The sequence below is a fragment of the Leptonychotes weddellii genome, chromosome 6 (assembly GCF_054177405.1).
Source record: "Leptonychotes weddellii isolate Sample4059 chromosome 6, ASM5417740v2, whole genome shotgun sequence".
NCBI classification, from domain to species: domain Eukaryota; kingdom Metazoa; phylum Chordata; class Mammalia; order Carnivora; family Phocidae; genus Leptonychotes; species Leptonychotes weddellii.
In genome coordinates, this window is record NC_138374.1 from 91269688 (window position 1) to 91381052 (window position 111365).

At 37.3% G+C, this 111365-nt stretch overlaps 1 protein-coding gene, 1 long non-coding RNA gene and 1 pseudogene across 2 annotated transcripts; 2 read left to right on the forward strand and 1 right to left on the reverse strand.

Annotated features, from left to right (window-relative positions):
* The first annotated feature begins 14835 nt into the window (after nt 1-14835).
* Nucleotides 14836-105684, forward strand: LOC145722287 (rab GTPase-activating protein 1-like). The gene is made up of 7 exons (XM_081824641.1): nt 14836-14926; nt 84258-84438; nt 85743-85935; nt 95324-95534; nt 96417-96591; nt 104097-104254; nt 105459-105684. The coding sequence occupies exons 2-7, from the start codon at nt 84301-84303 to the stop codon at nt 105571-105573; spliced, it is 990 nt and encodes a 329-aa protein (XP_081680767.1). The 5' UTR covers nt 14836-14926; nt 84258-84300; the 3' UTR covers nt 105574-105684.
* Nucleotides 56636-57299, reverse strand: LOC102731768 (claudin-6-like; annotated as a pseudogene).
* LOC145722288 (uncharacterized) lies at nt 96598-102076 on the forward strand. Its single transcript, XR_014146432.1, has 2 exons — nt 96598-98741; nt 99796-102076. It is a non-coding gene; the product is annotated as an uncharacterized LOC145722288 (long non-coding RNA).
* Nucleotides 105685-111365: the final 5681 nt, after the last annotated feature.

Below are 111365 nucleotides of genomic sequence, written 5' to 3' on the forward strand. Positions count from 1 at the left end.
AAGGAACAAGAGCCATTTATTATAGAGCCCATAGTTGTACAGTGAAAATATTGATGATGACAGTAATATCGATTTCTGAAATTTATTTACTATTTATAATTCCTGTGCATATGAACGATATTGTCTCCAAATGTGATTGGCAATTATAGTTAAGAAGATAATATTTTATTTATATATTTATGTGTTTTATATATACACACACATTACTTGGTGAAACTACTTTATAAATATTTTAATTTTTTATTAAAATGCATTTTAAACATTGTGTGGATAATGTTTTATAAACTCTTTCATGAGATGATTTATACTGTGAGCACTCATAGCTTATGCCCTCAACACCCTCACCCTTTTCTCTGTTGGTACTTGCTTGGCAAAACTCCTGGTATAATACAACTTCCCACCTACTCAGTCTAATCAACCAGAGAAAAAAAATTATCATGCTGACTGGACTCACTTTAAAATTGTGACCTCAAGTTTCAAGTGGGTTCTCAATGTTGTCCAGCCATTCTTTACATTTCCCTAGTCATTTGACTCACCCACTTTTCCAGATGATGCCATTCCTCTCCAGCCTCTTCCCCTCTTCTCCATCCTAGCTGATGACTTCACTTTTTATTTCACTGAGGAAAAAGAAGCAGTCAGCAGAGAACTTTCACAACTTCTCACCACTAATTCTACCCACTCCCTGCATCTTACCTTCCCTCTTAACTATGAAGGCTGAACTGTTCCTGTTGCTGTTTGAATCCAACCCCTCCTTCTGTGCTCTGGGTCCTTTTTGCCTGCTCAAGAACTTCACTTCCTAAAATTATCCTATCTTTTTCCTGTATCAGATTTCCTGGTTCTGTGGGATCATTAGCACTAACATAGAAATACATTTAATAGCATGCCTGGGTGGCTCAGCTGGTTAAACATCCAACTCTTGATCTCAGCTCAAGTCTTAATCTCAGGGTTGTGAGTTCAAGCCCTGTGTTGGGCTCCATGCGGGTGTGGAGCCTACTAAAAAATAAAAAAGAAAGAAAAGAAATACATTTAATATCTCTAATTTAATAAAAGAAACCGTCTCTTGATCTCTCTTCCCTCTTTGGACACTGCCCCATTTCTTTAATCCTCTTTATAGGATAAAACTGGGCAGAAAATTTTATAAATATGCTGTCCCCATGTAATCATCTTTCAGTCGAATTCACTGCAATAAGGCTTTATGTCCTCATCATTCCACTGGGAATGCTCTCATCAAGTCTACCATTGCCCACCATATCACTAAATTCAATGCTGAGTTCTCAGTCTTCATCATGCTTTACCTCTTAGTAGTATTCAACATAGTTGATCTTTTCAGAATACATACTATGTTGGCCTCCAAGAAACTTCCCTCTCCTGGTTTCCCCCATCTCTTTGGCTCCTTCTTCACAATCTACTTTGTTAGTTCCTCCTCATTTTATTGACAAGTGAATGTCAAAGTTGGGGTTCCCCAAGACTCAGTTCTCTTTTATTTGTCCTTATTCCCTGGGAGATCTCAGCCAGTTTCATAGCTTTATAAACCATATACATATACTCTTTCCCTTTTCTTTCTTTCAGTTCCTTTCCCTTCCCTGTAATCTTAAAAAGTAGCAAGGTCATGAAAATCAAGGAAAGAGTAAGAAACTGTTCCAGAATGAAAAAGACTAAAGAAACATAATTCTGAACTGAATTTTTTATTTTTTTAAGATTTATTTATTTATTTTAGAGAGAGAGAGAGCACAAGCAGGAGGGGCAGAAGGAGAAAGAGAGAATCTTAAGCAGATTCAGCACTGAGCACGGAGCCTGATGCAGGGCTTGATCTCATGACCCTGAGATCATGACCTGAGCTGAAACCAAGAGTCGGCACTTAACCGACTGCACCACACAAGCACCCCTAAATCCTTTCGATATAAAGGTCATTAGGATTAGATGTTGGTAATATGGCAGCCTTAATTTCTGGATTTCAATGACTTTATTGTGGTTAAGCAGGAAGAACACACTAAAGTATTAGGAAGTGATGGGGTATGGAGTAGCATTCTCACTGGGTCATTATTGAGTCAATATTGACTCAAATGACTAAGGAAAGAAGTTGTTTATGCTGTACTTGCAACTTTCCTGTAAGTTTGAGATTGTTTTTCTTTTCTTTCTTTTTTTTTTTTTTTAAAGGAAAACTATATGTTGATGAGTCTTTGAGACTCATCTCTCTCTCTCTAGCTTATACCCAAGATCATATGTCTAATTTTAAGGTCAAAATGTTCACTTGGATGGCTAACAGTTTTCAAACTTAAAATGTAAAATTCAACTTTAGATTATTTACAGTCCTCCAACTCCATTTGTCCCTTTCCCAGTGTTCCCACCATTTACCTAATTGCTTGAGTCAAACTCCTAAAATCAGCCCCAACTCCTTTTTAACTCTCAGGTCATCAGTAAATCCTATTGGTTCTATCTCCAAAATACATCCAGAATCCAGTCACCTCTTCCCACCTCTCTCAGTATGCCTCTATTTCAAGCTACCATCCTTCTTATCTGGTCTTCTAAACTAGTTTTCTAAAGGGTCTCCATGTTTTTACTCTTGTTCCTCCATAGTCAGTTCTCAACTCTACAGCCAGATTGATCTTCTTAAAGCATAGAACCAATCTTGTCACTCCTCTACTTAAAATGGTTTTCCATCAACATGGAATGAAATCTAAGTTGTACATTCTAAAGTTGGGCCATGGTCTACAAAGGCCCTCTATCATCTTGGCCACTAGTTAGCTCTTCCCACTCCCCCAAACTCATCTCCTACCACTTTTCTTTCAATCATTGGCCCCAGTTATACTGGCTTCTCTGCTGTTCTTAGAGCACACCAAGGACTCTGCCACCTCAGGCCATTTGTATTAACTGACCTCACATCATAGATTTTCTAACACTTCCTCACAGAGGCCTTTCCCGACTGCCTTATCTAAAATGGCACTTCCTATTCTTTGACAATGTTTTATTTAATAAATTCTTTTTTTAGTTTAAGTTTTTATTTTGCTTGCAGTTAGTTAACATACAGCATTATATTAGTTTCGGGTGTACAATATAGTGATTCAACACGGTTTTATTTTTCCTCATTGCATTTATCAGCACCTGACATTATATTATACTGTCTATTTATTTTTTTTAAAGATTTTATTTATTGATTTGAGAGAGAGACAGAGACAGAGCACAAGCAGTGGGGAGGAGGCAAAGGGATAGGGAGAAGCAGACTCCCTGCTCAATCCCAGGACCTCGAGATAATGACCTGAGCCGAAGGCAGGCACTTAACCAACTGAGCCACCAGGTGCCCCTGTTTATTTATTTTTTAACTGCTGCTGTTTTCTACAGGTATCTACAAGTCATCCTGGACTTTTTCTCTCATGTTTATTGCTGTATCTCAGTACCAAGAACAGTGCATTCTACCTAAGAAGTACTTAATGAATATTTGTTCAGAATGAATGGGAATGTTTACTATTAAAATGACCAAATGAAGATGATATGGAAAGCTTTGTCAAGAAGGAAGGAGGGGCGCCTGGGTGGCTCAGATGGTTAAACATCTGCCTTCGGCTCAGGTCATGATCCCAGGGTCCTGGGATTGAGCCCCGCATTGGGCTCCCTGCTTGGCGGGGAGCCTGCTTCTCCCTCATCTGCCTACTGTTCCCCCAGCTTGTGCTGTCTTGCTCTCTGTGTCAAATAAATAAATAAAATCTTAAAAAAAAAAAAGAAGGAAGGGGAAGGCTTTGAAGTAATATCCCTCAAAAGGCAGAGTTTTGGGGGTAAGTAAAGGTCATATATTATTCCAATTAGAGAAAGAATTAGTAAGGGAATCATGTCAGGGACACAAATCTATTATGTGCATATACTTTTCCTTTTCTTCTGTTTATCCACTTAGAAGGAAAGTTTTTGGATAAGAGAAATTAAAATATGTAGAAATGTAATTCAGTAGAAAGCTATGTAATATAGTCAGTCATTGGAATTATTCCACAAACTGAAGCAACTGTACGTATCTAGAAGGGCTTTTGATTTTCAAAGATGTGTTTGATTTTAAAGAGGGCAGCTAAATTTGTATTCTAAAATATTTTTTTACTCTGGGATGAGGAATTCAGAGTTTGTTAAAGGAGGGTTTCTTAGGTCTGAAAGTATTCATGGTGGAGTGGGTAAGAGGATGTAGTAATTCAAATAAACTATTGATAAAAGTTACTGCTTAGAAAGAAAAATACCAACTTTTACTTTGCATATAAGTGACTACTTTGTGATGATTTTTTAAAATATTTTTATATTCCTGTTATTCTACTAAAGGATTTCATTTTTAAAGCATAATTTATTGGAAAACTGCTAATTCTCTCTTAGTTAAACATGTCTCTGAAAAGTCTGGCTATTTGCATCCTGAAGCTATAACAGATGTAACAAGGAAGTTGCACAGAAATTTTGAAAGAAGCTCTCCAATGCAACAGGTGTGATTTTTTCAGAGTGAGGTACCAGACCACCCAGCAAAAATTTCAAAACAAATTTCCACTGGTTAGATGGTTCTTAAAAACCACAAGAGTCAGGCAGTGGAAAGTGAAACTGCGTTTGTGAAGTGGTATTCTTTAGATAAAACAATGTTGTGGATCCTATGCCCCTCTCACTAAGGTAGAGCAGGGGAGGGTGCTGGCCATTTTACCTCTGGCCTGATAGTAGAGATTCTTATAGAATTATTCGGAAAACTGTGGTCACAAAGATAGGGTATAAAGGACTGATATCTGACTCCCTGGAAAATCCAGAGGATCAGAAAGTGATGGCTTGGCAAGCTTGTTGTTGTTGGAGAGGATATGTCTAGTTGCACTGGGACCAGTACGCTCTCTCAGAATTTGTTAGGACAAATGATGCATAAAGCTTCCCACAGACCAGATGTGGACCACACAGGGGAGAAAGAGCCAGTTCAGAGATTTTTTTGATTCTACCCAAGAGAACTGCCTGATTCGTCAATTGGGCTCTAACAGAAAGAACTGTATGGTGTGGATATCCAAAAAAATCTGCAGCTAAGGGAGGAGTAGCCCCAAGAGGAATAGAATATATGTCCTGTGTCAGATGTTTTTGGAGGAGTTAGAACTTGATTGACCAAGCATGAGTCTCTGAGGAACTCACAAAAGTTCCCACAAGACAAAAAATCAGTTTTAAATATCTGCCAATCTCAGCAAGTACAAGGTTCTCACTGTAGTCAGCAAGTAAGACCTTTCTGCTCCCTTATCCTTAGTCCCTCTCTGAACTGCAATCCAGAGATTCCATCACAGCAGCTACTGAGTAGGGAAGAAAGTAAATAGGAAAGAGAGAAAACAGCCAACTACATTCCTTTTCTCTAAGACTTTCCTTTCTAAATGTCAAACTGAGGCTGAATTTTGTGATTTAAAGTGATTGTTAAGATAAGGGAGCAGAAAAGTCATAAGACTTGCTGGAATTTTCATCTTGGTCACAGGGGGAAAAACTCACCCTCTGAATTCATGTCAAGAGAACAGTTATGTTTTGACTATATCTCTCAAGTCACACTAATTCAATGTAACAAATACACAGATTTTCCACTGTACGGTTAGTGGAAACCTTTCAGAACTTGCAGGTACAAATCTTAGGAGGAAATACACATTGCCAGCCCAAATTTATAAAATAAAAATTGTATAATTTCAGTACTGGTTTCATTTACCAATCACTACAGTAGAATCCTGAAATAAATGAATGTAGAAAAAAGCTCTATGGAAGAAATAAATGTAAAATTTGAATGAAAAAATTCAGTCCTCCTAAAGTAGGGAAAAATTGCAGAGAAGATTAACAAACCAAATGTATTTAAAATATACCTTTAGGGGTGGCTGGCTGGCTCAATTGGTAGAGCATGAGACTGTCGATCTCGAGGTTCTAAGTTAGAGCCTCACATTGGGTGTAGAGATTACTTAAACAAAAATTAAAATATACCTTTTAGCCGTGGTTGTCAAGATGAAGAATTACCAAAAATCTCATCCAAACTTTCTGTAACAGCTATCCTTCTAGATATGATAGATTCAAATAAACAATATCAATTTTAAAGGAATTACATTATTATGAAACTATTTTATTATTTATTTATTTGAGAGAGAGACAGAGACAGAGCACGCATGCGAGGGCATGTGCATGCGGGAGGGGTAGAGGGAGAAGGAGAGAGATTCCCAAGCAGGCTCCGTGCTCAGTGCGGAGCCCGATGTGGGGCTGGATCTGGATCTCACAATCCTGGGATCATGACCTAAGCTGAAATCAAGAGTTGGATGATTAACCAACTGAGCCACCAGGCACCCCATTATGAAACTATTTTAATTCTCTATTCTAAAATCATGGGTATCAATTAAGGAGTATAAATTTGAAATAAGGTTTTGGAGTAACAGCACTATTTAGAATTAGGTCCAGCTCTAGTGAGTAAAACCAAAAATAATAATAATGCATTACATATACAAGGTTTCATTCTCTACAAAAGAAGTTTTGGAAGTCAGCATTTCAGGCTGGTTGGAACTTCTACAAAGTCATAAGGGACCTAAATCCTTCCAGTTCATCACTTCACCATTCCCATGGTGTGCTCTTGTACTCTGGTTCAAGATGGCTGCTAGATTCAACCATCCTATCTATGGTCCAGGTAGCAGGAGGGAAGAAAGGAGAAGAGCCCATTCTTTCTCTTTGAAGAAAATGTCTCAGTTCCTTCTCTTTCAGAATACATGGCTGCAAGGGAGATCAGGAATTGTAGTCTTTTAACTATGCACATTCTAATTTTGAGTAAGTTTGGGGTTTTGTTACTAAGGTGAAAGAGAAAATGGTTGTTGCAGCAACTAGTCAGGAGTCACTGGCATAGAGACTTAAATATATTTCCTCTAATAAAATGGTTAGGTCAAACCTTGATTATTAACAAATTAGAATTACTGATAAAGATCCTTACTTATACTATAGATATGATTTTCTTTAAATGCTTGCTTTCTCTGTGAATAGAACATTTTTGTTCACTTGCAACCAAAGAAAGACTATGACCAGTTGGTATGAAACTTAGTAGCTTATTATATTATTTAAGCTCTGTTTCATTAGAAGACAAGCATCTCAGTAATTTCTTTTTTTTTTTTAAAGATTTTATTTATTTATTTGAGAGAATGAGAGAGAGCAGGGTCAGAGGGAGAAGCAGACTCCCTGCAGAGCAGGGAGCCCGATGCGGGACTCGATCCAGGGACTCCAGGATCATGACCTGAGCTGAAGGCAGTCGCTTAACCAACTGAGCCACCCAGGCGCCCGCATCTCAGTAATTTCTAAAACAAATTTGTGAATGTGTTCATTCATGCTATATTACTCATACAATAAACATTTACTGAATGTCTAGGTATTAGGGGAAGAATCTAGTGGAGGTAGTCATGAATATTTTTAAACGTATGAAAGTGTTACAGGTACTGTAAGAAAGTATGTACCAGGTGTTGTGGGGTCACAGAAGAGAAAAATATTAATTCCATAAAAGAGATTGAAAATTATGTATCCAAAGTAAGGCAGAAAACGATGGTGGAATTAAATTAAAAATTATTATGCAATTTAAAATATACCAAAAAGCATAGAAAATGGCACAGGTGGACATCCATTTACAAATCATCTACTTTATGAACTAAGATATTAGGAATATAATCACAGGACACACTTTTTATTAAAAATAATCCGAAAACCTGGATTTTGGTATAGAGTTTGAAATTGTAGGTAGGTATAAACATTATAAACTAATGATCTTCCACAAGAAATTGTTATTGTCATTAAATCAAAGAATTAAAGAGCAGTAAGAATCTTTCTGAAATTGGAGAAGTGTTAGGTATCTTTCAATACATTCTAAAGCAACAATGATTTTCATTTAATAATTCTCCTTTATTTTTAGGTTAGGTAGACTCCAATAGAACTTAGACATAAACTTTTTTTTTTCTTTTTCCAAATTTGCAGCTTATTTTGTATGTGGCATGGGGAAAAGGGACTAAAAAATGTCTTGGGGGGAAGGGTGGGAGGTTGTGGATAGGGCATGGATTTCCCTTGACTCAGAAGAGGAAAGTGGTAATTTTCCTCCTTTTACCACGCAAGTTATTTGTAATTTTTGAAGTTGCTTCTCTGCAAAACATATGTATTTAAGGAATATTTCTGATATGTCCAAAATCTAAATTCTAGGTCTGTGGCAAGTACTTCAAGGGGACTTAGGGTCACTGCCAAAGCTCTGTTTGTGTGCTGGGGTGGGGAATGCATCAGGGAACAAGAACTCTGTTAAAATGGCTGACACAACATCAACACAGAGTCAGGCTCCCTCTTTGACTATATACTTTCTTTCCATTGTTAAAACATAGAGTTCCTTTTCAATAGTTTCTTTACATTGTTAAAAATGAGTAACTTTTTAACCATTTTTTTTAAAGATTTTATTTATTTATTTGACAGAGAGAGAGATAGCGAGAGCAGGAACACAAGCAGGGGGAGTGGGAGAGGGAGAAGCAGGCTTCCTGCCGAGTAGGGAGCCTGATGTGGGACTCGATCCCAGGACTCTGGGATTGTGACCTGAAGCTGAAGGCAGATGCTTAACAACTGAGCCACCCAGGCACCTTAACCATTTTTTTACATTGTTAAAAAAAGTAATCAAATCTAGAATGCTAGATAATAATCTAAAAAATTGAAAAAGATATATATTACCAGTTTCAATATTTTGAAAGCAAGATAAGGGAAATTCCCAAGTTCTAGAAAAAGGAAAACAGAAAAACAGAGCATGAAGGGGAGATGACACCAAGTACATACTGAAGCCCAATAAGAATGGGGAACATGCTATGAGACTGGAAGACTAAAAAAACAGTGACTACTGATGCATGCAACAACATGGGTGAATCTCAAAATAAGTGTGCCAGGTGAAAGAAGCAACACAAAACAGAATACATAGTGTATGATTCCATTGATAGAAAACTCTAGAAAATGCAAACTAATCTATAGTGACAGCAGATCAGTGGTTACGTGAGGATGGGAGAGGGTGTAGGAGAGAGAAATTGCAGAGAGGCACAAGGAAACTTTTTTGGGAAAGGGATATGTTCATTATTTTGACTGTTGTAATGGTTTCATAGGTATATACACATCTCAAAACTTGCCAAATTGAATACATTAAATATGTGAAGAAACTGGTCAGATGCATTCAAAAGAATGTATCTTTTCCCCTTTTTTACACCATACACAAAAATAAATTCAACATGGATTAAAGACCTAAAAGTGAGACCTGAAACCATAAAAATCCTAGAGGAGAACATAGGCAGTAACCTCTCTGACATCGGCCACAGCAACATTTTTCTAGATATGTCTCTGGAGGCAAGGGAAACAAGAGCAAAAATAAACTTTGGGACTATATCAAAATAAAAAGCTTCTGCACAGTGAAGGAAATGATCAACAAAACTAAAAGGCAACCTATTGAATGGGAGAAGATATTTGCAAATGACATATTTGATGAAGAGTTGGTATCCAAAATATATAAAGAATTTATACAACTCAAGACCCAAAAAACAAATAGTCCAATTTAAAAATGGGCAGAAGACATGAACAGACATTTCTCCAAAGAAGACATCCAGATGGCCAACAGACACATGAAAAGATGCTCAACATCACTCATCATAAGGGAAATTCAAATCAAAACCATGATGAGAGATCACCTCACACCTGTCAGAATGGCTAAAATTAAGAACACAGGAAACAACATTACTACCTGTGTTCTCTGGCGAGGATGCAGAGAAAGGGGAACCCTCTTGCACTGTTGGTGGGAATGCAAACTGGTGCAGCCACTCTGGAAAACAGTATGGCGTTTCCTCAAAAAGTTAAAATAGAACTACCCTACAATCCAGCAATTGCACTACTAGGTATTTACCCAAAGGATAAAAAAAAATACAGATTTGAAGGGGTACATGCACCCTGATGTTTACAGCAGCATTATCAACAATAGCCAAACCATGGAGAGAGTCCAAATGTCCATCAACTGATGAATGGATAAAAAAGATGTATACACACACACACACACACACACACACACACACACTGGAGTATTACTGAACCATCAAAAAGAATAAAATCTTGCCATTATGCAACAACATGAGCTAGAGAGTATTATGCTAGGTGAAATAAGTCAGTCAGAGAAAGACAAATACCATATGATTTCACTCATATGTGGAATTTAAGAAACAAAACAAATGAGCAAAGGACGAAAAGAGAGAGGCAAACCAAGAAAGTTTTTTTTTTAATTTTATTTATTTATTTGAGAGAGAGAGAGAATGAGGGGGGAGAGGGTCAGAGGGAGAAGCAGACTCCCTGCTTAGCAGGGAGCCCAATGTGGGACTCGATCCTGGGACCCCAGCATCATGACCTGAGCCAAAGACAGTCACTTAACCAACTGAGCCACCCAGGTGCCCCTAAGAAACAGATTCTTAACTACAGAGAACAAACTGATGGCTACCAGAGGAGAGGTGCATGGGGAGATGGGTAAAATAGGTGATGGGGATTAATGAGTGCACTAGTGATTAGCACTGGGTGATGTATGGAGTTTTAAAATCACTATATTGTACACCTGAAACTGATATAACACTATATTAACTATATTGGAAATAAATAAGTAAAAAAAACAAACAAAATGCCATCTATTGTATGGCATTTATACCTTAGGAAGCTGTTAAAAACAAAATATCCAAGCAAGTTCAAGACATACGTCCTCCCATTTTTGTTTATGCAATTTATTTGTTGAAGGAATTTGGTGGTCTGTCCTGCAGAGCTTACCACATTCTGGATTTTATTGATTGCAAAAAAAAAATTCTTATCTTTTAGAACTATGTAATGAAGTATTAATGGGTGAAATCCACATGAGGGGTGGGGAAGAGGAGATTGGCCATGTGTTGATAATTTTTCAAGCTGAGTGATTGGCATCTGAAGACTCATACCATTCTCTCTAGTTTTTTATGATCTTAAACATTTTTGTAAAAGAAGTTAAAATAAAAGAAGTCCTGGGTCCCCTGAATCTCTTAGGGTTTGAACATAGAGGTCCGCATTTTCTAATAAAGTCCCAGGGTGATTTTGTTATATATTAAAGAGAATCACTTAGACCAAAGTAGAGGACCCTGATGGTGAGATGGATGTTGGATACTTGCCACAAGGCATGGGAAAAACAGTTTTTGGCTGTGTTCTTTCTATTTCTTTTCAAATTATAAAAATTGTACATTAGCTATTCTTTTTTAGAGAGACATTTATGGCTTTGCCTACCTCCTCCACTGCTGAGGAAATTTTCTGATCCGTACATATTCACTGATTTTGTTCTTACTCAGTCTTAAAAGTGTGATTTTAATATAGGTTTGCTTTATCATATAGGCTTAGTATGATTTGCCTGAATTACTCTGAATTTCAGCTCTACATAAAACTGAAATATAAAAGTTTGTCTTCTGTACCTCCTCTATGACACCTTTGCTCTCTCAGGTTCCTGGTGTCTTTCCTAATCTTTCCACTAGTAAACAAAACCACTGAAAAACTGTATGATAAATTCATTTATACAGGTTTGCTGATTGGAGTCATGAAGTCCTCTTCTCAGGGAAAGTAGATTTAAAGAGGGCACAGGATTTAAGTTAAAGTTAACAAAAAAGAAAGTGTGGTGATGATGGATTCCCGGGCATCAAGTAACCTAGTGAGGGAAAGAGTTTTGGGGGATGGTTCCTTTCAAGACCCTTTACGTTTTACCAACTAGGTTGTTACCTATTCATCTCATTGAAAATGTATCCTTAGAAGAATCAGATAATGCCTTTTCTTTTGTAATGTGTATGGAAAACTTAACTTTGGCTGCAAGCAATAAAAAGCCAAATTTGAACTTTTTAAAATAGTCAAGAAAATTTATTGGCTCAGGGAACTTACTAAATCTGGAGGAAGAGGTAGGCTTCAACCTGGGTTTGAGCTCTTCAATTATGTGTCAGTTTTATCCTCAGGCTGGCTTTCCTCATGGTAGCAAAGTGGCCACAGTAACTACTGGACTTACGTCCACCTATCACACCAGCCAGAGTAAGAGAGCTCATTTCTTCTGCTAATAAACCTGAGATCTGGCCCCCCTTATAATTGGACCAATTTAGATCTGCATTAGATCCTTGAACACTGACAGAGTTAGGTAGAGACCAGATTAGGCGGGTTATGAACATCAATTAAGGCCCACACCTGGGACTGGAGCTGGGCCTTTTCCTATTCACATCATTAGCTGCCTCACAATTGCAGAGGGGTAGAAATGCATGCTGGGGAGTCAACCAGTAATGCCCATTATAAAAGAAATATAATATTTCACCTCATTAAATAACTGTGATTTAAACTCTCCCATTTTGTTCAATGTGTAACTTGTTTCCTGTTTTTGGTATTATGAAATTTTAAATTGGGAGTTGCAGACCCACAAGAGGGAAACACGGTAAGGCAAAATAGGGCATACAGAAACTTTGAGAAAGGAGAGAATGAATGCTCTGTAGGCGGCCGATTGTCACCATGAGAAAATGGAGGTCCACTGTTACCAAATCTTTCACTTTTTTAAAGAGCAGGGAGCTGAGCAGAGAGCCTGACATCATGGGGCTCCATTTCAGGACCCTGGGATCATGACCTCAGATGAAGGCAGACACTTAACCGACTGAGCCAGCCAGGTGCTCCCTTTCGCTTTTTAAAGAGAAGCCAGAATGCATGTGAAATCTTCTGGTTTTAATTTTTAACTTTGGCTAATTTGTTTAAGCACCACACAGGCCAAACCAAACATGTTTGTGGGTTAGATCTGGACCTAGGCCACCAGTTTCTGTCATGTTATGAGCCATGCTAGAGTATTTTATACTCTCCGCCAAAGTGAGGGCTTTTAGTCCTTTGAAGGTTTAGGGCTGCTAGCATATGCTTATTGCAAAGGAAGTCATTGTGGGAAGAGATGTGAGCAGCACACATTATATGAACAATGCTTTGTTATTAACTCTTTGGCATGTACTTAGAATTGTTTTCCTGAGGATGAGGATAAGTTTGTATGGAATCACCTTCACTGTCTCTTATCTAGGTTCTCTTGTGACTCGTCTCTTATCTAGGTTCTCTTGTGACATCTCTTATCTAAGTTCTATTGTGAGGGACAGTTCAGTTTTACACAATGACTCCTGGTGATTAGAGGTGTAACATGTGGCCATGGGACAGAGTTTGCCCTTTTTGTCAAAAAGCTTCTCTCCAGTTGGAAGATATCAGAAGGTAGAAACTTACGTCTTTTTCATCTACTGATTTCCTCATGATGCCCAGTGTAACTTTACTAATACTTTATTTAGAGACTCAGTACCTACTTGTCAGCTTATTATGAATAGGTACTTATTGGTGTATTATTAATAGATACAGATGATTTGAGTTATTCCAACCCTAATTTTATTAAATATCAAAATTCTGGCATTTATTGAGTCAGGCCCAGAGGTAGGTAGACTCTTGGAATACAGAGGTTAGAGGACCTTCAGGGAAGGAGCCCAGAAGATAGGGGAAACGCAAGATTGTTCAACACTCTTGATATGTCCCAGCATCTCTAATCATTTAAGTCAGGAAAAAGAAAAAAAGAGAGAGAGAGTGAGAGGGCCTTTTGGACAAATGTATTTCTCAGGGTAGTTTTTGGATCTAGTTGGGGAAATGAGTGCAGGGGAATTGAAGTGGGGCAGAAGGGAGAATTTTAAACTAAAGAATTCATTCTAGAGCTTAAATCATTGGACATACACTTAACTCTTGCTGCACTACATTCATTCATTCATACAATTACATTTATGGAGTACTTTCTAGGCGTTGTGGAAGATATAAAAATGAATGAAGCAGGTCCTCAAAGACTCTCTAGGGGGATAAAATATTGCACAGATTTACCTAGATAGGGTTGAATATATTCGGTGCCTCAAACCTATAGAAACAAAGTGCTATAGAAATTAGGAAAATTTACAGGTCATTTCTGGCTGCAAGATCTACGAAGGAGGATACTGACAGTTCAAGGATCAGTAATACAATATTTGTAAAGGAAAAAGAGTTGGTTTATTTTATCTCTATTAATTTGTACTCCCAAATTTACTACCCCAAAGGAGAGAATGATTTGAGTTTTCTTAATATAAATACATAGCAGGTGTTTTCCCTCTTCAATCTCCCGAGTCCCACAGAACGAACCAGCAAGGGAGCGCTTGACAAGGACACCAGACACCTTGAAAGAGGCACATAAGAGTAACTGGCGAGAAAAGTTAGTATTCTTTAAGGTGACTTCCTTGAGGATTGCTGGGCATTAAGAGTGAAAATATGTAAACCAATTTATGAGCAGGAACACAATCTCCCCAAACTTAGAATTATCTAAGAACTCTCTAACCGCTGGACAGGCCCGTCAGCCCACCCCACCCGGGGCTCGGGGACGCCCCTCAGCGAGCCCGAACTCGCTGGCCCCACGGGCTCGGTTACCCCTCCGGAAGGTTCTGAGGGACGGCGACCGTCTCCCGCCCTTTCCCGGGTCCCCACTCTGACAACCCGAGTTCTGTCAGGTCTTCACTGCCCCGCCCCCAGCCCCCGGGCCCCCCCGTCCCCAGCCCCACCACAGCCAGGCGCGGACGTGTACGCGCGTGCGCGCCGCCCCCGAGGGCTGAGAAGGCTCCACCGCCCTCAGGAGCGCGCACGCCGCGCCGAGGGGCCCGGACGGGCGCGCTCCCGACCCACCTCCTACTCGGCCCGCCCCCTCCCTCGCCTCTTCCTGCCGGGCGGTCCCTCTCTGCCCCCTCCCCCCCCATTCTCCACTCCCTCCGCCTTGCTCCCTCCGCCCTCCCAGGGCTCCGGCGGCCGCGGAGTGAACGGGACGGGCCCGGCCGCAGAGCGCGGGGCGGCGGGTGGGACGCGGCGCCCGGCAGAGTTGTTCCGGCCCTGTCTGCGGAGACGTGAGGAGGTGAGGCGAGGGCGGCCTCCTAGGGGCCCGCGGGCAGTCGGGCGGCTAGGAGCCGCGGGCCGTGCCGGGGGTGTTGGCGCCGGGGCTGAGTCGGGGGAGGGTCGATGTCGGGGCCGGGCCGAGGACTGGATGCGAGAGCACCACCGGGAGGAGGGCACGGATGTTTCGGGACTGTCGGTCGCTTCCTGGACCCCACAGCTCTGCCTTCTGGTCGCTCTTCCTGGCCCGGGCGGGCGGGCGGAGTCGGGGCGCCCCTCACCTGGGGGCGGGGTGGGGACTTGGGTGCTCGCCTCCAGCTGTGCCCTCCTGACATTGCCGCCGCCTCCGCCGCTGCGCCTTGCTTGCTGCCGGGCTCGCGGTCTCAGCAGCCCTGCGTCCGGGGGGCGTGTGGCTAGGGTATTTTTTTTTTTTTAACCCACACTCAGGCTTCTGTTCGTGACCGCGTCTCGCCCTCGCGCTCCCCCTGCCTCCTCCCGGCACTTTGCTCCGCTCCTGCTGTTGATGCTTGTGGTTTTGCAGTTTGGGATGGGCTGCGTCCTGGGTAGATCTCTGCCTGCAAGGAATGCCCCGCTTCGGAGTTGACCGCCTGGCCACGAAAATCCTCTGTCCAGGAGTGGGTGCTTAGTGTCCTGATAACTGAGTCAAAGTTTCTGAGCCGGGGCTAGTGCTTTGCACTGGTCGCCAACGGTGCAGGGCTGGGCAGTGCGTCAGCATGTGGAAAGGGGCCACCGGCCAGCGGAAGGTGGCTGGATGCTAGGGGACTGGACTGACAGGATTTGTTTCTGATCCCAGGGCAGTGTGTCCAGGTACTTGTGTATTCTCCGTGTACCTCTCAAGATTATCTTAGAAAATGTACCGAACTGTAGGTGGTCACTTGTAGAGTTGAAGGTTTCCTGCAAGTGAGGAGAAACGCCAACCTCATTACACTAATTAATGGTAAAGAGAACTTTTGCTTGAGAGATTTCAGCGCTGACTGGAAACTGATTTCAAGGCCTGCATTTTTGGTACTGGAAGATTTAGGGATTTTTAATACATTTAAAATTTCTTGTACTTGGTAGGAGGTAGGTAGTTGCTTGTTGCAGTTCTGAAAACACAATTTCATGAAAACTGACTTTTCTTATAATAGTGTTTATATTTAGCTTCTGCTGGATTTCTGTAGAATATCCAGTACTATGATGTCAGAAAATAGAAAAATGAAGTTTGCTTGTGGTCAAATTGGAAGTGGATTTTGTCCTTGGAAAATATTGGTCCACAAGCTGCTAGAGCTCAAAACTGGTCTATGATTCATTATCTCAATAGAGTCCCATAGGAAACTGAATGAAATTGCAAGGAAGAAAGACCAGATGAGTTTCATCCATTTGTATTTATTTTTTTTTTTAAAGATTTTATTTATTTATTTGAGAGAGAGAGACACAGCGAGAGAGGGAACAGAAGCAGGGGGAGTGGGAGAGGGAGAAGCAGGCTTCCCGCGGAGCAGGGAGCCCAATGCGGGCTCGATCCCAGGACCCTGGGACCATGACCTGAGCCGAAGGCAGATGCTTAACGACTGAGCCACGCAGGCGCCCCTCATCCATTTGTATTTAAATGCTCACCAGCTTGGTGAGTTACTTGAGACTCTGAGAGACTGGTGTCTATATTAAATCAGTTCAAAATGTGCTCTGATATGATGTATTAATAAGTCATCTGGGGAGAAGTGGATGTAGTTGGGCAGTGCTTATATGTGAGCATATTATATAGCCTACACTGTATTTTAGAAAGCTGGAAACAAGGTAGTAGATCCCAGTACTATTGGGACATGTGAATACACCACCCAGCATAAAAAAGTGTGACAATACATGTATGAAGTTTTGTTTTTGGCCTGTTATTTGATAGGAACTTTTATGTATTATAGTTTTGGTATTCTTAGAATTTTTGTTCCTTTGCTAATGTTTCATGATTCAGATAATTTTCTTTTTACCCTAGTAGTTATTGTGCTGTTTTTCTTTGAATGACAGAATTTTATTAGGCTTATAAAACAAAAGTTTTCATGTTTGCTCATCAGTGTAAAATTTGTGACTTCTAAGAAGTTGTAATTAAAATTTTTTCCTTTGCTTTAACCCAGATTTCAACTTGTTCAGTTACTGTATATTTGAACTCAGATGATACAGCATTAAAGCTAAAAGTCCTTTTATCCATTCTTAATGGAGTAGTTAAAAGAAGGAATTGTGTTGTGCCAAGAAAAAATATTATGAGTGGGAGATAGCCAAACTTCAAGAGATGAACTTTGAAGAGGGTAGTAGCTAAGTAGCAAAAATTTCTTGCATTGAGGGTGTAGAACTGGGTCTGCATTCCATCCTACCATTGTCTTGAAGAGGTGTAGGGATGATTATGGCTGGAAAGAGGGTGTTTAGAAAATAGATACTGTAGTCTATAGGATTCTCAGGCACAGAGCTTTTTTTTTTTCTTTTTTTGCTCTGTCTCACAAGTTTTAATGAGTTGCTACCTGTAGGTAGCTCTTGCCTTGTATAAATGGCTCAGCCACTGGGTCTGAGGATGACCAGGAGCACAAGGCTATACAAGCCTCTGGTACTGCAAAGATAGCTCAGGAACTTCTTATGGAGATAGTCTTATGACATTTGTCACACTAACAGTAGAGGCAGAGAAAGTACAGACTTGAGTCTGAGTTATGGTAAAATCTCACATTTTAGAGGAGAGGTTTAATATTGTGAACATGGAAGAAGACATTGCTTGACTTGACTCGTGGCTTTTCAGAGTGGTAAATAATTTTCACTTTATGGTTGGTATTTGAAATTGGGTAAATATTATGTGAACCTCAGTGGACCCCTAATAAGGAAGAGTTAATGGAATTTAGCAGAACTTGTATCTCAACATTTACCTTTTCGTATTTATTTTCCATATTGCACGCATTCAACAGCTAGGATGCCAAAATTGTTTGAGTATAGCAAATTTGTGCTCATGCTGACTCCTTTTTGTCATCTTTTGGTGCTTTTTGGTGTAATTTTGGGGGATTTTCATTGGAAACTTCTAGGCATATACTTAGTTGATTTGGAGTTAGATTTGGGCTACGATTATTAGTCTATTTGAAATTCTGAGCCTTCTTGTTTTCTAAATAGCTTTAAAAATAGAAAAAACAGTTTTTTATAAACACTCATGAAAAATCTGGTTACAGACTGTGTTGTTGTGATAGACATAGAACAGCCAAAAATATATTCAAGAAACTTCCCCTCTCCTTACTCAGTTTAGTAAGCTTAAATAAGAAGTAAGAAGGGTTTTTTTTTCCCCAATAAAAGCCTGATTTTCCCAGAATATCAAGTCTAACAACTGTTAGCTATGCTGGTTTTTTTTTTTTTTTCCTTGCTTATTCTAAATTCAACAAGTACATGTCTCTAGTCCATGGCAGAAACTTAATTCTAGTAGGGAATTCTCAGTAATGGAGATCTTGTTTGGGGATGCAGGCTTGTGCTGGAGAAATTGGCTGGGAAACATCAGATATAGAAATTTACTTTTTTACAGCACTGGTTTTCTCTGTACCTGAGTTCTCAGTGGAGTGGGGGCATGGGCACAAATGTCACAGTTACTTGGACTTTTTTTCATACTATACATTTCCTCTTCCTCTCCCCTTCTCCCCCCAACCCTTTGCTAAATGAGCCACTGCTACTAGTAGGATGTAATTATGTCCCTCAGGTGTGTGGGGCTGAACAAAGGCTGAGAACCTTGGCCATTTTCTGATACTTCCTAAGCCAAATTTCCACTCCTTGTAAGTTGCCTTCTGGTGATATTAATAGGCATCTCTGAAACTCTCATTTTTGAAGAGAAATAAATTGTGGTGGTAAAGAAATTACATACGTAACCAAGAATAAGATTTATTGCATTGTGTAGGACACATGAGACTAGGAGATTGTTTAGCTGAACATTTATTAAACTGTTTTGACTGTGACTTACAGTAAGAAACACATTTTATACCTTGATTCAATCCCCTCTCCCTCCACACTCCTGTGCCTGCATGCAAAGTTGAAAGAAAAGTTTGGCAAAACAATACTTGTCTTTTCAGGACCTTGCTGGAACTGGCTCATCATACTGCCTTGCAGAAGCAGTGTGCCTTCCTCTTCCCACCTAGCTCCATGTTCAGTGACATCATGCTGGTAACTTGAAGTTGTCTGTGGCGTGAGAGTATTTACACCAGGGAAATCAGCAAGTGGTATAGTTTAGGGCTTTTTTCTTCCCTTTGTATAGCCAGTTGTTGAACATTTTCAACACACTACTGCCTACAGTACACATTGATATTTCTATTCCACTTCATTTCATTAAAAAAAAAATGCTGGGTTTTGACCCCTAAATTGATTTTATAGCCAGCTAATGATAGATAACAGCCTACAGTTAAAAACTGGTTTGGTCCACCCTCTTCACTTTGCAGATGAACATTCTAAAAGGTTGAAGTTCAAGGTGATATAGCTAGTTATTAACAAAGGCTGGTCTCCAGAATCCTAATAATCTGGAGTTGTTTCTAGTGGACTTCTCTCCTAACTAAAGCTTTTCATGTAGCTCAGTTGAGGTGCTTAATATGTGCCAGACATTGTATTAAGCATTTTATGAATAGAGTTGAATAAGGCATGGATTTTGACCCTAAGGCCTTCATGTTTATGTGGGGATTAAATATGGAAACAAAGATACTATATGGCAGAAAGTAAGTGTGGTAAAGAAATAAAGATAAGGCACTCTGAGAGTTTAGAGAGAGGAGGGAGCAATTTCTTTTAGTTGTAAGGATAAGGGAAGAGGTGACATTTAAAACCATGCTTTGACGAACAGTTGGGATTTGGACATGTGGGAATAGGACAAATAGTATGTAAAGAAAGGCCTTTCAGAGCCTAGGGCCAGGGTCATCAAAGGCATAGAGGGAAAAGGCTAAGCAAGAAAGAGTTAGTACTAGATGGTGAAGAGCCTTGAATGCCAGTTTTCCCTTCTGCTTTTCAGTTTATCTTTCATTTTTGACTCTGGCGTCATCTAGTACTTCTTAACATTTTTTTTTTTTTTTTAAAGATTTTACTTATTTATTTGACAGAGAGAGACACAGTGAGAGAGGGAACACAAGCAGGGGGAGAGGGAGAAGCAGGATTCCTGAGGAGCAGGACCCTGGGATCATGACCTGAGCTGAAGGCAGAAGCCTAAGGACTGAGCCACCCAGGCGCCCCAGTACTTTTTAACCTTAAAGAAGTTTTGTATGCTGTGTTGATTAGAATATGACCCAGAGAGCACTTGAATATCCTTAGTGTAAAAGCTGAAGGGAAAAATTATTAGTGTTAAGGAAGCAACCTCAAGTTTACCAATCCTAAAGCTGTTGGAAAGTAAGGGAAAATATTTTCTTTGTAAGGAGATACCATTATTTTTTGTTTGCCAAATAGACCTAGCATCAAATTGGTTGTAGTAGAGGAGGAAGCAGTTTTGAAAGTATTTTCAAAGTGCCTTCTAAAATGTGATTTCTAAATGACTGGATCTTAATTTTTGGAGGCAGATCTGGTTTGGCAGAAAGGCAGTCTTTACAGATCCATGGCTGAGCCTCCTAGCTTTCAGAATTTAGGGCAGCAAGGCAGGGTATTTCATACCACAGCCAGATGTGAGGGACTGATAGATTATTTTTCTACTCAAAGAAGTTCCTTGAATTTCAGCGCTTATGTATTTGACAGCCTGTATGACTGAGGATGTTTTGAAGTCGTGGATGGAGCTTCCCTTGTTCCACAGGTGAATTGGGTGGCTAGAAATGAAGATTAGTGACAGTAAGGTGTGTCTTTTAATCAAATTGGTGGTAGTTCTCAAGGTTTTCTGTTTTCTGATGATTTCACTTAGTGCTTCTAATTAAAATGGTGCACAGTTAATTTGAAGAAGCTTTACTTCTTTTTGACCTCCCAGTTCTGTAAAGATAAAAGCCCTTTTAGAGTGTTGCCCAGGTAACAACACATACAGAGACTGTGAGAAGTGTGTGGAAAATTTTGGTAATCTTGGTGATGAAGTCGCTATAGTAAATAACTGTTTGGTTGGTAAAAGCTGGGCTACTTCTGGATGGTTGACAAAGAATTTTTGGGATGAGCTTTTGTTCTAAAATAAATAATGAATTATGTCGTTGCCATACTGTGTTCCTCGTTTATTTAAGCTTGTGATATATAAAGTATGTCATCCTATCATTTTAGAAGGTTTCGGCAGTTTCATATGAACTGCTCCACAGGATAGCACACCCCAAATGGTATGATAAGGGTTCAGATGCAGCATGCCTCAGATACCTCACACCAGTTGAATGGAGTAGCTAATCATGTCAGCACAGGGTGTTGGTTTTTTTTGTTTTTTGTTGTTTTTTTGTTTTGTTTTCTGTTTTGTCTTTTGTGAGATGTGTTAGGCTTCCCAAATAGAGCTTATTAAAATCCTTCCAAATTTTCTACCGTCATTTTTTGTGGTACAAACTGTGATATCGATGTCTTTAATTTATGTATTTTCTACAGATACACACATATACATAAATGAGTATTATGTACGTATACACATGCACACCACCCACTGGTAGTTGACATTTGTGGTGAAAATACAGTCTACCTGGCAAATGATTAAGAACAAGTGGTCCGACTCTTTGAAGGTTATCATGTGAAATATTGACAGATATGAAAGTAATGCAAATCCCCAAAGGGATTTTTTTTTTTTTTTTGCGTAATTTCCAGGAAAGGAGCGCATTTAAAAGGGCAAGTGTAGGATACATTCATGTACTAGTGAGGGATTTCTCAACTTTTCCCCTACCCCACATATACACCCATATTCTGCCCTCATTATCAGCAGTAAGCAAAATTGCCAGACTTCAAAATGAGACTTCCACCACAGGGGATGCAAATAACAAATACTATTTTTAGAAAAAAATAGAACCCTGTGGTTTTTCACTGTTGCAGGCTTAAGAGACAGAACACTAATTTTTGATAAACCATATAGAATATTTATTCTGTACTTCAAGATGTATTCGTCATTTTGAGGCCCTCTGCTAAGAGCATTGTACAAATGCAAATGGTTCTTAGAGTGGTTATCCGGAATTTCCTTGAGTAGTCTCTCTGGAGTAATTTATCTTGGTATGACATTTTGAATAGATTGTATTTTAGTTTCGTGAAAAGTCAACCACTGAAGGGAGCCTATACATACATATACCGGCAGACAGTATGGTTTCTGAGGTTGTTTTTATAGTAATTTTGTTACTTTAGCATCTGAGGCCATCAGACCTCATTCATTTACTATTTCCGCAAAGCTCTTCCCTCATGAACTGTATTCTTTCATTTTATTTATTTATTTATGTATGTATGTATGTATGTATGTATTCTTTCATTTTAAATCTTTGTGTCATATTTGGCCTACTGTTTGTTAAGGATCATGTTTGGACTAATGTTTTGATTTGCCCTTGTCCTAGTTTTTGTGGAACGATGAACTACTGCCTATCAAGTTTGGTACTGAATTGTAATTCAGTTAATGTCTTCTTTCCTCCATCCATTTTTCCCTCAATATTCTAGAATATTATTATTATTCAAATCCTAGGACCACTGGTTTACCTATACAAGCGAACCTATAAAATTTTTATGCATGAGTTATATAGCTTCATTTTTCACAAATGAGTCTAGGTCTCTTAGTTTTTTTTTTTTTTAATTCTGAAATGCATTTTATATTTCTTGTCAACATTGTCAATAGTTTTGATAGGTGAAACAGGTTTCTCCTGTTATAGTTGTTTTCACAAACAGTAAAATAGCAATCTCTACCATTTGAAGATATCAGATAAAGTTTTTAAAAGTTAATTTAATAATAGGTTAGAGAAACCAGTTTGTTTAGCAGTTAATGTGGTACTTCCCATTTTACATATAAATTTCATTGTTTGCATGCTAATCGTAGTGGAACTTTATTATAGTCCACTGAGGGGAATTTACTTTTTAAAATAGAGGGCTTTAGCAATTTTTGTACTTTGGAGAATTTTATTTGGAAGAGGATAATAGTAGATTTAAAAAATTGTGGTTGGGCTGGGGGATGGGGATGGACAAAAATAGTCATTAAGCTGCAAATAACTAAAAACACTTTTTGGTTTTGTGGAAGACAAGGTAGGTAGAACACAGGACCTTAATTCTTGATCCAGTGCTGCTGTGAAATTCAGAGAGGAAAAGTGATTTACCAAAAAAGTGATTTCTTTTTTGCGTGATAATAATGAACTAATTTTAATTGTTTAGTGGATTAGTTATACGAGATACTGTGCATTGTCTACTTAATCTTGACAGTAACTATATGGGGTAGGAGCTATTATACTATCATTCCCAGTTTGTGGGAGGAGGAAATGGCTTAGAATCATTCAGCTTGTAAGAGGCAGGTCTCCTTTGCTCCTAAATCAGCTTCATAGTGACTCTCAACTACTACTCTTTATTGATGATTCTTTAAATGGGGTGATGATACTTATCTTGCCTATTTCATAGGGTGGTTATGAGAATTAAGAAAACTAAGGTTTACAAAAGAACTCCTGTAAATGTGCCTTGTGTTTTTGTTTTACTGGATAATTTTTGAGGAGCCAAAGAAATCTTGGAAATAGATAAGCACCTATATTACTTTGTAATTACTAAAATAAGTTGAACAGATATTTGAAAGACTACTATTTGCATAGTATTTTGTGCGGGTCCAGAGGGTCAGTGAGTGAAAGAGGAAAGAAGAAATGTAGGGGTGCATTGAATAACTAGTGGATTGGATGATCTCTAGCAAAGTGAATTCTTTCTGCAATGAGGAGGAGTATTATAACATGAGGTAACTTCTAAGACCCTTGCAACATCAGGAATCTATGAATCCTGTAATGGGTGACTCTTCTTCTAACACCTTAAAGTAGCTGGATACAGCCAAGATAATTTTTATTTTAGCTTGGATCATCAACAATTACTATTCTTTAAATGTCAATTCTTTGCACTTAGGTTGAACAGAAATATGTAGTTGCCTGGGAAAAATATAATTATGTATTTTTGCTTTTCTCCCCCCAAGATAAAAAGATGTTTTTCAGGGTGTGGTAGGTAAAAAAGGTTTAATAGTATGTTGTCACATGCTTGTACTTAATAATTTTCATATGACTTTCCCTTAAATTTAGATGTCCTGAGTGTATATTTGCAGAAGAAAGTTAATATCATTATGGGTATGAAAGGTCGTTTTTAATTGTATGGAGTGTTACGGCTTTATGGCCATAAATTCAGTTTCAGTCTCTGACATTGTTTTATTCAACAAGCATTTATAAGTCAGAGTATAGGTTCTGTGCTCAAGAAGCACAGGTAAGAGACTGTTAAGGACTGATAGTCATACTGGAGAAACATATATACAGTGGAGTTTAGCAAGGATGGGGCAGGATAAAATGTGTCATATAGGAAAGCTTCAGAGGGTTATGTAACCTGGTCTGAGGTTTCAGGTAAGGCTGCCTGAAATATCTGAGTTGAGGTGAAAGAAGGCAAGAGAGACATTTTAACTAGAGGTATGAAAATCTGAAATTGTAACTCTTTACCTTTGTAGACCCAGTGTAGGCAGCTCCTCATCTTTCTGAATCATTGTAAAATCCCTAAAGTAGATGTCATTTTTATAAGTAATTTTTTATAAATAAAGCTTTTTAGCTCTCACTGATAACTTATTTTAAATATGGTGCTTGTGGTTTTTAAGGTAGCGGATTAGGAGGAATAATTTAGAAGAGGTGAGATGCTGTCATATACATACATACTGATAACAGGATAGTGAGATTGCTGAGATGATAGCAGTGAAGAATAGGAAAAACTATAAAAAATCCCAAATCTAAAAACTATAGATAGCATAAAGAAAACAACCTTACATAATTAGCTTTAAGGTATCAAATATATTTCTAATAGTATAGAATAATAATGGAAATTTGTGAGATTCTCTCTTACCAAGAAAAGGTTAAGTATATGGTCTGTGTAGTACATTTATGAGGGCATTAAAGTATTTAGCTTAGAAAGTTTTTTATATGGAATACAACAGAGTGTTGAACAATGTGGTTTTGAGCTGCACAGGTCCACTTATCCGTGGATTTTTTTTTTTTTTTGATAAATATAATATGGCACTGTAATGTATTTTCTCTTCCTTATAATTTTAATAACATTTTCTTTAGCTTACTTTATTGTAAGAATACAGTATATAATGCATATAACATATCAAATATATGTTATTCAATTGTTTATGTTACCAGTAACATAACAATCGTTGGCTTCCAGTCAACATCTGGCTATTTTTTTTTTTTTTCATTTTAACAGCTTTTATTTAAAATCGCCAATTGTTTCTTCCTTAGTAGTAGTATTTTTTTTTTTTTAACAATCAGCTATTAATAGGTAAATTTTTGGGGAGTCAAAAGTTATATGTGAATTTTGACTGCAAGGGGGTCGGTACCCCTAACCCCTGCATTGTTCAAAGACCAGCTGTAGTATGAAAACCAGAGGGTAAACTCTTATTTCAGTTATCAAATTGCTTATCCAGAATGATTGATTTCCAAAGGGCTTTGAATAACCATAGATTTAATTTTCTTCTTATATATGACACACATAGACCTGCAGATTTTACAAAATACTAGACGTAGTTCAGCAAGGTATTTGCTATGTAACATTGGTTAGAAACTATTTGCTCATATAATGTATCAGAGTTAGGTCCTTGACCATTTGGGTACCAGGTATTTTTAAAGAGTGTGGACTAGATCGCCTTTCTGTTCTGGGTGGCTCGTAGCTGTGGTCTTAGCATAGACATCATCATCTTGAAAGCCTTTACTGAAACTGTAGACTCTCTCATATGTGCTTTCAGAGCATTCTGTTTTCCTCCCTATTGTGATACTAAAACATTGTATTTTAAGTTACCTGTTTCTGCGTTAGACTACAGTATAGGCTTTTAAAGAGCAAAAACTGTTTTGTTTAGGGCTCTGAAATTTGTCTACCTTAGCTTTGGATCTTGGCTCTTTGTGTCATTGGGGAAGTCTATCTGTAAAATAGGGATAATAGCATTTACTGCATAGGTTTTTTTTTTTTTTTAAGGTTTTATTTTTATTTTGGAGATAGAGCACAAGTGGAGTGAGGAGCAGAGGGAGAGGGGTTAAGCAGACTCCACACTGAGTGCAGAGCCTGACAAGGGGCTTGATCTCATGATCCTGACATCATGACTGAGCTGAAATCAAGAGTCAGTCATTTAACTGACTGAGTCACTCAGGTGCCTCTTGAATAAGGTAAGGAATCTAGAGGAGACATAGCTATGTTCTTGGCACATAGTTAAATTCTCATAAATGTTCTCTTCTTTCTCCTTTCTTTCTTCTTGTATTGGGCACTTAGTAGGATTTTCAGTAATACTTTTTAAGTGAATTTGTAAACTATGTTAGAGCCGAATTGGATCTATCATTACTCTTATTAATGAAAATGTCTTAAAATGAAAAATAACTACTACATAAAAATACAATCTTTGAGCTAGATGGCAGCAAATTATTTAGTTTCCAAATTGGATTACCAACCAGAAAAACTTTTCCTCACCCTTGTCAAACTTGTAATTGTTATGATGGCAGTGGGTTTAAAGTAGGTGGAAAGATTGTAGAATTTCTTTTCTAGGCCTTGCTGCTTTCTGACCTTGTTCACTTAATGTTGGTGGTTATGCTTTGTATGGCCATCATCTTGACCTTTTTATGATGGAATTGTTATTGATCTATTTCTTGGGGAGTAAAGAATCCTGAATCTGACAGACTTATTAGCTGTGTGACCTTGGATAAGTAACTTTACTTCTGGGTTTATGTATCTGTAAAATGAAAGTAATAATAGTTCATGACCTCATGAAATTTAAGAAATAAGGTAGGTGCTTGGTGTATAGAAGGTGCTCTGTACAGGTAGGTATTCTTGGCCCTATTAACCAAGCCAGAATCCTCAGTATTCCTTGCTTTTAGTAACTTTATTTTCTTTTTAAGATTTTATTCATTTATTTGAGAGAGAGAGAGTGAGATGGAGTGAGACCAAGTGAGAGCGAGTGACCATGAGCAGGGGAGGGGGAGGGATGGAGGGCGAGGGAGAAGCAGACTCCCTGCTGAGCAAGGAGCCCAACCTGGGGCTTGATCCCAGGACTCTGGGATCATGACCTGAGCCAAAAGCAGACACTTAACTGACTGAGCCACCCAGGCGCCCCTTTAGTAACTTTAATTGACAGCAGCAGACCAAAAAATAGGGGGAGGGAAGGAGGGGTGCCTGGCTGGCTCAATTGGTAGAGCATGCAACTCTTTTTTTTTTTTTTTTTAAAGATTTTATTTATTTATTTGCAAGAGAGAGAATGAGAGACAGACAGCACGAGAGGGAGGAGGGTCAGAGGGAGAAGCAGACTCCCCGCTGAGCAGGGAGCCCGATGCGGGACTCGATCCCGGGACTCCAGGATCATGACCTGAGCCGAAGGCAGTCGCTTAACCGACTGAGCCACCCAGGCGCCCTGAGCATGCAACTCTTGATATGATGGTCATGAGTTTGAGCCTATGTTGGGCATAGAGATAATTAAAAAAAAAAAAAATTTTTTTTTTTTAAATAGGGGGAGGGAGAATTGGATGACCTGGGGAATGATGGCAGAAATTTTACGCCAGTGCTCTTGACCTCAAACAGGAGACATGGATGGGGAGGGCCTGTGGCTTTATATGAAGGTTTATGGGTGGAACCAGATTGATCAGACATGGCATAACATTTATATTCTGGCTTAAAACCTCATAAACCAGCTGAGTGTTTTTTTTGTTTTATTTTTATTCTTAGTTACTAAAATGCTTAGGATACTAAACTACTTACTTGATTAGAGAGTTATTTTTCATTGAGCTGAGTCCAATTTATTCAAGGCTTATGGACTGTTGAATTGTTCCTTTGTGATAACGTGTTAAGACATTCTAGGAATGATGTATTTTTTCCCCCTCTATATCTCTACTGTTCACACGGCTCTGTGCTATGGGGGAATGTGTAGAAGTAGGAGGCATAAACCATGTCTTTCAGGAACTTGACTGTAGTGGGAAAGTAATATATACATGTATTAAAAATAACTGATTTTTATTTTATTTTAAAAGATTGTATTTATTTGAGAGAGAGAGCGAGAGAGTGACAGAATGAGCAGGGAGAGTGGCAGAGGGAGAGGGCAAAGCAGACTCCCCACTGAGCAGGGAGCTCATCAGTGGGGCTCGATCCCAGGACACTGGGATCATGACCTGAGCCAGAGGCAGACGTTTAACCGAATGAGCCATCCACGTGCCCCAGTAACTGATTTTTAAAAAGAGCAGAATTGGGACACCTGGGTGGCTCAGTCGGTTAAGTGTCTGCCTTCGGCTCAGGTCATGATCCCAGGGTCCTGGGATCGAGTCCCGCATTGGGCTCCATGCTCAGCAGGGAGTCTGCTTCTCCCTCTGCTGTGCTCTCTCTCTCTCTCTCTCTCTCTGACAAATGAATAAATAAAAAATCTTTTAAAAAAAAATTAAAAAAAATAAAAAGAGCAGAATTATTGGCTGAAACAAACATCTTACTCTCTGAGCCCAATATCCCTAGCATCATTTAAGATACATAGTTTTGCTGGAAAAAAGTCCTAGGCTGTTGTATATGCTGGTGTCAAAATTAATAGAAAAGTTGGAAATGGAAATGTGTTTACTTTGTTATCTTTAAATGTGATCATTGAAATATCTAAGTAGTGAATTTAAATCATCATGATTTAGATATTTTCCTATGATAGTATTTTATCTTGATATGTCTATCACTTGGGAAAAATCATGTTTGTGCCATATTTATTATTATTATTATTAAATTTATTATTATTAAATCTTTTTGTAATATCTTTTGTACTTAAATGGTACGTTTTGATTAAAAAAAAAAAAAAGCATGTCAGCCCACCTTCCCTTTACCCTTTACTCCTTGATGAATACTTGGATATAAGAGCATCTCTAATCAGAATGTTCTCTCCTTCTATTTTCCTGTGCCTGTCTTCTTGTCATTCAGATCTCGGCTCTTTTTTCATTTTCTCCAAGCCTTTCCCAAACCACCCAATCTGAAGTGGTACCCTGTTCTAGTCTTGTTCTCCCACGTTGCCCAATGTAGTTGAATTCAAAATACTTACCCTTGTCATAGAAACTTCCTTCCTTCCCTCCCTCTTTCTTTCCTTATTTACTCTTTTCTTCCCATCCCCTAGTAGCATGTAAGCTTTTTGAGAGCAAGGACTTCACTGTTTTTTTCACTAAAAAAAAAAAAAAAATTATTTATTTTAGAGGGGAAGGGGCAGAGGGAGAGAGAATCCTGAAGCAGACTCCCCAATGAGCGCAGAGTTCAATGCAGAGCTAGGTCTCATAACCCTGAGATCAGGACCTGAGCTGAAATCAAGAATTGGCTGCTCAACCGTCTGAGCCACCCCGGCGCCCGTTTTTTCACTTTTGGTATATAAAGCTTTGAATAAAGCCACTCAATAAAATTTGGTTGATTGCAGAATGAAGCAGATATTCTTGCTCTTAACTAGCTTTAAGACTTTCTTGAAAGTTATTTCACTTCATTTTGCCTTGATTTCTTCCTTTGCAAAGTGGGTGGGGGATGGAGAGGAAAGAGATTAAATTAGGTTATCTCAAAAATCCCTGCCATTTAAAGGCCTGCTGTTAGCTTGTTGTGAGCTTTGAGGTCTGTTCTAATGGCATTGATGAATTTGTGCTGACTTACTTAATTACTTTCTTACTCTGTCTTCTGTTGAAACCAGTAGTGCATATTTATATTTGCAAGAACTACTGACAGCATTGGAGAGTAAACTCTCATTGCAAAATCAGGTTTCTTGGTGTATCTGGATTATTAAAGAGAGTAGATCTGCAACATGATTTCTGTTTCCATGATCAAATTAATTAAGAGAAGTTTCTTTGGCATATCCAAGTACTAGGTTGAACAGAAATGGTATTTAAATATCAGGAAATTTGAGTCAACTCAACTTCTTAATTATTTTTAATCATGAGAATTTAAATGAAACTTGAGATAATGTATGTATATAAAAATGTAATTTCTGGAAGATGATGAGGATTGAAGAAATAAACTATAGTGTTTCATTTGGTTCATGTGACTATAACTTTAGACATTTGGCACTTTCATTCTTCACTTGGGAAAGCTTTATTATAAAGAACAAAACTTCATCTAGAACTAATGATGTAATGTATGGGGATTAACATAAGAATAAAAAAAAATAAAAAAAAAGAACAAAACTATTTTTTGAAATAGGTAAAGGAAATGAGCAGACAGTTGATAGCAGAGGAGATATAAGCAACTGGTAGAAGAATGTTAGATCTTATCAGTAACCAAAGAAAGGCTTATTAAAGCAAAATGAAATACTATTTTATACCTATTTCAGTTTTTTTGGAAAATACTAATAACATAAGGCTGGTTAGATTTTAGTAAAGTGGGCATATCAAATATTGCTAGTAGTTTGTAATTTGCCAATATGTATCTAGAATTGTTAGACTGCTCATAACCTTTTAATAAACCTTTAATTTAGTAATTTCATTTCTGAGAGTATTCTAAAGAAATAACTACAGAGAAAAAGGGAAAAGATAGAAAAGCAGGTGTATGTGTTAGCATAATGAAATGCCTATACATTTAAGGAAGGGTGAATATAACATTTAAAGTATATAAGAAAAAGAGGAATGCACTAAAATGCTAATTGTGTTAGCATGGTAGGATTATGGAGTTTTTTTCCCCTAAATTTAAGTAACCTGTATATTGAAAAAATTAAAATTAAAGTCAGGTTTTGCTTGCTGTGATAATTTTGTTAGCATAACTAGGGTTGCCAGATCTAGGAAGTAAAAATATACATGATGTTTGGGACATATTTATACTAAAAACTATTGTTTATCTGAAATTTAAATTGGGTGTCCTGTGTTTTATTTGACAACCCAAGTGTAACATATTTTGGTGATAGTTGAATGTTATGGAGAAATGTTGGGACACTGTGCTTCCCAAGTATTTCTCAGTATTGTTTTTAATTCAGGTAACTTTTTTTTTTAAACCAGGATTATTTAGCTGGGAGAATTACTCTTATGGGCTAGTTTTATTTTAGGACTAGCTTTTGAGTGATGCTTGAAGGAAATATGCTTCAATATTTGGCAAGAGTAATTTAAAAATCTTATTTAACAAAAATATGATAATATTGGATGTTGCCTGTTTACCTTAGGTAGAATGAATTTGGAGATGAGTAAGGCTGGAATCAGGAAGGCAGTTTAGAAAACTATTACAGTAATCCAGGTAAGGGAATTGGTTGGAAGTAGTGAAGTTGGAGAGGAATAAACAGATTTAAGAAGTTCTTGTGAGGTAAAAGCAATAGGACTTTGTGACATATTAGATTTAGGGGTGAGAGAAGGTATTTTTGGATCTCTTTATCAAGAGGGATTAAAGGAGGAACACAGTTTTGGGGAAAGAAAATATGAGCTCAAGGTTTGATGTCTATGAAGTAAATATTGTAGATGTCTATAGGCAATTTGACATATGGTTATAAAACTTGAGAGATGTTTGGGTTTGAAAAGTGCTAATTGAGATTAAGTAGAAGAGAAGAGGCCCAGAATAGAGTTCTGAGGAACTCCCTTTTAGAGATGGAAGAGGAATTTGTTTCAAAAAAAAAAAAAAAGGGGGCGCCTGGGTGGCTCAGTCGTTAAGGGTCTGCCTTTGGCTCAGGTCCTGATCCCAGGGTCCTGGAATCGAGCCCCATATCAGGCTCCTGGCTCAGTGGGGAGCCTGCTTCTCCCTCTCCCTCTGTCTTGCCCCCTGCTCATGCTCTCTCTCTCTCTCTCTCTATCTCTGTGTCTCAAATGAATAAAGTCTTTAAAAAAAAAATTACACATTTATATATTTTTTCTTCTGTTTATTTGTATTTATTTCTGTTTATTACATCTTTCCTCTATTAGATTGTAAACCCCATTAGGCAGGACCATGTCTCTTTTGTTCACCTCCATGTGCACAGTACTTAGTACATAGTATGCACTCAAATATTTGTTGAAGGTATAATTATAGTTTTGTGTATTTTTGTATTCCTTTTGTTCCTCATTTTAATGTCTTTTAATTGTGGGCATTCATTTTGGGAATCTTTGTTCTATTGTACAATCAATTCTCTTTAAATTTTTTTAAGGATTTTATTTATTTGGGAGAGAGTGAGTGAGAGTCAGAGCAAGTGAGAGGGGGGAGGGTCAGAGAGAGAAGCATACTCCCTGCTGAGTGGGGAGCCTGATGCAAGGCTCCATCCTGGGACTCCAGGATCATGCCCTGAGCCAAAGGCAGACTCTTAACCAACTGAGACACCCAGGTGCCCCTCAATTCTCTTTAAATCAGTTTCATATAGATATGTTTTTAACTTTTCATTATGGAAAATTTCAAATTTATAAGAGAGTAAATAGTTTACTTAGTAGCCACATAACCATCTACATTTAACAGTTTGTTATCTTCATGTCTTTTTTTGGTATAGCACTGCAAATTACAGAAATTTATTTTATCCCTAAATATTTATTTGTTTATTTATTTAAGGGGCGAGGGGCAGAGGGAGAGAGAGAATCTTAAGCAGGCTCCATGCCCAGCGTGGAGCCTTACACGGGGCTTGATCTCACAACCCTGAGATCATGACCTGAGCTGAAATCAAGAGTCGGACACTTCACCAACAGGGCTACCCAGGCACCTCTATCCGTAAATATTTAAATGCATCTTTAAAAGATAACATTTTCTTACATAACTGTAACACATTCTCACATTCTTATACCTAACAATTTATTAGTATCGTAAAAAACCTAGCCCATATCAAAATTTTGCTACTTGTACCTGAAGTGTCTGTATTAGTTTACTAAGGCTGCTATGACAAAATACCAACAAACTGGGTGGCTTAAACAACAGAAATGTATTTTCTCACAGTTCTGGAAACTGGATGTCCAAGGTCAAGATGTGGGCAGATTTTATTTCTCCTGAGGACTCTTTCCTTGGCTTATCAGTGACCACCTTCTCTCTTTGTCCTCACATGGTCTTTCACACATGAATGTATGTGTAAATCACTGGGGTCTCTGTATCTTCCTGTAAGGACTCATCAGATTGGATTAGGGCCCACCCTAATGGCCTCATTTTAACATAATCACCTCTTTAAAGGCCCTACCTCTAAATACAGTCATATTCTGAGATATTGGGGGTTAGGGCTTGAAGATATGAATTTGGGGGGGACACAGTTCAGCCCATAACAATGTCTTCTATTGCTGGTTTGTTAAATCAAGACATAATCAAGGACTACGCAGTTGCATTTAGTAACACATCTCCCCACTTGTTCCTTTTTCTTCACATGACTGTCCAGACATCTAGACAGTTGTCCTGTAAAATGGTCCACATTTTGAATTTGTCTGGCTTATTTCATTGTTTTCTGTTTTTTGTATTTCCTGTAAGCTAAAAGCTAGATTTATTTATTTATTTTTAAAATATTTTATTTATTTATTTGACAGACAGACAGCGAGAGAGGGAACACAAGCAGGGGGAGTGGGAAAGGGAGAAGCAGGCTTCCCACCGAACAGGGAGCCCGATGCGGGGCTCGATCCCAGGACCCTGAGATCATGACCTGAGCCAAAGGCAGTCGCTTAACCAACTGAGCCACCCAGGCGCCCCAGGCGCTAGATTTAAAAGTTTGTTTAAATTAAAACATTTTGGGCATCAGTATTTATAGTTGCTGCTGTGTAGATCATAATGCATTATATCTGGTTGTCCTGGTTTTAGTGATGTTGAGATTAATCACTGGATAAAGTGGTGACAAAATCTAATTGTTCTGTTATAAAGTTTGTTTTTTACCTTATAACCAACAAATTATTTGTGGTATAATATTTTTGAGTCTAGATATCATATGGTTTTTTTCTATTTTTAAGTAGGCTGCATGCCCAACATGGGGCTTGAACTCATGACCCCAGGATCAAGAGTCGCACCCTCTGCTGACTGAGCTAGCTAGGCTCCACTACCATATAGTCTTGATAATTGTCGTTTAGGGTGATGTGGTTGTCTGAATGCCACCATTGTTATGAATAGTGAACATTTGTCATTTTTCTCTTTTTAGCATTTGAACCCCTTTCTTATATTTGACATATTCCCCCAATTTATGAGTCAGAGCCACCTTTTTACTAAAAGCTAAAAATGTTAGGTGCTTTATTCCCAATCCCCTTTTCATCTAGGGCATGGATACATACCTAGATTCCATCAGTCAAATACACCTATGTCCAAAATTAGAGGACCTCTTAGGGCTTATAGATTCCATTGAAATGTGATTTTAGAGAGAGGAGGGATCTGTTCGTACTCTCTGCCATCCTTCTGTGTTTGTTAATAGGGTCTGTGAAATGTGGAGAGATCTGGAGATGCGTTATAATCCTTTTAAGTCTAACTTCAGAGTCTACTAGTTAGAGACTATTCAGTAAGTAAATATTCCACTTGAAATGGAGAAAATTGTATGCACCTTGCTTTGAGAATGACAGAAGTAAAGTACTTTGGAGGGTAATTTTAAGTTTTATTTCTTTTAGGTTTTACTTAAAATCATTTTTTCTATTTCAAGAAATGTAAAATTGTATCTTCAAATAGTTATTTCTTGACGTTTTCTGCTTTTATTTTAAAATCCTGGGTAGTGTATTGTAATACATTTAAAAGAAGGATAAGGTAAAAAGTGAATTTCTACTTCACCCTGTGTATTGTTTGATGAACACACACATTAAAAAAAAAAGAGCTTATCATAGACAGTATATTTTGAATATCTTTCACTGACAATTTTGTGACAGCATGATACCATGGAACTTACTGAATTGTCCTTTTTTTAGATGTTTAGATTGCCTCCTCCCGCTTACCCTGCGCCCCAGTTGAAAACAATGCTAATATGTGTGCCTTCGTAATTGTATTTTCACATATTTCTGGGTATTTAGCCGGACAGATTTTTGTGGATGGATCATTATGTACATTTACTTTAAAATTTGGTTTAAAATTTAAAAAAAATTAGAGTTAAATGTTGACTAATAGCTCTTTTTGGACACTAATGTTCAAACTCACCTGGTAGAGATGAAAGATGTTTCAATGAATAATGGAAGATGTTTATCGAATAGAATATTGTAGGTAGAAATTTCTAAGGAAATTCTCGGCATACTTGAGTTTCAGGTAGAAGATGAAGATGCAGGGATTTTTTTTTTTTTTTAAAGATTCTATTTATTTATTTATTTAGGGAGAGTAAGCGGGGGAGGGGTGCAGAGGGAGAGGGAGAGAATCTCAAGCAGAATCTGTGCTCAGCATGGACCCCGACTTGGGGGCTTCATCCCACCATTCTGAGATCATGACCTGAGCCGAAATCAAGAGTTGGCTGCTCAACTGACTGAGTCACCCAGGTGCCCTACAAGGATTGTTAATCTCACAAAGTAATAGCTAATCCTCACTTTTTCATTTTGTTGAAAAATGAAGTGGAAAGAATTTTTGAAAGATTTTGGTGATATTTTGCCAAGCAGTTACATGATTTTAAATTGTTTTCTAATGAGAAATATAATTATAGTCTGTTTTTTTGTTAAATATAGTCTGTTTTGATTTAAAAATAATGCACATTATAAACATTTAAATAGTTCAGAATGTATGTATCTTCTGCATAGACCCCTGTTCCCATTTCATCCTAACCTGTAAAGAACTAGTCAGCTCACTTATTCAGAGGCTAATTTCCCAATTCGTCTTTATGATGTACTTTTATTCTTCATTTTATTTGACTGTTTTACTGTCCTACTGGTATGGACATACAAAGGGAAAGGGAGGAGAGAGTGATGATGTCTGGAAGATGATGGGTTAATTTAAAAAGTTGATTAAAGCAGGGAATTATGAAAAACCTAACACGTATGCACCTTAGACATGTTAACTTGAAATCTATGTGTACCTTACCAAGCTTTTGATGTAGGACCAAGGCCTTCTAGCATTCTGTATCTTGGTTTTTCTTGCACATGCCTCACCTGTAATGCTTTATTTTAGTTTTTTTTAGTGCACTTAGAATAAAACCTTAAATCTTTAACATGTGCTACAAATCTATGGTATCTGTCGCATTGCCAGTTTCTCAGAAATCTATTTTTCCTTTGGTTTTCTCTGATCAAGTTATTCCGGCATTTCAATTTCCTCTTTTTTTTTTTTTAAGATTTTATTTTTAAGTAATCTCTACACCCATTATGGGGCTTGAATGCACAACCCCAAGATCCAGAGTCGTATGCTCCATCGACTGAGCTGCCAGGTGCCCTGGCTTTTCGATTTCTGAAACTTGATGGAGGGCCTTTCCACATGCTGTTCCCATAACCTGGAATGATCTTTTCCCCAAATCTTTGGATGGAAAATCTTATCTCAAATGCCCAGATTCAGAGAAGCATTCTTGATATTCCCTAATATTCCAGTCTAAAGTAGGATACCCCCTACTAATATCACCTTGTTTTGTTTCATTCTAGTTGCCATATTTGAGAAGTACATATTTGTGTGTTTGTTGATTTTCTGCCTTCTTCACAAAACTGAAGTCTGCATGAAGAGGAGGTCCATATCTGTTAGGTTTACTATGCCTGCTTAAAGCAGTGTCTGGCATATAATAAGCTTAAGTATTTGTAGACCTAATTAATCAAATGTTTATTAATTGCATACAATGTGTCAGACACTGTGGGGGCATTAACTAATAAAATGCCACTTAGTTACATTATTGGCAGCCTGTAGTATATTTTTAAGTGGAAATGTGTGCATTTAAGTATGCATCTATTCAGTAAAATATAGGACATTTAAATTTTTGAGATGATAATATTAGAACATGAAAATTTTATACTAAAATAAATAGAGCCCTTTTTAGAATTTAGGAGAAAATGTTGCTTATCCTTTTAAAAATAGTTATTCATCCATTTTTCACTGATACTACCTTGAGAATTCTGATCATCTTATGGAAAGCTTTGAAAAGCTAGGAAGATCATAGGCACTATTAATAATTGTAGCTTTTTTTTTTTTTCCTAAAGTAATTAAGGTTTTCCTCGTGAGTCTGCATAAAGTAGAGATACGTGCCCTCTGGAGAACCAGATAGGTTTGAAGTATAGAACTAGAAGTAGAGCATAGGTAATTAAAGCTAAACTAATATACTGTGATACTGATGTGTTATGTCTTAAGATCTCTCACCCTTAATGAGATGTGTTAAGATAAACAGATTGGCAGGCATCATTTGTAAAGGTTTTCCATTTTAATCACAGTTTTGTTTTTGCATGACCAGAAATTTTCTGATTTGAAAGGGTATACTTTGTATAAAGAACCGTGTGCAGTTAGTGTTTTGCTTTTGCCTTTTTATTAAATCTTTGGAATGTGGTTTCCTGACTATGGGTGAATGAATGAGCTTTTCAATCCCATTATAGTTGTAAAGTGGATCTGGATTTGGTATTTGTATGGGTTGTCTAATGTAATTAAAACATTAAGAAAATCTTTTTGTTGAAATGATCTTGCTAGAAAGAAATTATTGTTCTTTGAAATGTGTAAGTTTAACCCATTCATTCATTCATTTAACAGGTGTGATATTGTCAGATGGGGTACTGTGTTCCTGACACTTTCCTGGGAGCTGGAAATACAATGATGAATAAAGGGTACTTGCTGTCTTAGTGGAACTAGTTGTAATTGATGAGATAGACCCATAAATAATTATGTGGTATGATAAATGCTAGGGAAGGAATATAAATTAATGTAAAATTTTGTAGACGCACTGTAGGGGCAGTGATTGACTCTTTTTGGAAGGGTTGGAGAAAGTTTCTAGGTTGTTAATCCAGACACTCCCAAATTTGTGTAAAATAGGGCTTTATAAACTACCTGCATAACCCCAAAGGCAGAGGAGAGTAAGAATACCCCTTGGAAGTTCAGTATGTACCTCAGGGTAGTTTGACAATTTCTTAAATTCTCTGTTTTATCTTAAGAATTCATATGAATGTTGCATTTCTTTGCATACTGATTATATAAATATAGAAATATTTTTTTAAAAATTTTATTTATTTGAGAGAGAGAGTGCATGTGAGAGAGCGTGGAGGGAGAGAGGGAGGGAGAAGCATACTCCCTGCTAAGCAGGGAGCCTGATGTGGGGCTCAATCCCAGGACCCTGAGATCATGACCTGAGCTGAAGGCAGCCGCTTAACTGACTGAACCACCTAGGCGCCCCTAAATATAGAAATATTTTAATTACTTCCAGAAAAGAAACATTCACTGCTGGTCTATTAACTTTGAAATACTGGAGCGAATGAAGAAAGCTGATACTACATATCAGGTTTAGCATTCACCTTCATTTTCCTAGTGTATCCCCAGCATGTCTCAGTTTATGCTTGGGGATTCATGTATACCGGTTTGAGAAAAAACAGATTAGTCAATCAGATCATGGAACATTGCATTCTTCTTCTTCCTTTCCCTCCCACATTCCTGTTATGTTCTTTCTCCTTGGTTTTTACCTCTGGTTTAATGACTGCTCGGTATGCCATGATCAGCTTGCTTATTGCCCTGCTAGTTTTTATCAGCCAGTGAACAGAGAACAATACTAGAAGATGCTTGGGGCGTAACCAGAGAAGTTTCTGGAATATAGAGAAAACCTGAGTCTGAAGCATTCAGTACACAAGGAAACGATCAGATTTGGCTCCTCAAAGTAAGTAAGGGTTTAGGAAGGCTTCTATATTATTAAAGAGAAGATGGGCCAGACTAATAAGGCTGGGGATTAGAATGTGGGACTAAGCGCACTGGTAGAGTCCAATTCCTGAGCAGCAACAAAAAAGCTGGTGGTATTAACTTAGGTTTTTTTCAAAGTGGTCAGACCAAATGGTGTGAAAATTTCATATATTGAAGTAAGTGCATGTTCAAAAATAGATTATCTCTGAAACCTTATGGTTAAACATAAAAAAGTTATCTTACTTATTTTGCAAATAATAGCCATCCCTGTGGTTCACCTGATGTTGTTAGTATTAATGACAGTTGCTTGATCTCAAACCTATGCTGCACGTTCTCTGATTGTACTGTGCATGCCAGTTGGAGGTTCAAGAGGGTCTAATGGAGTCACTTCTGCAGCTCTCCAGGTTCTTAACTAATTGAGAACAGAAACAAGGTGCCAAATGTGGGACAAAGTGAAGTATTGAGCTTTATTACCGGTAAAGGTAGATTGGAAAATGTGCTGAGGATTCCAGTATTGCACTCTTCCTAGCAAGAAGTGAAAGCCCCCACATGGAAGTAGAACAGAAGAATCAGTTTTCTTTTCAATGCAAAGAGTCATGGCACCTCCTATAGCCACAATCCCCTCAGATGGAAACTTTGGGCAAGGAACTAGGCAGGCATGTTTTAAACCATTTAACCCAGTCCTCCCTCCCACCCCTCCACTGGGCTTGAGATGGGCCTCCGAACTGCCCTATGGGCAGTCATTGCAGGAGACAGACCATTGCAAAGTGGTATTGATTTGGTTGCTTCAAATCTGGACTCCATATTTAACTAGCTGTATTAGCTAGAACAAATTATTTAATCTTTTGAATGTAGTCCTTCATTTGTAAGGTGGGAATGCAATTATAATGTTCAGTGATTGTTGTGAATATAAACAAAAAGATAACTAGAATGCCTGACACTGTTTGGTTCATAGTAAGCATTTAGTAAATAATAGTAATAAAATATCTTATTTGTGAGTTATAGTGAGTTCTCAACCAACTAGACTTTGTTTAAATCTTTAAAAATTACAACTGCCCCATTAAACACATAGTATGTTATACTTTTTACATTCCTAAATTATACTGTTAATAGAAAACATGTATCCTTTCAAATTAATATTGCTTCTTTGATCTACTCATTTCCCGAGAGCAAAAGACTATCATTGTTTTTATGCTGATGTGCTCTTATATTACAGACTTGACCATATGAATGTTATTCAGACCACGGTATAGGTTTTCATTTTCTTGTCAGGGTGAAATCTCAATAATATTCTCTGTATTTTGGGGGAAGGAAGCATATGGTCAACTGTCATTATTGAATACTTATTTCTTGAGTGTCTTTTTTTTTTTTTTAAAGATTTTTTATTTATTTATTTGAGAGAGAGAGAATGAGAGACAGCACGAGAGGGAAGAGGGCAGAGGGAGAAGCAGACCCCCCGCCGAGCAGGGAGCCCGATGTGGGACTCGATCCCGGGACTCCAGGATCATGACCTGAGCCGAAGGCAGTCGCTTAACCAACTGAGCCACCCAGGCGCCCTTTCTTGAGTGTCTTAAGTGTCATTTGAAGTAGCTTTAATTTATTTGAGCCAACATGTTAATATTTTGAAAAAGATGTGTTATTTATAATAGTATGTAGCAGAAAGCGTTGACTTGCCTTAAACTTTATATATGAATGCTCTGGACATAATTACTGTTTAGTATATATTTGTTGGCTGGTCTCTTACTATACATTCATTTACTCAGGTACATTAAGGGAGATCCAAAGGTACCTTGCTAAGATTTGAATATGTGTAACAGGATAAATAGTCCCTTTATCTATAGAATGAAGTAAGGTTAAAACATAGGTTTAATTGTATACAGCCTGTTTGATGCTAGAAATTTTAACAAAGTCTGGGATTCCTGGTACTAAATTGCATTGTTCTTTGGGGAAAGAATTCTGGAGCTCTTCTTGAACCAGTTACTATTTATTGATTTGGTTTTAAAAATGTACTTGAAGAAAGCCTTTAAGATACAGTTTTGCTGAGTTTTCTAAGTTGTTTGCATTAGGCCTGTCCCTCCCATCCTCCTTCCCTCCCTCCTTTCCCTCTTTTCCCTCTTTTTCTCTGACATTTTATTTAAAAAAAAATTATTTTGCAGAAGTTACTCTGCATTATGAAATATGCTAATCTAAAATTTTCACTTTGAAAGGTAGAAAATACCTCATAGTGGAACTGAGCTGAAAGGACAGTAGTTCCTGTGGGGGATTTTGGTGCATTACTGGTTGGAAACCAGAAAGTGAGGAGATAGAAACTAGAAGTTAGTATTTAGACTGCTGGAAAATGCCTTGTTACTATAGTTAAATGAAGATATTTTCATAGAACCCAGCCTTGGTCCGTTAGGATGCTCTTGGATATCCCCACTGCCCAGACAGCCTTGCCCTCTGACCACTCCTTTTCTTATTTTTAGGTTACATAGGAATCTTCTACAACATGTATAAGTACATCTCTTTGTGACCTGTGATTTGGGATACTGTTGTACTTTTGTGAAGCAAGGAGGATATGGAGAATTTTTTTCCCCCAAAGTACAATGTATAGGTACTAGATAACTGTATCTAAAACAGATTAGAATTTATTTCAGGTTGTAGTAGTTGAGTTTCATTTCAGGATATGTCAAATATAAGTTTCATGTCTGTGTTTCTCCAACTGTTTATTTTCATCGTTCTCTCGATAGGACACATTGAGGTATGTTCTTGGCTTATAGAAGTTTGACATATTTTGACAAAACTATGACAAATTGTGAAAGGCTTCATCTTTTCATTTTTAAACTTTTATCTTCTGCTTTGTCATAACATCAGGTGTTATTGAAGTGTGCTGGGACCATTAGGAAAGGCTATTAATATTTAGCATGTTAGGTACAAATTACTTAAATGACACACATAAATAAAAAATAAAGTCAGCGATAGAATTTTAAGGTGCTGAGATGGGTTCTGACTAGTGGGAAAAAATTATTTGTTAATATTTGAAAAAAGTGAAGCTCAGATGTGGAGTTAACTACTCTGGTTTCTGTGCTAATTTTCTTGGAGATAATTTTCCATTTGTAGGATTTGGTTTAAAGGTGGTAACTTTGACATAAAATATTTGAGTTTTTATGTGATTTCCTTTGCTCAGAAGCAGGAGAGAATTTCTGCCTCATTTTTTTGCCTTTAGGAAGAAAATACAACAAATAACATTTAGCTGTGTGTTAAAAAGATAAGCTGGAAAATTTAAGTGGGAAAAAGAAAACCCTTGACTTCTCAATTTGTGCTTGGGTGTTGGTTTACAATTGTTAAATTCCCAAGTGTAAATTTTGGGAATCAAGAAGGGATTGCTTGGGTTTACTGTGTTTACGGCTATGTATTTATTATCTGGGCCTATTCATACCCATTAGGAACAGTTTTTTATTTTGTATTTATAACCTATGCTATGTTTTTTATGGTAGAAATACTTGCTTATTTTACTGTTATCTCAGCTGTAACTTAACTATATTAAAACTTAACTATTGGTTAAACTGAACTTCAAATTTCCCAGCAATATAGTAATATGAAAATGTCTTGGGAAAACCAGAATCTGTCTTCCCAACTTAACTGAGACTCTCATGTTGGGGCATCTCTACCAACTTTTAGCTTATTAATTGATGGGATTAGACTGAACATTTTGTACATTTGTACTTGCTTGAATCTTTTAGACTATATTGGCATACTTTTTTATATTTGAAGTTTAGTTTTAACTGTGGCTTTAAAATGTAACAATAGGGGGCGCCTGGGTGGCTCAGTCATTAAGCGTCTGCCTTCGGCTCAGGTCATGATCCCAATGTCCTGGGATCGAGCCCCACATCAGGCTCCCTGCTTGGTGGGAAGCCTGCTTCTGCCTCTCCCACTCCCCCTGCTTGTGTTCCCTCTCGCGCTGTGTCTCTCTCTGTCAAATAAATAAATAAAATCTTAAAAAAAAATAAAATAAAATGTAACAATAGTTAGAGGGGTTCTGGGTGGCTCAGTTGGTTGACTCTTGGTTTCACTTCAGCTCAAGCACGGAGTCTGCTTGTCCCTCTCCCTCTCCCTCTGCTCCCCTCCCCGCCACATGCTCATTCCTGCTCATTCCACCTCTCTCTCTCAAATAAATAATCTTTAAAATGTAACAGTAGTTAGACTTGTGAGCCAGGGAGGTCACTTTACTCACTTCTGTAACCTAAAGCATTTTGTAACTTCTTAGTGGGATTTAGTTTCAGGATAAAAATACAAATCAGTATAACTAGTTAGAACTTTCTTTTATATCTTTCTTCCATCTTGTTCATAAAAATCAGTACAGAGTTGAAAATTGTTATCCTAATGATTGAAGTTGTGGAAAGCCTGGAGTGTTTGAATTCAGGTAAGATTAATTTTAGTGGCAGATATTTTGACTAGAGATGAGGGTCACTTTTTCTTTTTTTCTCCTTAAAAGCATCAGATCATGAAGGCTCTTTCCTAAGATTTTGGAAGTAATTATTGTCTGAATGTGTAGTGAAAAAATTAACTTCTGAAATCAAATAACGAGTGGTTTTCTTTTAACTTCATTTTCTTTTTGTTTTATTTATGTTAAGTTTACAAAAACACCTGCATGCTTTGTGACTTGCAGTGTGATTTAAGGAACCAGTGGTAAGAGCTGTTCAGCCTCCTATAGATGAATGCTTCCATTTGTGAAACTGGTATGTGCAACTTGTGCTGTCCCTTTAATTCCTATATTTTGAAATATTCTTATTTTTATTTTGTATTCAAGGTCAGTAATGGCTAGGATTAATGGTTTGCTCAAGAGGCCAAGCAGTGTTTTTGGGGAGTGGGGGAGAATTGTTTGGAAGGGCTAAACTTTTTGTTTTCCTTTATTTTTATTTTTTAAAGAGGATGTGTGTACATGCATGGGGGGGGCGGGAGGGGCAGAGGGAGAGAGAGAGAGAGAATCTTTTTTTTTTTTTTTAAAGATTTTATTTATTTATTTGAGACAGAGAGAACGAGAGAGAGAGAGCACATGAGAGGGGGGAGAGTCAGAGGCAGAAGCAGGCTCCCTGCAGAGCAGGGAGCCCGATGCGGGACTCGATCCAGGGACTCCAGGATCATGACCTGAGCCGAAGGCAGTCGCTTAACCAACTGAGCCACCCAGGCGCCCGAGAGAGAGAGAATCTTAAGCAGGCTCCATACCCAGTGTGGACTCCCACCTCATGATCCTGAGATCATGACCTGAGCCGAAATCAAGAGTTGGACTCTTAACCAACTGAGCCACCCAAGCACCCCTGTTTTCCTTTATTTTTAAAGAGATTAGATAATGCACAAGGTGTATGTGGCAAATTGAGAAGCTGCTGAGACCCCCTGCATTATTGTAGGTATTAGGGCATAGAGAGCCCACAGGTTTGACTCATCTCTAAATTTCCATTCTGTAGTGTTAAGTGTATAGTAGAAGTCCAGTAAATGTTTGAATTAATTAATCCATGGCATGCACATTAAAAAAAAAATTCTTTGGCATCTTATGGGCAAATATTTAATTATTTTTCTTCCATTTTTGGGGGTCATTTTCAGGAATTATGACACATTATAGTTCTATTATCTCCAAGTTGGAAAGTCATGACTAACCTTTTATAGAAATTTTTAGTTTTTATCCAATGTGCCATGTTCTTGTACTTTTTGTTAACCAATTAATCATTTAAGTGTTTCTCAAATAATTCAAGGATGGAGTGACTAGTTTCTGGTTTCCAAGATTATTCCTACTCTTAAATGTAGGAACTCTGTGCCCCCCTCCCTTCTTCAATCTGGATATATCACATAGTAAAGTCCTTAGATTTTAAGGTATGGAATATTTCAAGACTGGTACTTTGGAGTAGATGTGGGTTTGCATCTCATTCCATTGCTTACTGCTTGTGTGGTTCTTGGGTTGGTTACTTACTTCCTTTTTAATCTCAGTTAACAATTAACAAATAGAAAGCTCCTGGCAAAGCAACTGACAAATAGCAAAATGGTAAATGCTAGTAATAACTACGAGCTATGTTTACTAAAGGGAAAGCAGAGTTAGTCATGCTAGTTTAGGATCTGTTTGCAATTGAGGATTAAGGAAGATTGTACAATTGGTAAAATTCTGGCAGCATAGTGAATTTCTATTTTTGAGGTATTGTGGACTCTCTAAATTTGTCTTCTGGGTATAGGCTACTTTTTATCTTAAACTCAACATTTTAAAAAGTTCTTTGAAATTAGGACTAAAAATCTGAGGAGTAATAGTTGAACTTTTAAAAAAATCTCAATTTTTATCTTTGTTGCTCTTTGAGGGATTATATGAGAAAGAAAAGTATATAGCACAGTGCCTGCTACATGATAAGCTTAATAAGTGATAGTACTTATGTGTGTGTGTGTGTGCGCGTGTGTGTGTGTGCGCACGCGCATGTGTGCGTGTGTGTGTGTGTTTGTGGTGAATACTGCTTCTCTGGGTGGACTGCTATACTAGTTTTGTGACTTTGGATAAGTCATTTAGTGTTCTGTTGTTTCTTCACTTATAAAAATGAATTCATCTTAGCTCTGCCTTATATGGGGAGGGCTAAATGAGATGGAATGTAAAGTGCATAGTACAAAATAAGCACTCAGTGTTAGATATTATTATTGTATGCATTTTCTTTTGAGAGGCATTATTCCGGAGTGGGAAAAGCGGTATCTTTGGAGTCTGGTTGAGTTGGTTTTGAGTTTTGCCTCAGGTGTATACTAACACTGACCTTGGGCAAATTACTTAACTATTCTTTTCCTGTTTTCATATCTATAAAATGAGGATAATAGCTACGTTGTAGAGTTTTCAAAAGTATGATAAATACATAGATATTCAGTAAATGATAATTATTATTGGCATGGTGCCTGTAATTCAGGTCAATAGTATTTTCTTGGCATTGTGAGCCACCTGGCTAGATTTTTTCCTTGACACTGATGGCTGTCTGAATTGAGGACTTAGTCTACAATCAAGTTAATTATACTTTTTCTATGAAAATAAAACTTCCTAATAACATCTTAATATTTACTTATTTATAGAATTTTATATGAAATGCAAATTAATGTATATTAGAGTATACTTTTTTGTGTTTTCTTATTTATTTTTGTAGAACAAAGGCAAAAGCAGTATCTGTTTGGGCTTGAGACAAAGAGATGCTATTCTCACTTCCCCTGGATGCTTTCTATCCTGTATATCCTGGAAAAGAGAAATCCTGCTCATATGGGGTTGTTTCTAGGATGTAGAGGGTTTATAGAGAAGTGACAGTCATCTGTCTGTTTGGGGGAGACCACGTAGGATTTGTCTTGTCTAGGAAGCAGAGAATTCCTAATCAAAAGTGTCAGGTGACTATAGTCACATTCTTTATTGTATGAACAAAGCTGTCATTGCGATCAGGCAGCTCAGCTTCCAGGCTAGGTCTGCAAAGGCACAAGCAGTTTTCCCATGAGAGGATCCAGCCATTAGAATTTACTGATCACCAATGACTAATCTGAAAAAACCAGATGATTATCCACTCTGAACTGAAACTACAGCAGGCTGTCACAAGTTCACAGACGTACAGACTGTTTAATGGAGAATGTTACCAAAGGGTCTGCATGTTCATTCAGATATTCAAATCTCATGGCTTGTGAGGATGACAAAATTTGTACATGTGTCCCCTTCCTCCTTTTATTTGAGAAAAGAAATCTTGGAACATACAGAAACTGTAGCCTAATAATAGATTCTTGGTAAACACAAAACTTCTGATGAGTTAACAGTCATTTTACATATATTTTCCTTCTCTTTTTGGAAGGTTTTGCATGTAAATGTCAGTTATACGGATATTTTTTTGATTCACATACCATAAAACTAACCATTTTAAAGTGTACAGTTGGGTGGTTTTAGATGTTCACAAGTCGTATACTACTAATTCCAGGTAGAGTATACATATCTTTTACCATATTTAGATGAACTTACCTCTGGTTTTCTTTTCTGCTTTAAGGAAACCCTGTTTTGTCTTTGGGCTTATCTCTGACTTTTTGTTAATTCATTTGGAGTTCTGCTGTAGTCTCAGTTTAGAGTGGTTGGTTGAACACCTGAATTTTTCACATTAGTCACTGGTGCTTAGTAAATTATAACAGCTGGATCTTCTCTCTCTTTTTTATTCAGTTTTTTTTTTTTTTTTTAAAGTAGTCTTTACACCTGTTGTGGGGCTTGAATTCACAACCCCAAGATCAAGAGTGGCATGCTTTTCCGACAGCCAGCCAGGTGCCCCAGCTGGATCTTCTCTTGCGGGAAAACTGTTTTACCAGTTTCAGGAAGTCCTCAAACATCTATTTCTGCACTAATTTCATTTTTATTCTGTTTCAGAATAAGAGAAGATAGAAAATAATATCATTTTGGGTGACTTTGCCATAAAGCTGAATGATGGTTGTTCTTTGACAGTGGAGCATTTATTTGATAGCTTAATTATTCACTCCTTCCTCTTACATGACTAATTAAGTTTTAATATAAAAATTATTTTTTATAGATCAACTAAAGATGATTTTTCTTAACTCATGATACTGTCATTGCAAGCATTTTATAAACTGCTGTAGTTCTTTCAAATAATTACCTTCATTCTTAGGGAAACTTTACCTTTATATCTGAGAGATTTGTATAGGGCATTATAATTTTCCAACACATTTACTTTCCTTGTCATTGAAAATAGTTTGTTTTTATATACAAGTAAATAGAGATCAACAGTACTTACAGAATTTAGCTTTGTCTACTTTGTCTAACTTATTATATGCCTTAATAGCAGATTCTCTGAAAAACAATATAAGTGGTATATTCCAGTTTATTGTTATTTTTGACTCACACTAAAATGCAGTTCTCATTAGTTGCAAAGCATGTCTCTTCAGGTTCTTTAGCTTCTAGTGAAGTCACAACCTTCCTCCCTCCCTGTCTTCTGTTCTTTACCCTGTATCTGACACCTGCAATCTCTTATAGGTCTCATATCTATATGCTATACGTCCAGAGGGAGGACAGCCTCTCTTTCCTCTCCACTACATTCTCTTGTGGGTTTAATCTGATGAGACACTTATATTCTTTCCTGTACTGTTCTTAGGAAAAATGCCATGTTAATTGGCTTAAGACTTAGTGCTCCTCTTGGAACAAAGTGTCACAGTAAAAGGTATTAAGTTAATTGGCTTGGAGTTCAGTTAGAGACATGCCCTCTTTCCTCCTCCTGCATCCTTATCCCCACCTCCAGAGGCTAGGTTCTGGGGCTGCTGTACAACTGAAGGAGAGGGAGAATGAATGGATGCTAGAAAATATAATATGGTTGTTGGTCATTTGTTTTTTTATGTCCTTTATTTCATTTTCAATCAGAGTATTCATCTTTTTTTCCCCCCTGAAAACTTGTACCATTTTGTCATGTTTCAAACTTTTGCCTTAAATGTTTCTCATATTATTTGATGTGCAGAAGTCTTAAATTTTCATGAAGTTTATCAGTCTTTTTCTTTATGATTTCTTCTTTGGCATTATGCTTATTTCTTCCCTACTCTGATATCAGAACTATTCATAGTTTTTGTCCTAGTCATTTAAGAACCAAAATCCTTTTGACATTTGTTTGGAGTTTCATTTCTGGTAGATATCACATTTAATTTTTTCCCTAATAGCCAGTTGTCTTATCACTTTTTTTTTTTTAAAGATTTTATTTATTTATTTGAGAGAGAGAGGGAGTGCGAGTGAGTGCATGAGTACTGGGGAGGGGCAGAGGGAGGAGGAGAAGCAGACTCCCTGCTGCTCAATCCCAGGACGCCAGGATCATGACCTGAGCCAAAGGCAGATCCCTGACTGACTGAGCCACCCAGGCGCCCTGTGCCATCAACTTTATTGAATATTCCCTCCTTCCACTAATGTTTTGAATGAACTTGTCCTTTCACGAATGCTTTGTAACATGCTACTCTTATTGTATACCAAAATATTAGCTGGTAGGCTCTTGAATTTTCTATTCTGTTTCTTTGATTTGCCTCTGATTTCTTATACCACTCTTACATAATTTCAGTTAATCTATCCTCTCTCTGGCAGTATACCTTCTTTCCTTTCCCCCCACATTTTCTTGATTATTTTCCTGCATGTTTTCTTCCAGATGTTGATACTACTTTATAGATATTTACGGAGCATGTAAAAGTCCAGTTTTTTACATGTATTAGCATATTCAGTCCTCATAACAAGCCCATGATGTTGGTGTTATATCACAGTTTTACAGATGAAAATCTTGAGTTACAGATAGGTTTAATACTTAGTTTAAGATCACATTAAGCTCAGGAAGTAGGATTCAAACCCAGGTAGTCTGACTGTAGAGCTCATGCCCTTAACCACTTTCCTAAAGGTTAGATTATTGCATCCAGTTTCACAAGAACTTTCTGTTTTTTCTTTTAAGTAATCTCTACACCCAATGTGGGGCTTGAACTCATGACCCTGAGATCAAGAGTTGCATGCTGTACTGACTGAGCCAGCCGGGTGCTGTCCGAAGAACTTCTTTTTAAAAATTTTGATGGAATTAGATTGTACCTGTAAATCGACTGGCATCTTTACAATATGTAGTTACATAATGGCTGTTTTCTGAATTCTGTTATCCTGGAAAATTATGTGTATCTCTGATTATTGGAGTTTTAAAGTACTTCAGTAGAATTTACTAGTATTTTTTATAAGTTCTCTCTATATAAGTTTATTCTTATTTTATTAGCTATCTGAATGGGTTCCTCTCGCCCTCTTTTAGGTGTAATGAGATACTGCTGGCCTAAAAGAAAGCTATTGAATTTGTAAATTTTATGTCTGGCAGGCTTGCTTAAAAATAAAAACAATACTGATTATTTCCTATTTTCATAGAGACTATATTTCAGAAAATGTTCAAAAAATAAATAATTTGATTTATGTGTGTGGGAGGGGTAGGTGTATTCTAGTTATAAGTAACTAAGAAAATGTGAAAACTCTAGATAACAGATGCTCCTTTTAGGATGAGATAAATCCTGTAGCTGGTTTAGATTCTTTCCAGGGATTCAGGTTCCCTAGGGAGGGAGGCCCAGTCACTTTCTTACTGTATTCTTGGCCAGGAAGCTTTTGGATGGGATCTCGCACCTGCCCATGGTAGTGGTGAAGATAGGCATTTTACTTGATGGGCAGTGCTGCAGAGGAGATTGGGCCTCTCTTTTCTGGGGTTGATGGTGTTACTGTAGAAGAGCAGGAAATAATCTTTGCCTTGTGGATATGAATTACTGCATTTGGCATAAGAAAGTCAGGCAGTGTCATTATATAAAGTACAAAACTATCAAATGTGTGAAAGAGAAACATTTGTAACAATAATGACTAGCACTGTTTTGTGTACTTAATGTGTCATAAGAACTCTGTTATTTTTCTGAACTCTTATTAGTTTTAATAGTTTTTCAGTTGATGCTTTCAGATTATGACTGTTTTATACAATAATACTTACTATAAAGGTATTTTGGAACAAAACCAGAAATTTTTTTTTTTTTTAAAGATTTTATTTATTTATTTGACAGAGAGAGACACAGCGAGAGAGGGAACATAAGCAGGGGGAGTGGGAGAGGGAGAAGCAGGCTTCCTGCTGAGCAGAGCCCGATGTGGGGCTCGATCCCAGGACCCTGGGATCATGACCTGAGCCGAAGGCAGACACTTAACGACTGAGCCACCCAGGCGCCCCCCAGAAATATTTTTATATGTAGCATTCTCATTTTTACATTTTAAACCGTCTGTGATTATAGCTTTGATGTCTTTATTGTCCTGAGTATTTAGTGTTTTTTAATTTCATTCAGTACATATTTACATAGTGTTTACCGTGTGTCAGACATTCTTTTAGGTGCTGGGGAAGCTGCAGTGCCCCAGACAGATCATATGTTCTAGTCAAGATTGAGGAATGTTTGTCAATAAATGAGCAAATAAGATCCCCTCTACTTGATATAAACTCTAATTGATGTTTTGTAGTCAGAGAAATATCCTAAGCAATCTGTACTCTGAAAATTGTCTTTTTTTTTGGGTGGGGTCTAGGATATATTCTGTTTTGAAAATGAACCTTTATGTTTGGCCAGAATGATAGTTTAGTATTTCTTTACATATCTGTTAATTAACCATACCAATTAAACTTCACATCTCTATCTTCATTTCTTAGGCATTTGATTTGTTCACAGCTAAGTTATCTTCTGCTTGAATTGTGTATCTATCAATCTTTCATTGTATTTTGAACAGTTTTTGCTTTATTATTTGATATTATACTATTTGGTATATAAAGGCTTTCGATTAAGAGATTTTCAGTGTGGTTTGTACTATTTATCACTATAAAAGACCTTATTTGTCCTATTTAATGCATTTGGCCTCAGTTACACTCTGATTTTGAATCTACCAGTCTCAGTATCCTTTTTGTTTTGATTTGCTGATATGACTTATACTTTTTTTTTTTTTGAACTTTCTGTATACTTTTGTTTTAGGTTTGTCTTTTAGAAGTATATATTAGATTGAACCACATGAAATTATCATTTTTATAGGTCAAAAAATGTCATGTATTGGCAATTTCATGTGGTCCAACCATGGTTAGTCCTTTTTTTTTTTTTTGATAGTCATATTTGGACCCCATATAAGAATCTTTTAATGGGTAGATGATATAGATACCAATAACAAATAGCATTCATTAAGTACTTGTGTGTTGTTCTAAGCACATTACTTATGATAACTCATTTTAGTTCTGTGAGATGGGTACAGTTATCCTCCCTATTTTATATCTGAAAAAAAATTAAGACTTAGGGAGATTAAGTTATTTGCCCAAGGTCATAAAACTGGTTGGGCTAGAAGTTACGATTCAAAACCAGTCATTCTCAGTGTCTGGCTTGGGATCAACACTGACCAACTTGGCTTTGGCATCTATTAAATTGAACTCTGATCTGAATGAGGATTCAGTTGGTATTAACTGTTCTGTTCTCCCCAGTAGTAATGGTGATGGTGGTGAATAAATATGCAGGAATAGGCTTCAGTTAATTCTAAAGCCTGAGCCTTTCAGTAGGATTATATCTCAGGGACTGATTCTAGGAAATTGACCTGTTGGTTCTGTACTGCTCCCTAGAGAAAGTGCTGAAATTATCATCACTTACCTGGCACCTGGAAGGCAGGCATGCACTAGACAGTCTTTTTTTTTTTTTTAAGTAGGCTCCATGCCCAGTGTGGAGGCCAGTGAGGGGCTCAAACTCAAAACTGTGAGATAAAGACCTGAGCCAAGATCAAGAGTCAAACCCTTAACTGACTGAGCCACCCAGGCACCGCTAGACACAGTTTCTTCAACAGTCAGGAATGGCTGAGAAGTTGTAACAGATAACAGATTAGAGTTTGCTGGGGGTGGGGGGGATGGGGGGGTAGGGGGGAAGAGGATTGGGGGAGTGACTGCAAGTGAGTACAGAGTTTCTTTTTGGGGTGATAAAAATGTTTTGAATTTAGACTGTGGTGATGGCTGTACAACCTTGTGAATATAGTAAAACCCACTGAATTGTTTTAAAAAAGAAAACTAATGATGTAATGTATGGTGATTAACATAACATAATAATAAAAAAAATAAAAAAAGAAGAAAAAAGCAATTTGAGCTTTCTGGCAATTGCTGCAATACTTCGGTGGGGATTGAAGCAGGGGAGTTTGCCCCTCTTATGAGGAGGATGTATCTGACTTACAACTTTATTTTATTTTTTAAAATAGGCTTTATATTTTAGAGCATTTTTAGGTTCACAGCAAAATCGAGCAGAAGGCACAGACTTTTGCGTATACCCTCTGCCCCCACACTTGCACAGCCTCCCTCTTATCAACATTCTTCAAAGGGTTGTACATTTGTTAAAATTGATGAATCTGTATTGCCACATGATTCCCATTGAAAGCCCATAGTTTACATTAGGGTTCACTCTGGTGTTATATATTATTTGAGTTTGGACAAATATATAATGACATGTATCAACCATTTTAGTATCAAAGAGTAGTTTCACTGTCCTAAAAATCCTCAGTGGTCTGCTTTTTTCATTACCTCTGCAGCCCTTGGCAACCACTGATCTTTTTATTGTCTACATATTTTTTTCTTTTCTAGAATGTTATATTGTTAGAATCATACATTGTGTAGCTTTTTTAGACTGGCTTCTTTCTTTTAGAAATATGCATTTAAGTGTCCTTCATGTCTTTTCATGACATGATAGCTTATTTCTTTTTAGCTCTTAATAGTATTCCATTGTCTGGATGTACTACAGTTTATCTATTCACCTACTGGAGGACATCTTTGTTGCTTCCAAGGTTTGGTAATTATCAGTAAAGCTTCTCTAAACATCCATATGCAGGTTTTTGTGTGGACATTAGTTTTTGGCTCCTTTTGGTAAATACCAAGGAGCCCAATTGTTGTATTATATGGTGAGAGTATGTTTCATTTTGTTAGAAACCTCCAAAATGTTTTCCATAGTGACTGTCCCATTTTTTATTCCCCCCAGTAATGAATGAGAATTGCTATTGCTCTATATTCTTGCCAGCATCTGGTCTTGTCAGTGTTCTGGATTTTAGCCCCTCTGATAGGTGTTTAGTGGTATTTCATTGTTTTAATTTGCATTTCCCTGATGACAATCTTCTTTGATAAGGTGTCTGTTAAGGTCTTTGTCCATTTTAAAAATCAGGTTATTTTCTTATTGTTGAGTTTTGAGAATTGTTTGTATATTTTGGATAACTGTCTGTTGTCAGATATGGCTTTTTCAAATATTTTCTCCCAGTCTGTGACTTATCTTTTCATTCTCTTAGCAGTATCTTTTGCAGAAAGGAAAATTTTAATTTTAATGAGGTCAAGCTTATCAGTTTCTTTTATGGATCATGCCTTTGGTGTTGTATCTAAAAAGTCATCGCCAAGGTCATCTAGATTTCCTCCTATGTTATCTTCTGTGAGTTTTATAGTTTTGATTTTACATTTAGGTCTGTGATCCATTTTGAGTTAGTTTTTGTGAAGGGGGGGTCTATGTCTAGATTCATTTTATTTGGACATGGATGTCCAGTGTTTCTGTACCATTTGTTAAAAAGGCTGTCTTTTCTCTATTGTATTGCTTTTGCTCCTTTGTCAAAGATTGCTTGACTGTATATATGTGAGTCTATTTCTGGGTTCTATTTTGTTTCACTGATCTGTTTATCAGTTCTTTTGCCAGTAACATACTATCTTGAATACTGTATCTTTACGGTAAGTCAGGTAGTGTCAGGCCTCAAATTTTGTTCTTCAGTTTTGTATTGGTTATTCTGGGTCTGTTGCTTCTCTGTATAAACTTTATTTTTTAAAAAAGATTTTATTTTTGACAGAGAGAGACACAGCGAGAGAGGGAACTCAAGCAGGGGGGATGAGGGAGAGGGAGAAGCAGGGTTCCCACCGAGCAGGGAGCCCGATGCGGGGCTCGATCCCGGGACCCTGGGATCATGACCTGAGCTGAAGGCAGACGCTTAATGACTGAGCCACCCAGGCGCTCCTCTCTATAAACTTTAGAATTAGTTTGTTGATATCCACAGAGCAATTATCTGGGATTTGAATTGGGATTGCATTGATCAAGTTGGGAAGAACTGGCATCTTAGCAATATTGAGTCTTCCTATACGTGAACATGGAATATCTCTCCATTTCTTTAGTTCTTCTTTGATATCCTTCATCAGAGTTTCCTAGTTTTTCCTCATACACATCTTGTACATAATTTTTTAGATTTATACCTAAGTATATAATTTTTGGGTGTTACTGTAAGTGGTATTGTGTTTTTAATTTCAAATTTTACTTGTTCATTGCTGGTATATAGGAAAGCAAGTGATTTTTGTATGTTAACCCTGTAGCATGCCACTTTGCTGTAATTGCTTATTACTTCTAGTAGTTTTTTTGGTCATTTCTTTCAGATTTTCTACATAGACAATCATGTCATCTGTGAACATACTTTTTATCAAGGTTGAAGATATTTCCTTCATTCCAGTGTACTGAGAGTTTTTATCATGAATTGGTGTTAGATTTTGTGAAATGCTTTTCTCCATCTATTGATATAATCATGTGATTTTTCTTTTGTAGCTTGTTGATGTGATGGATTCCATTAATTGATTTTTGAATGTTGAACCAGTTTTGCAACTGTTGCCCAGAGGACACCTCCAGACTGCCTGGTCTGGTGGCTAGCAGGGTTTATGCTTGTAGTTTCACAAGACTGTATATATTTGTATACTTGAAAAGCTGCTGCCTGAGGGTCTGGCTTCCAATCATCCTGATTCTCGGTGCTAAGACGCCCCCCCCCCCCCCAGTTTTGGACACAGGTCTTGGCATATCCTCAACAGTTGGGACCTATTAAAAATAAAATAGGCTGCTTGGACAATCACAAAGGTTCAAGAGACAACTAAGAACTACAGTATGGTTGAATGGTAAGGTTCATTTCCTACATGAGACCATTCCTTCAAGAATGGAAGAGGCATTTTTATCTCATAGGAACAAACACAGTCAAACAAAATGAGGAAAAAGAGGAATATGTTCCAAATGAAAGAACAAGATAAAACCTCAAAAAATGATAATGAAATGGAGATAAGTAATTTACATGATAAAGTGTTTAAAGTAGTGGTTGTAAAGATGCTCACTGAACTTGGGAGAAGTGTATGAACACAGTAAGAACTTCAGCAAAGAGACAGTATAAAGAAGTACCAAATAGAAGCCACAGAGATGAAGAACACAGTAACGGCTCTGAAAAATATAATAGAGGGGTTCAACAGCAGACTAGATGAAGCAGGAGAAAGGATCAGTGAACTCAAATTTAGGGCCGTGGAACTCATTTAATCAGAGCAGCAAAATGAAAAAAGAATGAAAAAGTGAATCTAGCTTTAAGGGAAGAATGAGGCAACATCAAGTGGACTAACAGTCATATTTTAAGGGTCCCAGAAGGAAAAGAGGGAGAGAGAGAAAGGGGCAGAAAATTTATTTGAAGAAATGGTGGCTGAAAACTTTCCTAACCTGGAGAAGGAAATGGACATTTAGATCCAGGAAGCCCAGAGAGTTCCAGAAAAGATGAACCCAAAGAGACCCACACCAAGACACATTATAATTTAAAATGTCAAAAGTTAAATACAGAGAGACTCTTAAAAGCAGCAAGAGGAAAACAATGTGTTACATACAATGGAACCCCCATAAGATTATCAGATTTTTTAGCAGAAATTTTGCAGGCTAGAAGAGAGTGGTGTGATATATTCAAAGTGCTGAAAGAAAGCAACTTCACCCTGCAAAGTTATTCAGAATTGAAGGAGAGATCAAGAGTTTTCCAGACAAGCAAAAGCAAAGGAGTTCATCATACTAAACCAGCTTTATAAGAAGCTTTATTTAGAAACTTCTTTAAGCTGAAGAGGAAGGACCCTAGGTTGTAACAAGAAAGCGTATGAAAATATAAATCTCACTGGTAAATGTAAATATATAATAAAGGTGATAGATTAATCACTTAAAAAGCTAGTATGAAAGTTAAAGGACAAAAATAGTAAAAATAACTATAACTACAGTTTTAGTTGAGATATACAAGGTAAGATGTAAAAGGTGACACCAAAAACATAAAAGAGTAGGGGAGAGTAAAATATAGAGCTTTAGAATGCTTTCAAACTTAAGTTGTTATCAACTTAAAATAGGCTGTTATGGATTGTTATATATAAGCCTCATGGTAACCACAAAGCAAAAATGTATGGTGGATACACAAAAGATAATGAGAAAGGAGTCTAAGTGTACCACTAAAAAACCCCTCATCAAACCACAAGGGAAGAGAGCACGAGAAGAAAGGAACAGAGAGGACCTACAAAGCAGCCAGAAAACAATAAAATGGCAGTAAGTACATACCTATCAATAATTACTTTAAATATAAATGGACTAAATTTTCAATAAAAAAGCATAGAGTGGCTGAATGGATAAAAAAAGACTCATTTATATGCTACCTACAAAAGACTCACTTCAGGTGTAAGGACACAAACACACAGAATTAGATAAAATTCTTAGTGGGGTACTCAGAGGGACTCTGAGAGGTGACATGTGCAACGGATTCCAAGTGTCAGGCCATATCATGGTTTGAGTCCTGGGAGCCCCCCCCCCCAAAGGGCAGGTGCAGCACAGCAGCTCCCCTTCCAATCAGCAACACAAGGCCAGAGGCTGCCCAGTGCAGGTAGAGGAAGGCCCCACGTCCCACTTTTGGGCCTTGGCCACCTGGGGGTTGTAGAAGTCCTGGATGGTTGTGTGGGCTGGCAGCAGTTGTGGAGATCAGGGGCAGGATCCCTGAGATGACAATGATAATCTCAGAGAAAAGCACCCAATGGGCCTTGGAGTCCTTGTCCTCCATGTAGGTAGTACAGTTAGCTCTAGTGAGGTAGACCAGCAGACCAAGCAGAGCCAACAGGAGGATGATTGTGAGCAGTCTGCAGGTCCTGGGGCAGCACCAGCTGTGGGTTGTATACCATGCACTGCATCTCACCTGTGTTCTGCACCATGCAGGACATCTGCAGCTCCTCCCACACCACCTGGGTTGCCACAGTGATGTTACTGATGAAGGCAATCACCTTTCATAGGGTCAGGGCACAGGACAGCAGAGCATTCACCTAGCCAAGCAGCGTTAGGATGATCCCCAGGATTTGTAGACCAGTGGAAGCCATGGCAAAGTTGAGGTTGAGAGGAGCTACGAAGGAGCCCACAGGGATTCGTAGGAGCCACCAATTGTCTCCTTCTAATATTTCTTTGAGGGACGTTGTATAGTGATTGAGACTACAAACTGAGGAGCTAGATTGCTTGGTTTCTAATTCATGCCATGATACTAGCGACTTTGAGTAAGGTTCTTAGTTTACTCATCTGTAAAATGGAGATAATAATAGACTTACTTGAAAGTAGAATTAAAAGAGCTTATGTAAAGTTTATGTAAAGAATTGTACCTGGTATAGTTTAAGAATTATTATTATTTTTATTATAGGCTTCAATATTACAGCCCTCACTTCAGTTTTTTTTTTTTTCCCTCCCCTTTGGAATTGTTATTTTTTTAAAATTTAGATTGTCTCTTTTGGATCTGATCTTCATATTTCTCTTACTCAGCACTTATATTTAATTCTTTTATCCATTCTGGGATACGTTTTTAAGTTTTTATCTTCTTTATTAATTTGTTCTGCTGAAGTATCTAATCCAGATCTGTTTCAGTTTTGCCTTTGGAAATCATGTTATTTTGTCTCTGCAATTTTTCCTAATCTTCCTTCTTTATAACTTCGTGCTCTAGTTTTATGTATATAATTCTCTCTTCAATTGTCCTGAGAACATCAACTAGAAATTTTATAAACACATTTTCCTGTATCTTATAGTAAATCTATTTCAGAAGAAATTTGCTTTTTTTGCTTGGTCAGGTATCCATAATTTGAATTAAATCTTTTTGGATGTGAAGTTTTTTTCTTGTTCATTTTTATAATGGAAGGTCTCTTCCTTCCACCCCAGAATTGGTCGTAGTGTAAGATAGAATTTGAGATGTATAATTGTTGTTTAAAGATCTTATTAAGCAAGTGAAACAAAAGGGAAAATGAACTTTTGGGACTTCATCAAGATAAAAAGCTTCTGCACAGCAAAGGAAATAGTCAACAAAACAAAGAGGCAACCCACAGAATGGGAGAAGATATTTGCAAATGACACTACAGACAAAGGGCTGATGTCCAAGATCTATAAAGAACTTATCAAACCCAATACCCAAAAAACAAATAATCAAGTCAAAAAATGGGCAGAAGACATGAACAGACACTTCTCCAAAGAAAACATACAAATGGCTAACAGACACATGAAAAAATGTTCATCATCGTTAGCCATCAGGGAAATTCAAATCAAAACCACTTTGAGATACCACCTTATACCAGTTAGAATGGCAAAAATTGACAAGGCAAGAAACAACAAATGTTGGAGAGGTTGTGGAGAAAGGGGACCCCTCTTACACTGTTGGTGGGAATGCAAGTTGGTACAGCCACTTTGGAAAATGGTGTGGAGGTCCCTCAAAAAATTAAAAATAGAGCTAGCCTGTGACCCAGCAATTGCACTACTGGGTATTTATCTCAAAGCCACAGATGTAGTGAAAAGAAGGGCCATACGCACCCCAATGTTCATAGCAGCAATGTCCCCAATAGTCAAACTGTGGAAGCAGCCGAGACGCCCTTCAACAGATGAATGGATAAAGAAGATGTGGTCCATATAATACAATGGAATATTACTCAGCCATCAGAAAGGATGAATACCCAACATTTACATCAACATGGGTGGGACTGGAGGAGATTATGCTAAGTGAAATAAGTCAAGCAGAGAAAGTCAATTATCATATGGTTTCACTTATTTGTGAAACATAAGGAATAGCATGGAGGACATTAGGAGAAGGAAGGGAAAAACGAAGGGGGGGGGACATTGGAAGGGGAGACGAACCATGAAAGACTATGGACTCCGAGAAACAAACTGAGAGTTTTAGAGGGGAGGTGTGTGGGGGGACGGGTTAGCCTGGTGATGGGTATTAAGGAGGGCACGTACTGCATGGAGCACTGGGGGTTATACGCAAACAATGAATCATGGAACTACATCAAAAACTAATGATGTACTGTATGGTGACTAACATAACATAATAAAAAAAATAAAGATCTTATTTGTTCATTTATTAGAGAGAGGGAGAGAGAGAAAACAAATTAGTGGAGGAGGAGCAGAGGGAGAGGGACAGACTCCACACTGAGCATGGAGCCTGATGTAGGGCTCAATCCCACGACCCAGAGATCATGACCTGAGCTGAAATCAAGAGTTGGGTGCTTAACCAACTGAGCCTCCCAGGTGCCCTGAATTTGAGATGTATTATAAGAAATGGCTGTGGATCAAACTAAATCTTCAAATAAGTTGAAGGTAGATGGTACTGCTAATGCCCCTGTAATAACTGAGCCAGGGTTCGTAGTATCACAGAAAAGAACAATAAATGATATTCACTAATGTGTATTCAGCTTTTTTTTTTTAAGTGCCAGACAGTATGCTCAGTGCTTTTACATATATAACATCATTTAATTTTTCCCAACAACTCTTAGGTAGATTATTATTTCTCCTGTTTTAAACTCAATGAAGTTCAGAGAGATTTATTTGCCTAAGGTCATAAAGTTTGTAAATGGTGGAGGCAGAATTAAACCCAGTTGTGTGTGTGCCTGACTCTAGTGGTTGAGAGTTTACAGTCAGGCTTTAATGACCCCCATTGTCAATATTTATTAGAGCTTGAGCTCTTGTAAGTAGGTTTAGTCCCAAACTCAGACACTACCCCATCTCACCCATGGTGGATAGTGGGAGATATGTTTAGATTCCTCTTCATGAAAGAATCCTTCAGTGCTCCACTTAATGTACTTTTTTTTCTTTTTCTTTCCTTTTTTTTTAGAGAAGGGGGAGGGGCAGAGGGAGAGGGAGAGAGAATCCTAAGCAGGCTCCATGCCCAGCGTGGTGCCCTGATGCAGGGCTCCATCTCACAACACTGAGATCATGACCTGAGCCAAAATCAAGAGTTGGATGCTTGACTACCTGAACCATCCAGGTGTCCCTCCACTTAATGTACTTTGAAAAACTACAGAATTTGTTGGGGCGCCTGGGTGGCTCAGTCGTTAAGCATCTGCCTTCGGCTCAGGTCATGATCCCAGGGTCCTGGGATCAAGCCCCACATCGGGCTCCCTGCTTGGTGGGAAGCCCGCTTCTCCCTCACCCACTCCCCCTGCTTGTGTTCCCTCTCATGTGGCGTCTCTGTCTGTCAAATAAATAAATAAAGTCTTAAAAAAAAAAACTACAGAATTTGTTCACTTCTTAATTTCGGTTATTCACAAATAACCCCTCTGATGCACATAGATAACCCTTCTCATTGCCATACTGCTTTATTACCTGTTTCTTAAGCATAACACAGTATTGCTGATGTTGTACTTTTAAACAAATCTTTTGTGGTCTATATAGATATTCTTGGAGTTCTGGGCATGTGGTTGGCATCTTTTCTGGAGAGCAGAAAATTCCATTTTATATGAATGTATTTTCATTGTTTGCCATAATCCCTGTCACTTAATAATTATTAGTTGTATGTGTAAATTAAATTAGTTAAGGAGATTCTATAGTGTAAGTCCTTCAGGATGGGCATATTTAAAATGGTTGAATATACATATCACAATCAGCTAGGAACTTTTTTGACAACACAGATTCTTATTATGACTAGTCCTTTTTCCCTTTTCTATCCATGATATTTGGGATTCCTTTGCCTGTCCTTCAGAACCACTGTTGTAAGGTGTTGAGTATAGTTGGAGACTATAAAATGATTGAATAGTTCTTGATAAATAAATGCTACTTTTCTTTGATATTTAGGTGTTTGTGCTGTAATGATTGAAATGTCTAAATTCATAGTATATACGGTTTAGATCTTGTTTATAATGCCTTTGTTTATAAGACCTTTTAAGAGTTTCATGAAGTAATAAACACATTATTGTCTAGTTCATTATGGAGCTATTTACTGTACTAAGCCAGTCCTGCAATGACTTTTTGCAGATTGTGATATTACTTTTGTCTTTTAGAGTGGGAGAGACATAAAATAAATAATCCCTAGATTCAAGGACTTGACTTAATGAGAGCAAATTTAAAATAGGTGAATTTTCACTTCCTTGAAATCTGGTATAGTATTTTGATTTATTAAGATGATTGGTTTAGGTTACATGAAAATAAATTTTTACAAAATAAAAATTTGTGTAGTAATCAGAAAGAAATATTTCCTTTTTGATCAGCAACAGGATACATTGTACTGTACTGGAAATTAATGGCATAAAAACATGTATCTATTTTGTTTTTATTAAGAATTTGAGATTTTGTGGCAAGTAAGAGTAAGAAGCAAGAGAAAATCAAACTGAAATAGGTACTTGAGATGTTTTTATGTAAGCTCTTATGTAGGTGGTAGCTAAAGATCTGGTATTCCTAGAATGTGAAACACATATATCACATCTTACTCTTTGGCACATTAGTAGAATAAGCTGGCATAAATAACAGTTTTTTTTTCCTGATGGGAAAAATTTATACCTTTTTGCACTTAGTCCATTAGATTTTTATTTTTAGTTACTTGAATGTGAATTAAAAAAAACCCCAAACATTTATCGGTACATGAGCTCGATGGGTGGCTCTCAAAAAATTGTTTTTGACCATAAGCCCTGTAGGCTAATATCATTTTACTAGAGCAGATTTAATCAGCTGGGGAAATTGTTGAAACTGCTTCCAGAGGTTATAGAAATTATGTTTTGAAGGATTCAAATTTTGTATGTCTATTTTTTTTTTTAAATTTGAGAGTGACAGAGAGCATACATGCACATTAGCAGGGGGGAGGAACAGAGGGAGAGGGAGAAGCAGACTCCGTGCTGAGCAGGGAGCCCCACGTGGGGCTCGATCCCAGGACCCTGAGATCATGACCTGAGCTGAAGGCAGATGCTTAACTGACTGAGCCACCCAGGTGCCCCTGTATACCTAGCTTATAACTACCTTAGCACTTAAAAGATTTAAATGTTCTATGCCCTTAAAATTTTTTTTGTTTATTTGACCTTTCTGAGATTGGGATAGTGTTTGTTTCCTGCTGTATTTGTTTTCTGGTCAAATTGATCCTTAACATTTCTATTAGTAGTCCTTCTAATTACGCTGCAGTATTATTTGGTACATAAAATTTCAGCCACATTTTCTTGTCCCTGTTGATCATATTTTGCATTATATGAATGACCTTTATAGAATAAAGTACAGTGCCTTTTATCTTGTAAAAAGATGGAAAGTTTTTTTCAGGTTGTCCCCATTCTGTTCCAGTCATCCAAATCTGAGGTCAATGTGGCCATCACTTTGCATGCCATTTTTCCTTTACTCTGAAGGACAGCCTCACTTTGGCTATTCATTTTGTTTTAATCTGCTCTTGTCATTGTGGAAGTTTATAAGAACTGTCTTAGGTTGTGGCATGTACTTTATTTTTCCATCATATATTTGGGTGCTATATAATGTGCTAGATGCTAAAGAAAATATAGGCTTTGTTTTTATGTTTTTTTTTAAACTTTCTGTACTATTTATTTTTTTTCTTCTATTTTGTCAAATATTGAGCATATAAAATACAAATTTCAAGCATACAAAATCAAAGTGAATGATATAAATATTCCTATGGCCTTTTACCAATTTTAGCAGTTATCAAATGATGACCAGTCTAGTTTCCTTTGTGCCATCATTTTATTTAATTTGTAAATATTTCACTATATACTGCCAAAAGACAAGGACTCTCTCATAACAATACCAACATTTTCATGCTCTCAAAAATATCAACAATAATTTCTTAATATAGTTGACTTGTCATTGTTCTTGTTTTCCTTGCATGAATGGGAAATTTGGTGAGGAGGTCTTAACATCTTGGTTTAGTATCTTCTTTTAAAAGTTGCCTCATTATATCATAAACCTGTGGAAGTTCTATGTAATGTCAAGTGTATGCTGGTTATTTACCCAGGGAAAGAAACCGTCACTGCTATTATCATCCTTTAGAGTCAAAGTTCTGATCAGGCTGTGGGGTACTAGATGGCTCCTTGAGTTTTAGGAACTTTGAATTTACTCAGTGTTGGATAGTCATTCATTCATTTATTCAGCAAATATTTATCTGTCTGCTATATGCCAGGCATTCTTCTAAGTGTTTGGGTTATATCAGTGAATAAAACAATTATCCTTACTTTTGAAGAAGCTACATTCTACTGGGAGAAGCAGACAATAAACAGTAAATATGACACAAAAGTAAATTAGATTGTATGTTAGAAGATAAGTGTTCCGGGAAAGAAAGTAAGTAGATCAGGATAAATGGGGATTGGAAGTTGGTGGTGGGGAAAGTAGTATTAGATAAGGCAATCAGCGTAGCTCTTCTGAGGAGGATGAGATTTGAACAAAGATATGAACAGGGAAGTAAACATGTTAGTAGACATCTGGGAGAAGAGTGTTTTGTTTTGCAATAGCCAGAGCAAGTGTGCCAGGGTTTTTTGAGACAAAGCAGGTAGCAAGGAGATTGTTTTAGATGGATTTGAGTCTACAAGGGGGAGAATTGTAGGAGATAAGTCACAAAGGTAAGGTAAGATGGGGTGGGGGAAGTAGTGAGGAGGGGCGTTTGTAGTACAGGTGTATAATGGCTTTGAAGGTCACTTGGCTTTTATTATGAGTACGATGGAGCCCTTGGAGAGTTTTGATCAGAGGACTGGCAAGAACTAAATTAAAAGGATCATTCTGGCTGCTTTTGAAAATGGACCAAAGAGGAGCAAGTAAAGAAGCAGAGAGTAGTTTCAGAGACTTTTAGAATAATCTAGGTAAGGGATGATGATGGGATTGGGACTTGGTAGTGGCAATGGAGGTGGTGCGAAATGGATGATTTCTGGATGCAATTTGAAGGTAGAGCCAAAGTAATTTCCTGACGGTGTGGATGTAAGGTGAGAGAGTGGAGAGAGTTTGTTAGTTTGAGGAAGGAGAATAAGAGAACAAGAGGAGTAACGTGACTGATATAGTTGGCCAGAGTTAGAAGGATTGAGTTGTCATCAGATGAGAAAACCTGCGGGAAGGTAGTGTGGAGTAAGTGGTAGGTTGGTAGGGGAAAGGTTGGAAGTATGATTTTTGAATATGTTGAGTTTGAAATGTCTCTTAGACATCCAGTTGGAGAAGACTATAACTATGCTTGTCAAATAATAAGTGTTCAACATCAGCAACAACAGTGAATGCTTGTTAAAAAATTAACTGGATTCTGTATGAGTGGTATTAGAGCATGGGGCTCTAATATTCCTATCTCTGCCCTCAGTATGCAGCAAGTCTATTGTGGCTTACGACCCAGGATTCAAAGGCGTGACAAATACCAAGATGGACATCAACATGCAAATTCAGCAACACGAGAAACTCTCAAATATTGAATTTCTGATGGCTTGTATTTTATCACACTTTTTCTATTTAAAACATCAGAAGGCATTTAAAAACATCCTTTAGGAAGTGGGATATTCAGTAGAAATGGTTATGGGGTCATTGAATAGTTTGTTCTTCTAATTATATAAAGTACCTTTGGGTTTTGTTGCCTTGTGAGAGTAAAGTAGAAAAATCTAGTACTAGAACAGTTTTTACTTTGAATTATTTTCCCAATGAACAGTGACTCAGTTTATAGTTTATAGTTTCAACCTAGCAAGACCCTCCTCATTCCCTTTGCTTTTGTAGACACACAACATATAATTTCATAGAAACTACTTATGAAATTTTAGGTATGTCATAATATTTTCTAAAAATATCTTTAGATTACTCTATGCCTTTGTGTTTGTTTTTAATTTGTGTAACACAGTTTGGAAGTCCTGTTTTTAGGATTTCAAAACTTTTTTTCATATTGCTTAACTTTCCTCATAAGCATCCTGCTGAATCATTTTACTCCAAAGATTAGAGAGTAGTCTGAAGTATAGTATCTCTTCTTTGTTATAAATTCTACCAAATCAGGGGCACCTGGGTGGCTCAGTCAGTTAAGTGTCTGACTTTGGCTCAGTTCATAATTTCAGGGTCCTGGGCTTGAGTCCCCCTGCACAGGGCTACCCTCAGCAGGGAGTCTGCTTGTCCCTTTCTCTCTGCCCCTCCCCTGGTTTTATGTGCGTGCGCTCACTCATTCTCTCTCAAATAAATTTTAAAAAATTCTACCAAATCAAGGAAAAATGCCTTTTCTTGAAACCTAGTTAATTTGAGGGATTTTCAAGAACTCTAATTCTTTTATGTGGCTCACTAATTCTGTAGAACGAGGCAGAGATAAATGCATAACACATACAAACATGTACACTATATGCCAAGAAGCTTTTGGGTTTTATGTATTTAAATTTCTTCTGATGGGTTAAAAAGTGTTAAGTCAGGCATATCTCACAAACATTAAGTGTTATACTAAACACAGAGGGCTCTGTGCTTCAAAGACAGAAGTCAGATCTTTGCCTGTAGGCTTAATAGGAAAAGAAAAACAATTTAAAAAAATCATTTAACTTCTTTTCTTTAGTTGTGTTGGTGCAATGACTGAGGTGCCCCTCACTGCTGATCTTGTGCAGGTCAAATAGTTGAAGAAGGTAATTGTGAAATCTCTTAGTCTTCTTAGGAACCATGTCTGGTTGCCAAGTTTATGAAGTTTTGGATGCTACCTTGAGTCTCTCTATGCTAGACCCAGCAAATTGGTAATTACCATTTTCTCTGTCAACTAAGTGCCAATTATGTGGAGATACACAGTAAACATGAATTCACTATTTTGCCCTCTTAATTCTGCTTGGTGTTGTATTGTGCTATACTTTCCTAGAGTGTGTTGTGAGCACAGAAGAAACAATTGATTGGAATCAAAATGTTTGTAATAGTGTAATAATTACCAGTCCTTGGAAGGGTAATATGCTAGTAAATAGATTTCTCAACTGAGGATTTCTAGATTCTTTTTCTGGCTCTGTAACTTGTTAGAGAAATTGTTTTAATTTCTGTGCCATAGCTTTGAAGATAAATGATAATGTAGAAGCTTTAGAGCTTAGAGACCTTGGAGATCAACTAGTCCAGTCCCTTATTTTTCAGATAAACCCATGTGTTCATAGAACTGAGGCACCATTCTCATGGACACATTGGCCAGAAAGAAATGTGGTGTGTGCTTTATGCAGCATCATACAACATGCCAAGTGTTAGATCACAAAGTTTGGTTTTATTATACCAAGGGGAACTATAACTATGAAGTGGATACTTTAGTGAAGGTCTCTTCTGTCATGTGATAGATATTTTTTCCCCCTTGACCATATGCCTGTACCTGCTGTGCACAAAGCTGATTATTAGTCTTAAGCCAAGTTTATGGAACTCTGAATTGTATAGCTGTCAGACCTTAGTTTTCCAGGTAGTAAGTGACTATAATATAATGTATATAATTTTGTCAAACTTACTATTGAATAGATTGCATAAGTAATTATGGCAGAAAAACCAAGAGAAAATCTAGAGTTAAAGTCAATCTTGATTAAAAAATTTGAGAATATTTTCCAAAATATTTTTCATTTATATTATTGCCTAGGAGATATTGCTGAGTAGGGTTTTCTAAACTACAATATAATGCATGGGTCAAAATTTTATAAATTGAGTATATCTAGAATTGAATATTAGTATTAGAAGGTTAGCCTATTGAAGTACATTTTAATTCAGTGGAATACAAAAATTATAGAAATCACTGGATTTTTTAGGTAATAGGTGAAGAACCATATCAATATCTCCTTGAGAGAGATTTGTTAGTTGCAGTGTTAGCTATTTCTGACTTTTATTTAATACAAAGATAGCATAATAATACTGAAGACATTTAAAGTTTATTTATTTATTTTTAAGTAATCTCTACACCCAGCATGGGGCTTGAACTCACAACCCCAAGACTGAATCCTATGCTCTTCTGCCTAAGCCAGCCAGGTGCCTCTGCTGCAGACATTTAAAAATAAGTCACTGAATTAGTCAGCCATTGCTGTGGTAATGCTATATAACAATGCCAAAATGTTTGATGGCTTACAACAACAAACATTTAGGTTTTTAACTCATGGTTCTGTGGGTCTGTGAGGAAGACTCTACTTCCTTCTGTGGATTGGATTCAGGTCTTTGTCATGAGTTGCATTTTGGGTCTCTTGGCTTCCTGAGCCAACATCTTCTTATGATAGATGGCAGAAGCTCAAGAGACCAAGCCAAATAACTCAAGACATTTAAAGTCTTTGCCCAAGTTTTGTTTATTAGTATTCCATTGACCAAAGCAAATTACATGGCTAAGCCCTGAATTATTTGGGTAGGGAAATACTTTGCTCCACTTACTCTAGAGAGAGGTATTACAAAATCACATAATAAGGGGCCTAATTGTACAATTCTATAATAGGGAGGGAGTAGAAAATTGGTAACAATAATCTGATCTACAACAGTCACCTATAAATCTCACCATCCTAATACAGGTTTTTGTTTATTTGTAGTAAGTGTTACTCAACATAAAAGTACTATTCAGTAATTGTGAGGCAAGCAATATTTACATATTTGTTCCTTTTCTGTCATTACAGCTAAAGTTTTTTGAGTATTTTTATTTATTTATTTAAAAAGTATTTTATTTATTTATTTGACAGAGAGAGAGAGATAGTGAAAGCAGGAACACAAGCAGAGGGAGTGGGAGAGGGAGAGGCAGGCTTTCCGCTGAGCAGGGAGCCCCATGTGGGGCTCGATCCCAGCACCCTGGGATCATGACCTGAGCCGAAGGCAGATGCTTAATGACTGAGCCACCCAGGTGCCCCAAGTATTTTTATTTTTAATTGAGGTATAGTTGACATATAATAGTTATAGGTGTACAACATAGTGATTCAACAATTATATACATTATGAGATGCTCACCACAAGAAGTGTAGTTACCATGTGTCACCATATAGACTTATTACAATATTATTGACTGTATTCCCTATGCTGTGCTTTTCATCCCCATGACTTACTTATTTTTTTTTAATTTATTTTTTAAGATTTATTTATTTGCGGGCGCCTGGGTGGCTCAGATGGTTAAGCACCTGCCTTCGGCTCAGGTCATGATCTCAGGGTCCTGGGATCGAGTCCCGCATCGGGCTCCCTGCTCCTTGGGAGCCTGCTTCTCCCTCTGCCTTTCTCTCTCGCTCTGTCTCTCATGAATAAAAAAAAAAAAAAAAAGATTTATTTATTTGCGAGACAATGCCTGCACATGCAGGGGAGAGAGGCAGAGGGGGAGGGTAAGGGGGAGGGAGAGGGAGGGAGAATCTTGAGCACAGAGGCTGTCGTAGGGCTCGATCCCACGACCCTGAGGTCATGACCTGAGCTGAAACCAAGGGTCGGATGCTTAATTGACTGAGCTGCCCAGGTGTCTTCTATTGTCTTCTTCTGTCTGACTTACTTCATTTAGCATGATATCCTCTGAGTCCTCCCATGTTGTCACAAACGGCAAGGTCTCACTCTTTTTTCTGACTGAATAATATTCTATTGTGTATGTATATACCACATCTTCTTTATCCATTCATCTACTGATGGATACTTAGGTTGCTTCCATATCTTGGCTGTTGTAAATAATGCTGCAGTAAATATAGGGTTGCATATATCTTTTTGAATTAGTATTTTCATTTCCATGGGTAAATACCCAGAAGTGGAATTACTAGATCTTATGGTACATCTAGTTTTAGTTTTTTGAGGAATCTCCATACTGTTTTCCACAGTGGCTGCACCAATTTCCATTTCTACCAATAGCGCATGAGCATTTTCTTTTCTCTACATCCTTGCCAACACTTGTTATTTGTCTTTTTGATATTATCCCTTTTGACTGGTGTGAGGTGGTACCTCATTGTGGTTTTGATTTACATTTCCCTGATGGTTAGTGATGTTGATCATCTTTTCATGTGTCTGTTGGCCATCTGTATGTCTTATTTGGAAAAATGTCCTTTCAGGTACTCACCCATTTTTTATTGGATTTGTTTTTGTTTGTTTCAGTGTTAAATTATATGAGTTCTTTATATATTTTGGATATTAACCCCATATTGGGTATGTCATTTGCAGATACCCTGTTTCATTCAGTAGGTTGCCTTTTCTTTTTTCCTTCCTTTCCTTTTTTTTTTTTTTTTGCCTTTTCATTTTGTTGATGGTTTCCTTTGTGCAAAAGCTTTTTAGTTTGATTTAATCCCAGTTTTTTATTTTTGTTCTTGTTCCCCTTGCCTGAGGAGACATATCCAGAAAAATACTGCTAAGGTTCATGTACAAGAGACTACTGTCTATGTTTTCTTTTAGGAGTTTTATGGTTTCAGTTCTCACATTTAGGTCTTTAATCCATTTCCAGTTTATTTTTCTGTATGGTATAAGAAAGTGGTCCACTTTCATTCTTTTGTATGTGGCTGTTCAGTTTTCCCAACACCACTTATTGAAGAGACTGTCTTTTCACCATGGTATATTCTTGCCTCCTTTGTTGTAGATTAATTGGCTATATAAGCATGTATTTTTTTTTCCTGGGCTCTCAATTCTGTTGATTTGTGTGTGTGTTTCTGTCTTATTACATACTTTTTTTTTTAAGATTTTATTTATTTTAAGAGAGCAAGAGCATGAGCTGGGTGAGGAGCAGAGGGAGAAGCAGACTTCTCGTGAGCAGAGAGCCTGATGTGGGGCTCGATCCCGGACTCCGGGATCATGACCTGAGCCGAAGGCAGATGGTTAACCGACTGAGCCTACTTTTTTTTCTTTCATCATATCCAGTATACTGATTATCTGGGAAATTGTCAACTTTTTAGATACTGTCTTCTTCCTTCACCTAGATTTTTGTTCTCCTACTACTATATGAAACCTATTAAAATATATCTTATGGGGTGCCTGGCTGGCTCAGTTGGAAGAACATGCGACTCTTGATCTTAGGATTGTGAGTTTGAGTCCCACACTGGGTGTAGAGATTACTTAAAATCTTTTTTTTTTTTTAAAGTGTGTGTGTGTGTGTGTATATATATATAGATATATATCTTTTATGTCTTTTTGCTATCTTATAATTATAGTAGGACTTATGAAGTTTCATGTGACAGAAACTCAGTTTAAACTAGCTTATGCAAAAAAGAATTTATTGGAAGGGATATTTCATAGAATTAAAGGAACAGTGGATTTACCAAGAGTGAGGATGGGAACAGATGGAGCAACACCTTAGGATTCTCTCAAATGAAATGATAGAGACTCAACTAAGACTCTCTTTCCTGTCTGTACTTAGGATTTACTTTTCTCTTTCACTGCATATTGGCCTTCTTCATATGGGGAAAAACACGGCCACCAACAGTTCCTACTTCACATCTTAAAAGTTTGAAGTCTTTGGTCATCAGTCCAAAAATCTTAGGAATTGGGTTAATTGGTCTAATTAGTTTGTATTCATTGTCTATCTTTGGATCTGTTTGGCCATGGTGTTGAGGTTTCTATAAAAACCATGAGGTTTGAACAGAGGGAAGGCTTATTCTCAGGAAAAAAAGGTTTCGAGATTATTGCTAGACAAATAAAAATAGGTATCGACTAAAGTAATGTGAATTACTAAGGCCCTTTTGTGCCCTTTTCAGGAGCAGGGACATAATTGCATACATATATTCATATTGGTATGGCTCTTGCCTGAGAATTGGAATAGTGGATGGACTGTTTAGTAAGTAGAGGTTATGGTAATTTTTTTTTTTTTTTCCCCAAGACTGGCCTGGTTTTTCAAAGCATAGAAGTATAGTTGGTAAGTGTTCCAAATTATTCATGTCCATTTTCTTATTGTAAATTAAGAATATTTCCTGTTTTCACTATTGTAATGGGTCTACTATAGTCATTTGAATTCTCGTGCCTAATAGTCCTTGCAGCCTGTCTTGTCCAATTTTGAGTCACACTCATATTTTCAGTGTTCTATTTTAGTTCAAGAGCCACTTGAAAATGAATAGGTGCAAACACATAATCTAAAAGCAAGAAGCTGGCTAACCACATTTGGCACAAAAAGAAATTGGACCATGTGCACCATGATTTTATACTTTTGAATGTGTTCAGTTATTTTGGGAAGAAGATAGCTTCCATTTAGACTTTGCTAAATGTTGTTTGCTAAATGCTGTTTCTAGTATATGTGAAAATTATAGTTTTAGGCATCCAAGTGAGGTGTTAATTTAAGATATATTGCTCATTTGACAAAAATGATGTGGCATTAAAGTAAGAATTAAAAGCCATTTCACTTGGTAGAATTGGCAGAATTGCTATAGGTGTGGGGGGTATGTGTGTTTAAGTGGTTCAATTCAATCAAAAATATTTATAGAGCTCCTTTGGGTTCACAGAAGGGGGAAGGGGAGGAATAGAAAAGACATACAGTACATTTTCTGTAGGACTTATAAGTTTTCTCCCCCTTATTCTGTTATACGTTTAAAATGCCTAAAGAATGAAAATGTATATGTCTACACGTAGTTCCCAGTTTGTGTGTGTGTGTGTGTGTGTGTGTGTGTGTGCCTGAAGAGACATAAAATTTTTTTGTCAGAGTTTTACATTCTAATTTTTGGATTATAATAAGGGTAGCCTTTTAACTAACTGCTTTTTTTATTTTATTTATTTTTTTTAAGATTTTTTTTTTTTTTTTTAATTTATTTGAGACAGAGAGAATGAGAGACAGAGAGCACATGAGAGGGGGGAGGGTCAGAGGCAGAAGCAGGCTCCCTGCCGAGCAGGGAGCCGGATGCGGGACTCGATCCAGGGACTCCAGGATCATGACCTGAGCCGAAGGCAGTCGCTTAACCAACTGAGCCACCCAGGCGCCCACTAACTGCTTTTTTAAAAAACAGATTTTATTTATTTGAGAGAGAGAGAGAAAGAGCATGAGAGAGAGAGATCACGAGCAGGGGGTGGGGTAGAGGGAGAAGCAGATACCCCACTGAGCAGGGAGCCCGATGTGGGACTCAATCTCAGGACTCTGGGATCATGACCTGAGCTGAAGACAGACGCTAAACTGAGCCACCCAGGTGCCCTAACTGCAAGTGCTTTTTAAAAGTAGTTTTACTTTCGTTCATTGCTCTTCACATGCTGAATTGAAATGGATGTGTTAGTCTTGAGGTCACAGAACTGTGAGCTCCGTGTTATTTAAAAGACCCCTGCAGGGGTGCCTGGGTGGCTTAGTGATCAGTTATGCGTCTGCTTTTGGCTCAGGTCATGAGCCTGGGGTCTTGGGATGGAGCCTGAGTTGGGCTCCCTGCTCAGTGGGGAGTCTGCTCCTCCCTCCCCGTCCGCCCCTCCTCCTGCTCGTGCTCACGTGTGCGCACGCTCTCTCTCTCTCAAATAAATGAAATCTTTAAAAAAATAAAGACCCTATACATTTTCCAACTGCTCTTTCTTTTGATCAGAAATAATAGCAGATTGCCATACATAAAGAGCAAGTAACATTTTGCTTAGCATATTGCTGCATAGTAGTAGACTTAGAAATTATATTTTGAATTGACTTGTTGAAATGAAATTCTTCAACATATCACATGGAATGAAAATCTTAAGATTCAGTGACTTTAGAATTCCTTCAGTCCAATTTCCTATCTGATGCAAGAGTCCGTTCTGCTACATCCAAGATAATTGATTTGTTTATTAAACAGATCTGTTTAATCTGTGGGCACTATGCTGGTAATATGTTGGTGAGTAAAAAAAAAAAAAGACATGCTCCCCTGTCCTTGTGCACATAGTTAACCTTGTAGTTGAGTGCTCAGTCAGTTGGTCATTCAGCCTCAGCAACCTGGGAAGAATTGACATGTTAAAAATATCAAGTTTTCTAATCCATGAACATTGAATATCTCCATTTATTTAGATCTTTTTAAATTTTTTCATCAGTGTTTTGTAGGTTTCTTACTTATTGATCTATTTCTTTATTTTAGAGAGAGTAGACAGAGAAAGAGAGAGTGTGTGTGTGTGTGTGGGGAAGGGGCAGAGGGAATCTCAAGCAGACTCTGCAGTAAGTGGGGAGCCCGTCTTGGGCCTCCATCTCATGACCCTGAGAGGACATGAGCTGAAATCATGAGTCAGATGCTTAACCAACTGAGCCACCCAGGCTCCCCGAGGAGGGTTTTTTTTTGTAGATTCTTTGGGATTTTTCTACATAGATGATGATGTAATCTGTAAATAAAGACTGTTTTATTCTTCCTTTTAAACTTGTATACTTTTCTTTCTTATTTTTTAAATTAAATTAGCCAACATACAGTACATCATTAGTTTCAGATGTAGAGTTCGGTAATTCATGAGTTGCATATAATACCCAGTGCTCATCACCTCACATGCCCTCCTTAAAGCCCATTCATCACCCATTTACCCCATCCCATCACCCAATTACCTCATCCCCTCACTCACCTCCCCTCCAGCAACCTTCAGTTTGTTTCCTGTAGTTAAGAGTCTCTTATGGTTTGTCTCCCTCTCGATTTCTTTCCATTCTGTTTTCCCTCCCTTCCCCTATGATCCTCTGTGCTGTTTCATATATTCCACATATGAGTGAAACCATATGATAATTGTCTTTCTCTGATTGACTTATTTCGCTCAGCATAATACCTTCCAGTTCCATTCGTGTCGATGTAAATGGTAAGCATTCATCTTTTCTGATGGCTGATTAGTATTCCAGTGTGTGTATATGTGTGTATGGCATTCCAGTGTGTGTATATATATATATATATATATATACACCACATTTTCTTTATCCATTCATCTGTTGATGGACATCTAGGCTCTTTCCACAGTTTGGCTATCGTGGGCATTGCTGCTATAGACATTGGAGTGCAGATGCCCCTTCGGATCAATACATTTGTATCTTTGGGGTAAATACCCAGTAGTGCAATTGCTGGGTTGTAGAGTAGCTCTATTTTCAACTTTTTGAGGAACCTCCATACTGTTTTCCAGAGTGGCTGTACCAGCTTGCATTCCCACCAACAGTGTTAGAGGGTTCCCCTTTCTCTGCATCCTTGCTAACATTTGTTGTTTCCTGTCTTGTTAATTTTAGCCATTCTAACTGGTGTGAAGTGGTATTTCATTGTGGTTTTGATATGTGCTTCCCTGATGCTAAGTGATGTTGAGCATTTTTTCATGTGTCTTTTGGCCATTTGTGTGTCTTCTTTGGAGAAATGTCTTTTGATGTCTTCTCATTTCTTGACTGGATTATTTATTCTTTGGGTGTTGAGTTGGATAAGTTCTTCATAGATCTTGGATACTAGCCATTTATCTGATGTCATTGCAGATATCTTCTCCTATTCTGTAGGTTGCCTTTCAGTTTTGTTGACTGTTTCTTTTGCTGTTTATCCTGATGAAGTCCCAATGGTTCATTTTCTGCTTTTGTTTCCCTCGCCTTTGGAGATGTGTCTAACAAGAAGTTGCTGTAGCTGAGGTCAAAGAGGTTGCTACCTGTGTTCTCCTCTAGGATTTTGATGGATACCTGTCTCACATTTAGATCTTTCATCCATTTTGAGTTTATCTTTGTGTATGGTGTAAGAAAATGGTCCAGTTTCATTCTTTTGCATGTGGCTGTCCAGTTTTCCCAACATCATTTGTTGAAGAGACTGTCCTTTTTCCATTGGACATTCTTTCCTGCTTTGTCAAGGATTAGTTGACAATAGAGTTGAGGGTCCATTTGTGGGCTCTCTATTCTGTTCCATTGATCTATGTGTCTGTTTTTGTGCCAGTACCAAAATACCTTGATGATTATAGCTTTATAATAGAGCTCGAAGTCCAGCATTGTGATGCCATCAGCTCTGGTTTTCTTTTTCAACAGTCTCTGACTATTCTGGGCCTTTTCTGGTTCCATACAAATTTTAGGATTGTTTATTCCAGCTCTGTGAAAAATGTTGATGTTATTTTGATAGGGATTGCATTAATGTGTAGATTGCTGTGGGTAGCATAGACATTTTAACAATATTTATTCTACCAATCCATGAGCATGGAATGTTTTTCCATTTCTTTGTGTTTTCCTCAATTTCTTCCATTAAATGTTCCTTTGTTTTTGGAGTACAGATCCTTATCTCTTTGGTTAGGTTTATTCCTAGGTACCTTATGGTTTTTGGTGTGATTGTAAATGGGATCAGTTCCATAATTTCTCTTTCTTCTGTTTCACTGTTCGTGTATAGAAATGCAACTGATTTCTGTGCATTGATTTTATATCCTGCCACATTGCCGAATTCCTGTGTGAGTTCTAGTAATTTTGGGGTGGAATCTTTTGGGTTTTCCACATAAAGTATCATGTCATCTGTGAAGACTGAGAGTTTGACTTCTTTGCCAATTTGAATACCTTTTATTTCTTTTTTGTTTTCTGACTGCTGAGGCTAGGACTTCTAGTATTATGTTGAACAACAGTGGTAAGAGTGGGCATCCCTGTCGTGTTCCTGACCTTAGGGGAAAAGCTCTCAGATTTTCACCATTGAGGATGATATTCGCTGTGGGCTTTTTGTAGATGGCTTTTGTGATATTGAGGTATGTTCCTTCTTTCCCTACACTGTGGAGAGTTTTTCTCAAGAAAGGATGCTGTATTTCGTCAAATGCTTCCTCTGCATCAATTGAGAGGATCATATGGTTCTGGTCCTTTCTTTTATTAATGTGATGTATCACGTTGATTGATTTGTGAATGTTGAACCACCCTTGCAGCCCAGGAATAAATCCCATTTGGTTGTGGTGAATAATCCTTTTAAGGTACTGTTGGATCCTATTGGCTAGTATCTTGTTGAGAATTTTTGCATCCATGTTCATCAGGGATATTGGTCTGTAATTCTCCTTTTTGATGGGGTCTTTGGTTTGGGGATTAAGGTAATGCTGGCCTCATAGAATGAGTTTGGAAGTTTTCCTTCCATTTCATTTTTTTTTTGAAGATTTTATTTACTTGAGAGAGAGAGAGAGAGAACATGCTCAAGAGAGAGCACAAGTGGGGTGAGGGGTGGAGGGAGAAATAGACTCCCTGCCGAGCAGGGAGCCTGATGCAGGGCTCAATCTGGGGACTCCGGTATCATGACCTGAGCCAAGGGTAGATGCTTAACTGACTGAGCCACCCAGGCACCCCATTTCAATTTTTTGAAACGGCTTCAGGAGACTAGGTATTAGTTCTTCTTCAAATGTTTGGTAGAATTCCCCTGGGAAGCCATCTGGCCCTGGGACTCTTTGTTGGGAGGTTTTTGATTACTGCTTCAATTTTTGTGCTGGTTGTCGGTCTGTTCAGGCTTTCTGTTTCTTCCTGTTTCAGTTTTGGTAGTTTAAAAGTTTCTAGGAATGCATCCATTTCTTCCAGATTGCCTAATTTGTTGGCATAAAGTTGCTCATAATATGTTCTTAAAACTATGTATTTCCTTGGTGGTGTTCATGATCTCTCCTCTTTCATTCATGATTTTATTAATTTGGGTCCTTTTTTTAATTTTGATTTAATTTAATTATTTTAAAGATTTTATTTATTTATTTGGCAGAGGGAGAGACAGCAAAAGAGGGAACACAAGCAGGGGGAGTGGGAGAGGGAGAAGCAGCCTTCCCGCCATGGGGCTCGATCCCAGGACGCTGGGATCATGACCTGAGCTGAAGGCAGATGCCTAACGACTGAGCCACCCAGGCATCCCTAATTTGGGTACTTTTTTCTTTTGGATAAGTCTGGCTAGTGGTTTATCAATCTTATTAATTCTTTCAAGGAACCAGCCTCTAGTTTCATTGATTTGTTCTGTTCTTTTGGTTTCTATTTCATTGATTTCTGCTCTCCTCTTTATTATTTCTCTTCTTCTGCTGGGTTTGGGCTTTATTTGCTGTACTTTTCCAGCTCCTTTAGGTGTAAAGTTAGCTTTGTATTTGAGACTTTTCTAGTTTCTTGATAAAGGCTTGTATTGCTATGTACTTCTCTCTTAGGACTGCCTTTGCTGCATCCCAAAGGTTTTGAACAGTTGTGTTTTCATTTTCATTTGTTTCCATGAATTTTTAAAAATTCTTCTTTAATTTCCTGGTTGACCCATTCATTCTTTAGTAGGATGCTCTTTAGCCTGAAGTATTTGAGTTCCTTCCAAATGTCCTCTTATGATTGAGTTCCAGTTTCAAAGCATTGTGGTCTGAAAATATGCAGGGAATCATTCCAGTCTTTTGGTACTGGTTGAGACCTGGTTTGTGACCCAGTATGTGATCTATTCTGGAGAATGTTCCATGTGCACTTGAGAAGAATGTGCATTCTTTTGCTTTGGGATGGAATGCTCTGTATATATCTGTGAAGTCCATCTGGTCCAGTGTGTCATTCAAAGCCCTTGTGTCCTTGTTGATCTTCTGCTTAGATGATCTGTCCATTTCTTTGAGTGGGGTGTTAAAGTCCCCTACTATTATTGTATTATCAGTGTGTTTCTTTAATTTTGTTATTAATTGGTTTATATATAATTGACTGCTCCCAAGTTAGGAGCATAAATATTTACAATTGTTAGGTCTTCTTGTTGGATAGACCCTTTAAGTATGATATAGCATCCCTCTTCATCCCTTACTATAGTCTTTGGTTTAAAATCTAATTTGGTATAGGGATTGCTACCTAGCTTTCTTTTGATGTCCATTAGCATGATAGGTTGTTCTCTACCCCCTTGCTTTCAGTCTGGACATGTCTTTGGGTCTAAAATGAGTCTCTTGTAGACAGCATATGGATGGGTCTTGCTTTTTTATCCAATCTGATACTCTATGTCTTTTGATTGGGGCATTTCGCCCATTTACATTCAGAGTAAGTATTGAAAGATATGAATTTAGTGCCATTGTATTACCTGTAAAGTCCCTGTTTCTGTAGATTGTCTGTGTTTCTTTCTGCTCTGTGTTACTTTTGGGCTTTCTCTTCGCTTACAGGATCCCCTTTAATATTTCTTGCAGGGCTGGTTTAGTGATCACAAATTCTTTTAGTTTCTGTTTTTCCTGGAAGCTCTTTATCTCTCCTTCCATTCTGAATGACAGCCTTGCTGGGTAAAATATTCTTGGCTGCATGTTTTTCTCATTTAGTACCTTGAATACATCATGCCAGGCCTTCGTGGCCTGCCAGGTCTCTGTGGATAGGTCTGCTGCCAGTCTAATATTCCTACCCTTGTAGGTTAAGGACCCCTTGTCTCGAGCTGCTTTCGGGATTTTCTTTTATCTCTGAAATTTGCAAGCTTCACTAGTATATGTTGGGGTGTTGATCTATTTTTATTGATATTGAAGGGGGTTCTCTGTACCTCCTGGACTTGAATGCCTGATTCCTTCCCCAGATTAGGGAGGTTCTCAGTTATGATTTGCGCAAATGTAACTTCTGTGCTCTCTCTGTCTTCTTCCTCTGGGACCCCAGTAATTGTAATATTGTTTTGCTTTATGGTATTGCTGATTTTCTCGAAGCCTCCCCTCATGATCAATTCGTTGTTTATTTTTTCCTCAGCTTCCTTCCTTTCCATCATTTCATCTTCTATGTCACTGACTCTCTCTTCTGCCTCATTTACCCTAGCTGTTAGAGCATCCATTTTAGACTGCATCTCAGTTAAATCATTTTTAATTTTGGCCTGATTAGATTTTATTTCTGCACTAAGAGATTCTCTAGTGTCTTTTAGGCTTTTTTCAAGCCTAGTTAGTAGCTTTATAATCATTATTCTGAATTCAATTTCTGATGTTTTACTTATATCCATTTTGATTAGGTCTGTGGTAGAGAGTATTATCTCTGGTTCTTCTTTTGCTGTGAATTTCTCCTTCTAGTCATTTTCTCCAGAGAAGAATAGATGAACAAGAGAACAAAATAAAGAATTATCAACCATGACCCCAGTGAAATACACACGAGACAAATCTGAAGAGGTCAGAAACCCAAAAAAGAAAAGAAAAGGAAAAAAGAGAGAATATAATTTCACAGGTGGAGAAAACAGGGTGATCCATTTGTTCCTGGGTGTATTTTGGTCTGTTTGTTAGAAGACACTAAATCCCAAATTGTAAGGAAAGAAAAACTTATATGTGTGTGTGTGTGTGTGTGTGTGTGTGTGTGTGTATGAATACAGTGAAAGGAAACCAAAAATGAAGAATATATCTATAAAATGTAAATGTAAAAATGAAAATTAAAAAATGACTTAAAAACAAAGAGTTGATAAAATGAGAAACTATTTGAAAAGAAAAAGAAGAAAAGTTTTTAAATGAAAGACTAAAGACTCATGAGGAAAAAAACTCAAATTCTATATGGTATTTTCCCTTAGCGCAGGAATTTTTCAGTTCAGAGTGATTCATAAACTTGTTACTCGACTGATGTTCATGCTGGTCTTCTGGGGGAGGGGACTGTTGCACTGATTCTCAGGTGTCTTGGCCTGGGCGGAGTTGCAGCACCCCTTATGGGGGTGGGGGGCAGACTCAGTGTAAGCTGCTTCAGGTTGCTCCATGTGGCTTTTGTTCCCTGAAGGTTTCTCCTGCTGCTCCAGAGGATGAAAAAAAAAAAAAATTAAAAATGGCAACACCCGGATCTCCAGCCCTGGAGCTGAATGACTGGTGTCATTTCAGAAATCATTGCTTAACACAGGGACATGAAAATTTACTTCTGTTTTTTTCTAAGAGTTTTATAGTTTTAGTTCTTACATTTAGGTCTGTGGTCCATTTTGGATTAAATTTTGTGTGTGGTGTGAGGTACGGGTTCAACTGCATTTTTTTGCATGTAAATATCTAATTGTCCTAGCACCATTTGTTGAAGACTGTTCTTTCCCCATTTAAATATTACCTGGGGATGCCTGGGTGGCTCAATAGGTTGTCTGCCTTTGGCTCAGGTCATGATCCCAGGGTCCTGGGATCAAGTCCCACATCAGACTCCTTGCTCAGTGGAGCCTGCTTCTCCCCCTGCTTGCTGTTCCTCTTGCTTGTGCATGTGCATGTGTGTGCTCTCTCTGACAAATAAATAAAATCTTAAAAAATAAATATTATTACCTGCCTGTTGAAATATTTTAAAGTATTGGCTTTGTATTCTCAGATTTTTGTGTTTGTGTGAAAATTTAATAAGCATTTTCATTGAAGTTCAAAGAAATGTTCAAGCCAATAAGGTAGCATTAGGCAAACTTTTAAAATTATTCCTAAGGCCCTTAGAGGAAGGGTTTGATGCTAGTAATGAGAGATGTCTTAATTCTGAGTAGAATGAAAAATTCTGGGCTGTGTTTTGAAGAGGTCACAGAATTACATTTGGTAAACTGATAGTTTTTTTTGTTAGCCTGGCAGAATATTTAACATTCTCTTGGGCTAAAGAAAACCTCTTAAAAATGGACATCTTATTTGAACTGAGCAACTATTAGTATTCATTAACATGCTGATTTAAAGTTAAGAGCCAGGTTAACTGTTTATCAGTTATCTAAGAAAAATGTCTTGGGGGAAGACAGCTTTTGATGGAGGAGAGGTATGGAGAAGGTTCTTTGTGCATAGTGACAGATACCAACCCTTGGTGTCTAGGAATAGGTGAGGAAACTTCAAGAGATGGTATAATGTAGTGGTTCAGAGCATGTACTTTGAAGTCAGAATACCTTGTTTGAATCCTGGTTCTAAATTTGTTATTTGTGAGAACTTTAGCCTGATTAGTGCTTTTAACAACAATTTGTTCAACACATTTATTGAATATTTACTCTGCACTACACTAGGCACTTGATACTCCCAGATAAACAAAATAGTTGGAATTAGGGTGGGGGGTTATTTAGATAGCCTCAGCATCAGGGGTCGCCTCAGGCTTCCCTGCCTTCCTTTCCATATTTCATCTTTTATTGCTCTTACCCATGCTCACTTTGACCTAGCTATCAAGGCCTCCTTTCTCATAAGCCTTTACTCATACCTGGGCTTTTTGTATTTGCTGTTTCTTCTACTTGAAGTTTTTTTTTCCCCTTAGTTCTTTCTATGGCTCACTCATTCTTATTAAGCCCAGATGTCAGCTGGGTCCATATTGCCTCCTACCTTCTCATTACCTTTTATAGTATATATTCCAATATGGGATCCTGATTTATGTTTTGTTTTGCTTTCTTTTTTTAAAGATTTTATTTATTTATTTCACAGAGAGAGATAGCAAGAGCAGGAACACAAGCAACGGGGGTGGGAGAGGGAGAAGCAGGCTTCCCGCGGAGCAGGGAGCCCGATGTGGGGCTTGATCCCAAGACCCTGGGATCATGACCTGAGCCGAAGGCAGATGCTTAAGGACTGAGCCACCCAGGTGCCCCTTGTTTTGCTTTCTTTGTTATTCCTCTCTTCTCTAAGAATGTTAGCTCTAGGAAAAGACTGGGATGCATTGGTTTCATTTATCATTTAGTATCCAGTTCCCATTGTAGTTTCTAGCACTTAGTAGAGACTCATTAAATATTTGTTGGGTGGATGAATGAAAGCTGACACCTGTAGGAGTCAGCCATATGAAAGTAGGAGGCAAGTGCTAAGACCCTAAAGTGGGAAAGAACTTTCTGTAATTAAAGAGCTGTAATGGTAAAGTTACAGAGGCAAAGGTGTGTTGGGCTTTTTAAGTCCTGGCAAGTAGTTTGGATTTTATTTGAATTTTAGTGAAAAGATTTTAGAATGGAGTTTTAATGTAATATAATTTATTTTCCAAAAGATTTCTTTGCAGCTCTGTGAAGAGTAGTTTAGGGGAGGAGAGGACTAGAGGTAGGAGATGGGTTAGGAGACTTTTTTAGTAGATGAGAACATTGCCGGGATTAGGTTGGTAAAAATGGCCATGAAGAAATGGGATAGATATGGGATTTATTTTGGATGTGGGCTAACATGACTTGCTGATGTGAGAAATGAAGAAGTAGAGATGAATTAAGAATGATACTCAGGGGCGCCTGGGTGGCTCAGTTGGTTAAGCGACTGCCTTCGGCTCAGGTCATGATCCTGGAGTCCCGGGATCGAGTCCCGCATCGGGCTCCCTGCTCAGCAGGGGGTCTGCTTCTCCCTCTGATCCTCTTCCCTCTCGTGCTCTCTGTCTCTCATTCTCTCTTTCTCAAATAAATAAATAAAATCTTTTTTTAAAAAAAAAGAATGATACTCAGATTTCTTGTTTGAGCAACTTGGTAGAAAGTGGTGTTATTTACTGAAAAGGGAAATCTGAATGAGGAACAAGTTTAGAGGAGGCATTTGGGGGGCGCCTGGATGGCTCAGTCGTTAAGCGTATGCCTTCAGCTCAGGTCATGATCCCAGGGTCCTGGGATCGAGCCCCACATTGGACTCCCTGCTCAGCGGGAAGCCTGCTTCTCCCTCTCCCACTCTCCCTGCTTGTGTTTCCTCTCTTGCTGTGTCTCTCTCTGTCAAATAAATAAATCTTAAAAAAAAAAAAAAGAATTCCATTTGGGTCACATTTAAGATACTGATAAGAATTCCACATGGAAATATAAAGTAGAAAGTTGGATTCCAAATAAGGAATTTAGAGGACATTTGGGTTGGGATAGAAATTTGGAAGATTGTTAGAAAATAGATGGTATTTAAATACATGGCAATGAGAGATATTACTTAGAGGGGGTGTGTGTAGCAAGGAGTCAGAAAAAGGCTTAGGACTTGAATTTGGGGAATTTCCAACTAGGAGTGTCTGCTTGGGCTTGAAGGATTGGCCACAGAAGGAACACCTTGACTGTGTAGCATATTGGCAATCAAGGGTTCATGGGACAGCCTGGAAGGGTAGAGACATGGCCTCTAATACATATTGCATTTTCAGAAACATTACCTGCAAAATAAAAAACTTTTAGAGGACTTGAAGGATTTAAAATTTAAAAGGAAGGATACTCACATGTCTAACAGAATTAAATGATGGCTAACTAATTATACGATCCTAGAACAAATAATTATTCTTTGTTTTGATATTGTTGGAAATTTTGAGTTTTGGTAAAGATGGAAGTAATTAATTTTTTAAAGTGTAACTTGAAGCTGAGAGTAAATCTTTCTTTTGGCCAAGAGTAATGGTGTTAGTGTCACCTAAAGGCAAAATGAGATACTGCAGCCATATTTGTATGAGGCAAAGAACAGAGTAACCTAATTGGAACGAGAAAAAGAACAATTCTGTGGGTAATTTTAAGGTGTGGATTAGCAGTTTTAGAGTCATGTGTTATTTAGTCCCAGTTTACTTGTCTTACCCCTCTTTCGTGTTACCCTTTTGTTCACTGAGCAGATTGTTTAATATATGGTTCTTTTTTGTCTTTTCCATTTCAGCTCAAATATTTCCCAGTCCTTTCCTACCACCTTACTTAAGGTTGTCCCTATACTTTTTATAGCTATTTTTTGTCACAGTAACCTGTCTTATCTTCTCCAAATCCTTTAGAGTGATTTAGAATTGCCTTATTTGCTTATTACTTGCTTGTTTTCTTAGTAGATGGAAGCTCCAGCAGAGTAGGCACCTTGTCTGCCTTATTCACTCATATAACCCCAGTGCTGAATACTATGTTATGTAGTACACAGGTTCAGTTAAAATTAGTTGTGTGAATATTTGAACTTCTGGAAGTAATAGACATTGTTGAGTTTCTGTGGTGGCAGATCGATCCAGAAAACAATTACACTGTATTTGATTACTAAAACACTGTTTGCCACATGAATACGATGTGAAAGTCTTGGCCTTTCCCCCCTCCTTGTGCTGATAAGTGATAATGTGTCTGCAAAAGAAAAGATACATGGCTTAGGGTGTTGAATTCTTTATTAATCTGTCAACTTAAGTGACACACAAGATATTTTAAGGTACAATACTTGGTCTTGAGATAAGTTTTTGGAAACATTTGGATATAATTATAAAGTAATTTCACTGAATATTTGTGTGTGTGTGAATTTGGTTTCTAGTATCGTAATTATTTCTTCTATTAAAAAAGAACAAAAGTAATATTTCTAGGAGAAATACAGAGTTAAACAGTAGTAAATCTGTTTAGTTGTGATGTGGGAGGGTTTGTGTTGTTTTTCAGGGAACAATGTGGTTCTCTTAGTCAGGAAACTCAGGGTGAAGAGAGTACATTTCCATTATGTGGCCTAGTCCAAGAAGGTAGCCTCCCTAGTTTTCAGATAATTAGCTAGCCAGCAGAATTCTTCTTAACATGAACCATTTTTAAAGGCTGAGTATTGATCTGGTACTTATTTCCATGTTTTTATTCATAGGTTTTTTTTCTTTTTTTAAATCCCTGTAGTTTTGACCAGGTGGATGTGGAAAGAGAAGTTTGTAGAATTGAAATGGAGGTCAGAGCTTCATTACAGAAGGTTAGTGGGTCATCGGATTCTGTGGCTACACTGAACAGTGAAGAATTTGTTTTGGTTACTCAGCATGCAGATGATACTTCTACAAAAGATGATGAAAAACCTGAACTGAAGGTATCTCTCTCTCTCTCTCTTTCCTTACAAATGATACAATTTTAAATTATTGTTTTTTTCTTAATGAGGTGAGACTGATCTTAAGAGATGTGTAAAATACAAAGGTTTTTCTCAAATGCTGACCTTGAAAAGCATCAGTGATTGATCTGTGCAGAGGCTAATTATTTGGTTTGTGCATTTTTAAAGTTTTTTGCTTTTGGTTATTTATCTTTTAATTCAGAATTTTATAAAGAAGGAATAGAAGGGAAAATAGAAAAGGGTAATTGGGGAATTAGACTTAAATTTACATAAGATTTAACCATTATCTGTATATTTTTGTGTTTCTTATTGCTGAGTTTTTAAAGTTAATTATATAAGTTATATTTTGTCTTTACTTCAGAAACAACTTCATGGTTTTTAGTTTTAAATCAGCTGGTAACATTCTAGTATGTGATTTAACAGTTGGCTTGTCTGAATATTTTTTAAGCATATGTCTTATATTTTTAGCAGTTGAATTTTTATTTAAGCAAAAATGATCCTTTTTCATTTTTGTTGTCTTTCCTAACTCAAAGAAAAAGAATTAAACCCAGGTATACATGCATGAGAACTGTATAACCACCTTCTAGAAACAGGAATAGAGAAACTAGTCGGAAGTGCTACATATTGTTTATGACTTCTATTTAGTATTAACTATGGCATCAAAAGTCTATATCAATCTAATAAAATTTTAAAAAATTATATTATTAAATACCCATTTATACTATGTTGAGGATAAACAATCAGTGGTTTTATTTAAATTTAAGTATATCTGTATTTAAATGACTATTTAAATTTATTTAAATATCTACATTTTAGTATTAATGTGTTAAAGACATTTATTAGGCTTTGTGTCTCACCTGCTTTTAAGGAAGGTTGAGTCAACTTAAATGTGGGGAAATTACCAATACTCCTCTTGGCAGCAAGCAAGCAAACTTTGTAAAGAAATCACAAATATGTTTATGCTATGATAACAAGAAATATGACCTCTTAAATAAGAGAGTAGATAGTTTATTTAAACTTACCTGTTTTTCTCTTTAAAACACATAAATTTAATGTTACCTGGTTTTTAGAATGTGTTCCTATGGAAAAAAAAAAGGAAAGGAAAGAAAAATCTCTGTAAATCGGATCTTAGATATAGTTAGGTGCAACTGTATAAATTCTTGGTACTCAGTAACATATTTAAATTTAAAATTTAACTTGTTTTAATTTCTTCTAGAAATAAAATATTTTCATTAAGCCCAGAACCATAATATGATTGAAATAGAATTGTCTCGCTTTGCCTATAGATAGTTTCTAATGGTGATGAACAATTGGAAAAAGCCATGGAAGAGATTTTGAGAGATTCTGAGAAAGGGCAAAACAGTCTTCTTGTTGATTGTCAAAGTTCCACTGAGATTTCAGACCATTCATTTGGAGATGTTTCAGCCAGCCAAACAAATAAGCCATCTCTTCAGTTAATTTTGGATCCATCAAATACAGGTACTGTATCGAACTCTTAAACACCTAAGAGAAATGGGATAAAGTGATCATGAAAATTTTAAGATGAAAATTTAAAAATCCTATTAGCTTTGTTTTCTAAGATCAGGGCCACCAGCCACCAGGTTTTTGGTTCTGGTCAAGAGTTCCCCCTGTAGTTCTTATGTTTTTCTTTGTTTTTCTACATGTAAAATCAATGTCAGTGTTATTTGAGAACAGGGACTATCTCTGGGTCTTTATTCCTAGTACTTGGCGCATATTAGGCACTCAGTAAATACTTACTGAACAATTGAATAAATTCTTGGGTATCAAGGAATAGTGTAATGGACACTGTCTTTCATAGTATGTGCCTTTTTACTCAGTTTGACTACAGTTATTTCAAATTATTTGTGAAAATTCTAAGTAACATAGCATATCAATTCCATCAGTCTATTAAATAATGAGTACATCCATGATTGAGTAGGATTTATAATAGAAATACCAGCTTATAATGCAAAATGGTTTTGGGTGCAAAAAAAGCCTAACCAAACCAAAGCTGACTCCTACTTCAGCTGGTTTAAACACTAGGGGTGTTGTTTGATCTGGGCTCTGATAGTATTTTTTTGTAAACTACTCAGCCAAATTTGATCTTCTCCATGTCACCTTTCTCTCTAACTGGCTTCCTTTATGGTCCTAAAGTAGTTAGCAGCAGAAACTGTAAGTAGGGCCAGGAAATTTATTTATGGCTGGTGGAAGAGAGAAAGGCTCTCTTCTTTTACTTATTGAACAAAAGTTATGTTTCACTCCGTTGAACCATTTTCTAGTAGTAGTCAGGGGAATCACCTAAACTAGTAGTAACTGATGGTTACATTCAAACCCTGAAATAAGTCACACCACAGACAAGGTGAGATTATCCTGATTGACTTAGGGCCAATGATCCATTTCTGAATGCTGCTATCGGGTAAGTATAGATACAAGACAAAGTGCTACACAGTGTGGCTATCATGGCTCTAAACACTATACACAAAATTTATTCCTAGTGAAAAATACTTAAATGTGAAAAATAAACATATAAGAAGAAAATATTGGAGACTATTTTTGTGATTGCATAGGAAAAGCAAATACGTAATGTGAAATGTGAAAAATAAACATATAAGAAGAAAATATTGGAGACTATTTTTGTGATTGCATAGGAAAAGCCACATCATTAAGAAAAGATAGTAATATATGTATTATGTATATAATATATACATATAAAAGATTTTATTAGAGCGCGTGCACTCGCGTGGTGGGGGAGGGGCAGCTGGGGGAGAGAGAATCTCAAGCAGACTCCTTGCTGAGTGCACAGCCTGACGCGGGCTTCTACCCCACAACCCTGAGATCATGACCTAGGTCGAAATCAGGAGTCAGATGCTCAATTGACTGAGCCACCCAGGTGCCCTGAAAGTTATATTTTAATACATAAACACTTAAACCTTCTGAATGAGAATGGTACCATAATAAATGATTTTTTTTGCTTTGATCTGCAGTTTAATTAAATTATTAGACAACACATTTTAACATTAAAAAAAACATTCATATATGATACTCATGGGGTTTCTTCCAAATGGACCATTAGTGTTAGGCACCAAAAATTTCAAGTGTGTGTATGTGTGTATGTGTGTGTGTTTACCCTGTCCCACTGATACATCCTCAACCATTCTATGTAATAAATATGGCTTACTGACAGACTAAGAGAAGATATTTGTAATGCATTGGGGGTCCTTAATAAAACCCTCTGGTTTGGTGACTCACTGTAAATACTCATAGGTCTCAATATATAGTCATACTCACAGGTAGAATTAAGTTCAAGGGAACTTAAGCTAAACATTTATGTATATATATATTTTAATTAAAAATACAGGATTAGAAACAAACCTTAAAAAGTATTAATTTTCATTCTTGATTAAGGGAACGTAAGAGATTATATTACTCATTGTGCTTTGTTTTATCTTTTGAATTTCTTAAATCTCCACCCCTTCCAAAAAGCCCAGAGCACATTGATATCACATTTATATAATTATATTTTGGTTAATATATTAATTGAAAGGAGGAAATACCTTTTATCTTCTAATGTAGCTCTGATGGGTTGTTGGAATTAGTTAATCTTTGCAATGGTTTATGATTCTAAGTATATTTGATGGGGACCATGTACTGTGTACTTTTTTGTGTTCTCAACACTCATAACGCTAAATATATTTTTAAATATGTATTTTTCACTGAAGATCTCAGATAAGAAGAGATTTCCTTTGCTTTACAAGTAAGTTTTTAGTTTTCTTTTCTAGTTATGTATTTTTAGTTTTTATTTTCAATTGTATAACATTGGAATGTTCTTGTCCTTCTCAGAATTCATGTTGAAATCCTAACTCTCAAGGTGATGATGATATTAGGCAGTAGGGCCTTTTGGGAAGTGATTAGGTCATGAAGGTGGAACCCTCATGATTGGGATTAGTACCGTTATAAAAGAGACCCCAGAAAACTAGCTTGTCCCTTCCATCTCTAAGGACTCTGTGAAAAGATACTGTCTGTGACCTAGAAGGTGGGATCCCACCAGACACTGAATCTGCCAGTGCTTCGATCTTGGCCTTTCCAGCATCCATAACTGGGAGAAGTAAATGTCTGCTGTTTATAAGCCACCCAGTCTGTGGTATTTTGTTACAGCAGCCTTAACAGACTAAGACAAGACATTTCAGCTGCCTTTTCCTGGTTGCAGTCAACACAGTTTTGCTTAAGAGAATTACTGTGGTTGGTTTAAAATGACACATAACTTCAGTGGCAAGGAACTGTCTGGAAAGCATCTAGATTTAAATGGCCTAGAGTGAACATTTAAGGTATGTTGTTTTTTGTTATAAAATTAGACAGATGAAAGCTTTTTAAACATCATGATAACTTGTTCATTTTTGTCATTTGATGATCTTATAAACTCGCTACTTGTATGCAACTCTAACAGGGAATCTTGATTGTTTATTGCAATATACTTAAATATTGCTTGGATACAAACATGAGTGGTCTTTCTTATACTCTTTGTCACTCTCTGCTGAGGAAAGGATAATGGAGTTAAAGAAGTATGAGATGAATAGGACTGAATATATATTTAGGTGGGAATGAATTCCTTACATTGGTGTGTGATTTTACCAGGTCTAGAACTGTTGCCTTGGTAGAAATATTTTGCTATTTGCCTGCTTAACTCAGGATCTCTGCTAGTCATAATTGGATAGTTACCGATGAGTTTTGTCTACAGGAAGGCTGCAGTTATAATACATTTAGTTGTGGATGGGATAGGGTCTAGGTGGTGCCCAGGATGATGTGTGTTTCCTATGATAGGTTGCTGAAAGGATTACTAGCCTTAAAAAATTTTCATTTATTTAGTGATTAATTCATTTGATATATATTGTCTAGTCTTTTAGACACTGTTAATAAGTGCTGTGAATAAAAAGAGGATAGAACAGTTCCTTCCCTTGAAGAGCTGATACTCTGTATAATTAAATGCAGAATGAGAACTACATTGTTCTTTTAATTCATCCTATTGTAGGCCATTCATAGAGGTTAAGACATCATATCTGAAGTTCAGACCTGGATTTGACCCCAAGCTCTGTCTATGCCTCTATGACCTTGGCCAGGTTATTTAACTTCTCTAATGCTTAGTTTTCTCATCTGTAAAATAGAGATAAAATAGAATCTGCTGTATAGGGATGAAGGAGGATTAAATAACATCATTCATTTTAAGTATTTTGTAAAATTCCTGGCACAAAGTAAGTACCAAATAAAATACCATCCTCCTCCTCCTCATTACCATCAACCTCATCCTCAGTAGTATTGGAAGTGTTGAATCTGAAAATAAAATCACATAAACTTTTAGGTCTAAGGCCAATAATTACAATACATATCTGCTTAAAATGGATGTGGGGCAGGGTGTAGGCTCTTCATCTCCACTGAAGCACTTTAGTAGATCCTGGAGATTTCTATGGAGCAATGTCCTTTTGAAAAGCATTTAGATAGTTCTTTTCTTTGAGCACTTTAAATATGTTATTTTACTGTCTTTTTGTTTTCATAGTTTCTGTTGAGAAATATGCATTCCTTTGAACATTCATTGTTCCTGTTTGTTTTTTTTTCTGTATACTTTTTATTATCTTTTCAGCAGTTTGATTATATTGATTACTATCTTTTCAGCAGTTTGATTATTTATTTATTTGTTTTTAAAGATTTTATTTATTTATTTGACAGAGAGAGACAGCGAGAGAGGGAACACAAGCAGGGGGAGTGGGAGAGGGAGAAGCAGGCTTCCCATGGAGCAGGGAGCCCAATGCGGGGCTCGATCCCCGGACCCTGGGATCATGACCTGAGCTGAAGGCAGACGCTTAATGACTAAGCCACCCAGGCACCCCTTTTTGAATTTATTTTTATTGGAGTTCACTCAGATTCTTGAATCTATAAATTTATATCTTTCACCACATATGGGAAGTTTCCAGTCATTATATCTTAGAAATATTTTTTTTCTGCATCAGTCACTTTCTCTTCCTGGGACTCAGACAACAAAAATGTTAGGTATTTTCATATTATTCCACGTTTCCTGAGGCTCTCTTCATTATTTGTTGCATTTTTTTCTCTCTGTTCTTCAGTTTAGGTAATTTCTTTTGACCTGTGTTCAAGTTCATTGACTCTTTACTCTCCATTCTTTTGAGCCCCTCTACTGAATTTTTAATTTTAGATATTCTATTTTTCTGTTCTTAAATTTACTTTGGTTCTTTTTACATTTTCTGTTTCTCTGCCAAGGATTTCAATGTTTTCATTCATTTCAGTGTATATACCTTTATATCATGGAGCATGGTTATAAAACCAATTTTAAAGTCCTTGATAATTTCCACAACTGCGTACTCTTGGGATTGGTATGTGTTGATTCTTCCTTTCCCTTGAGAGTTGGTTACCTTTTTCTGTTTTTTTTTTTTTTTTTTTGGTTAACTGGATTATTTTCTAGACTTTCTGAATCTTTTGTTTTGAGATTCTTTTTCCATAAAATCCTCTGAAGAACATTGATTTTATTTATTTTAGCAGGCAGTCTACCTGGTGATGTCCAGACTGCAAGTTTTATTTTCCTTTCTGGTTCCAAAGTCACTTCAGTTCCCAAAACCTTTGCTGTGCTTCTTTGGTTTGTTACACACATATACATCATGGTGGTGAGCCCGAAACTTGTATTATTAGTTCATACACAAAATTAGGGATTACCTTCTCCTCAACTCTCCTTGGGAGTTCTCCCATACTCTCTGGGATCCTGGGGCCCATTTTCCTTCTTCTAAGTAGAAAGACAGATTTCTCACTTAGAGTTTTTGTTTTGTTGTGCTGTCTAGCAGTCTTGCATGCCTGGAGTCTACTCTAGGACAAAGTGGTAAGAGAAAAGAGAAAAAAATAGTGGAGGTTTCCTTTTCCATTTTTGAATCACAGGAGTGAACCCATTTGCTCCAGTGTTCTAGACATTAAGACAGGTTTTTTCCTCCAAGTTTTAGACGTCTGTGGTCCTCTCCCCCTCCCCCCCGACCTTTCCCCCATTGCAGTGCAGCTCCGTAACTGGGGCTGGCCTTAAGGTAGAACTGGGAGAGAGAAAAGAGGAAACAAAACCAAAACAAGTCATAATTCCCCAAACACTCTCTGGTTTGCAGACACTCCTTTTTCTGTTTTTAAATTTCTTTTACAGTTTTGTTGTTGTTTGCACAGTTCTACAACTGGGACTGCCCTTAGGTTAAATCTGGGAGGTGAAAGATGGGGCAGGGGGTGGGGGGGGAAGGAAACTCAACACTATACTTGTAATTCTTCAAGTTTTGACTCTTCTCTTTAATTATTGTTTACTTTTTTAAAAAGAATTTTTATGTACTTTTAATATTCTGTTCAGTGTTTCTAGTTAAGAGAGATAAGCCATAGGAGACTTAGTACTTCAACTTGACTGGTTCTGCCAGTTTTTGCTTTAGGTATTTTGAAGCTCTGGTGTTAGGGGGCATAACCACTTAAAATTACTATGTTTTCATGATGTACTGACCCTTTATCATTGTGAAGTGTCTCTTTTTCCCCTTAACAGGGTAAAGTGTCTCTTTCTCCCCTTGTTTTAAAGTCTAATATTTGATATTAATATAACTACTCTAGTTTTCTTACAATTAGTGTTTGCATGGTATGTCTACTATTTTTTTTTTTAATTATTTCTAGTCTATTTGTGTCTTTAAAGTGTGTTTCTTGTAGTTAGCATATAGTTGAGCTTTTCTTTTTTTATCCAGTCTGATGAACTTTTAATTGACCAGGGGTCAGCAAATTACTTCCCATGGGCCAAACCCTACTTGTTTTCAGTATGGCTTTCAAGGTAAGAATTGTTTTTACATCTTTAAAGGGTTGAAAACAAGTCAAAGGAGAATAATATTTTGTGATACAGGGAAGTTATATGAAATTCAAATTAAAAGTGTCCATAAATTAAGTTTTGAATTTTGTTAAAAAAATTGTGGAAGGCCTCTCTTTTTATATAACTACCTGCATAATATCCAAATTTTTTCTTGGTCCACAAAGCCTAAAATATTTATTAATATGGCCCTTTATAGAAAAAGCTGGTGACCCTTGTCTTTGACCATTTATATTTAATGTAATTTTTTACATGTTTGGATATGTGTATCTACTTTCTTGCTATTTGTTTTCTCCTTGTCCCTTTTATTTTTTGTGTCTTTCCCCCTTTTCCTGCTTTCCTTTGGATTGAATATTTTTTAATATTATATTTTATCCCCCTACTGCTTTATTAACTGTGTAATTGTATACAGTTGTATACAAATTGTATAATTTGTTTTATTGTTTGTTTTTTTTAAAGATTTTATTTATTTATTTGAGACAGAGAGAATGAGAGAGAGAGAGCACATGAGAGGGGGGAGGGTCAGAGGGAGAAGCAAGCTCCTTGCTGAGCAGGGAGCCCGATGTGGGACTCGATCCAGGGACTCCAGGATCATGACCTAAGCCGAAGGCAGTCGCTTAACCAACTGAGCCACCTAGGCGCCCTGTTTTATTGTTTTAGTGCTTGCTCTGAGGTTTATGACTCAAGTCTTTAACAGGTCTGTTTTAAAAATATACCACTTCAGGTATACTGTGAGGATCTTCCGTTTCTTTTCTTGCAGACTTTATGCTTTTGTTGTCATTCATTTTGCTTACACATGTTACAAATTCTACAAAATACTCATTTTTCACTTTAAAAAATCTGTTATATTTTAAAGAAATGAAAAAGCAAGGAAAAATTCTTGCCCTCATATTTATAACTTCTGGTGCTCTTCAGTTTTCCTCTAGTATCATTTTCCTTTATCCCAAGGAACTTCTTTAACATTCTTTTCTTCTGCAATTTAGAATCTGCTTTCATAGTCACCCAGGGAGTATTTGATTTCACATCTTGCATTTTTTAGCTCTAGAATTTCTTTTGGTCCTTTGTCTTTCATTTTTTCTCCTTGTTTTGTTAGATGTTTTTCTTTAAATTCTCAATCATATTTATGATAGTTATTTTAAAGGCTTTGTCTGCTTATTTTGTCATTTGTCTTTTTTGGGATCAATTTCTGTACTGTTTCTCTATTTGGGGTTTACAGAGTTCTCTGAATCTGTCAGTTACACAGATTATTAGAATACTTTTTTCAAAAAGCTTTTTTGTCCATTTTTTCTGTTTTTTTTTTTTTTTTAAACTCCAACTACATATAACTTACACCACTTGAACTATTTTATCTCTCATATTCATCAGTTACTAAAACATGATTTAATCATAGAATCTTGCAAATAACTGTTGTGTGCTTGCTAAGTTAATAAAAAACACATGTAAGTCTAGACATGTTAGCATTCAGCCTTAACATGTATTTTTTTTTTTTATCCCTTTTGAAATAGAGCCATTGAACTGATTCAAAAGGGGAAAAAAACAGTTTCAGTGATTAAAGAACATGGTAGATGAAGTAATTCATTTTGAATGGGTTTAGTTTCTTAATAGAAGAAAAGTCGGAGGTGAGGTTGCATGTTATAGTATAATGTTTGGGAGCTGGTAATGGCTTTTGTGAATTTTTTGTTAATATCCTATTAAGTGGCATCCTGGTGGTGAGGATTTGAGCCTGGTGCAAGGATCTAGTTTGGGTGAAACAGGCATGCTTGGATATGGGTAATGGGGAGAGGTGGAGACTAGCTCAATGTGGGTTTCAGGTGGGGATGGAAAGAGTGGCAAAGGGAGAATTTAATAGTATCTGATATATGCAGATAGATACTCTCTAACTACAGTTGGACCTTTGCTGCATGCTGTGCTTAGAATTTTCTTTTTTTTTTTTTTAAAGATTTTATTTATTTATTTGACAGAGAGAGACACACAGAGAGAGGGAACACAAGCAGGGGGAGTGGGAGGGGGAGAAGCAGGCTTCCCGCAGAGCAGGGAGCCCGATGCGGGGCTTGATCCCAGGACCCTGGGATCATGACCTGAGCCGAAGGCAGACGCTTAACCGACTGAGCCACCCAGGTGCCCTGTGCTTAGAATTTTCTAAAGTGAACAGTTTTTTTGTTTGTTTTGTTTTGTTTTAGAAACTCATTGATGGGGAGAGGAGAATTAGGGGAAGCAATCATAGGATCATAGGATCATTCATAGGAAGCAATCATAGGATCCATTGGAATACTTACATAGTTCATAGAGGTCAGCAAGCCAGGAAGGAGCCAAAAAGGGGCTTGCTTTTGTTGTTATTGGTATGAGATGTAACATCTTAATGTTGTTTACTTTTTCTTGGGAAGTTAGGCTCCTTAATAAATTTGGTGCTATGCAGGATCTTTACAGCCAAGACAGACTTTGAACTTATTTTAGTTTTATTTAATCATCATTATTTTTAGGCTACTTCACCCTGCCTTTATTTATTTTTTAATTTTTAAAAAGATTTTATTTGAGAAAGAGAGAGGGACAGAGAGAGCACGAGTAGGGAGGAGGGGCAGAGGGAGAAGGAGAAGCAGGCTCCCTGGCTAAGCAAGGAGCCTGACATGGGGCTGGATCCAGGATCATGAGATCATGACCTGAGCTGAAGGCAGATGCTCAACCAACTGAGCCACATAGGTGCCCCCACTTGCCTTTAGTGTAGTTTTTTTCTCCTTATTGTTCTACATCATTTGAACTCTGTAATTTTTTCCCTTTTCCTCTAAAGAAGTTATAGCTAAGTAAGATAATACTTTGAGAGGCTTTGAAAGTATAAAATTCCAGAACTCCGAACTAAGATGTAGCATAAACATCAAAAGAAGTGAAAACACAGACCTAAATTTTGTTTGCAGCTTTTCATTTGTTTTTGGGCAGTAAGTGAAATTGTACTGTGAAGTTTTCCATTAATTTTTGAGTGGGTGTGTATGCGTTTTTCTTTAGAAATTTCTACACCCAGACCGACTTCTCCAAGTGGATTACCTGAAGAAGATAGTGTTTTATTTAACAAACTGACCTACTTAGGATGTATGAAGGTTTCTTCCCCACGTAATGAAGTGGAGGCTCTACGGGCAATGGCAACTATGAAATCTTCCAGTCAGCACCCCTTTCCTGTTACTCTGTATGTGCCAAATGTTCCAGAAGGTTCTGTGAGGTAAGCTCTAGTCTTTTTTTATTTCCCCTAGACATGTATGAAATTTTTTGCATGGTGGTGATGATGTTATATCATAAATGAGGCCTAGGACTTACTGTGAATTCACTTTTACTCTGTAGACATGAAAAATAAACATGTTTAGGCTTAGACAGTGTTGCTTATTTATGAGAGTCTTTTACAAAATTATGCTTAGAATATTATAAATGGAAATAGAACTTCAAACATACCTATAATTTGTGTTTCTTTATTTGGAAGGAACATAAAAACCTGTCTTCCCCTTGTCATATAACCGTGGTTCAAGAACTAGAGTGAGGGGCTCCTGGGTGATCAATCTAGGGCTTAGGATTTACGTAGGGAGAGTTATTTACTCCTAAATCCCACAAACTCCTTTTAACTTCTATTTTAACTTCTTTTGTTCAACTTTGGAACCACTCTGACCTTTTTTGTTTTGGGTAAGAGACGTCTTGGTTGAACAATGACCTAGGTCTTAGATAAACTTACAGGTGTTGTTGTAAATAGAAATGAATACCATGGCAGAACAAGGCTAGCAATTAGGGATGGGTGACATAGATTTTACCAGGTAATGTATACTTGGATTTGGCAGTAAATGAATAGCATCATAGGAGATACAAAAATTAAGTAATTGTTAAAAGAAGTTGAAGAATTTGTGTGTGTGTGTATGTGTATAAATACGTATATCTGTACGTATATACACACATATACATATATACACAAACATAGCAAAATATTTTAATACATTATTATAACCAGTTTTTGTGATTTTAAGATAATTATGTATATATGTCATTAGTATAATAGAACTGTTTGCTTTTGTTCTTTGATAGTTAATATTTTGTTTTATTTTTTATTACTTTTCTGTAGAATTATAGACCAATCCAACAATCTGGAGTTAGCTTCTTTTCCGATCTATAAGGTGTTATTCTGTGCACGTGGACATGATGGGACAACAGAGAGCAATTGCTTTGCATTTACAGAGAGTTCCCATGGTTCAGAAGAATTTCAGATACATGTTTTCTCTTGTGAAATTAAAGAGGCTGTAAGTATAATATATTGTAGCAATTTGCTATCAAGATGAATTAGGGTAATATTTTTGAACCCTAGTTTCACTGTTGTATAAATTATTATGTATCACTATATACTCTATTACATAAATTTGGAGATTTCTAAAGAGAAAGTTAATATTTAATGGCATAGAACTAAATATGGAAAACTAAATCTGATAACTGTGCATTGAAGTGGTATCATAGGTAGGGCACTCTCAGCTTAACAGATGTAACAGAAAAATCCTACTTGAAGAGCTCTCCTCCTACCCTACCATGGTAGTAATTGCTCAGGCTTAGAAAGGGCCTCTTTTGGTTATTTTTCCCAAGTTGATTGGTCCATGTGACTTTTTAAAAAGCATCTATAACAAAACATGTTTTCTGCTGGACTGATGGTTGCATATTGCTTTCATGTAGATATTGGACTAAGATTGCTTCATGAAATCTGTGGTTTTCACTGATTATTTGTTATGTTCATTCCTCAGAGGATGACTTTTGCTCTATGGAACTGGCCTAATTAAAAGTACAAATCTCGGGGTGCCTGGGTGGCTCATTCAGTTAAGCGTATACCTTCAGCTCAGGTCACGATCCCAGGGTCCTGAGATTGAGCCCCAGGTCAGGCTCCCTGCTGAGCGGGGAGCCTGCTTCTCCCTCTCCTGCTCTCCCTGCTTGTGCGTGCATGCTCTCTCTCTCTGTCAAATAAATAAATAAAATCTTTAGAAAAAATACAAATCTCACCTATAGCAGGGGTATCAACTTGTAGTTTTTTGAAGATGCTAGTTATGTTCCTCTTAGTAATTACTAACTGGTTTATTCTGAGACTGGAGAAGTGGTGGTTAAATACATGGAGAAATTGCCTTCTTTTCTGTATTTGTTGGATTCTCTCCAAATTAAAAATAGATTGCACTTTAAAAAAAAAATTCCAGTATAGTTGGGGTGCCTGGCTGGCTCAGTCTGTAGAATGTACAGCTCTTGATCTCAGGGTTGTGAGTTTGAGCCCCACGTTTGGTGTAGAGATTACTTAAATAAATACAAAAACTTAAAAAAAAATTCCAGTATAGTTAACATGCAGCATTAGTTTCAAGTGTAATTAGGTTGTACTTTTATTTATTTTTTTAAAGATTTTATTTATTTATTTATTTGACAGAGAGAGAGAGACAGCGAGAGAGGGAACACAAGCAGGGGGAGTGGGAAAGGGAGAAGCAGGCTTCCCACCGAGCAGGGAGCCTGATGTGGGGCTCGATCCCAGGACCCTGGGATCATGACCTGAGCCGAAGGCAGACACTTAACCGACTGAGCCACCCAGGTGCCCCTAGGTTGTACTTTTAGAACTTCAGTGCTTAAAACCATTTTAAAGGCATTAATAAATTTGCTTGGATGGGCAAAGCTAAGGTGTGTTTGCTTTTGGAAATATAAATTGTCAGCAGGAAATGCTAAAAACAGCTATTCTATTTTCTGTTTACCATGAAACAAACAAACCATTGTATTAACAGGACTTCTAAGAGTTTATTTCTGGCCACAACATGGGAACTCAGAGAAATGTATATTTCTGTGTGTTTGATACTAAGCATGAGGGATAGGTCAGTTCTTATGCCCTGGTGACTAATTTTATTTATACTAAAATGAACATGCATAGACACTCATACTTTAGATTGTAGCCATATGAGCCAGAACCCATGTCTGTATAAGAAGTTCAAGTTAGTTTTTTTTTGTTTTTAAAAAATACATCTGAATCTGTTTCATGCTAACATTTCTATATTTATGTATATACTGTCTGGTCAAAGGTGTGATAGGAGAGTGAATGAGTACAAGTGTGCCTGGCACTTAGGAGGCAGTGAATATATGTTGAAAGAGTATCTGTGTGTTTGTGAATGAAGGGGTCTATTTCTGATCCTTACAACTCCACTACAGAAGTGAGGAAGCAGAGGGTAGAGTCCTGGCATTTCATGTTGACAGCATTTAACACACCTGTGTGGTTTCTGGGTAATTGGCGCTTAACAACAATGAAATTTGAAGGACGGAAGGAACTTTGAAGGAAATGAACTTTGAAGACTTGGAGAACCTCCTGCTTGGAGAGGTAGAAACACTACTGCAGAAGGAAATGGAAAGGGGACCTGGCTTGCAAGCATTTTTCATAATTATGACGGTATGAAACTCTTTTTGGATTATAGCATCCTCTTATTTATGGGTGAGGGAACTGTGTGTCATTTTTGAGAGCTTTAATAGTGGGTAAGCAGTGGACAAAGCTGTGGGGGAATTCTCAGCCTGACCATTTTGGATATGGTCTTAAATAGTACTGTATTTCTAGAGCGGATATTTGGTATATTGAAGGTTATGAGAAAGTGATGTCCATGTATTTAATTTTTTTTAGAGTACATTTTTGGAAGTGTTCCATTATGGGGCATTGGTGGCAAAATTCATTATTTGAAGGAGAAATACATACATTTGTCATTAAACTTCATTATGAGAGATATTTCTAAATGAAAAAAATAACCAGTATAAATGTAGAGCTTATGCCAGGCACTGTGCTAAGCATTTTCTTGACATTCATAAAATCTCTATGATATAGATAGTATTTATTTTTATTAGTGATCTCGTCTGCCTGGAGCAGTTCTAGTTTATGTCTGTTGTCCAGGTATATTATTAGTAGCACTCCATCTTATTCTCAGAAGGTTTCCGGTTTGGCTGATAAATTGTATGGTTACCCTTTGTTTATCCCAAGGCTAAGAGAATATACAATAGAGCTGGGTTTCAAATGGAAGTCTCTGACTCTGAATACCCATATAATTTTCAGTAACAACTTTCCTGTTGCTTAAATATTATAAATAGCAAATATGGATTTTTTTCATTATGTTTTATAAAGGCATTTAGCATTCATATAGTTTACATTCTACCCATCTTTGGGTTTTACCCATGCCTTATACAGAGGATGTCCATCTTCCTCTTTCCCCTCAAAAAATAATGACCCATTTTAATTAATCTGAAGTCTTTAGATGCACTTACTGGTTGTCTCATTATCTGGTTCCTGGGTTTCTTGTTCTGTGGTGAAGGCAGAGCTTTAGTCCTTAGTTTCTGGGTCCCTCTTGATGGGCACAAACAATTGGCAAAAATAGTTCAGGAACAGGTAACGGACATTCTTATTGCCTAAATATGTACTGTGCAGCAATGTTACTAACTTACTTGTTTTCCATTGTTTGCAGAGTGCCCGGATGAGATCTGAAGTTTGTCTGTTAAAAGCAAGAAGACATCGCAACTTCAAGCGGGAGTAGCTGCATGGCTGCCACGACCCACTGTCACTGTCCTGCTATTATTTCACCCTAAAATCCCACAAGCAGCAGGCACTGGTAGTGTTAGGGGGACGCCAGTGAAGGTCATAGCTCTGTGGGACCTGGCATAAGGATTAGGTGTTCCCACAGAAGGGTTAGAATACATTTGACTTGATAGACCCTGGAGGTTCATCTGTAGGGCTCTGCTGGAGTGGATCTCGATTACCTATGGCAAGAGTCGGGGAATCCAACCCGAGGTCTCTTGATACCGATGATTTTGTTCAGGGAAAGTGATGTACTGTTTCTGCTGAAGAATTGCAGACAAACAAAATATCCAAAAGCATAGTGAAAAAAGCCAGGGAGACATATACCCTCTTGCATCTTTATGGATACATTGTACAAAACTGTTTGTAAAGATATTTTTAAAAGGCTTAGTTGACTGCCTTTCAGAATTTATTAAGTCAGTGTAACTAGTTTCCTCAAAACAGATTTGATGTTTGTTGTTTGTATATTTTAACATACTTATCCATTACTAGCAATTCTCAGTGTTACATTTTAGAAGCATGGTTATTATCTGGTGTTAAAGGCATTCAGAGGTATTTCATGGTAGATATCAAGGGTATCATTGGGAAGATCTTCATTCTTAATGCACTGTCTTTTTGGGGAAGGAAGGGGGGGGTTGCTGAAATGTCACTGTGTAAGAGAAACCTTATTCCTTGTATGGGAAAATATTATTTCTAAACATATGTATTGAGATGGCATTTTAGCAAAACGCCTTATTTTGGAAATTAATTCTGAAGTTATGTTACTAGTGTTTTCCATAAATAAATTTATTTTTATAATTTTTTAAAAGTTTCTTGTATGAGGGGTGCCCGGGTGGCTCAGTTGGTTAAGCGTCTGCTTCTTGATTTTGGCTCAGGTCATGATCTCAGGGTCCTGAGATGGAACCTCCTGTGGGGCTCTGCGCTCAGCAGGGAGTCTGCTTGAGTTTCTCTCCCTCTGCCCCGCGCCCCGCCCCCCCCCCGCATGGTCTCTTTCTCTCTCTTTCAAATAAATATACCTTAAAAAAAGTTTCTTGTATGATATGCTTATTTTAGTTCCTTTCAGTGAGTAATATATTTGAATAATTTGTTTCTAAAAATTTAACACATTATCTTTCAGGATGAGCTTTATAGAATGATTTTTCTACATCTATTTCTTGGGTGAACATTTTCTTGATACATGGTATTTTTAAAAGAGTCAGTTATCTTTCACCAATATTAACGAAAAGGCTTTCTCTTGGAAAAATTAGCTATGTCATTTATTTTAAGTAAATACCTTTTTGTTTAATACCATTTTTCTGGAGTATTTACGTGTAATACATACTTGAGAATTTGGAAAGTACTGAAATAAAGAAGAAAATAGAAGTTACTTAAAATTCCACCAGAGTTAAGGTTTTGGTGTATCTCCTTTCCACATATCTACATGTGCTCTCCTCCTGTCTCTCATAATAAACAACCCCAACAGATACTTTTGTGTTTAATTAGTAGTTTCTATGGGTATAGCCTTCTGGGGAAAATTGTACTATATTATTTGTCAATAAAGCTTCTTCAAAGAATATGCCTATTCTAGATTATTTGTGTGAGTGTGTGCGTGCGCGTTTAATAGTGTGACATGTATAGAAATGTTTACCATGGTGTATGTTTTTAATATTCTTTTCATGGTGTAATTGGTTACCCAGTTTGTTTCAGTAACTGTAGACATTGATAATCCTTGTTCCTGAAGATACCCTACCTTGGGTCACCATTCCAGCTATTCATAGACTCTAGAAATTCACAAATGATTTTATCCTTGTTGTTGGGAGTAGCAACTGTAAGACACAGTGAGGATTAAATGCAGTTTGATTGCTGTTAATGTACTGTTGTGTCCTACCTCCAAAAAAAGAAAAGTGTATTCTGATTCCTCCCCCCCTCCCCCATCATCCTTAACTACTCTGGCTCAGCCTCATATACTTAAAAACCTTTTTAAAGAGAAATTGCTGAGCCTTGCTGTCTACTTTAGAATTTGCCAAACTCCTTGACTTTTTTGGTGTGGCCTGATGTGGCAGGCTTGCTGCTAGCTCTGACTTAAAGAAAATGAAATAGTTAGAAGGACATATGGGAGAGGAGAGGAAAGAATAAATATGGCTGGGGTTTGACTCTGCTAATGTACTTATCTACAGGTATTCCTCTGTATTCACACATAATGTTCTCTTAAAAATATGCTCAAGTGCAATGTGTAAAAAGTAAACCATAGACTTTACATTTTATTTGATGTTAGGAAGTGGGGCGTGCTCAACTAAAAGTAGTTTAAGTTTCCTATTTACACTTTACCTTGAGTCATACTCTTCAATGGCTTATTTCTAGTGTGTTCTTTGCTTCTGTTTTCTTTTCTAACACTTAAATTATTGAGCTAAATCAAGTAAGTATCCATTTGAGGCTAAATATTTCTGCTTTTGGCTTTACCTAATGATTCCTTCTTACCTACCCGAAGCACATTAAGCTTACATATGCTGGAATGTAAGCACCATGTTCACTGCTTACATCCCTAGCACCTAGAATAATACTAAGTATACAGAGGGCACTCAAAAAATATTTATTAAATTAATGTGTGAATTCATCATCTTAATTGTGTAAGATTTGAAGCGGGAGGATTTTATCAGTCCTTTGTTGCTTTTGTTGTTTTTACTCATTTACATAAAATTATAATTGGGTAACACATTAAAATATATATATATATTTTAAGATTTTATTTATTTGACAGAGACACAGTAAGAAAGGGAACACAAGCAGGGGGAGTGGGAAAGGGAGAAGCAGGCTTCCCGCTGAGCAGGGAGCCTGATGCGGGGCTTGATCCCAGGACCCCGGGGTCATGACCTGAGCCGAAGGCAGACGCTTAATGACTGAGCCACCCAGGCGCCCCACATTAAAATATTTTTAAAAATTTTATAAGCACTGTGGTACAAATATGCTTCTGCTGGATGTGAACTTCAGGCTGGCAGGCAACATTCTTATACAGTTAAAAGTGTGTAAGTCAGTTAGTTAAACTTAATTTGGCAATGGAAAGGCAGTTTAGGGTAATCATTGATTAATAGATGTAAGTGTGGCTATGGGAAGCTTGAGGACCACTTATTTTTGAATGTGATAGACTATATATGAGAAAAGGCAGAATATATGAACATCACAAAAACAGAAAAATGAAAGACCCCATGCTTTAAGAAATTCTGTTGTTGTAAGTGGTCATTTCAAGCAAATGACAAAATATTACAGTCTGAAACTCACATAATTCAGCGAATAATTTGAATTCACTTTATCTAAAGGGAAGGGTTTGTTCATATTTAGAGAAGTGTCTTGTATCTCCCAGTGTGAGAATATGTATGACCTTTGTTAAACTCTTACTTCATCTTGGTTTCATTGTTCAACCCATGGGTGGCCTGAGAAATTTGGAATTTTGTGCTTCAAGCTTACAATTTTGAGATGGTGTGATTCTTCTTTTGGAGCCAAGGAAGAGAATAACTTCTAAAAGGGTGGGGGATCTAGAGTCTTTTTCCGCTTTAGGGAATGAGTATAAGCCATTGATATATATATTCTTCTAGTAGTCACCAGGGTGGCGTAGCACTAATAAATAGATCATTTCAGCTGGGAATCCTGTAGCACATTTACACCACAGCAACATTGAGTAACAGCACTTGAATCTCTTTAAATCACATTACCATGTAAGCTTATTGCTACAACCAGTATTTACTTTATTCTGTGCCTCACTATCTAGCTCTCGGAAGCTGAGGGAAGTGAAAAGAGAAATTGAGAACTTAGGTTAACACCTTGTTTTGTGTGTTCATTGGGAAGAGTTAGAAGCCAGCACCATTCTGATGATTATCTTAGGATTCATTTATTGCAATATGGTATATTCTGAGACCTAGAAACATCTATAAATAAATACAGCTCCTTTAGTGAACTTCAATTAAACCTCTTTATTACCATGTTTAAATACTAGAGTTGGAAGAAGCAAACTGTATATAAAATGTATATTATGTATAATATATATAAACATAAATATATAAATACATAAATATAAGCTTATATAAATGTATGCTTAGATTATGTCTGCTAAAGTAAATTGTGACCATGGAAAGTTATAGATTCAAGAATTAGGAGAGGGGGGTATCAAAATGCGGTTAAAACCTTTGCCTAATGGCATTTCCATTTTTATTCTTTTAGGTAAGCAGAATTTTATATAGTTTCTGTACAGCATTCAAACGTTCTTCCAGACAAGTGTCTGATGTTAAAGACTCGGTTATTCCTACTCCTGACAGTGACGTGTTTACCTTCAGTGTCTCCTTGGAGGTAAAAGAAGATGATGGAAAAGGAAACTTTAGGTGAGGTTGTTTGGGAAGAATAAAAATTGATATTGTGCCTGAAATATAGTAGTGGCTAATATAAAGCTTCCAGAAGCTATACAGTGTTGGTATAAAGCTTTAACATGATAAAGAAATATTTGGCAGGTGAATGAATATGTTTCATTATTCTCATGCTTTCAGATATTTTATATAAATAATTTTCTCAGTATTTAAGAATAATATTTATTATAGAAAAATGTAAAATAATAAAAGAATAAAAAGGTATAGTTTTGTCAGTCACAACCACTTTTAATATTTGATTTATTCCCTTTGTTTATTTCTAAGGGATATTTTTATATACTTGTATATACATAATTTTTTTCTTTTGACTTCATTATGTAAGAATTTTTCCATTAAAATGTTCTTAATCAAAATCATTTTCAGTGGTATCAATAGTGTGTTGGGTGGTTTGATCATTTAATTAACCATTTTCTTCTGTTGTATATTTAGAAGATTATACAAGTAATCTTATAGGGCACTGTTATGCTCTTTAATGATCATTTATGTGCCTTTCATTCTAACAATAATTATTAGGTAGATATTTTGTCTGTTTTTAAATAGATACAGACATTGAGTCTTAGATAAGTTGTTCAAGGTATTTTCTCTTTTCAGATAAAACAAACTATATTTTAGACATTTATTGTCTTAATTCTTAAGAATAGTCAGTCTGGCCTAGGCTAAAATTGAAGTTGTCCCTGATCCATATCTCTTTGTCCATCTTTATATTTACTTGAGTATGTTACAGTTATCTCAAATTGTAGATGTTTAAAAGCAAACTCTTCTCACTTTGTTTTGCCTTGGGTTTTAGTGTGTTAAAGGCTCTTAAAACCACACAGCCAGCTAAACCAGAATAGTGAGTCTTAAAAAATAATTAAATCTACATCCCTAAATTTGTTAAATTTAAAATCTGAAATTGAAATGATGTCATTTAAAGAATCTTGGTTTTAACCTCTGTTAGAGATAAAGTATAAGGCCCTTATAAATCCAATTTAAAAATTAATTAGTGACTTTGTTTTTCTGGCTATAAAATTTGTAGTTAGCGGCTCCGACAAGATGAGAGTTTAGAGCACCTTAAGAATAAGGGTTTTGTCTCATTTGAACCTCAGAATAGATTCTAACCTTGGAGTAGATTATTTTATTGTGTTATTGTACTGATAATTTCTGTTCTTTTTGCATATTTCAGTCCTGTGCCTAAGGATAGAGACAAATTTTATTTCAAATTAAAACAAGGAATAGAGAAGAAGGTTGTGATTACAGTGCAGCAACTTTCTAACAAAGAATTGGCTATTGAAAGGTAAGCAGCTTGTTACTAAATGCTACCAAAAACTTGTATGACATTGCTGTTGTGTTTCAAGAGACTACTGAATCTCAGCTGTGTTACTCACTGTGGCTTTTCACCATACTTCAGGTTCTCCGTTTAAAAATGAGAATGGGACTCACAATGCTCTGTCCACTTAAATAAGTTAGATGTAACTGGTTCATTGAAAATCTAAATTGATGGATGAAATAAACGTGAATTTTTTTCCCCCTAGTAATAACTGCTTCAACCCTGTTTAGTTACATCCCTTTTTCCTGCTGTCCTTATTTATGTGTAGGACAAATACCTTAAATTCTCAATCATCTTTGATAATTAAAAAGTACATTTAGTTACTGGGATCTCAGGGGCTTAAAAAAAGGTAGATACATATCTTTTATATATATAAGCACACACACATATATATATATACACACATACATGTGTATGCATTTATGTATTTATGCTAATATTTGATCATATAAAAACAAAATCTTGTAGGACAAAAGGTACTATAAACAAAGAATAACAAATGATATTTCTGGAAAAAGTATTTGTACTGTAAAGGACAGATGAAATGTTAATATCTATAATATACATGAATTTCTTAACAGTTTGCAGAAAAGGAAAACAAGAATATGAATCAATAAATTACAGGGAAGCTGTTCACATGGCCAACAAACATATATATGTAAAAATGTCCCTATTCAAATACAAGGAAATGTATTTAAGGTAGCAGTAAGATAGATAACAGATTGACAGAAATAATACATAGAGCTGGTGGGGATATGGGAAAATGGTAAAGTGTGTGTACATCCTTTTTGAAAAAACAATCTGGCAACATCTATAAAATTAAAACAAAAAACCCACCTATAATTGGATGCATCAGTCCCATTCTAGGGACTCTGTCCTATTGAAAATAAAAGTACTACTGTGTAAGGGCATAATTTTAAGGATATTTATTACAGTCCTTTTTATAGTGGCAAAAAGCCAGAAATAAAAACAAATGCCTTTTCACTTAGCTTTAAGAAGTGGGAGCAATTGGTGATGGTCAAAAGAGAAAGAAAAGCCTCTTCATCAAGACTGCTGTAAGACTACAACCCCAATTCTATAGACTAGGATGAAGGTGGGGGCCAGTTGAGGTGCTGGCTGATGGCATCATGGCCACCTCTGTCCCTTTTAAGTCTAGGAGAGGGTGACTGGCCTCCAAATATCTCTTTAGAATGTTCTTTAGAATGTCAGGAATTTGCTTTGTTCCCACCCTTGGGTTTTTGTTTTTTTTTTTTAAGATTTTATTTATTTATTTGACAGAGAGACACAGTGAGAGAGGGAACACAAGCAGGGGGAGTGGGAGAGGGAGAAGCAGGCTTCCCACCGAGCAGGGAGCCCGATGTGGGGCTCGATCCCAGGACCCTGGGATCACGACCTGAGCCGAAGGCAGGCGCCCAACGACTGAGCCACCCAGGCGCCCCCCCACCCTTGGGTTTTACTAGTATCTGGATAACAGGAAAAAATGCTGCTATAGAATTCTGTCTTATAATTATAGTTGTCATCTTTTTTCCTTTTTTAGTGGTATAAAAAATAATTGTGAGTCATAAAATTCATGAAAAATAGCTGAAGATTAAGGGTATTGTTGATTTTGAATATTTTAGTCCTGAAAGAATGATTTTTGTTGTTGTTGTTAGCAGTAGGTATAGCGATGTTTGAATCTTTTTATTTGGAAGTAGGCAATTTCACACTTAGAGACGAGGTAAAAAAAAAAAAAATGGTACAGAGAACACCTGTGTACTCTAACTCCAAATAACCTATTGGGAACATTTTACCCCACTTGCTTTGCACCCACTTTCTCAATCTCCCTCTTTTCTAGCTCTCAGTCTTTCACTACCTACCTACTTACCTACCTGCATACACACACCCACATAATCATTTTTCTGAATGATTTAAGTTACAGACACCATGGCCTTTTATTCCTATATACTTTCTTAGGAAATATGTATTTCCTAAAGATAAGGATAGGGATATCTCTTATATAAGCACATTATATGTAGCAACTTCTGTAAATTTAGCAAGCATACAATACTTTTTGTCTAACCTGCGATTTGTCTCCAATTTTGTCAGTTAACCCAATAGCATCCTTTCCTTCTCCAGTTCAGGGTTCAAACTAGGGTCAGATACTGCATTTAGTTGCCATAGGTCTTTGGCTTTCTTTAATCTGGAAACATTTCTACAGCCTTTCTCTGTCTCTTATGACATGGATGTTTTTGAAGAATACACCCATTTTCCCTCTTTTTAATGTAGCTTTGCTAATTTGGGGTTTATCTGACACTACTGTGTGATTAGATCCAGGTTATTTATTGCTGCATAGGTGATGTTCCCTTCACAGTGCATCACATTTGGAGGTGCCTGGTAACCATCTGTCCGTCACTGGTGATGTTCATTTTGATTGCCAAAATTTGATTGTCAAAATGTCTGATTTCTCCCTGTAATTCCTTTTTTTTTTTTTTTTTTTTATCCCTTGCAACTAGTAAGCAGTCTGTGGGGGAGATACATGAAAATATCCTGCTTCTCATCAAAATTTTCTTCTTGAGTTAGCATTCATTCATGATTCTTATTCTTGTCTGATCCAATCTTTACTGTGAGGAATGCAAAATTACATTTTTCCCTCTCCTGTACTTTCTCTAGATTTGGCAGTCAGCCCTTGGCATTCCGATGTAAGCCAAAGATCTCCCTTCTTTTCCACTTACCTATTTATTATTGATATAGACTCCTGAATTTCTTTCCTCCCCACTACAATACTTTATAATTCACTACAGAACTTAATTATTTGGTGTCCAAACTGTCCAGAATTTGCCACTGGGAGTCCCTTCACATCCTACATCCTTAAGATATGCTCCCAGAACTTCCTTTCTGGCATAACGAAAGGCAGTTTTCCATTTAATACATCTGTTGTAACAAAAGCAAAGAAGTATTAGGTGTTGAGTTGAGTAATTTAACTCTTCATAATGATTGAAAAATTTTGGAGTTTTATGATTAATGGCATATTATATCTCTATTATAGAGGCTTGTGCTATCCTTTTCCTAATGAGAAGCTCTAACTTTGGTCAACCTGAAACCTTGATGAATATGGGTAAAATAGTTGAATGCCTACTTACAATGTTTTCTTCATTAGCTTAAACATTTACACATGCATTCTAAATATATTACACAAAATAATAACTTAGAAATGGGGCTTTTTGCCCACTCTCACATTCAGAAGCCATCCTCATTCAGACTCAATAATCTTTTTCATGCTACTTTCTGAATAATTTTAAGGCATGTTCCCAGAGCTCATTATCTCAACATCTACTGAAGTATCTGAGATAAAGCACTTTTTTGACCAGTGTATATTGCTGTCGTTAGCAATTTTACCTAAGCCACAGGTGTCTATTTGTATAGCATTAGGATTATTTTTTAAAAATTCATTGTATATTTAACCACTTACTGTATTGCTTTTATTTTAATTAATCTTGATGTAGTTACTAACAACTCTGTGTTCATGCTAAGTTTCTTTGCCCCCCCCCCCTTTTTTTAACACGTTTTTTCTGATAACCTCTATAAATATCCAAACTAAAATTGACTGCGATAGCTTCAGGCTGAGGGTTCTTCCACAAACAATACTTCGTTCAGCGTAACAGACAGAATTTCCTGTGATATGGGAAATTTTGTAAATACTCGGATTTGTCTTTTTTGGAAAAAAGAAACTTGCCTTTTATTAGATTATACATGGTATTTAAGGTGTTTAAATTATAAAATGTAAATGGTGAAATTTAAGGTAATCCACTAGGTGGCAGTCGTGTCAAGAGAATTCTTAACACCTCTGCATCTTAAACATTGCTGCTGGCAAAGACATTGGTGTGAAAAAAACCCCAAATTACATAATTTTGGCTTATTTTGTTGGAAAGAGAAAATGACTTACCATTTTCAAAAACAACTTTTCATTATGTAAAATTTCCAACATATGAAAAAGTAGAAAATAATATATTGAACCGCAGTGTACCCATCAATGCTAATTTTCAATATTTGGGCTTTTTTCAAAAAATATTTTTATTCTAAAAGAATCCATTTCTCCGTGTATTCAGGGGTTCAAGCCTCCTTTGTATATAGATATTTAACAGATTATACTGAGATTTTCTGTTTTGACTTCTTTGAAGGCAAATACCTATCTCAGGATCTCTAGTATCTAGCACAATGCTAGCAGCACAGAACTTTGTAGTTAGCTACTTAATCCTTACGTAGCACTTCTTCTGTGCTGGACACGGTTCTAGAGGTGTAGGTACTACTGTCTTCATTGTACACTCGAAGAAACACTTGAAGGAACTGAGGCACAGAGAGGTTCAGTAACTTGCCCAGGTCATACAATTAATATTTGAACTGAGTCCATCTGGTATCAGAATACATGTTCTTACTCTCTATTGCCTCTTTAAAAACTTGTTGAAAAATGAATAAAAAGTATATAAAAATTTTATATTTGGGGTTGGTGTTGTCCAAACTCATTGTAATAGTAATAGAACACTGCACCTGATAGAATCCTACCTTGTTTAGAGAATATGTGAAGACTGCCTTCATATCTTGAAAATTTCTAATAGTCTTTTTCTTTTTTGTCAGTGATCCGTGTTAGATTTTACACTGAGCTTTATTTAGGAACTGGACAGAAGAGAGAAAATAGTAACAGCCAACATTTATTGAGCACTTACTGTGATGGTCATGCTACAATTGTCATAACAACATATGAGGAAGGCTTTAAAATTTTTACCCCATTTTTGCGATCATGAAATAGGCTAAGGAGCTTAAGTAACCTGGGTCACTTGGCCAGAAACTGGTAGAGCCAGGCTTTAAACCAAAGCCATCTGGTTCCTGAGTGTGTACTCTTTAAGACTGTATCTGACTAGGAGAGGGGGGAAAGATGGCAGAGGAGTAGGGGACCCTATTTCAACTGGCCCCCAGAATTGAGCTGGATATCTACCAGACCACTCTGAGCACCCACGAAACCAGCCTGAGATGTGAGAAGATCTGGATCTCTACAAACAGAATATCACAGGCGGTTGGTTTTGAGGTACGAAGCGGAGAGACATGATTCTGCGGGCAGATATCGGAGGATAAACGGCAGTGGGACGTGGGGATCCACACCGCTGGTGAGCGACAGCCTCGTGCGCTGCGGACCGGTAGCGTTGGGAAAGGACTTTAGGGCAGCCCCCAGGGTGGAAAACCAGAGCGGCGGGGTCATGCACACGCAAATTGCAGCCACCCGGACAGAAACCCGGAGTGACGGTCGCGCGCACGCAAACTGCAGCTTCTGAGACGGAAACCTGGTGCGCCGGGGTTGCGCCGGTGAACTGCAACCTCCGGGGTGGAAACCCCGAGCGGCGGAGTCGCGCACGTGAACTGGGAGCGGCTGGCGGTTTTAGAAGCACAAAGGACAGAGACGTGCCCCGACCTGGAGGCAGGACTGGGAGCGCTGCGGAGGGGCGCACAACCCAGGACGCTGCAGTTTATAGCAGCACGGACAGAAACGGAGACGGTGTGGCCTGGAGAGCCCACTGAAGAACAGACTGAGGTCTCTCTGCTCTGAGGCAGAGGGTTGGAAATGGTCTCTTCTGCTCTGACTCTCGGAAGAGACGCGGAAAGCCGCCAGGGAAAGGCGCCAGAGAACAAAAGCCCCTAAGACTGATTCCCACTGAGCCCATCCCCCGCCACAGGGCAGCTCCGCCCAAACAGGGTTGCCTGAGTAACAGCGCGGCAGGCCCCTCCCCTAGAAGA

Bases quoted from the DNA above. Each gene is read 5' to 3' on its own strand.
- LOC145722287 (XM_081824641.1), top strand. From the start codon at position 84,301: ATGGAGGTCAGAGCTTCATTACAGAAGGTTAGTGGGTCATCGGATTCT. The intron at 85,936-95,323 runs GTACTGTATCGA...GTTTTTCTTTAG, and splicing joins TTTGGATCCATCAAATACAG to AAATTTCTACACCCAGACCG. The intron at 95,535-96,416 runs GTAAGCTCTAGT...ACTTTTCTGTAG, and splicing joins GTTCCAGAAGGTTCTGTGAG to AATTATAGACCAATCCAACA.